Source organism: Apus apus, chromosome 1 (genome assembly GCF_020740795.1).
Source record: "Apus apus isolate bApuApu2 chromosome 1, bApuApu2.pri.cur, whole genome shotgun sequence".
Taxonomy (NCBI): Eukaryota; Metazoa; Chordata; class Aves; order Apodiformes; family Apodidae; genus Apus; species Apus apus.
The window spans coordinates 46,528,380-46,672,558 of record NC_067282.1 but is presented as its reverse complement, the minus strand read 5'-3'; positions in this window follow the sequence as shown (position 1 = coordinate 46,672,558).

Sequence of the window (144,179 nt, the reverse complement as noted above, 5' to 3'; positions counted from 1 at the left end):
ACATAAGAGCAAGATTAAGACTGCCTTATGCTCAAGGAAAGTTAAGGGTGAAGGAAGAAAGTGGAAGAGTTTGATGCCACTTCCATTTTTAGTTCAAAGCCTCATGATTGGAATCAACCTCCGGGACTTAGGAAACTGCTGGCTTTCAGGTTTGTTTTCCATTGCAGCTAATTGTTCTTATGCACTGAGCAATACATGCAGCACCAGTTGGCAGAATAATTAGAGGTGCACGGCTTTCAATTGTATTTTAAAAATATTTTATTTTGTAAAACTAATAATTTACTAATTAAAGTAAGCACTAGAATAAAATTATAGGGTTCCTCTCACTTAGACCTTTGCAATGTAAGTCTCTACAGGGAAGCTAGCCACTCTGAGATCTTCCTTCCTTCACTGAAGAGAAATAAGTACTTCTAGGGCAGGATTTCTTTACTTCTAAAGTAGATGTCAAAAATAGGTTAGGTGAAGTCATCCTTAAAAAGTGCCTCTTTTTCACTATTGACTGTAAAGACAACTCAGGGTGGCTAGCTCAGCTGTAGATGTCTGTATGGTAGGCAACTAAAATTAGATACAATTGATGCTATCCTGGATGTGTCAACAAGTAATATTGAAAAAGTTCAGATATCCAGTAATGAATGGCATAGTTTATAGTTACTCTTTGAGACTAGGACCATATTTTTCCTGAATTTCTGCTATTCTAGTCTTACCTTACCCTCCCTTCAGGAAGAAAGAGAACTAATTCTGGACAATACTCAGGCAGCTTTCTATTATACTTGAATTCTCTAGTATTTCTGATGCATAACTCTTAATGGAAACTATATGCAGAACTGTTTCTCATGTTACTTTCTGTATTCTGCCATGATCTGTAACACAGTGAGAAAGAGAATGAAAAACTAATTGTAATGTAAAAAAAAAAAAAAAAAGTATAAAAATATTAAGGGTTTGTATCTTAAAGCACATGTAAAATACTCTTGAATAGCAACAAATATTGGAAGATTAGTATAGCTCAAGTATAGCATTATTATTATGAATAAAAATTATTTCCATTAACATTTTAATAAATACTAACAGCAGACTACTACATATATCCAGCATAATAAATATTCATCAAGTACATAAAGAACAACTTCAAGTTAGAACTATACTTAAAATTTCACTCTTCAGGTAGTGTGGAATCAATATGCACATACAGTAAGTCTAACAACTGGGTTTTTTTGAACATGTGCATATCATCTGTCTGGCCATTACAGAATTAGTCCAGCATATTTGTATCAGAATGCATATCCACCTGACTTATGCACGTAAGATAATTGTTAAGCTATGTCATAAGATTTCTGGTCAAGAAAACATCAGGTTTGCCTGACAACTTCAGGCCAGCTCAATACTGAATACTGACTACTATCCTGAAGTTATGTTTTTTATGAGTTAAAGTCTGAACTAAAGTAAAAATCTCTCTAAAATAAATTTCAAATGTGTAACTCCTTAAGGCAAGATCAAGGATTAAAAAAAAAAAACAACAAACAAAAACAAACCTGCCCTTCCTGTCATATCTGCACAGGGACTAGGTTAGGCCAATGAAATTATGTCTAAATTACCATACTAATGTCACTACTTTCTGTATGGCAGCTCACCATCTCTTAAAATAATCAGAAACTTGGTCTTAGTTCTCTTTCAAATCTTATACATTAAAAGTTAGTGTGATTGCACACCATTCCATCAGAAAGCCATTCAATATTTTAATTATCAGCTGACAATCATGCCTTTTAGTTAGCCACTTTACATCCCTTTTCTTTCTTGGATCTTTGCTGATCACATTGAACATCCAAGCATTTGCTCTGCCTTCCACATGATACTAATGCTGAGCTGTGAAATCATCCAGCAGAAAATTACTTGCTCACCAGCTTTACTGTGAGCTAAAGAGGAAGCATTAAATGTATTCCATAAACTTCTGGCTGCAGTGTACCTCTGCTTTCTGCCAATAAAAGGTAGTGCCAGAGAGAAAAAAAAAGAAGTAACCAATTTCCATGAAGAACATTGTGGGAGAAAATCTGTGTCTTCTGCATTTTAGTTCTTCTGTAGCCCAGGTATCTCCATTTCTTAGACAGATTTGCTACAAGAATAAAATAACATCTCTGTTTGCTAGATGCATAACACTATTGCAATGCAGTGCTTTTGGATGGTAGGGGCAGATTAGCAAAGGACAGACCACAGTGGGAAAAATAAAGCAATGCTTTCATTTTAGATAGGAACAGTGAATATGTTCATACTTCATTGGTTTGAAAGTCTTCACTTTTCATATCTGGATTTTTAAATAAAATTATTACTTTTAAAGTACTAAATTATGACTGTAGTTGCAAGTTTAACAGAATGAGAGAAGATAGAAGTTGTTAAGGTTTTGATTGACAGTTTATAGGCATCCTCCTCTTACTACATTCTTGAATATGAACTATAAAAAATCAAAGAATTATTAAAGAAGCTTTCTATTTCCTTTTTTTTTTTAATTGTTCTTGGTTGTTTTGTGGTGGGTTTTTTGTTGTTGTTTTTAAGGCTCATTAGTAAGGAACATGTAAAACATGAAAATTAAGTGTCTAAAAAAGATCTGGGGCAGAGATCTAAACAGAGGAGTTAGACTTTTGAAACAAAATGATTAGGCAGCTTTTGGAGTACACAGTTTGGGAAGTGTGTTTTGTCAACAGAAGTCTATTTACAACATCCGTTATATTATAAAAAGGAGACAGACATCTAATATTTTTTTTAAAATAAAATTCTACTTAAAAAAAAAAAAAAAAAAGGAACGGAGCTATTACTCTTTGCATGTCTATATTAGGATCTTCTGCACAGTACTTTCATATGAAACTTCCTGAATCCTCATGTTCTGAAACAAAGCCAGAGACCAGAGTGTTGGACCTAGATTTTACCAGCACAGCAAACACTGATGTCAAGTTGTTGCAATTGTGAGGTAGGCTGCATTCAGCAGTAATTTAAAATCCTTTCTCCTGCATTAAAAGGGGTGGAAACAGGACACTCAAATAAAACATTTTTAATGTGTTCTGAAGTGCAGCATCTGTGAACTTCGTGTACTGAATGTACAGCTTATTACCAGGGTATGGAACAAGTATCACAGTTATGCAACTTTCAAAGTCAACTTGAATCTAATCAACTTGAAATACAGAGAGAAATGATGTACCTCTGTACCTATCTGTAGACATACCCTAGGAAGTCCAGTATATCCTTGGAAGTGTAATTAAATAGCACATTGATCCAATATATGCACATTGTACAAATGGGAACAAGACCAGACTAAAGAACACAAGGAGTCACAAGGTATTTCAAAACTGTTTAACTTCTCAAACTGCTCAAAGCATTTTGATCAGCTCTAAGTACATTTGGAGTACCAAGAAAATTAGGAACTCTCAAAGAGAGGGATTCTAGCTATATATGATTTCTCAGTAAAAAGTATTATCTTAAGAGCTATCCACACAAAAGTAATCATAGAAAATTTTGTAGTGTGTGCTCTGATGTTCTGTGTTATCATTGTGACAAATTACTCATAGATGTAGGCAGTGAATCAGATGCTTGTCATAAATTTAGATTAAGTTTGAGGTATGCTTCTTCAGCTCTGTTACCTTGACTAGCTCTTTGGGTCACTTTATGGTTTGCCCCAAATTCTTAGTTCCTTACTGTATACATTGCATGAATGCTGTTTATATCAGGAACCTCTTCTGGAGCAATGCCCTCAGTACCTTCAAGGAGAACAGCCAGGCATGCCTGTAAGAATAGTGAAGTACTCTGTCAAGTTTAGCTCCATCTTTCCAACACAATCAACAAACAATAAACCAAAGGGTCTCGGTCATGCAGACATCTCTACTGGCTCTTATATCATGCCATGTTATGCAATATGTATCTTTTGGGTCAGTCTTGTACATAACATATCTTTGAACTGAAAACAAGCAAACAAACAAACAATAAAACCACTTTCTCTCCCCAGATAGTAACTGGGCCTGAAAACCACAGATTTATCACTCAATAAAAGACAAAAGCCTGGTATGAAAACATAGGAAGTGAAAATGTTGTGAGACATGTAATGACATGTACAGCAGTATTAGTAGCCAAACAAAAGGGTAGACAAACTTTGAGTACTTGTATCTAATATAAAAATGAGAAAGAGATCAGTAGCCAAAGTTAGTTTTTATGGTTTGAGTGGACCTGGCAAATTGTTGACATAAGAGGAACAAGAGAGAGGGTCTTTAGGACCCCAAAGGACCTGGGAGGTTTGCAACAGAGAGGGGTCAGTATTCCCACCCACTTCCTGCCATACTTTATAAAAGCCAGGAGAACTGGAAGCCCAGCTTTTTTTTCTTACACCTTCTTCCTTGTTGCTGGTGCTGCTTGGATGTTCTTCAACTTGCCATGTGCTTTGCAGAATCCAGCCCTGTTGGGTGTTGTGAAGTACTGTGGATGCCCCTCTTGAGGTGGTCTTGCCACAAGGGGCTGTCACTTTGTTAGGTGGCAGAAAATTTGTTGTTTCTTTCATTTTCTTTATTTTCACAAAATTTTTCATTCTTACACAGGCTGAATATTAGCTTAATGTTTTTGTATCAAAAGCAGACTTGTATGCATTTTATTTCATTGTCATAAGGACACAGTAAGGAGACATTTATCGTGGTCTCGTTAATCAGCTCCTGAAGCGATATTAGTACATATCCTGTTAATAGTCCTCTGTATGGTTAACCAACGTATTTGTTAATATAGCTTTGTCAAGCTTCTCCCTGAAGTTCAACAAAGAAGTATCTCTGTTTTTCTTCTCCTTTTGTATGGAAATAAGTTCAGCTGCTACTAGGTTGTGCACATAGCTGTCTTTGAGACCTTTAATTTGAATGTAATTCTGTGTTCAGTGAGATATTTTATAAAATTATAAACCTCCACAGCTTCTGCACAAATACTTCTTTCACTAAGATTTTGCAGGAGTGAGCCTTTTTGCTTTAACATCGACATGCCATATAGCAAAAGGCAAAGGGAGGAATCAGAAAGCAGGCTAGATGTGTTGTATTCTGGCAGCAAACACACAGAAAGCATTTTGCTCTGGAAACAGGTTCTTTTGAAACTGTTATTTGTGAACATATGAGAAGTTCTTCAGCATTTCTGTCTTGCCTGCATCAGATTTAGAATTAATGCTGAACTTTTTTTTTCTAACACAGATTCAGGAAGAGCTGACAGAAGAGTGAAGAAAAAAAGATTATAAAATGTGATTCTATTGTTTCAGATGGAGTTACTGTTGATTACAGGCTGATGTCTTCACTTCGTAATGATGTAACAGAGTACACAAGCTCCACAGCTATAGCCATGACATACAGAGATACTTAGCGTGATTTGGTAATGAAACCATTCCCCTGGCTCTTGGAATTTTTTTCAGAACAATCTGGTGAGAAGTTCGAAGAGTTGTGACAATGAGATCTGACTCTCACTTATTTTGTCTCCTTGCTCCTACTCAGAACATTTCTTGCCTATGTATGGCACATATGAAAAGAAGAATTTTGAGAGACAACTGTAAAGGTCTGACAAATAAGAGGTCTGTTACTCCGAGCAGCAACTGAACAAAAGCCAGGACACCCTGGTACATCACAGGTGGCTGTGGACACCAATTAACCAAATCAAGCTGCTAGCTAAATTTAGATGTCTACAGTATGGAAACATATGCCATCCCCAGAATTCTCCAAATACTACATGGTGAATATTGTATTATTTTTCAATGTTTCAAAGGGTAAATTGACCAGAGTTTAAAATCTATGCCTCTAAATGACTGTACAGTTGCTTTAGCCTAGACTTGTAATCCTGTTAACAACATTGTCACTACAGGGTCATACTGCTTTTTTGATTTTACTGAAGTTACTAATTTTTAGCTAACAGCTTTGTGAATCAGATAAAATATATATGTCACACATCTCTCTTGTTCTCTCAGTCATTATAATGTTATGGACATATTACAGTAAGGAGTGACCTAGAGCACTTTGCAGAGCTACCTCTGAAATGTCTATTGTATTTTTTAAGTGGAACGTTTTAACTCACATTCTGTTTCACTGTTTCTTCATTTACAGGGTATGTCTTCCCAAATAAAAACATTAAATACGTATGAAAAACAGTACTTGTGTTAGTTACATAAATACATTGGGAGTTTGCTTCCCCTAATCCTTTTGAAAAGTTATTTTGGTCTTATTTTAACATTTTACATGCTAGAGATGGATATATGTTACATTATAGGAAGGAAAATTTATTAAGAAAATTAGATAAGTACTTATTTTAATTAATGAATAGGGTGTCATTTTAGCTGTGTGTTAAACACTTAAAATATCAAATAGTAATTTAACAAGAATGGTAATAATATTTCTTTACATTATGTTTGGTCTACCCAAGATAATCAACATGAGCGTTCATACTAGTGTCAGTGAAACTCTCTATTGGGTTTACATGACAAGGTGTCTTGGTTTGAGCCTCTAGGACTGATCATACTTGATTCTTATAATTACAGCTAAAGAATAATATGTAGAACCAAGAATCCTACTCTGATTTGAGTGGTAATACATTAATTTTTCCCTGATTTCAGTCTGGTTTGCCCATGATGGTAATTGCTGAGTGATTTCCCTGTCCTTACTTCAAACAACAAACCTTTTTCTGTGATTTTCTCCTCTGCCATCCACTTGAGGATGGGGAGTGATACGCTGTGGTGGTCATTTGGCGTTCATCCAGGTTCAACACCCCACTGACTGCTTATTATGTATTTATTCATATGTAAGATTTTAAGGAACTAAATCTGATTACTATGTTGTAGGATCATAATGAATACTTAATCACATAGTAGTATAAATGAAAACAATTAGCATAAACTCCTGTGAATACTTAGTTACCATTTTTAGTCAGGGGTTCATAATCTGGTCCTTAGTATGCAGCAGCTTTCAGTGATACTTTGAAATTGGAAAATATTCAGTTCTATAATTAATGCATATGTTTGTAATTTTACCTACAAATGAAATTATGAGGAAAATAGCTTTTTAAATGTACAGACATAAATGAGAATTGATATATGTAACTGTTATCTAATGTGTCTGTAATCATAAACAATATTGAGTCACACATATGTATGATTTTTTAAAGTTTTTCTCAATAAGACACATGATGTTGCATGTATCCATGGGAATCTGCATATCTGTATGCATATATATGTATGTTTACATATGTAAATGAGCAGGATTGAGTTAATGTTTAAATGTTTTCCATATATTCCATAAAAATACATCTGTCACCTGCTGTTCATTTTTGTTCGAATTTTGCTCAAATACCATAGCTGATCCTACTGTGACAGTGTAGCTTAAGTGTGAAAGCAATTAGCTCAGATAAAAAAGGGGTCCCACATATTACAACTCTGTAAATTAAAGTACTGAACTAAACCCAAAATCTTCCCAGGAGTCAGCACCATTTCACAGGGAGTACTGCTTTATATGTCATTTACACAAGGATGTTATTCAGTGGTTAGACTGATACATTGACTTATTTCAGCTCTGAATAACTCAGTGTGCAACTCCACCAAGTTTCCAGGTAAAAAAAAAAAAAAAGGACAGAAGCCATATTATTCTCATCTTCTAGCCAGACAACAGTTAGAAATTCCTTTTGCATACAACTGCTAAAAAGTTTTCCAAAATGTATTCATATGAAGGAAAGCTTCAGTGCTCTTAACCTACGAAAAAATACTTGCAGTGAGTCAAAGGACCATATATAGAATCATAGATTGATTATGGTTGGAAGGGAACTTAAAGATCATCAAATTCCGACCTCCCTGCCATGAGCACCACACCTCCCACCAGGGCAGGCTGCACAAAGCTTCATCCAGTTTGGCCTTAAACATCTCCAGAGAGGCGGCTTCCACAACCTCCCTGGACAACCTATTTCAGAACATTACTACCCTCATGGTGAAGAATTTTTTCCTCATGTCTAACCTACATCTACCCTCTTTCAGGTTAAACCATTATTACCCTTTGTCCTAACACTACTCTCTCGAGTGAAAAGCCCCTCCCCAGCCTTCCTGTAGGCCCCCTTCAGGTACTGGAAGGCCACTATGTGGGAATGAGGGAGTTAGAGTAGTTTAGAATAGGATATATACACTGGATGACTAGGCTCATTCTGCTTACATTTTTTTTGTCATGGGTATTTTTTTATTGTAATTTTATTTTTTGACTGGATATTTTACCACCTTGCTTCTCAGTCATCCAACTTGCATCCATTTCTTTGCCATATTTTTGCTGTCTTTCATAAGTTAGATACATTCAGGTTAAAACAGAGCTTTTGACCTCCAAAGGCTCAAATGCAGTGAATTGTATGAGTTATTCAACAGTGGTTTTAGGACATGTGGCACAGGCCAGAGAGGTATGTGCCTTTGAGATATGTTTGTTCCTGGACCAGGAATTCAACAACAGAATGTCTCCACATATGTTGGAGCACCCTGATAGCTGTTTTATATAGCACAGTAACCAGTGGTCCTGAGCTTCTTGTATGACAGAAATTTTCCCGGAAAAGTGTATCCAAAGTTTCTTTCATAATCCCTACCTGAGTTACAGAAGAAGGACTACTCCAAATCCTTGCTGAACCACTAAGATAGCTCTTTGAAAAGCTATTACTAGGCTGGCCTTGTAGCCACAGTTTGACTGTGGATCGGCAATTAAAGGAGCAACAACGATGCTCTCGATCCCCTCTCCCTTCCACCCAGGTAGGGAAAAGAGAGAGATCAAAGGGAGAGTCTTTCTGGATTGCAAACTAAACTAGACAGCTTTAATTAAACACGAATTATAAAAGAAAATATGTAGAATTATATACAAGTATGTTCAGAAATGTGCAAAACCCTATTGCCTTCCGCCAGCCCCCAGCAACTCTGCTGGCCCTCTCCTTAGCTTTGAAGAGTCTCAAAATGTCCCAGAGCACTGCTGGAGAGAGAGGTGGAGCAGACAGGAGCTGAGGATAGAGTTACGAGGGCCAGGAATGCACAAGCCCAGGGGTTGATGGTGATGGATGGATGGAGTCCTCCCAGGATGCTGGCCATGGATGAAAGAGAAGGGAAAAAGAAGCAGGAAGAAGTTGTCTTCTGTGATCTCTGACCTTAAAATGAGCTTATGGAGATATATGGAATGGAATATCTCTGCCCAATTTTGCTGTCCATCTAGTCCACTCCTTTCTTTGGGCAACAAATACGACTTTTCTGCTCCCAGTATCATCTGTGGCTACAGATTCACTGTGTAGAACAAACTGACCTTTGTGTCTTAGTAGTAACATACACATTCCAGCATTATCCATCCACTAGCTGGAAAACTTGCTGCTAGTTAAAAGAGAGCTTACTGAAGGAAAAAAAAAAACAATCAGTAGATGGAAAATTGGCTTAATCCTGGCTCAAACCAGGACACTTATCTCTGCAATGGAGAGAGGATATCAGCTTGAATGCAAAGGCAAATGATGGACCATTCATCTCTACAGAGATTTTAAGTATCATGTAGATTATTGATTCATTCCCCACCATCATTATTATAATAAGAATTTAGGATGAAAACTCATGCAGAACAGAACACAAAACAAAAATACAGGTAGAAGCATATATATGAAGTATCTGTTCCTTTAGCTAGTGTTCTGTTGCTGCATAAACTTTGCATAGCAAAGAAAATGCAATCAAGGAAACTAAGAAAAAAACAAACCCAGTCATTTGCAAATATATTTCAGCTCACTAGTTTTGTCAAGAACAAACCTGGACAAAACTGCTTAGTACTCATTTTAATGTTTACACTTGGAGAGAATTCAGATGGCTAAGATTTACAGAAGGACCTCTACAATATCCTTACCTTCTACACAACTGTAGTAAGGCTTCTGAGCATGTTTGGAAGCTTGTGTGTCTTGTGACAAAGGCCCTCAGCCTTGTGTTTCTTAAAAGGCTTAATCTGTTAATCCTATTTTGACTATCACCATTAATCCAATAATCTTCAGTGCATCTACTAGTAAAGCTGCAGTTTTTCAATAGTATCATAGCACTAAAAGCAATTTTCCCTATAAGAGATCTATTGCTGGTGTCCCCTACTTTTTCAATGGCTTTTAAATACATGCACTGATTGCACATAGTATGTTGGCACCAAAATACGATGGTACTGTTTGCCTCATTGGAGTTTAGTAACTGGGTTTAGATGCTGCAGTGCTTGTTCCTTAATCCACAATCCTTCATCCGTAAGTGTAATGCACTGCATTCAGAAATGTCTGAGGGACTTAACAAATGCACAGTACTTGTCTCTGGTAAAGGAGTATTTTTTTTCATTGCTTCTCCTTTCCTCTTCTGCCCTCTAGAAATTAAAATTCTTAGTAGAGAAAAAGATCCTGACTCCACATCCATTTTAATATCCTGAGACTGCTAAACATAAAAGTACTTTTTTAACGTAATGAACTATCTGTAAGAACTGTACTAAGGTCAAGAAAGTGATTTTGGATAAGCCAAAACAAGTATGGGTACGAGCAGAGGATGAGAACAGATGCAAGGAGGCATAAGAAACAAACAAAAAGCCAAACACTTCATATGAGTTGTAGGAAGTTGTACAAAAGCTGTTGGGACCACTCTTGACCCAGTAGCCTGTAGCAAAATTGCAAATCATCTTTGGCTACACACAGTATTCTGAGATTTTCAGTTGTTTGTGTCTGTAAGATCCCCAGAATAAATAACCATATAATGTGTTTTGTTGTGGTTTTTTTTTAAATACTTCAATATGTTCCATACTTCATTTGATCTGCAATCCTCTCTAGAAAAATTACAAATAAATATTTTTTCATTTAGTCTTTTCATAAAGACAAAACTTGCTTTTCTCCTTGAGCTAAAAGTCTAATGGAAGAGAATTGGGACTCTTGGGACACAAATAACAGTGGAGGAGGAATGCACACTTCCACTAGGCATGGAATTTTTATGTATATGTACATATAAATGTACATACACACTTAGATAAGCAGGAGTAGGGGAGTGATTGTCTCCCTGTACTCAGCACTGGTCAGGCAGAACCTGGAATACTTTATCCAGTTCTGGGCCTCTCATTACAAGAAGGACATTGAAGTGCTGGAGCATGTCCAGAGAAAAGCTCCAAAGCTGGTGTAGGGTCTAGAGTGCAAGTCCTATGAGAAGCATCTAAGAAACTGGGTTTGTTTAGCTTGGAGAAAAAGGGGCTGAGGAGAGACCTTATCGCTCTCTACAACTACCAGAAAGGAGCCCTTAACAAGATGGGGGTTTGTCTCTTCTCCCAAGTAACAAGTGATAGGACAAGAGGAAATGTTCTCAAGTTGTGCCAGGAGAGGTTTAGATTGGATATTAGAAGAAATTTCCTCACCAAAAAGGTAATCAGACACTGGAATAGGTTTTCTAGGGAGATGGTTGAATCGCCATCCTGGTAGGTGTTTAAAAGACGTATAGATGTGTTGCTTAGGAACATGGTTTATGCATTGGGCTTGGTAGAATTAGGTAAATTATTGGAAAAGTTAGGTTATGGTTGGACTCAATGATCTTAAAGGCCTTTTCCAATCAGAAAGATTCTGTGTGATTCTGTGATGTCTGGGAAGCCCCAGAGGCCAGTCAGGCTTAGGGTGAGACTAACCAGAGACATTAAGTTCTATTAATGCAATCAGAGCCCTGAGATCCACTTGAATGAAGCTACTGATGAGGTCAGCTATAAATAAGAGATAATATAACATCAACTGGGTCCCTCAAAGTGATATCAATAATATTTTTTATATACCTTGAAGAGTTATGTGAAATCTCAGTCTGAGAATATGATTTTATCTTCTATCATATGCTCTTCTCATTCTCCTGAATGTGAGCAGATCACACAATTCCTTTGCTGAGTTTATGGCAGCACACAGCCACTTGAGTAGGTGAGAAAGAAAAATGGGTACAGCTGGGGAAACTGGGAAATTCTGGGAGAGAGAATTTTGGAAAGAAATAGTGAATCAGTTATCAGAATAACAAAATGGCAATATGGGAGAAAGCAAGAAGTATGTTGTCACAAGATTTTAGTAAGATACTGCATCTTTGTGTCCCTTCAGGAACTAGAAGATAATTATGGGTCACTTACAATGTCTTGTAGACCTTTGTCTTGTTGATAAAACATACCTAAAATTGTTATTAGGATTTTTTCTGAAGTAATAATCTGTAATGTTTAGAATAACCTGAGGTCCATTAAGAAAGAAATAGTCCTTACTGGATCTATTTCACAGTTGAAACAGTCAACATATTATTAGGCTCACTTATTTTGTTTGCAAATTGAATAAAGTCCTTCTAGTTCTCCAGTTTCTGCTGTTGGTGTAAAATAATTGTAATCCTTATTTCTGTCAGAGCCTTTCCCAGCTGCAGCTTCCCCTTGACTCCGAGCAATTTGTTTGTGATATACATGTCATTCAATTTAGGAAGAACAAGGAATTTGGCATGCATAACACAACCAGTTATTATATTCTGCCTTCTAAAGACTAAACGAGTTCATGTCCTCTCAATTCAGCCAGAATGTTTGCAATAGCTTGTTTTACACATTAAAAAACCCAAAACAGTCACAAAAAAACCCCACCAAAATCCCAAACAATCAAAAAACCAAGTAACCAGACTACAGAAAGCTGTACCTTTGTTAGCTCAAACTACACTTGGCACTTGCATTAACATGAGCAAAATTGTATTTTATAAGTTAATTTGCTTTTCAAGAGACATGAATGTATTGATTTTGGTATTTCCGTCTTCCATATCTATAGATACGCTTATTAGTCTAAAATGACAGCTTTGTAGTAGTTTCCTGATTTTTCATTTTGTTTTGTTTGATTTTCTTTAAGCAGTTAAGGGTTAAAGAGAGCAAGTGTAAAGTGGTAAAAGTTGTGATGTCTAGGACTAGGCTAGAGAAGAGGAAACAGTAAATGTCTCTGAAAAGAGACTAAATTAATCTTGAGGTATTTTCTAGTAGTATGATTACAGGATTGATCATGAGACATTTTTTATTTCTTTTTAATTGGCATGACAAGGAAGAATCAGCTAATTAATTTTTTTAGATGGCACAAAACTTGGAGATACAATGTCAGAAAGCATCATGAAGAGCACATCCAGTATGAATAAATCTGACTGCCATTGTATGGGGCCCTGTTCAAAGGGAAGTCCTCTGTGCTGTTTTGGTGATCCCTGCTCAAAGCATGAACTCAGACTGATGCAAAGAATCATGATTATCATACATAACCTGCATGATACCTGTTCAGAATACGGGAATGCTACAGAAAAATGGGGTCACAGCGTAAGTAGACAAAGGCAAAGCAGCCTAGACCTGTGCAAAGCTTTTGACACTGTCCCACGTGACATTGTGGTTATCGCAACTGAAATGAAATGGATTCAATGGATGGACCACTCATTGGGTACTGATGTGACTTGTTGGTCACAATCAAAGACTTGTGATCAATGGCTCAATGTCCAGATGAAGACCCATGATAAGTGATGTTCCCCAAGAATCAGTACTAGAACTGGTGTTATTTAACATCTTTGTCTGAAACATGGACATTAGAATTGGGTGCACTCTCAGCAAGCTTGCTGACAAAACCAAAGTGTGTGGTGAGGTCAGCACGCTGAAGGGGAGTGATGCCATCCAGAGGGACCTTGACAGGCTAGAGAGGTGGGCTTGTGCAAAATGGGATGTTCAATAAGGCCACATGCAAGGTTTTGCAGCTGGGCCAGGGCAATCCCAAGCACAAATATAGATTGGGTGGAGAATGGATCAAGAGCAGTCTGGAGGAGAAGGACTTAGGGATGATGGTGGGCAGGAAGTTCAACCTGAACCTGCAATGTGTGCTTGCAGCCCAGAAAGCCAACTGTATCCTAGGCTGCATCAAAGCAAACATGGCCAACAGGTCAACAGAGGTCATTCTCCCCTTTTACTCAGCTCTCATGAGACCCCACCTCGAATGCTCTGTCCAGTTCTGGATTCCCCAACACAAGACGGACATGAAGCTACTGGAGCAAGTCCAGAGGAGGGCTACAAAGATGATACGAGAGCTGGAGCACCTCTTCTATGAAGACAGGCTGAGAGAGATGGGATGTTAGTAAGGTTATGTATGAGAAAGAAAATAATTTAAAATCTAATAATGACAGTTTTGTTAGTAATCTGTTTCCCTTCCCTTTCTATGAAATCCCTAGAGCAGCTTAATCTGGAAAACAGAAAGAGCATATGGCTTAGAAAAGCCTTCAGGTCAGGTTTCCCTCTACAGTGCAACTTTTCTGGTTATATGAGAAGGCAATATTACTATTTTGATGCATTTGTCAATTCCAGTACTGCATAAATTTTCACCATTTCACCTGGGGCTGCTAGAGTTGAAAAGTGCCATTCATTTTTAGAAACTAATTATGAAAGTTTATGGGTTTTTTTAATTTTAGATCCAAATATCTCCATTAACTGCCCAAGAGTAATTAATGTTTCATTTTAATATAGAAACCAACAAGAAATACTAAGAGTGAAAAACTATCAAGTTACCTCTATTCTGAATACACTTTCATGCATACTATCCCCAGCTGCATGATGCTGAAGACAAAGCATAAAGTAGGTGTTGCAAACCAGCACAGTTTTTCAGGATGTTAAAACACGGTTCACCTTCCTTATTGGAAAAATTTGTTAGTGGAACCGAGGGTTCTGTACATGGCGCTTGCTTCTCTGAGGAGCAGCCTCCACAAGCTGACTTTTAAGGTGGAATACTGAATCACACCTCCTACCACACCCACATCCCATGGAAAGCCTGTGTTGGAGCAGGCTCCTGGCAGGAGCTGTGGACCCACGAGCAGCCAACTTTGGAGCAGATTTTCTGGCAGGACTGGTTACCCCTTGGGGTACCCATGCTGGAGCAGTCTGCTCCTGAAGGACTGCACCCCATGGGAGGGACCCCCGCTGGAGCAGCCTGTGGGAATGACTCACATTGAAGAAGTTCATGGAGGATCGTTTCCAGTCTGTAAATGAGCTCATCATGTCTTACCTGGTGTCCAGCTCAGGGAGGGCAATGTTATCCTAAAATGGGGTTCGTTACCCTATGTGCAAGCAAATAAGATGCAGAGTCAAAGTATTAGAAATTTGTTAGCAGTTCTGCACAGAAAAGAGATGCGAGGGGGTATTCCCACAAAGCTAGCATGCACAGCATTGGAACAGTCATATCTTTAAAAATGAACTTCGTAAATTAACATGCTTAGCCTATTCATTGTTCACTAGGTTTTCACTGGTGTTTACAATCCCTTATCTTATAGCTGATTGTTGTAGGGTATCCTCATCTTCATTTAAACCTACAGTGATTTTTAATTTTACTGTGCAATCTCTGTGGGTGAGGGTCTTCAAGTGGAGGCAGGTATCTTAACTTCTGGAGGTGTAGTTTTCATATTACAATTAATTGAGTTCACCTGAAGGGCACAGTTTTAGCTGATTCTTACCATATGCCCAAACTTCTTGAGTAATCAGTCCACAACAGTTTCTAGTCCCTGGATTTAGGTCCATCTGATCCTTCAATCCCATTTTCTTATCAAGAGGTGATTTATAACAGCTATTTGGTTGGGTTTTTTTGTTTCTTAAGTTATTAAAGAATTACATTCATGAAGATTAAAACATCGGTAAGAATTTCCTCTGAGTTCATTTTGCAGCAGAGTAGAAAGCAGGTAGAGAGAGACAGGATATTAGATGGACACCTTCTCTTAAAATTGTCTCAACACAGCTCTTAATCAGAGTATGATGGCCATGCTTAGCATGTTTTAAAACACTCCTGCTCCTCAACTTTTGAAAAAATAATCTATAGAGTAATTTCAGGGAGTGGTTCATGTCCTAAGGTAACTTGAGTTATGATGTGACAGTGCTAAAAAGTATTTTAAAGTGGTAAAACAACAAAGATATTACAGCGAAAGAATAAAATAATTTTTTTAAGGTATGAAAAGCTATCAGTTACAGATAAGTAACTTCATTCTTCTGAAAATAAGTCTTTTAAATTTTATTCAAAGTACAATTGAAAATACCCTCTGAATCACAAAAATAAAGAAATTCTGGGGGAAAAAAATTAAAAGCAAAGAAAACAGAAACTTTTATCAACATCCCTCTTTCCCCAAACTAGCAGCTATACAACCTATTCTGGATAGCTAATTTGCTTGAATTAAACTATAAATATGGGAAACTGTGTCTTGATTACAGTTCATGGTTTTCTATTTCTAATTCATTGTGTTGAAAAAAAGATTAGGTTTTTAAATTGATTTTTTGACAAATTTCCTGCTAGTTAAAGAAATGCACTTTTATAGGACTTTTAAAATGCTGAAGGTGAAACACTGTGATGTTGTAATAATGCACTATAGGAAGAGCTAAGTATGCAGAATAAATTACATGGACATTTTTCTAAACTTAATTAATTTATTCTATTCTGTCAGTCTAAGCCGATTATTTTGTAGAGTGAAAAAAACCCTACATTTTAAAATTATTCATCAAACTACAAACTTGGAATTAACCCTCACCCAAACAACAATATTTGAACTTGTTTAAATACACAGAGCTGCAAACATAATCAATTTTCTTTAAAGACAGCAATTTATGACCTTTTCAGTTAGAAAGTAATCAACATAATATATCATCTTTACAGCCATACTTCTGTGAGAAGAGCCGGGGCTGCCCCATACTGGCTCCAACGAACCCACTGCAGGGCATGGTTGAGCTCCTCAGACAAAATGCTGGCACCTCTGGAAAAGAAAACAAAAGAAAGGGGAAAACACTGCAAAAGAAGTGAGGAGTGATGGGAAATAGCATTAGAAAAAGCCCTGCAGACACTAAAATCAAATAAAAGGGAGAGGATGGAAGTGCTCCAGACACCAGACATGAAATTTCCCTGCTTGTGGGAGAGACCATGGTGAAAGAAGTATTTCCCTTCAATCTGTGGAGAAGACCACACCAAAGTAGGTGTATATTCCCTGAATGAAGATTCAGTCCATGAAGAACCCATGATTGAACAGGTTCTTCTGGCATGAACTTCTAGGTCAGCATGAGAATCCCACTCTGGAACAGGCTTTTCTTGAAGAACTGCAGCCCAGGAGAAAGATCTGCACTAGGGCAAGGAAAAGTGTGAGGAAGAAGGAACAGCAGAGAGGATCTGATATGGAGTGACTGCAATCCCCATTCCCCATCCTTCTGCACTGCTCAGGGGTAGGGGAAGTGGAGGGACTGAGAATGAAGAAATGAAGTTGAGCCTGGGAAGAAGGAGGTGGAGGGAAGGAATTTTAGGTTTTCCCTTTTTTTTGTCACAATCTGACTTGAATTTAATTGGCAGTAAATTAAATAAATTTTCCTGAAGTTGAGTGTGTTTTGCCCATGACTGTAATTTGTAAGTGATCTCCCTGTCTTTATCTCACCCCATGAGCTTTTTTCATCTTATTTTCTTCCTTTCCCTGTGGAGGAGGGAGAGTGAGAATAGCTAGTGGCAGCTGGCCCGGGTCAAACCACCACATTTCACATGGACGCAAGTAAACAAACACCATGGATACATCTATGTTGCTAAAATAACAAATAAACAAACAAACAAACAAACAATATTTTTTTTTTTAAAGAAAGAGAGAGAGGAAACAAACTGAGGGTTTGAAACCTCCATTTCCTGTCCAGATCAACAGTTAGTTTGCTCCTGATGAGTCTAAATTCTTCCAAGACAATATTCTATTTTCAATCTAGACAGCTATCTTGAAGGACCACTTGTAAAAACAGCAAAACCATGAGACTTTTGGAAGTTTTGCTCCCTCTAAACACCCTCTTACAACCACAGGCTTAATCTCTGCCTCCCAAAATCAGGTAAAGACATAGGCTTTGGTGGTGTGCAGCACAGCCCTTTTACTGTATCACATTTACTATGTATAAAAAGATGTGTAACAGGCTTGCAGAGGCATCACAGGGACCCAAATGCTACAAAACACAGATGTACTGTTTTCATCCTGATGTGACCACTACTAAGCAGCCTGGATGCAAGCTAGCCCACAATGCTTGCTTTCATGACCAAGGACTGATCCTGGTCATCTGTTATTATTGTGCATAACTGAACTCACTGGATCTACTGCAAGACTTGTTCTCATCTGCTGTCATATCTGATTTTGGTCAGTGACAGATTTAACATAGCAAATACATAAAAGTTATTTTTCATTGAGAGCATCCTTATTGCTTCATCGTCTCTTTGTATGGGTCTGATGTAACTTGCCTTTTGTTTCAGAGGTAATCTGCTAGGGGCATGTTAAGAACGATACGAAACCAAGCCTGCTGTGTGGCTCTTAACAGGAACTGAACCTGAACACAAACCAGAGGTATCATTTCATTTTATTGAGATTGATCTGACACACATATTCTTGAACAAGACCAAATCAGAAAAATGTTGTAAGGAAAGTTTGATTGGAAGAAAGGTAACATAGTCCCTATTTTTAAAAAGTGGAAAAAGGAAGACTTGGGGAACTACAAACCAGTTAGTTGCCCCTCTCTGGCTGGAAAGATCATGGAGCAGATCTCCCCTGAAACTCTGCTAAGGCACATAGAAAATAAGGAGGTTATTGGTGACAGCCAACAGAGCTTCACTAAGGGCAAATCATGCCTGTCCAATTTGGTGGCCTTCTACAGTGGGGCTACAGAAATGGTGGATAGTGGAAGAGCAACCAATGTCATCTACCTGGATTTGTACAAGACATTTGATGCTGTCCAACATGACATTCTGGTCTTCCAACCAACAAGACATGGATTTGACAGATGGACCACTCTGTGGCCAAGTAATTGGCTGGATGGCTGCACCCAGAGGGTTGTGGGCAATGGTTCAGTGTTCAAGTAGAGACAAGTGATGAGTAGCTTGCCTCAGGGGGCAGTATTTTAACCAGTGCTGTTCAACATATTTGTTGGTGACATGGACAGAGGGATTGAATTCATCCTCAGTGTCATGGTTTGGGCCTAATACAATAATAAAAGGAAGAGCCCCATGGCTGCTCACTCAGCTCCCCCCCACACACACACACTCACTCAGGGATGAGGAGGACAAAGCTCACGGATTGAGACAAAGAACAAGGAGGCTTCTTCACCAATTAAGGTCCTGCGCAAAACAGACTCAACTGAGGGAAAAATAATAATTTTTTCATCTTTTTCATCTTTGTTCATGTTTTTCATCTTTTCCACTCCTGAGGAAGCCATAGACTGCAATGAAGTCAACCCTCATCCTCCTCTTCTCTTCTTCTCCAAGCTGTTACTTTGATAGGTAGCTGATACATTACAGGTGCTTTTCCATTTCCAGCAGTACAACAATAGTTACCGTTGAAGAGTAGGGAAACCTTAGGGTGAGAGATAGTGAGGAAAAATTATGGCAAAGGTAAAGGAAAGCAGAGAGGTATATAAAAGTTTTTTAGGCAGTTGTTGGCCCTAGAACAGCTAAATCCTTTTGATTTGAAGGACCTGTAAGGGTCAACTATTTCCAAGGCCATGAAAAAAAGTAGGTCCAGTTAGTGCAGGTTGGTCAGAGCTGCATCCATCCAGTTGGCACTAAACAATCATTTGGGAGTTTGTGCCAGTGTTTAAATAACCCTTGGGTGAATAAAGTTTTCTAATAACTTGTTCTATCAACAGTGTGTAGGTACATAAATATTTCATAATGCTGTGAGCACACCTGGGCACAGTTTCTAATCATTTAGCCTAAATATAGAATCATAGAATCATTAAGGTTGGACCCTAAAGATCATAAAGTTCCAGCCCCCCTGCCATGAGCAAAGAACTCTACCACTAGACCAGGTTGCAGAAAACTTAGTCCAACCTGGCCTTAAAATCCTCCAGGAATGAGGCATCAAACTCCCTGGGCAACCCATTCCAGTTCCTCATCACCCTGATAGTGAAGAATTTCTTCCTATTATCTGACCTAAATCTCCCCTCTCTCAATTTAAAACCATTACCCCTTGTCTTATCACTATGTTCTCTGATGAAAAACCCCTCCCCAGCTTTTCTGTAGGCCCCTTTCAAGCACTGGAAGGCCACTATAAGGTCTCCTCGGATCCTTCCCTTCTCTAGGCTGAACAGCCCCAATTCTCTTACCTTGTCTTCATAGCAGAGGTGCTCCAGGCCTTTGATCATCTTGGTGGTCCTTCTCTGAACCATCTCCAACAGGTCTATATCTTTCTTGTGCTGAGGGCAACAGAACTGTATGCAGTACTCCTGGTGAGGTCTGAAAATATGTGAGAAACATAACCATCAAAGGGAAAAAGGAAGCAAGTGTCGTTCTGCTTGCAAAGTAACATATAATTTCCAAATAAGGGAAGTACTTAAACATGTGAAAGCTCATTGAAAAGGATTAAGGGCTGAGTTAGTTTAAGAAAACTGTACTGGAGTCTTAAGAGTTAATACATACTATCTAAAGTGTTTTAAAATGACCATAAGAGCCAACATGGACAAGCAAGAAACTAAACCAATTCTTAGGAAAAAACGCCCTCCCGTAATAAGTGCAAAATCAGTAGAAACAATAATTAATAAAACCGTAAAATCATTAGATATGTGCAGAAACATGAAACAGGAAATAACATTAAAGGCACTTTTAAAGATAGCTGCTTGAGGCCTAACAAACTGAAGTTCTTTGAAGTAGCTAAAGAGCACACAGATAACTGTCATCAGGTTCCTACAATACCCTAAGACTTACATGAAAAGCTTTTATGAAGTTTGAAGAAACTAATTCAGTATGAGAATATAGGTAAGCAAGGTTTGTAACATTTTTTTGCAGTAGATGCCACCAATGACAATCTCACAGGGTTCCATACTGATGCTTGCATTCTGCAATACATTTTCAAATTACTTTGAAAACACAGTACATAGATGGTAAAATTCAGAAATTATACAAAATTGTTCAGGATAATAATAAAAAAAATTACAGCACCAGTGATGAAGACCTGCTTTACTCATGAGAGGTGAAGCAGACTAAGCAGATTTTAACAATGTTCAGCTTATTTTAAAGCTAAACATTAGCACTCTGGTATTGCATAACTGGAGAAACTTTTCTGTATCCAGTGGCCTAAAAAATACTACTGCCATTACCAGTGAGAGGCCACAGACCTTATACTAGCTGTGTGTTATGCTGTCTATGCAAGGTCCTAGCCATGGCCTTTTATTACCAAATTTTTGTGGGAACCATCTGCTTGGGCTTGGTAGCAAGTAGCTCTTGTTAAAATGTGCAGTTTGTATATGATCATGAAAATATGAACTTGAAAGCAGAGGCCCTGGGAAACTAAACAACTCCATGGTGGTTAAGGTTTTTTCCTTTCAGTTGAGCAGTGGTGTAGATTCCCCAAGGAGATTGTGCTGTGTCAACGTTTAAGAGGTTTTCAATAGGTGCCTTAGGCACAGATCTGAGCAACCTGATGTGAACTCAGAGTGGATGCTTCTTTGAGAAGGAGGCTGGATTAATAACCCCCTGAAGTTTTGCATTCATATACAGGAGCTGGATGAAGAACTGTTTTAGTTTTAAGAAAATTAAAAGCAGACAAACAAGAGACAGTAGAAGGGGGGAGGAGGGGGATGGGGGGGATGGGGCGGTGTGGAGCTGGGGGGAATGGAGGAGAGAGACAGGAAAAGCCTCAGAAGAGGATGAGGCACATGTTGCAGCATGGGAAAGTGACACTCCTGCAGACATCATGCACCATACAACCCCAGGGTGGAGGCCAGGAGCTGAAGACTGCATAACAACTCACCCTTATTATAAAAGGACCAAACCCTTAGTTAGTGGATGGGGAGATGGAAGCAGAGAGAGGACCTCAGGAGGAGCACACATTGAGCTCAGTGAATAAGAACATCACAGATCGCAGCCATTCGTGCTGACTACACAGAATCAGCTGTTGCATAATCACAGCTGGTGTACGGTAAAATTGTTAAGGGAGAATTGCTTTCAGTATGTAGTGATAAATGATTAACAATATGTTATAACTAATTATTGTCAACGTGTGATGCTAATTAATGTCAATCTAGGAAAGCGTTGTTTTAACAATTTGAGACTGACCTGATTTTTCAGTCTTCTAGACACTCCAATTGCAGCTCTCTGTAGTTTCTTGATACACACACAGACATTCAATTGTGAGGGCTGACCGGGAATGAATGGTTGCAGGATGCCCTAAAAATACTGACTGTTTCTTACTGTTGATAAAAACATGCTGAAAAAGTATATAATTACAATCTTGAAATACTAAAATTAAACAATTATTTCTTAAAAAAATCTATTAACATTTTTAATTAATATCTAAACTTGATTATTTCTTCTGCTATCTCCTTTTTGACTGATTTTTACTTCAGAAATGTGAAAGAGCTGCATCTTGAATATAGCACACAATACATGTTCTGTCACCTGAAAGTTTATAAAATCACAAACTGAACAAAGGATAAGCATGGAATATGCTCTAATGTTTAATTGAATGAAATTAGGGATATGGAAAAACTATCTAAACAGGTGAGAATATCAGCACAAGCAAAAGAAATACATTATTTTACAGCAAAACCCAGTTTTGTGTTATTTGTGAGATTGTAGAGCTGAAAACTGGTTGGTGAAGTTTATTAGAAGACCAGTATACTCTGAAATCCAAGGACACGTGTTCTACTCAGGAAAACCCGGGGCCTTAAGCAAACAAGAAGCTACAAAGATCTATTTGGAAGATTTAATTATATACTTATAATCACTCATTTCCTAATACCTTATGACTAAAAAGACAGAACATGTTCAGAATCTAGAACATATAAATTGTAACTGATAATTTCACTGCTTACTCTTCATCATGCAAAGTTCTTCAGAGACTGGTGATAGAGAAGCTAAAAATTACTTCAAGGGAATATTAATTTGGTCAGTAAGGATGGAACGGCACTGTAAAATTTGATTTATATTGATCTGTAATGAAGATCTTTGCAGCTGAGGTAAACTTCCTAGTAATTCTAAGGAAAGACTTATCAGGCCCATTTTAATGTTGCATTGGTATGCATATGCAAGTGTAAGAATGTATTGGTAACCAATGAAAATACCCCATTGGTTGAAGTTTTGAGTAATGCATAAATTCAAATGAGGAATACCAGTACATTTCAATGCAGATATTGCAGGGCACCAGTCCTCCAAGTATGTGATCCAGAGACCATCAAGTGAAATTAGCAAGTGCCCATTTCAAACAAACATATAGAATAATCCCACAAAAACCCAAGCAACCAACCAAAAAAAAAACAAACCGAAACCCAACAAAGCCCCACAACAAACTAAAACAAACTAACCAACCAAAATTCCAAACACCCAAAAATCAGCAAATAACAGATATATGGGATTCTTATCTGAAAGATATCATCACTGCAATAATTTCACATGGATTCATGAGGATACTGGTGACATGTGGAATAACGACCTCACAACCTATAAGGTTATAAAGCAGGTGTTTATTCAGTGCTGGCTGTACGGGAGATCGCTCCTCCACAAAGGTGCACACCCTAGAGCTGTTGGCAAGTTCATTATATGCCACAAAGTAATACATATTCATCCATGCTGTTGCATATACATTAGGTGTCCGAGGATGGGGAGGGGTTATTACAATTAATTCCAGGAAATCATTGTCATAGTTGCCACCCAGGACTCCTCCTTGCTGCGTCTGCGCAGTGTCTCCGGAGGGCTGCCGATGGAGGTCTTTGGGATGAAAGCTTGTATGTCTTCCTCACTATGCGCTTTTCACCTCTGGCAATCCTTTCTTTCGAATCTGGTTTATCTGCTGAGGTCTGCACGACGTTTCTGCTTTCTCAGCAAGCTCTTGCTTAAACTATCCCCTCACACAATACCCTCATTTACATTCCAAGCCTTATCTAAGCTAAACAATGCCATCTTGTTTACTCCTTATGTGCTAGCCCCTTTATCACTGGAACATACTTGGAAGACAGATTAACTAGAATTTACTGACTAGATGAACCATATCAGGTTCAGGACACACCCCTAGAGGGAAACAGTAGGGAGCTGGGAGAGGATTGTGGAACTGAGGGGGGAAGCAGTATCACATACGCTTGCATTTTTTAAGTTCTCTTAAGTGTCCTTCTATGGCTGTTGTTGAAGATATAACACTAGGCCAGACGACTTGGTCTGAAACAGTTTTTCTCCTTCTTACATGTTATCCTTATGCAAACTAAATTGTAACAACTTACAATAATTACCTGTTGTGGTTTGGGCCCAACACACAACAAAGAAACAGCCTCATGGCCACTCACTCAACTGCCTCCCTCCGCCCCATCCCCCCCACACACACTGGGATGAGGAGGACAAAGCTCATGGATTGAGACAAAGGACAAGGAGGGTTCTTCACTGATTACGGTCCCGGGCAAAACAGACTCAACTTGGCGAAAGAATAACAATTTAATTTCACACTAAGCAAACACACACGACACAGACAACACAAAGAGCAATGCCTGTGTATGTTACCCCACCACTCCCTTCTTCCCAGGCCCAAATTACTTTGCTCCTGGTTTCTCTCCTTCCTGCCCCCCAGCTGCACAGAGGGACAGGAGATGGGGTTTAGAGTCACTTCACAAGGTAGTGGTTCTTGCCACGCCATCCTCCTCAGAAAGAAAGATTCCTTACAGTCCTTCCCTGCTTCCCCACGGGGGGAAGCATGGGAGATAATCCTCCACGAACCTCTCCTTCATGAGTCCTTCCCACCAGGTCAGGACCAGGCTGCTTCATCGTGAGCTTCTCACAGAGTCATGGGGTCCTTCGGGAACAGCCAACTCCCCTGGCGCCGGGGTTTCTCACAGCTGGATAATCTGAGTCCGCTGGCAGCAAATCCGAGTCCAGTGGCCACATAATCCAAGTCCACTGGCCAAGTTCACACCTCCTGGAGCCTTCAAGGATTTTTTCCTCCACGAGTGCAGGGGGACAGCTGCCATCTTGTCATTGGTTGCAGGGAAACTTCTGCTAGGGCACCTTCTTCCCCTTCTTCCTCAACAACCAGCACTGCTCTTCCTCCCCAGCACAGTTACTCCTTTAAGTGCTCACTCTGCTCAGCTCAGTTCTTATCTCAGTTCTTTCGTATGTTAATCTGAGAGGCACATCTGTTGTCCCACTAATGGTTCCTTGGCTGGTTTTGGAGCATGGGGAGATTCTAAACTTCTTACTGGAGACACCCCTGGGGCCCTTCCCCCACTACCAAAAAACCCACCAAACCAGCACATTGCCACTTTGGATCCAATTAGTTTCTGTGTCAGTTAGGAGTGTTTCAAGTGACAGAAGTTCCTCCTGTTATGTCTCTTGCAGTCTAATAAAGAGAGCATGTGTTGAAGCATTTTGACACAATACTGTTCAATTGTAAACTTTCTGTTTGGTTTGGCTTTGAACAATGATATCTGGCAACCTAGCGGCAAGTTTCCAGTAATACTCAAAGAATAACGCAAAGATTTTTTCCCAATAAACGACAAGGACAATGCAACCATTTTTTTGGAGAAGGTAAGAGAGATGGTGTGTTTGATTGAAATCTAAGCTGTGTTACTTGTTATAAGGAGGAAATGACGGAAAAATGTTGCCTTTGCTGCTCCAAATATTCAGCTGCAATTTCTTGAGAGTTCACTGCATTCCAGGAGAGGAACACAAGTCCTCTGAACGACATCCCTGTGAGCAGCCACAGAGAAAGAGAGTAGGAGTTCAGACTGGTTTTGCTAATTTTTCTTCAGAAGAGTTTGTCCTGTCAGAGATCTTTTTCCCACAAAGTGAAAAGGACTCAACTTAAGGCAGAAGTGTCAATTCTCATACATAGGACACAAGGAACATTTATCCAGACTCCTCCTCTTTGAAGTCTTCTTCCACAATGCCATATTCTCATTTCTTAGTGCAGCAGTTCTGCCTTTCTTGTTCTCTGTAAACCAGCTGTGACTTGGTTTGTGATCTGTATCTAGCCCCACTAGGACACTCAAGGAGTAAATATGCCACGGCTGAAGTCGTATTAAAATTATTCCTACTACTTTATTATTTCACCAAAGCAGTCCCATAGCAATCCCACTTTTACAGCATCACAATGTTAGAGAAGAGAGTGTTTTTTTTTTCTGTTCCATCAGCTAATTTACTCCCTTGACAAAGGATCTGGTGCTTGTGTTTCTTCAGTATCACAAAGAGGGCAGAATAGACCACAAACCTATTCTGGGCCAGGTATCAGATCATTCAAATATGTTCTGCTCACAGTGTGACAAAGATGAGCCTTGATATAACAAGAGGATGTTTAAAGGGGGTGATATAAACATTATTTTTTTTCCCATGTTATCTGGTGCATTTAAAATAAGGGGGATGTTAGAATATTTCTCTGTGGACAGCAGCAGATATTTGTTGAACCATTTTTCTCTTCACTGACTGTGTATTAGCTGACTGAGACATACTTTGTGTCCTAGAGATTTCTCAAGTGTTGCAACCATGTGAAAAGCAGATATACAAAAGTATATAAAAGTAGGTATACAAAAGTACATATATAAAAACTCACTGAGTCATGTGAGTTACAGCTTGTTATCACAACTATTGGGTTTTTTGTGTTGTTGTGGGTTTTTTGTTTGTTTGTTTGTTTTTGGTTTTTGGTTTTTTTCCTGTTAGGTTTAAACATAGGGTTTGAAACAGGTGTTAGGAATAGTTGATCTTACCATTAGATACAGTAGGCTGCCCTAAGCAACAGAGATAAGAAATGCATTGTTTGTGCACATCAGATTATTCTTCCATGTTTCATCTATCCATCATCAATGGATGTCCTTATAGCCATCTGATTTAATTCTAGCTTTTAGGCTCTGTGTGAAGATTCTCATTGTAATTACACTTATTTTTTTCTGTTCCAGTGAAATTGCTTCCAAGTTTCTAGAGTGTCATCTGAATTATCACAACAATGCAAATAATATTTTAATACTTAAGTTAGCAAGCAAAAGTTTCCTCTAACTGTAACTCAAGTAAAAAATATTGTCTCTCACTTAAAGTAAGTGTATACTTGTTAAATTATGACTTCCAAGTCTTTCATGCCAATAATGCAAATAATTTATTAAAATAAACTGAAAAGCAGTCAGGAAAATACACTCAAATACTTATAGGTGATGTGTTACTTATAGATGATTTTGCCTATGTTGCAAATACTTTAAAGAGTAGGAATTGGTTAAAATTTTTGTTTGTTTTCATTTTGTAAGTTTTTTTTTAATAGAACATTACAAAGTATTCGTGAAATATCTGATATCATCTCTGCCTGAAATTTCCCAATGATTCTGCATGAACTGAGTTGAACTACAAGTTTATCTTAACATCAAAAAAAGTTGGAGAGACTCTTGCTAATGAAACGTAGAGTTCTAGATGACCACACTCAAGCGCCTTGTCTTGTTACATCAGCTTCTGAAATAAACCTTAATTCAAAAAGATTAGAAATCATATAAGCATATCTGCATAAAAAAGGTATTATTTTGGTACAAAATACTGGAGTTCAGTGTAGCTCTTGGGAGCTTATAAATCATTATAAGCCATGATCTAAATGTTTTTCTTCAGTAATTTCTTTAATGCAATTAACAAGGTAAAACATTATTTTATACTGGAATAATAGCAACAACCAGTTGAACAAATATTTGGTCCTTTAGCCGAGAAATAAGAAAAGACATAAAGAAAATTACTCGTTCTTACTATTTTTTTTTTTTCTTCGCAATACTCTGCACATAAACTTTATTGCACTACAACAATATTGGATTCTGCAAGTTGCTCAGCTGGTGACTTACATCTGTCCTCCCTTTTCATTGAATTATGATGCATATTTTCCTTCTGTCTTTAGAGAAATGTCTCTTTAATGGAGCCAGATGCATTTTGCCAGCTTTACTACTTTATTGTGTGTTTTGCATAACATTCACTGAACATAATGTTAAAATAGTTCAGGTCATAATGTACAAAATTATAACTCCCTTTATTCGCCTCTCATTCTGTATGAAAATGAATTCAGCTACATAATAGTAGAATTAAATTTGGAAGAGTGGATCATTTAATGGACATTTTCTGTTAGAAATGGTAGCTCTAATTTAAATATTTTTTTTTCTGTGAAAGTGCTTTTATAGCCATGCAAGTTAATGTGCTTTAAAACATTAAAACTGCTTTTTACAAAACTTTGAATAAGTGCTTAGTAATTTTTAATCATGCTTCAAAATTGTAAAATATATACTGCAGAGAGTTTGAGTAGTTAAGAATCAGTAGTTAAGCTGCTACATTGTTAGCAGTTTTGTCAAGTGAAATGGTGAGGTCACGATTTGTCACAGTCACAGGCTGCCCAGGGAAGTTGTGGAAGCCCCATCCATTGAACTGTTTAAGGACAGGTTGGACAGGACACTGAGCAACCTGGTCTAGTGGGAGGTGTCCCTGCCCATGAAGAGGGATGGAACTAGAGCATCTTTAAGGTCCCTTCCAACCAAAACCATTCTATGATTCTATGATTCTATTTTTTAAAAAAAACATCTCTTTAAAAGTCAATCAACTTCAAAACCAACTAAGAGGACTTACATATGATTTAACACTACATGGCCAAACTTAGCCAGCTACACACAATAGTGGACAAGTAAAGAGGAATATGAACAACTTGAGCTGGAAAAAAATGTTTGAGAGAAAAAAAAAAACATGTAATAAAAAAGACCAGGTTTTACTCCTGCTAAAACATAAAAATCCTATCTATTTTTAATGAAAGTTAATCTAGATTGAAATGAAAAATTAGAGCAACTCTAAGTAACCAAAACTCTGTAAAATAAAATAATCTGATTCTGATTTTAATTGCATTAAGTAGAGGCAAATGACAGATGTTTAAGGGCTTTGTGACAGTTCAAGCCACCGTTTACTGTAAGAAAAAGGACAGATACAACAACACAGGAGTTTTTGTATCATTTTGGTTTAAGTAAACCAGTATGTAACATAAAAAAACTCACAACCCAACTGAACCAGTTCTTATTTCTGAAAATATGTGTAAGATTTTTTTAAGCAAAAATAAAAGAAGCTGCAGTGGAAAGGAAAAATGTTATCCCCTTCTGAAAACCAGAGACACTATATGCTACTCCCAAAGAATACAATGCTGACAGAAACAAAATCTCTCTCTCCTGTTTATGCTTGAGGCTGTACAAAAGTACAGTCTTTGAATTAAGGCACGTTCAGTGTCTTTCATGGCCTCCTGGTTTCTGACTGAGCTGCTTACTCATTTTAGTGAGCATGTACAATGGCAGACTCATCTGTGTTTCCACTGGGATTCTTGGTCAGGTCCTTAACTGTCTATAGAGCTTAAGTGGGATCGGTCTGACTCTTACATCTCACCTTTCTTATAGGTGTAGAGAAAATACCAGAGAGGCAGTTCTCAGGCTGTCAACCTGGGCCTGAGAGGACAACATAGGAGCTTGAATCCTTGGAGGAGGGCAAATTGGAACCCTGAATTAGTACAAAACACAACCACATTGTAGTCAACCTTGATCACATTTCTAGTCCAAGCACCTTCTAAATTAATTCTGAAAAAGAACATTTGAACAACTTTGTTTTTCTTGAATGACATGACAAAGCCAGAGACCTTCCCTGCATTTGTCCACTAACATATTGATGTAACTTTACATGCAAACTTACAATCAAGTTGTTAAAAGTAGATTTCAGAATTATTAATAGTTTGAAAGTATGAAAGATGCTAATCTTGCTTTTCAAGAGCTGAGTGTTTGCATTTCTTCAGGTTTTGCTTGGCTGAACAGGTCAGTCTTAGAAGTCAAATGCAGCCAAAATTGAACAGTCAACATTTCACCTGGGATGAAGTTCTTCATATTATAGTTCTTACTGTTGACCTTAAACACAAGCTACAGCCATCAGAAGAATCACATCATTCTTTGAAGCCCATTCATACATTTCTAATGAACAGGATAACTTTCTTGGCAAATTTTATCTGCAGAGAGCATACTGCATGCAATGTGTGTGTATACAATGAATACATTATAAAGCCAAAAGGCATGGTTAAGTTATAGCAATTCTGATTGAAATCTCTGAGATGTTTTTTTATATCTTTGGTGACACAGTACCTTGTACAGCTTGATTTATTAATGATAAAAATTCTACCACAAAGTATCAGGCTTAATACTATAAGCTATTAACAGTACACGGGCTGTACGTCTAATGATGTTGATATTGTATGGGAAACAGGCTAATAAGAGAGCATTGCTCTGTTTCTGTGACCTTTTAGGGTTTATAGGTAAGAGTATCCTGTTAAATGATTGTACAATCCTATATTACATGTAGACCCCAATTTTTTACATAAATCTTAGAAAAATTGTTAGCAAAATAGCTGGTAAAGCAGCTTTTTCCCAAATGAAAACAACTAAGGCCTATGTCAGTTTTCTTAGCCTCTACCTATAGCTATTATCTTTTCATTACTAGTGAATTGGTCAAATGAATCAGATATAATTAAGATTTTTTATCATCTATACTCATCTCAGACAATAATTTCAGATGCAAAAGTTAAACCATGAAAAAAAATCCTCATTACTAAGGAAACTATTATTTAAGCCCATACAAATAGTAGAACCAGCTTAACTTTCTCAGGTTTTGATCTGATTTTCCCATTGTGCCCTGAGTACTTACCTGGTTATAGAAGCAGTTGAATTCTAATGAAGATCTTTCAAATTACTTTTTTTAAAAGAAGGACTGACTTCACTGGCTTGAAAATTACAGGCAGTAAAAGGAAAAAAAAATAATAAAAAATATATATTCTCATGACTCAACAATCTTTAGGGTCTTTCTCTTTATAAACAATTCTATGATTCTTTAATATAACTGTTTGACTAATGGTTCTACAAACACTGCTCCTATCTACTTGTTAGTGGAGAAAGAGTGGACACAAGTTTGTGTAGTTTACTTCTTTCATTTAGGTCAGGTCACTTCATACAAGAGTAGGAAGATAAATCTGGGTTGGGAGGGGTACTAGTGGTGTTTTTTTGTGTATGTTTAGGGGTTTGGTTTTGGTTTTGTGTGTGTGTGTTGGTTTTCAGAATTCTAATAAACTGGAAGAGTTATTAAACACTAAACCCTTCAAGATTACTACTGCAAATAAGACAACATTTCAGTAGTTTCCATTGACATATTTCTTATCCTTTTCTTCCAACATACTTAAGCAGGAAAAAATAATCTCTATAAATTACAGATTCATGCCATACTAAATGACTTAGTTACTTTATATCAGTGTATTGGAGAGACTACAAGGTTTTTACTCTAGTAGAGGAACAACAAGAATTAGGAAGACCATTTTGCTTAGAATTTGAAACTCCATGCACAATTAATTAATGAACTTTTGAAACTAAGTCTTTTAAAGAGAAATCTTACTTTCTTTTATATTTAGTTAAGGGTTGTTTTTAGGATTTTTTCAATCATTTTGGCTGATATTTTACTCTAATTCAGATTTAACTATTAAAATCTAAACTGTTAACCTTTAGGATTTCCACATAACAAACTAATGAACAGGAAAAACCCAAAAGGAAGATATTCTTAGAATAAAATACGCATGCCTAATTCTTTCCATTAGCTATGAAAAGAATCTAGGATTACAAGTTCATATTTAATAATCTTAAATGTCTTTGGCTGGGTGAGATAACTCTGGCCCTTCATCTAACAAGGCAGCCTTCTAGCTTTGAACTTGCTGGATACTATTCTCCTTTTCATTAAGACTTTGACAGATACACGTTTACAAATCCATCTGTTACAAAAGAGCAAGTTACACTTCTATTTTTCTGGTTAACTGCTGGTGGTCTCCATCCCTCACTCTCTCCTTGCAGATATGTCTTTATCAAAGCTGATTTAGTAAAAAGTCCGTCAGCGTATGCTACATCCCATCATTACCAGGTATTTAAAAAAAATAAATTCCCAAAATTTTCACACAAATGGCTCATCTTCTTTCCTCCTGCTGTGTTATAAAGACAGAAGCTTCTAGCAGGGAAACACTAGCAAAAGTTGAGGAAGATATGGGAGAGCAGGTAGTGAATCTTAAACTGTTATAACTAGCTAGTTAATTGAAAGCATGTCATAACTTACATGCATTTGAAAACACAGCACAACCATTATTGCACCATACTAATACAGCTCTAGTAGTGAAAAAAATGTTTTTCAAGGTGTATGTACAATATTGATTTTGGTGAGCCTATTAGACAATTAACGGATGAATGTAAAGTGCTTTCATTAGTTGCAGTCAAAGAGTCTATAGGAAGCACTGAAGACATCTAGGGGAAAAAAAATAAACACAAACTTATCTTGACACAGCTGTTGTTAGGGTTTTAGAGAGCTTCCGATTTTCTTACTCATGACAAGGAAAGCCACTTAATCACATTTTTCAGTAAAAGGTATGATAATAATAGCCTAAATATTGTTTTTGAAACATTATTTATTTGAAAGATAAGATAAAATTAAAATCTAGAGGCTTTCACTTTCTAAAAGAAAATACTGTGTGTAGGCAAAAATTAAAAGGTTAATGAGAAATTAGAACTATCTAAAACCATTTAATTATTTAAAAAAGTATTGAATATACATTTGATTTACAAACAAAAAAAAATAGCATAGTTTCTAATTTTTTTTCTGTAGCATGTTTAACATATTGTGAGGAGAAAAAAGTGAAACAGGAAAGAATAATGTCTTTGTAATTAAAGTAGTATTCTAAACCCATTCTTTCAGTTTAATTTCAATTTCTGTTTATCTTTTCATCAAGAATAGATTTGAATCTAAAATTTGTTACAGCAGCTTCAGAGAGGATCATAGCAACTGAGATTTTCACTTCATTAAGTCATTAATCACATGCAACCGCACAATTCTCTTCTATCCTCTTGTTCTTCCTTCTCTTACTTAGAGAACAAAGTGGAACAAAAAGGTGATAAACTTACCATGTTTTTTGTCTCACCTTCCTGTTTTCATTAGCCAAGAATGTCTGAATTAAATTATTAAGCATATGCTAAAGCTCTTTATAATGTTCTTTATAATGTGTTGAAAATCTGGGCATACCAGGTCTGATCTAAGTTTAAATGTATGGAATTAGATTGCTCTGTAATGGTTATGAAAATTAAGGTCAAGCTACTTAGTGCTGTGGAAGCAAAATATCTTTGCAGAAATAACACTATTATTTACTTATTTATAACTCCAGCTGCTGCAGAAACATCTTCTGAATAATACTGAGAGGTCCAAAATTAGTATTAGTATAGATTTTAGGTACAAAACAGGAGTTTAAAAATGCAAGTTAAGCTTATCACAGTTGATGACCACAACAGAAGATAACCCAACTTTTTCTGTCTTTGGAATAATATAAACATCAGCATTACTTTAGAATTTCAGAGGATTATTTGCCTTAATTAATACCTGGCTTTTTGATTTGTCATTTATGGAAAAAGGGTGTTCATGGGTGTAGGCTCATTTAATATATAAGTGTAATTTACTCACACACATCTAATTTACAGATGCTCCATTTGTAGGCCTCTCAGACTTATAAGGGTAGGTGAAACAGCTACATTACTTTCATGGGGAAATAGGCATATGGGAATGGTATTAATAATAGCCTGTGCCGTCAATAAAGGAGCTGAAATAAAATGCTAGGAAATCTATGAGGGTGTGCTCACTGCTGAACTGATTTTGGGTTTTAGTTTGTTTTTTTGGTGGGGTTTTTTTGTTTGTTTGTTGTTGTTTTTTTTTCCTTACTCTAACTTTTCTCTTTTTTTTTTTTTTTTTTCTTTTTGTCTCCTTTTCAGTGTAAGTGCACAGAAAGACTTGAGAACAGAGTACTGCTCTTAAAACAGTGTTTTCTGTCTCACAGCAGTGTGCTCATACCAGGTCACTGAGTCACACTTCTCCACTTTGTTTATGGCCAAACCAACATCTCATTAATGCACAGTAAGACTCTGTCAATGTAGGGCCAGGACATTCTTTCAGGTGAGTTTTGCCATTAAATGTGGGAGATAGGAATCTCTTTGGAAAGGTACAAGCTGACAATTTGCAACTTCTTTCTTTGTCTAGGTTTCATTGAAACCAAATTGTTACTTTGCTGAAACATTTCTCAAAGATGGTCGCATTTTTTTCTGTTTGCTTGTTTGTTTTAAATGTTCTGATTAGGTGTTTGTTGTCTCCATTCTGCAGTGGATCCACAAGTTACGAATTGACCCAGTTTTTTGTCCCACATTTGTGCTTTGTTTGCAGCTAACAGAGGTGTGAAAAGCACAGTAATTGTGGTATATATACATATATCTATGCTATCCATGTTTATTTTAAACTTACACATACATAGCCAGTAGTTGAATATTTCCTTAAAAAGAGGAAAGAATTTGATAGTCTTCTGAGCTTCACCGGCCAAAAAAAGAGCAGAGTAGTACCCACATTCTGGGAAAGCAGAAACTGAATAATTACTGGGTTGTAACCAAAGAAACGGGGCAAAAATTATGCTGTTTTTCCTTCATTGTCACTGTGGTCAGTAGAGATGTGATAATAACCAGAAATTAGCTTAAAAGATAGAGCAATAAGGCTTCTTGATATACCTGAAATAAAGGGCTATGAAGTAAAAAAATGGCTTTGGTAACTAAGAAGTAGTAAGTTGAATACTGTAACATTTTGTTAACATCATCACGCTGCAGAATGCAAAGAAAATGCTATTTTACTTATTCTATTTTAATAGGAGAAAAACATGAGCAGATTTGTATTGCCATGTGGTCTCATGAAGTTGTTCTGAGGTATTTTCCCTATCGAATTTTGCATTGCAATCTCCTCAGATTTTACATATCAGCAGTGTAACACTAAGCATTTTAATTACAATGAATTATGAGTTTCCTACATTAAACAAAATGGAGACATTATCTTATGAGCTCTCTTATTAAATAGACACTTGACTTCTGATAAATATTCTGGCAACATCCAGACAGAGTAAATCTGTTTTACCACTGAATAGTCTATATTTAATGAAGTGGTCCACTGATTCAAAGTGGATGTCAATGGGCAACCTTAGCATAGCTGACACGGTAGAAATAATTGGTGAAAAAAAAATGGTTTTGGAAGTGCCATGTGACAAGTTTTTGGCATGATGCCAAATGCCACTGAGATATTTGGTATTATGTGTTGGCGAAGTAGAAGCGAAGACCGTCATATGTCATAGAGATTTATACACAAAAGAGCACCAGAGTTAAATAGCTGACTTGGTTTTTTTTTAAGGCTTTCAGTGCAATAAATTTCAAACATCACAGAATGCTTATAGCTTTCACTTTTTTCTTTTTTTTTTTTTTTTTTTTAAGCTAGATTTTGCTTGTTAGGAAATTGCTTAGTCATAGAATATATAATTGTATTGACAAATGATTTAAAAGTAACACAAAAATGGATACAAAATATTTTAATTTCTGAAATGTTTAAAATGTGTATTTAAAATTATTTTTATTGGGCATCAATTGCATTGATATGATGAAATTATCTTTGTGAGAAGTTCTCATTTTGCCTAATATACATGCTATGTGTGAACTAAACATGAAATGTCAGCCAGATACTTCATACTTTAGATATGCTGAGCATTAATATTGTCTAGCTTTGGATACAATTTCCCATTACCAAAAAAACCTCTAGCATATCTCATATATTCAGTCTAACTTTCATGTACTTATCAAACCTTAGGCATATTTTATGCAAGCACAAATGTTTTTTCTCACAGATGTTCAGAAATACCTATATTTCTATTTTTTTTCTTTCAATACAGAATTATTTTCTCAAATATTACAAGAATTTATCTCAAAGTAAAATACAATTTTTCTGTAACTATCCAGTTATAGGTTTTTTTATATTTGGATTTAAAATGGTCTCTTAGATCATTAGAAAGCTGCATTTGATGCATTAGAGGCTGCACTTGAGGTAATTTGATGCTTAATTATCTTATCTGTTCATTATGCAGCTTGTTGCACAATTGCAACATTTACTTCCTCTTAAGTACAAAAATTAATTTAGTATTGCTTCAGTTTCTAGTGTGTGTACTTTTGGCACATTGGTAGTTAGTAACAAATAACAGTGGATGTTCTGTTGTTTGTCAGTTCTGGGAGTATTTTCATTTAGGTTTATGATTGAATAATAGAAACTCTGTTCAGCCAGAATGTTTGTAAATCTTCATTTTGCAATGCGTATTTCCAAAGATATTGCTTTAGTGTCTACTCTTCGAGAACAACAGAACAGTATTGGACAATTTGTGACAGTTTAAAGATAAAATTTTAGATATAAAGTCTATGTTTTCATCCAGTAGGCATTTGCATGTGTTATATCATTTATATGAAGTAGTTTTAATATGTATAAAAATTGTGCAAATCATAAGCAACTGCTGTTATCTTTAAGAAGTGTCATGTTAGCATCATGAACTGCTTACCCCAGAATATTAGGTAACTAAATATGGAAAGATGTTTTTCATATAATTATAAGAAATTACTGGTTGCAAAGAACAATAGGAAGGAAGAGGTTAATATTGAAAAAAAATGCATTGTGTCTTAGCAATCATAATGAGGCTGCCTTGGGAATGCATTATACTATTTTTAAGGGAAGCTGCTTGAGGTGGACTTAAAATGTAGAATATTTTTTCTCTTTATTTGTTTGCTGCTGGTCCTGTTTGTAGTTCCAGCAGGTGTCCCAGAGATGCAGCTACACACACACACATGAACACAAGTAGCCACACACATCAGCACAAGCAGAGAGCTTTATGCGCTGTCATGAAACACCAGTATCACTCAGGTAAGCATGAACATAGATTGCTCAGACTTTTTCCTCCTCAGAATTGGCATTTGATAATGAAAACGTACATAGAAACACACCGTGTAGATGGACAACCTCATCACATTTATGGAGCTCTCAAATATTAGCATGGGCTCTAAACCCATTCAATACCCATGGTCAGAGCCTGATCTCCTTCCTTGGTCAGTGTCTCAGACCTTGAGTATTTCTAGACACAGGTTTCCTCTTACTCAATGACTAGTCAAGCTTGATGGCCAGCTAGTCCAGCCAGCAAAATACACCTATGCATCTGGTGGTTCCTCTAAACATCCAATTACAAGTTTTCTACATACTCATAATAAGTTTTTTATAATAATGAAACTCCCTCCAGCTTTCCCAGTATAAATCTGCCTTTCCCTAGAGGCTCATGACAGTCTTGTTTCTCCCTTTCTTAACAGCTACAAAGTTCAGAATTAACATATCTGAAGCTGCATCTGAGGGGATCCATCAAAGGCCTAAGAGTCAGTGATATAACAGTTCTGGTCTTTATATTGTGACCATTACCCTGTTTGCTATGATTTGTGTACCTATATGTTTAACCTATTTTCATGTCTCTTTCTTTTTTATTTTTTTAAATATTTTTTTAACTTAAATGCTGAATCTTTGTTAACTATTCTCAAAAGCCAGACATTCTCACCATATAGATGACCATGACCTACCCTGACATTCCACATCTCATTCTGATTTCACATACCCTTGTAACCTTGTATTGAAGTTGAGATGACTGTGTTTGTTCAGTACATAATAGAATAGTATGATTAAAATGGAAACATGGAACAACTACATGAAAAATTAATATGGTAAAACTAAGCCAAATTAAAGGGGTATTCCCCTTCAGTTGGAAATAGATATGCAACAGCTCTAATGTACTCCAGTTAAGAACAGAACTACCATAACCCATTAATGTAATACAGCCATGAAGAAAGAAAACCTAATTTTAGAATATATGAGGTAAGATACTTCTGGCAGACATGGTAATATGAATGTCTACCTTTGCTTCAACATATCTCACCTGGTGGGATGCCACTTAAATGTTTATGGACAATTCAGGTCACCTACATTCTAAAACCAGAATATATAAGGAAAAGAGACTTCAGTCTTTCAGAATGAGACAATAAAATGCTAGTGTAATCTAATAGGAGGACTGAAGAGGATAATTTTGTTCACTTGTAAAAAAGATGTGTAAGGTAATGAGAAAAGTTAACACTAAAATAAATGGACACATCAGAGTAGAGAGAACAAAAATCTAAATAATTTTTAAAATAATGTATTATATTAGACAACACTGGTTTCCACAAAAGAAGATACACTTTTAAATCCTATATTTTGCTTATTACGAGATAACTCTAGACAATTATCAAAGTATTGGAGCTTATAATTAACTTTTTCTAAGGTTATTGGGAGAAGAGAGAGTGATCTTTGGGTAAGCATCTGCTCCTTCAAAGATGTTTTAAGCTGTGCCTGAGCTATAGGGGAGATCAATTCTGTGGTGTTCATTGAATTCCTGATCCCTCTGAAGTTTGGACCCAGGATCTGATGAGCAGTCATTCTTCATTTCACTCAGTGCCCAAAGAAAACAGATGGAGAGAAAGGAGAGCAAATTAATTCAGGACACAGCCAGGACATATACTGCAACCTGTACATGTCTCTGAGTTTTTATGAGATGCATGTAGCCTTTTTATATTTAATGAAGAATTATAGAAGAAGCAGTTTGTGCGGCTGTGTATGTGTGTGTAGTGGTAGCAGAAATCTAAGACAGGGATGAAAAGTGATGCTTTTGCTGGGACTTTTAAAATAAAAGTAATAATAAGATAATAACACTGATTTAATTCTGTGTCCTCCTTTGGTGAAAACCTTAATGGTAATATGGACTAGATTTTCAGTTGCTCTACACCTTCAGGCAGGACCAGACTTTCCAACATTCTGATTTTAATTAAATAGGAGGATAAAAGCTAGAAAGCTGAAAGACCTGCTCATTTTTTAGAAGCTCTGATGCTGTCATGCTGGAAGTAAAAATACAGTACAGATGACTAATAGGACTTTTAATATAATTATTCCTCTCTTAGTAAGGCAATAATGCTGCTAAAGTCTAATTGTTTGATTTCTTGGAAAACAAACAAAAAAAATACAAGGAAAAATATAAAATTTGACTATGCTATCTATGAATTACTAATTTCAGACTGAATTTAAAAGTCCAGGAATTCTAGAGTAAAGCTGAAGGACAGCTGGGTGTTTATCACAGGTACTGTAAAGATCTGTCATGATTTTGATACAAGTTGCCAGCTGGGATTTAAAAGCTTCTGAGCTGAGTTGCAAAGATTTCATTTGTGGACTTAGAGAACGTGTGTGCTAATAAAATACTTCTACTTTCTTTTTAATGCCATGGACCACAGAAAGTATTTTCATTTAGACTACAACATATTCTCCACTATATAGCTCTTAAAAATAGCTGATATACTCAACTACTATTTAGCTGACTCTGCTTAACTACAGCAACAAGATCTTGAGGAAAACCACCTGGAGAGAAAATTATTTAAAGAGAAAGGTTATTCAAAATAATGGGTCTAGGGAGAACCATACCAAAGAATAATTTAAATAGAACAATCAACAAGACAAAAAAAAAATACTTCCTCAAAATCATCCTGAAAGAAACCATAAACCTCTCAGAAATTACAGCAGTTCTGAAATCAGGATAATCTGTACATAACATGGGGAATATTTTGGAGTAGTGTGAATTCAGACAAGTAGCAAAGTAATTCATGCAATCAGATAAAATTGCAAAGACTACTGATTACTACTTAATGATCTCATGCAACAGCCAATTAAGGCATTGTGATCCTAAGCATCATAGAATGTAGCTTTTATATGTGTGAGTCCAAAAGCAAAATTCAGCTAGTGTGGAGTGCCTGAGCTCCAGCTCTACTACACTGAATAACTAAATTACTCTGAATGGCAGAATTTATAGCAATCAACGTACAGTTGCCTGAAGCAGCCAGTAGGAGACTTGGTAAAGAGAGCTGTATCTCAAGAACAACTCTTCACAGATGCCTAAAGTCCTGGGCTGCAGGGAAAAGCTATTTCAGCACAGAAGTGGCATCGCATGGGCTTTTCATCATTTAGGGAGTTTGCAAGACTGTAGCAAGGGAAGTTTGCTTTCATAAGACAATAGAAAGTCTTCTCTTGGAAAAAAACCTTTAACAAATAGCACACTGAAGTGTTGCTTGAGATTCCTGTTCCAGTGTTTTTATTAAACAGTTTGAATTTTATACTCTCAAGTAAGTGTTGCAACCAGAGCTATATGCTGTCCTACCCTGAACAATAGTGTCTCTTTTTCCTATGATGTTGTCTACATTAAAAAAAAAATAAATTACACTCAATAAAAACAATTAGCTGGATATTAGAGGAGATGCAAGAGGATCATTAAAAATCTAAATCCTTAAGAGCAGTGTTAATTTGGGAGAGTAGAGAGCTAAGTTTTATATATGTTCAAGTGGACTTTCTGTATTCTGTATCCAGCCACTGCCATGATGAGAATCAAATAATAAGCTGCTGCAGTTGGATGAAATGCCTTTATTTTTATGTTTTAGTAATGTCAGTCTGCCTACAGTCTTAGCATCAAAAATAATCATTTGAACATTACTACTTTCAGAGATACAGGCAGCATGATATGAATATAAAATGTATGTACTTCTACTCTGTTTTTCGGAGTCTGTATGTATACCCCATATAAAAGTCTGCCCCACTTCTGGGACTCAGCAGCAGTAGTTCACGAGAGACTTTTAGTAGGAAATCTGTGCTGTACAGAGCAGGGTGGCTTTACCACTCCTGATTTTGAGGAAGGCTGGGATTTACTAGAAAAGACTTACTTTTTATCAACTAATAAAGAAAGCTGTCAGGTTTGAAAGTTTTCCTTTCACTCATATCCCACAAACCTTTGCTCTTTTCCTAAGGTAAAAAAAAAAAAAAGAAAAAGCAAAAAAGTAAAAGAAAAAAGAAGTACAAGGCATTATGAGGCAGAAGACATACTTTAAGTTTGTAATGAAATGATAATAATTGTTTTAATTGACATTAATTCTAATCTATTAAGAATTCTAGCTTTCTGAGACAAATACTGTCTTTAGCAATAAACATATTTTTACTTGCAGGAACACATTTAGTTTTTCTGCTAAATATTAATAGATACTGCTCTGCATTACAAAATAGTAATCCATTTTTGTTGAAGATTTATTTTAAGAAATGGTGAAAGGTTAAAAACAAGCCATGTTTTGAAAACACCATCAGGTTATTGTCTGCTATTAGCGAGAGAAATATGCTTCAGATTTATTATGCAAAAAAAGAAGAGCTCTGTAGGACTTTCCTGGTAATTATTTGAAATTATTTGACAAGTAAAGGAATCAGAGATACAGCTCCCACTTCAGGAACAGTCAAAGTATTCCCTCCATATGTGAAGCTCCAAAAAAGAAATCAGAAACTCCCTTCCTGTTCCAAATAGCATGCTGTTATACTGAAGGTGAAACAGACATCTCAAAATGGCAGCAACTGTACTACAGACATGTAAATCTCCTGTTGGTCCTGTCCCACCCAGCATAATTTCAGTTTTTAGCTACTTCTCTTAATGTGTGTAAGGCTTATGCCCCTTACCACAAAAAAGATATGTCTCCCATAAAACTATTTCAACATACAAGGGCAACTAAATGGACACCACTTCTGCACGGTGCCTGGGGCACCAGGAACAAGATCTGAAACACTGGCTTCTTGCTGAATGGGTCTACCTGCCTGCCTGTGGGTGGTCTGTTCTACTCTGGGACTCAAGACTGGCTGGGCCAGGGCTGGCATGCAGATGGGACGACGCACTGCAGCACCTAAAACAGTGCTCTGTGTCACCCTAACCTGGAGAGGAGTCACTGGACAGTGGGGGCAGGATCTTCTGCCTCTGTTGAAATAACAGCAGAAACCACTGATAGCCTACGGGCACAATACTCTGCTACTGCCTGCCAGATCTTCGTGGGACTCGAGGGGCTAAATAAAGGCTGAAATCTTACTGTTCTTTTAAAAACAGAGGGCTGAGATCCTCGTCTGCTCCCCAAGAAGAGAGAAAGAGCTGCCCGAGCCAGAGCTGCACCACACCTCTGCCTGCAGCCGCCAGAGCCAGAGCTGAGCCAGGAAGAGCACCGCGATGGAGCCCAGCTGAGCCGGGAGAAGTGCTGAGACAGAACCAGGAGGAGCAGGCCAAGCAGGAGCTGCCGCCCCGAAGGAGCCGCCATGCTGAGGAAGCAGGGAGCGCCCGAGCCTCGAGTGGAAGCAAGGAGTACCCCAACACTGCCGGACTGCTGACACGTGGCATGTGCCTGCTGCCCATGTGCTGTGTCTGCTCCAGCCCAGGAGCTGTCATGCTGCCAACTTCAACACATCAGGAGTGTAAGAAACCCACCGGTAAATCTTTCCTGTTTTCCTGTTTTTCTAAAGAGTTCACTCCTTATTCTCACATGCACAAAGGCAACCCCAAAAGGGGGAGACTGCGACGAGCTCTAAATCACCTCCCTTTAACAAAACAATCCTCTTCCCATCCTTTGCACCCTATCGGTGGTTTGTACTGTAGTTATATATTTGTACACCTCAGTTTTGTTTATAAAGTATCAGCACATAAAAACCCCTCACTCAGTGTCATCATTCCCTTTTTGAGCAGGAGTGCGCACTACCTGTGGGAGGGGTTTCGACAGGTATCAAGTAAAGCCTAAGGGGGAGGGGTTAACCACTTGAACCCCCCTTTTTTTTTTTTGGTTTGGAACCCTTACAATGTCCTAGGAGGTCTTTGTGATTTAGTCTCGATATATTAAAAATTTAAATATAATAACCACTTCATGGAACATATGTCTTTTTTCTATCATTTGAGCTAGCTTTAATTAGTCTGGCAGTTTAGTACCGCTGAGGTTTGAGGTTCACAGTACAACTAAATTGAAAGCTGGTGTGAAATGAAGCTGTAAGTTGAACAAACTATCAGAGGCTCTATTCAAGAATATGGATCTGAGTCAATACAGAGAACACCAACACAGATAAGAGAAATATTTTTATTTTTTTCTCTTTGAAGTCCTTAGCTGTTATCCTTAGACCATGGCATAATTAGATCATGAGCTAATTGAGACATACAAATTAATTGCACTGATTGTTATTTTTATGAAATGATAGTCTTTTCCTGACAAATTTGCTTTGATGATGCAAAGGAAGCACTTGACATTTTGCCATTGAAAGTTAATTGCTCTCCTCCACCAATTAAAATGACACAGTATTTGAACTGAATTTGTTGATGTGCTGTTACACAGAAAAAAAGTAGGCAACACATAACTTAATGTGTCCATGCTTTTAAAGCACAATGCATCAACCTGAACAAATTTGCTACAAATTTAGAAATCCTTCAGCCACCAGTGATTTTTGGCAGACCTTAATTTCTTAGGAAAAAAATTTAAATGGTCTTTCAGTAAACCAGTGGAACACTGATGATTCCTCAATGCTGGCATAATCTTTGAAGGAAATTTCCAATGAATTGTCACACTTAGAGAAAGAAAAGTAAATAAAACAAGCAGCGAATACTGAATTTAAGAAAGGGTCATGGAGAAGTGACAAGTGAAAAAAGTTATCTTGACCATGACTGTATGCTGTTCTGAACTTCTTGCTGTCCATCTTTCTTACAAAAGCAAGGGCAGTGGTACATCACAGAATATCAGAATAAATGTTATTATGATTCTGCGTGTGAACACGGATCATAGCGCTCTAATTGAATGACTTGTGGGGTAAGGAGGGATCCAGTTCTTCCTGCAGACAGAAGCTAACCCAATACTAACATTCCCAGACACACCACTGGCACACCACCAACTCATTGCACTCTTCCTGTCATGACTGGGAGTATACATTTCTTTGACTTGATGGCCTGAAGCCATAAGCAGATTTTGTCTCTCAGTGCCTAAGGCACTTTTTTTCACTCCTACTCTGCTAGGCTACTATTTTGGGGTGTTGTTTGATCTTGGGTTTTTGTCTGTTTGTTGGGGTTTTTTTTTCTAGTTTTTGAACCCTGCTAATAAGGTTTGTAGGCAATTCACTACTTTAAGTTCCCAGTGCCTTCAAAACACAGCTCTAATAATTAACTACTAGCAAATAAGAAACAACACTGTTTTGTTATGTACTATTTGTTATCTTTTCTCAATATGTTGATGTTTATTTTGAAAGCTACCCATGATGGGCATCTTGTGTGATGTCTTTTTCCTTCGGAATACATGACAAAATTTTACATGTATTTAGTAACAACAAGCTTTCATACTTTTCTTTTTTACTTATGCTCAATATCTCATATATTAAATTAATCAACCAGTTAAATTCATTTATTCTCGATAGTATTACAGTACCTGGTTATTAGGATTTTTAAAAATATTGGTAGCACTTGAACTCAAGTTATTTTAAAATAAACTTGCACATCTCAGTAACAATCAAGTTAGAATTATTATTAAAAGAATAAAGATCAAAAGAATTAATATATTAGAAAACTTGTTCTGTTTCATACTAGTCTTCATTTATTTAGTTTGTTTTTGCTGCAGTTGAATAGCTAGAAAAAATATTTTTCATTCTAGACATGTTTTGACATTCTTCATTATCACATTTGTCAAGTCAACACATGCAGTGAAGCTCTCCTTCAGATAAGATACTTGTTTAATATAGTTAAAGTCTTGCAAAAGCAATAAAAGATGTTACAGTATTTTCATGTAAACAGTTGCAAATATAAAATACCTCTAGATTGAAAGCAAACGATTAAAAGTAATATGTTAACATTAGGTCTATTGAACTGTTTACTCTACTTGCCAAAGCTAGCCATCACAGAAATACTGAATCAGATTTTGTTCATTCAGTGTGCAGTTAGGTAGACTGTATTAAGAAATCCCAATGTTTCAGTAATCTGTAAAGTTATTATTTCAGCCTGCTAGGTCATTGAACAACAGATTACATATAGTTTTCCTATTAGGAGAGTAAGCCATGCTCTAATAAATGGCTATTTATTTATTTATTTGAGCAACTCACTAAGTTTTTCAATTTTCCCATATCACTGCCAACTACTTTGCCAGCTGTGGACAAATGTACACATGCCATTCTGTTAGGATAATTCTTTCCAGTATGTATCACTTCCATGCTGTTTCATTAAGATTAATTATTTATGATTTTACAATAATGACATTATAAGGGGAAAAAAGGCCTTGAAATCTTTTTCTCTATAGGAAAAGAATGAATCATTTACTACTGGTGAGTAGGCAGTAAATAGATTTCCCAGAGGTATTACACATCATTAGAAGCAATTAACACTCACAATCTACTACAAAGGCTAAAAGAACATACTACAACAGTAGACATCATTAAAAGACAAGCAATAATATTCCTTTGTTTAGTATCATACAAAATTGTCCACTCAGATCACTTTAATTCTGATGATTTCTAAAACCATTTCATTGTTTGGTGTTTGAATGTGCAAAAAAATACATCCAGAATATATAATCAAGGGACTCTCATCTTTTCCTGAGTTATCAGGAAATTGTTCTTAAGAGTTCATAGTTGTAGCATTGCACATGAATACACAAAAACAAAACAAAACAAAACAAAACAAACAAAAAAATCTTTTATGTTAAGCTTGCCCATCTCATTTATGCAGAGCTTTCATTTCTGTTTTTGGAAAGATGGGAAACTGGATCTAAATATGCCAAACCATAAAAACACAAACAATGCATATTAGCATAACAATCAACACAGTCTGGGTAGAATTTTCTCAAAGAGAATGACTCATAGTTATAAACATAAGGTTGGTAGGAATAAAAGGGGAGGTTGGTGCACTTGAGGTGCTCTGCTAAATTTTAAATTATTTTCCACAAGTCAATAAAAACCATAATAAATAAATACTTTTTTAAGATGGCTTATCAAAAATCATTATGTGGTATGGATTGTGACTACAGTGAGTGTTACAGAAAGGTATCTTTATTGTCATACAGAAACAAATATGTAGTTTCAATGTCTGCAAGAGAAGGCTGTTGTCCCTTAGACAATAACTAATCCAAAAGTTCACCTAGCAATCCATGCATCAGACTTTTACTAAGTGCAAGTGTTACTAAAAAAGATTCTTCTGACCTTAAACAACCCCTCCAGATTTCCACTCTTACAGGATCTGATCAGTGGTTTCATCCTTCTTGCATTATTCTGCATCTGTAATGCTTCCTGGAATGCAACCTGGAAGATGCCTCTTAAGAAATGTAGCTGCCTACACACAATTTTGCTGAAAGATTACTCTGAAATACTTGCCTTTGTTCTCCTGTTTGTATTTGAGTAACTGTAGACCCTCTCTGAATGCATAATTCACACTGCCCCATTTCATCTCTTCACATTTCCTTCCTTCCTTCTACATTTTGCTCCAAGACTTAGTTTCATCGCTGATTTACATAAGCTTCTTTCACTAGCAGCTAAACTCTAGTGTCTCTCTTTTCTAAAGTTTCACCTTAAGACTGGTAATAAATAGTATGTCTCTTTTGGTCTCATTTTCTTTAGCAGGCAAAGGAAAATAAATATGGAAAAAAGTCCTGTTGAACCTTAAGCACCTTGAAAGGCTACCCTGGAGGAAGAAAAATTGCCAAATTAAGTAGAATTCATAATTTATTATTAAAATTCAAAATTGTTGATAGCAAAACAAGAATGAAATGTTTGTGTACTTCTTCACATGGAAACTGTCTATGAGACCTCATTGGACTAGAAATTCTGCATAGCAACATATTTATTAATGCCCCTGAAGCTGTGCACCGAGCAACACTCAGCAATAACATTCCGGAAGAAGGGAAAACTCTCATTATTTTCACATGTAAGCCATCAGTTTCACATCCTGAGACTGAGAAGAAAAACTGGGGTATTGCAAAACTGTTTCACACATTTTTAACTTATTGTTCATTAAATCACACAAGTTATGGTTGTGGTGAGCAAAAAAGGGATACTAACAAGGAAAAATTTCTGCTAGATTCCAAGATTAAATTAAAGCAAACAAGCAAACAAAAAGAGCAAGCAAATAAGCCCAAAAACCAAACTGAATTATAACCCCATTCTTGTTACTTATGCATGAACTAATATGAAGATGCAAAACACCCCAGAGAGTTTTGGTGCTCTTTTTCTTTCTTATGCCATGCCTGCAGTATGGCAATATATTTCTAGATGGTCTAACCTCACAAAAATATTGAAATGAGTCATATTTTGGGGAACTGTTAGCTGTATATTCTCAGTAGATTGTTACAATGACCTTATGTTAATTAATTCTTATTCTTCTGTTCTCTCACCATCCTTTATTCATTCCATGAAGCCTCACATAATTTCACTTAGGGCTTCTTTTGACAGTATGATTTCTTTGATCTATATTTTTGTGAGCTTTTAATGACAGGCAGGTATAAAAAGTATGTTTTACTCATGCTTCCCACCAGAAAAAACTCTTTTATTTATAATTAGATCCCTGGACTCCATGGGATTAGATCCTAATTGCACTTACTTATACTGGTGTAAAACAGAAGTGAATTACAAAGGCAAGCCGGAGATAAATCTGAGTGAAACAATGCCAGAATCTGACGCTACTGTACAACACTCACATGCACCTGATAGCTTTTTTTATATATAATTTAGGGACTGACCTATGTTTCTGTCTTATTAAAATACTGTGATTTTCTTGCTTGACAGAAAACTGAATGCAAACAAAATACACTGCAACAAACTACAACAGGAACCTAAATCTACATCTTCATACTTTTACCCTGCTGTGGTATTACAGTCATCTTTGACTTCTGAAATTAGTAGCCTGTTCTGTATTTTATATAGATTTTAAATTAGACGCAAGCTGGCTGTGATCAATAAGTCTAAATTGAATGAAAAAAAAAGATAAATGAGGCAGAAAGGCATTTTTATTGCCACAATCACAAATTACTTAGTAGCTTTAATAAGACTGAAAGAAATGGCAGAGGGAAAGATGATCTTTTCTTATTCTGATAATCTTTGAAGATGGGACTATATTGACTCAAAAAAATTTAAAATATCTGTTAGTATCTGTGCTACTTCACAATTAATAAAAAATAATTACTATGAAGATTTCATATAAAATATAAATTTTTCTTCTGTTTCCATCAAACGTGTCATAATGCATTTGCTGTCATGTTCAAAAAAGTCATATTTCTCAAAAGTAGCCCTTGTGGGAATTCCATTACTCCTAACATGGCAGTAGGTTACTATTGTGACTACCTAATGGCATTGCTTCCAGGCAAGTGTTTGATATATTTATAATGCCACATAAATCAGTTCTGGTTCTGTATATGTACATAGCATACTAATGCTACAATTATTAAAAATAAAACAAAAATCAAGCAAAAAAAAACAACAAAGCAAAATCAAACAAAAGAAGATATGTTCCCCCTCCCCAACCCCTACACTTGGAACTGAAGAAAACAACATGTTATTTAAGACCTGAGAGTCTAAAGTTTTAAATAAAAAAATCAATTGCTTACTGAATAAAGTAACTGCCATGGTTTGGGCCTAACACAACAAAGAAACAGCCATGAGGCCTCTCACGTAACGCTGCTTCCCTACGTGGCCTCCCCCATCCCCCCATAAACACTGGGATCAGAAGGCCAACTAGGGTTGAGACACAGAGTGTTCGCTCACCATGTACAGTCCCTTATTCCAATAATAAAGAGTTTATTTTCGTGACCAGTTACCATGTTCAGAATGATACATTTGTCATGAGAGGTAATTCAGACCAATTAATTAACCTGAAAACTTTCTATGTCACATTGTGAAGATATAACAGAAGCCTTCCCAGTTGTTATGATTGTGAGAAACGTTTGTCGTGCCAATGACCAGGCCCAAACAGATCCTTCAGCGAAGCACAGTTTATTTACACTTGCAAGAATGGGTGACCTAAACAAGAAGGCACACCCCTATTAAGATGAACAATGGTTTATATTCCCTATTCCCAAAGCAAAGTTCCCTCCCCTGTTTCCCCACTGGCTGGGTACTCCAGGGTTTACAGCCTATCTGACTCTTCTAATTATCCTGTAAGTTTCCTGCCCCTGTTTACACATTCCATTCTAACAGTTTATTTTTTACCTTTTAAGGTATAGTTTTGACCTTTCTTGCCCTCTTGCCTGTCTTCCCAATTAACAAAATGATCTATACGTACTGGTGTCATCCTGCCTCGAGAAGCAAGATAGAAGTGGCTTTGTTTGGTCTTATCTTGGCCATAAATCTGGCTCCATGTTTGGATCCCCCAGATGAAGCCCAATTAAGTCCCTCAGTTTCTTGGACTGTAATCCATTCCAGGTGTCATTGGAATATGCAGATATCTCACTTCTCTTAAACTATTATATTCCTAACACTAGGCTATATATATATAAAAAAAAAAAAAAAACCAACAATATGCTTCTAACACTAGGATGAAAAAACAACACTACATTTCATTTCTAACGTGATGGCAGCTGGAGTGTGTGTTCTCAATTCATTAATAAAATATGTAGCTTCATTAGTTTAACTTTTGTAGAAGAGAATAATTATGTTAATTGCATACTTCTAATATGAAAGGAATCTCTGCAAGGCATACACAGACCATGAATGTGACATCTCAATTATGTAATGCATAAACTCAAAATAACAGATAATCTGTATAACAACTTATTCTCCATTGCTGAACTGAATAAGAAAATTACCCTTTTATAAGTCCTGAAATGGGGAAAAATAATATAGATTGTTATTCCAGTAAAACTTCTCTAAATTAATTTAATGTATGTGTTTTCCAAGCATCAGTTCAACACTGAATCCTTGAAATTGTCTATGGTGTCTTATATTACTTTTTTTTTCAGAAAAAGATTTTTTGTGTGTTCATATTTGTCTAGTTGCATTTTTTATGTTCCTATTCGGTTAAGGAGGAATCAAGAAACATTACTATGATTAGAAAATTATAGCAGGATATTGGTTGAGTATGTTTACAGAAGATGTGTAGGGGATTTTGTCTTTGTATGCATAAAAACACAGCAAGTTTGATTTCAGGAATTTATCTTGCAGTTGTTCAATTTATATATATATATATATATATATATATATATATATATATATATATATTTTTTTTTTTTTTTAACCAAAGATTATTAAATTATTACTTACTGGGCATTTATTAATAATAAAGAAGATAATCTTTCACCTCCAGGATTTGAGTTCAATCCAGCTCAGCAGGAATTAAAAGCTGTTCCTACCTAATTAATTTCAGTGGTTCATACATGAGAGATTTTCAGTTTGAGCTTCAGTGTCACAAAATTAACATTGTATTCTCACTAATTGCTAGACTCATCAGACAGCAGGAGCTTTAAAAACTTACTTAAACTGAACAGTATACTATTTACTTCCTTCATGAGGGTCAAAATTGACTAAGAAAGCACATGTGGGAAGCAATCTTTGTCCCAGAACTATGAGCACACAAATAAATTAATTTTCTGAGGCTGTCAAGATGGAATCTCTCAGCCTCATTAGCTCTACACCATGCTTTGAAATTAATATACTAGGTACGTTGCAAGCAACTTAAATGAGGAGCCATATTTTCTTAAGTGTACTGAGAAAAATAGTCAATCATTTAAAATTCAGCATTTTAGACCAGTCTTGGCACTGAAGGCAGCAAAAGTCTTGAGTCCCTGCATCCCCTGCAGTTCTCCCTCATAGCAATATTTATTGGCTAATACATATCATAGGTAGGAAGGAATAGCATGATATTAAGTTAAATATTCTATTAATATGCTCATCCTTCTTAATGAGACATCCAATAACTTTCTTCTAACCAGGCATGTGCCATTAGCTGAGGTTTCCTTGGAAAAGGCTGATCCTTGATGTTGCTGTGTTGCTGTCTGTTTTGTTTTTTTCCTTAGGTTGTATACCTCTTAATGAGCTATTATTTTTTACTTTCTTCATTGATTTTCTATCAGTGTGTTTACTATGCTAATCTGATGTGGATATAGTTTATGTACTGCATTACATCTCAGCAGCTTTCTCAGTAAAGTTGAGGTTACAGAGGTGGACTGCACTGAAGTAGGCTTCAGATCACAGATAGATGAATCTATGATCTCAGGATGATATTTTCTTTATTTTATCATACTCTTATACTGTCCAAACTGTACAGGTGCTCACAAAGTGCTCAGTGGATAAGGTCTCTTTTCCATTAAACTTCTGAACGATTAATGGGAAGTATTTGAAAAAAGCTGGGTAGCCTAGGCTTAAAAAATGCTGGGAATAATTCCAATATTTTAATGGCATAACCAATTATGTCCTAGTGCTTCTCACTGTTCAATTTTGTGAAGCTCTCATCAAGGTTTCAGATGCAGACGGAAGCCTCTAACACATAACACAGTGCAAAAGATAGAAGTTTTAAATTAAGATGTAGATTAACTAAACAGCACATTATGTTAAAAATCCTATTCAGGGCAAAGAGGAAGAACAATGTATATGTATATAAATAAGGTCAAACCTTTAATGATTAGTATAATGGAATCATAACATTCTAATTCAGGTATTATCATTAGTCTATATTGAACTATTTCAGAAAAACAAAGAAATATTGTGCAGGTAGAGTACTTACATGTAAAAAAAAAAAAAGTTTAACAGCAGTAATACATTTAAAATTTTTACTTGCTACACTTAGTTTTTACTACTTTTCTTGGTGTTACAATTACCCTTCAACTGCTGCTCTGAGCCAACTCTTTCACACTGACTTTAGTGGTGGTGGTCTGTTATAGACAATTGTCAGCATCTGGAGTGGAGTCCTTTACACAGAGGAATAGGATCTTCATGCTGATGGTATATTTTTCCCCTTCCCTTTCCCTTTACTCTGCCCCTTCCCTCCCCTTCCTTGCAATTACACCATTTACTTTCTCCTATAGTCCACAGCTCCAGGTTACACTGACATTTACTATTTATTATGCCTTTTACATATATTAGGTACTACTTCTTTTTCTCTCTTTTTTACCCCTAAAGTCAGTTTTGTCCAGCTCCATGTCTGGTGTTTGTTTGTTTGTTTGCTTTAAACTGACCATTACTGAGTTGTTCGTAATATAGAGTCTCGAGTGTCAAGCCTGTGCCCCATCTCTTACCAGTCCATGTCTGTGCTCCTCTATACTGCGTTCTGTCTCCAGTTCCCTACGCTTCTGCTGTCACATTAAGGTTTATCACTTCTTACTTAGATACTCATTTGGTATCCCCACTTTTTTTTTTTTTTTCTTTTTTTACAGGAGAGCAGCTCATGTTCTGAAGCTAAAATGGACCATTGCTGGAGGGGTAGTTCCAGTATTATATGTACTGCTTTTACAGTGCTTTATAGTTGAGTATACACAGTATATGAGGGCATGTTCAAGTGTCTATTGCAATGCCACAACCATAATTATGATGTTGGATTCTTTTTGATACAGTATGAATTATAAGCTTTTAAATGTAGGATGACAGGTGTAACACAACAATAGCAATAACATTATTATTATAATCCTTATCATCAGTGTCATCATTGTCAGTGTGTTATACCCAGTATCTATTGTTGTTGTTGTTATTAATATTATTAAGAAGTTATAAACATTTAGGCTGGATGTGCCCTCAGGATATTTATAGTCTAAGCTTCTGCTAAAAGCAGGAACATCTCTTGAGGTCCGATTAGGTTGCTTAGGGCTGTGTTCAATCCGAGTACAGGGATGGTTGGGGCTGAGGCACTCACCCTGTGTGGAGAGGCTGAGGAACTGGGTCTTGTTCAGCTTGAAGAAGAGGTGACTGTGGAGAACTGGACAAGAGTCAACCAGTGCTTAAGGGGAGGTCAGCCCAGGGACAGACCCAGCCTCTTTGCAGCAATGTGTGATGGGAGGATGAAAGACTGTGAGCATATATTAAAATAAGAGAGTCTCAGACTGTGTATAAGGAGAAATCATTCCACCTTGAGGGCAGTCAAGCAGGGAAACATGACAAAAATCAGTATGAAACTTTAAGTTAAGGTATCCATCTAGTTGAAGACATTGTTAAGCAAAATTGTTAATTTAATGCTCTTACCAAGAGTATGTCAGTCTAGGGATGGAAATAGCCTTGCAGGACGTTATGGTGAGTCATTACTCTGTGTCTGTCTCTGTACATATGTGCACACACATCACACGTGTGTGAGGGGAAAAGGGAACTGTCAGGACATTGTGCGGTGGCCCAGGGGCAGCTGGGTCTTCCTCAGTGGGCAGCATCCCTCAGGGCCTGAGTACAGTGGGCAGAGCTGACAGCCAGCAACACAGCCTACTGTCCAGGAGACCAGCTCCACACAGAGGAAAGGCCAGAGGCAGGGCTGGGCACAGGTGCCTCCGGGATTGGGTGAGCAGAGGTCCCTAAGGTGAGGACCATCAGGGACACTGAGGCTCAGTAGTACCCTTGTGGCTCTAGGCAGAATAACTGGTGTTCTCTCAAATCTGGGTTCTTTACCCTGTTGTGCAAAGAGCCAAACAACACACAGAGCTGAGATATTTGTATTTATTGGGGTTCTGCAGAGGAAATGGTTCTGCGCATCTAAAGTGCCTAGCACACTTCAGCTACAAACTCACAGAGTATTCATTAGATTTTGGATACATAAAACCATGCGTGTAGTCACAACTATTGCTTAGTATTTAATCACAATACAATCTATTTGTTAGTTACATTTATTGCTTTATTTTAAAGTTACAGCATCTGTTTATTAAAGTACACATGCTCACAGGGTGAAGGATTTCAGGAGAAGGCAGGTAACTTATAGTATAGAGGTGTGGGTTTTGTAGAATAATAAAACCATAGAATGCCAGGTTGGAAGGGATCTCAAGGGTCATCTGGTCCAACCTTTCTAAACCAGTTTTCTCAGCCTTTCTCATATGGCAGGTTCTCCAGTCCTCTGATCATTCCTGTGGCCCTTCTCTGGACCCTCTCCATCCTGTCTGCATCCTTTTTTAGAGCAGGGACCAAAACTGAACGCAATACTCCAGGTGTGGTCTGACAAGTGCTGAGTAGAGGGGGATTATGACTGCAGCACACTGTTAACTCATGTTGAGCCTGTTATCCACCAAGACCCCCAGATCGCTTTCCGCTGGGCTGCTATCAAGCCAAGTGGATCCCAGTCTACACTGTGCTCCTGGGTTATGTGTTCCAAGGTGCAAGACCTTACACTTCTCCATATTGAACTTCATAAGATTTCTTCTTAGCCCATTCCTCCAGCCCTTCTAGGTCATCCTGGAGGGTGTCTCTCCTTTCTGGAGTGCCACCCTCTCCACTGATCTTGGTGTCATCAGCAGACTTCATCAGGGTGTTCTTGATCCCAATAACCAGGTCACTTATGAAGATGTTAAACAGCATTTCACAATATAATGAGCCAGGTTCACCTAAAGGACACAGAAATAAAGACCTTCCATGACACAATTTCAGATTTCAGTTACAATGTTCTGTTCCAGTTACAAATTTTAGCAAATAAAATATTAATATCCTAAAGATAAGCAACTGAAAATTTGTTCCTAGCAATAGTGATCTTGATTACAAAACCTAGAAAATGGAATCCTGAGCAGAAGAATTTATGAGAAACATTACTCTTTTGTTTGTTACTTTTATTCTTTTATTATTTTTACAACAGCAATCAAAATACCTGCATTTAACATCACGCAATTCTCACTGGTCAATGCTCTCAAATTACTGATCAGAGTGATTTTAGCCAGGTACTTTTATTTCCTCTAATTTTAAACCAAATACAACTCTGTTACTGATAGTCCTCATTGAAGGTTCCAGAAGGTTTGGGATTGTAATGAAAACTATAGGTTTAGCAACTAAATTCTGTTCTTTGCTGCACATCAGAAAAGTGGGGTAAATATTTGCCTAAAGGCTTTGCAAGGTTGTCACTAAGTAAAATCTAGAATTATTCTTTTGAATAAGTCAGTTGTCATAGCAAACAACAATGCTATTATCTGTGCTTTTGCAGTACATGTTCTGTGATCAGTAATCAATCCCTTTGTTGAATCTAACCTATTATCTCTACTACAAATAAAAGCTGCAGAAATTTACAACCAAGGTGTTAAGGTGTTAACAGGCATTATCTCAGGAACAGGATCACACATTACTGTCACTGAACGACAAACAAAGGCTCAAGGCCTGAGAAAAAGTTGTGATTGTAAAGCCTGGTACTTTCAGCCACATATCTGCCAGAAGAAAAAAAAAAAAAATGGGGAAGGGGGATAAAAAAAAGGGGGAGAAAAAAGGAAAAAAAAAAATTGTTACCTGAAGCAACAATTTTTTATTATCAAACATTAAAACTGAGTTTAGTCTCACATTTCTTCTAACTGAGAGGTCCTGTACATTTGATAGTCAACCTCTGAAAACTAGAGTTTTAACTGTAAGCTTGTTCATCTTACAGAGTAATGTTAACTTGCACATGCTCCCTTATTAAGACTGTTCTGATGTTCAGAAAAGAACAGTTGTGCAACAGGTCATTTCATAGAGTAGCTTAACAACTACTCTAAAAAAAGGAAGTAAAACTGACAATGTATAAATGCAGACTTTGAGCTGTGGGACTGGTAGATTTGCACTTTGGTTAAAGAGAGAGTTGGACAGAATTGCTTCTTGTTTTGTTCCCAAAAAACAGATTATATGAGTATTAGTTCTAGTTATGCACAACAAGATATAGTTATGCACAACAATAATAGACTAAGTATGTTGATCACTGTAGTGTAAAGCACCTTTTTATTACATTTTTGAATGGTTGATGAGACACAAAATCTTTTATACCTCTCCAAATAAAAACTCAATTTTTATATTGTCAAGGTTGTAATTTACATTTACTGGTCTTCTACTCCAAATAAATGAATTTCGTATAAAGAGTAAGTCAGTTCTTAGAGGTGAGTGAAGCATTACTCTCCAGATGGTTAAGTGGAGTAATCTTAAGGAACTCTGGTCTGTTACATCATATTTCTTAATTTCAAAGTTATTATTTGATGTAGTAATAATACATATTCATAGATAATGAATAAGCAGTCATGGAGGGACTGTTTACACAGGCATGCAGTGACAGGACAAGGAACAATGGCCTTAAACTAGAGCAGGGTAGATTCTGATTGGATATCAGGTTCTTTACCATGAGGGTGGTGAAGCACTGGAAAAGGTTGTCCAGAGAGGTGGTGGAGGCCCCATCCCTGAAGACATACAAGGTTAGGCTTGACTTGGCTCTGAGCAACCTAATCTAGTCAAAAAGGTCCCTGCACACTGCAGGGATGACTGGACTAGGTGATGTTTAAAGACCCCTTCCAATCCTACACATTCTATGATTCCATGATAAGCAAATTCAACTAATTTTTCCTTACTTTAAATGTTTAAAGCATATATTTTATACTGAGAATGCATGTACATTTTTAAAATTAAAAATTATTATGCAAATTCTTATGCATTTGAAATGATGTAGTTGTCAGACTTCTTAATGCCTTCTATGTTTTTTACAGATGTTCAGATCTGCTGGTATCACTGAGATTCAGGGTCCTTATCCTGATGAATAGCACTTCTAAAAAAATAATTATACAATACAAAGAATTGAGGGGAATCATACAGATGTTTGACTAATTTACAATGATGATAATGATAATTTTTTAAAGGTGTGACATGCGTTATTGTCCAGAAACCACAAAAGAGCTACAAAGCTTGTTGAAAGTGTTTAAGATGAGGTCCAGCTATGTAGATTTTAAAAGTTGTGCAGGCTTTTTCCTAATTCTCTTTACAGAGTGAAAATTAACTTACAGGAATAAAGCTTGAACTTTCATATTTTGTGTCACAGTATGACTTAAAAAATTCCAATATTTATCTCTACCTCATCTGCAAAACGAGATGACAAAAACTTTCAGCAACTTGCTAACTAACCGAGAAAATGCCTAATCCTCATATCTACTTCAGTCTTGTACACTTCAGATCCTCAGGTTAATGTCATCATCTGGATCATCTTAACTTTTCCATGTCTTACTAGGATGTTATCTGACTCCTATCCAGTATTTGGATTCATAAAGTGTTTTTTTCTCCCCTGACCTACATAGAAAGAATCATAAATTAAGTAAATCTTGTAATAGGTTTGACAGATACACTTAATTCAATTTTAACAGTCTTGAGTAACATGCTCACATGCCAATCATTCTGAAATTAATATCCATTTTTCCCTGCCCAAGACCTGAAGGAGGTAACATCAACCTGATGACTTCTTGGGAGAACAAGAGTGCGTCAGTCAGAGAGCAACTCCTAGATTTTCTTAGTGCTTTTCCTTTCACATCCTACTAGAAAAAGTTATTAGGAAAGAAAAAGTGTCAAAAGACCTTCAGTCAAACCTTGTTATACCTCATGTCACACAAAGACTATATCTACTGTCAATTTAAAAGACATATCTGCAGGAATCAGTACTTTCATCTTACATTTTGCACAAGCAGCACTATTAAGGATATTGAACATCCTACTTAAATTTCTTCTGCAGTCACAGAGGATTTAGTTCAACAAAATCTTCTCCTCAGAACTGCTCTTTCCTAAGTTAAAACTTTGACATGTTGAGGTGACTAGTAAGAGGGGTTATTGAGACCAGTCTGCTTAACTGTGAAAAAATCTAGATAAACCACAAGGCAAACTGCACAGTTTGCAGGAAAGGAACTCAGTTACTAAAAGTGAAGGATGGAATCCAGCTGCTGCTCAAGAGACTTATATTTTATACTTGAGTAAACCGATTAAACAGTGAGCAGAACTTCATTCTGGAACAGGAAAACTTAGGAATCTCCCATCTTAACTGCCTGTCCTAATAATTAAACTTAATAAACATATTTATTCTTACTGTTCTCTATCTAGCATACATTTTTGTTTGGCTGGGTTTTTGGTTTGGTTTGGTTTTTTGTTGTTCTGTTGCTGTGGGGTTTTTTGTTTGTGTTTTTTGTTGTTTAAAAGGAAAACATCCTTAAAAGCACCACAGTTGCTGTTTATAAGATCTAGAACATGCAGTTACCCATTTAGCTGGGAAGTTTAATGATGCAGTTCGAACCTTAGATGAATTAAATAAACTAGTGTAGGTTTTCCATGACTTAGATGAGAGTTGCAAAGGTGTAATTTTTAAATAAAAGGTAAGGCTATATTACTGTTTCCTCATTCTTATGTGCTTAAATAGAAATCAGGAAAGTTTATTCCCCTTAAAAAATAAAATTCTGACATTTTAAAATCGAGTATAAAGATATCTATTCTAATAGTACTGATTGCCAAAACTCCATGACAGTGGATTTTGGCAGCTTTCCACCAAGTTGTTATTCTGTTTGCGTAAAAGGTAGGTCTATAGTCAGTGTAGTTAACCAGTTCTAGATTTCAGGATAAGCAGAGCCCATTAGACTAACCCAAATGTTGTGGGGGAAAAAATTATAACTTATCATTATGTTTAATAATGCAGGGTAGAGTCACAACCAAGTCGCTCAATTATCTTTCAGGCTGAAAGGGAGTAGAACTTCAGTTGTTTGTACAACTTAATGTGGATACGTCTTAAGTCAATTTAACTGCATCTTGAGTCAGCAAGAGCTTTTAAGCACATTTACCTATTTTGATTGCTGGGAGCTCCCTTATGAGAGCATTATTTAGACTACCTAATAAATACAAAAAGTTTTGAGTAAGAAGTTAAGGTAGGAATACAAGTTTTGTGCTTCTTACTGTGTATTTGTAGAGTGAGTCTCAGCTTTCAGGTTTGTTTTTAATTAATTCTATAATTTTACGAGCTGAAATCCCTTGAGGTGCCTAGAAAGTTTCTTGTTTCAGTTTCTGCATGATCTGCTGTTTCCCAGTTTTGTTTTTGTTTTTTTTTTTTCCTGTGGTTCTCATATATGCTGCTACACCCCGTACTCTGGAGTCTTCTTCTAAGTATACATAGTTGTTTTCCAAGGAAGGACTAGCCTTCCTTTCTTTGCTTATCTGACCTGTCTACAACATATTTTAAAGGACCATAAATATACAACCAATAAACAAATAAAACACTTGGATACTGACAGGGAGCAGAGTGTCTCTTTGAAGACTGAGGATTCCCCTGACAAAAGGCAAAATGGAGGTAAAATAACGTTAAGCAGATTGTTAAATTGGTGGGTTTTTTTGTTTGTTTGTTTGTTTGTTTTTTCCCTTAGGATCTGGCCCTTAAATAGGTTAATTGTTTTTGAACCACAATGTTTATCTAACATTGTCCTTTTGCAATATTATATTTACCATTAAAACTTGCTGCAAGACATAGCTGTTAGTGACATCATCTTACAGATAAACTGCAGGAAATCAGTATTCCCAGCACGGATATTCAAGGAAACCATTAGTCTATGTAGAAACCCCAGTCAATTTATTATTACTGGAACTTACCGTAGTTTGATAAAAACTGTTCTACAAAACCATTTCTTCTAACATTGGTGTTCTAGTGTATATTCTTTATTGACTGCTTAATTATACGCTAATTCTTTTAACAGCAGAGCCAAGTTCTTACTGAAAGAAAATGTAGTATTTCCCAGACCAAATTGTTTATGCAGAAATATATTTATGGTTGAAAACATAAAATATTTTTGTGTGGCACTTAGAGTTGAATACACTATTTCAGTTGGAAGTGACCTACAATGATCATCTAACAAAACTGCCTGACCAGCTCAGGGCTGACCAAAAATTAAAGCCTATTATGAAGGGCATTGTCCAAATGCCTTTTAAACACTGACAGTCATGGGACCACCTCTCTAGGAAGCCTGTTGCAGTGTGTCACGATCCTCTAGCAAAGAAATGCTTCTTAAAGTTCAGTCTAAGACTCCCCTGGCACATCTTATAATCATTCCCATTCCTTCTATCACTGGATACCAAGGAGAAGAGATCAGCAACTCCCTCTCCACTTCCTCTGCTCAGGAAGCTCTTGAGTGAACAAGCTGGCTGGATGGCCAGGCCCAGAGAGTTGTGGTAAATGAAGTAAAATCTAGTTGGCAGGCAGTCACCAGTGGCGTCCCTCTGGGCTCAGTTTTGGGGCCCGTGTAGATGTGGAACTTCAAGGCATTCTCTAGTGGCTGAGGTTGTGAGGGTTTTTTGTAAGTGGCAGGTTTTTTTGTGGAGTGTGTGTGATTGTTTGTGTTTGTTTGTTTGCTTTTTGTGATGATGTTTGGACTCAGTGATCTCAGAGCTCCTTTCCAACCATGACGATTTTGTGATTCAGAGATAGCCCCTCAGCCTCCTTTTCTCCAAACTAGACAAACCCAAAGTCGTTAGCCACTCCTTATAGGACATTTCTTCCAGCCCTTTCACCAGCTTTGTTGCTCTCCTCTGGATGCGTTCAAGCACCTTCACATCCTTCTTAAATTGTGGGGCCCAGAATAACACAAAATACTCAAGGTGAGGCTGCCTCAATGCTGAATACTTTATATTAACCTCTTTTTGACAGGTTGGTTAGCTCCATCACTTCTGATTACAGCTTTACTTCAAAGTACTTAAATGCAAAGCTCTTTTTCAGCTGAACACTCCAATTTGAGCCCCAGACATACCTTCCTAATCTTTTTCCTTCATACATTTTAAGACTATCCTGGGGTGAGTAGAAGCATGTTGTAGTTATGCTGATACAGTCCTCCACAAAAGGGGCCCTGTTGACAGATTTTGATCAGCTTGGTATTGTCTTAATCGAAATTGAATCAAGCCCAAATACCACCATACGAAGGAAGTAGTAGTAGCAGTAGCAGTAGTAGTAGTATTAGTCGTCATAGGCATAGACCCTCATCTCCCTTTTATCCAAAGATTTATCTGTTGATCTTTTGTTGAATACATCATGTACTTGATACCACTACTGTGGTACTTGATCACATTACTGTGATTTGTCAAGAAAAGTACTAATCAGGCATAGCTACAACATAGGGCATTTATCTTCATTTAATAGCCTGACCCTTTTGCAGCATAACTTTTCCAATAATGAAAACAGATTATTATTGAGAATATATAACTTGGAAAATGGCTTTAGAAGAAAAAGAGTACAGATGATGCTTATACTTCTATACCTTTTGTAAATACATCCTCCCTGATGCAAAATATTAGAGCAGAACATAGTAATTTGGCTGTATCCAGATGCAACTGAACTCTTCTGCCATTCTTACTGCACACACTCCAGGCCTCTACGCTTTCATTTAGTATCTGAAAATGTTCTTCCAGCCCACAAGGGGTCCAAGATTCTCAGATAGCAACATATTTCTTATGGCTAAGGATAGCAGTGGAAAGCAAATTATAACAGCTTCCCTACTAGGCCCTGTGGTGTTTGAATCTTTGTAACCCTCATGGCTTAGTTTTCTCTGAACTGCACTGTTAAATTTCTAAAGAGACTGCCCTTAGAGGCAGTCACCATTTTCTGAATGAGAACTGATGAAGAACTCTGTGGAGGAGACATGCTGTGCTCTTTCAAGGGATTTTATTATAGTTACTTCTGCTTTGCTAAATCTAAACTTTTAAAATTAAGTCGAGGTGAAGACAGTTATGCTACACTGTCATTTCTCATTGCCACTAACTTTACAGCAGAAAATATTTGTTAAAAGGTTGTGTATACCTTAAGTCCTTCCATTCATTCCTCCATCCCTTGTAGAAATGGAACTGTTAAAATACTAGGTGTTGAAGTCCAAAAGTTTAAGGCCATGAACTGGATGAAACAGAACATGTGCCCGATAAATAATTAATTATGAATCTTCTTGAACTTCAGTGGTATGATTTAGGATAAAAGTCAATTAAATCAAATTTCCTCTGACTGGCAGGAAAACTAATATTTCTTACACACAGTTTGCTTCTACATCAAGTGGGGAGCAGCTTAAAAATTAAATATCAGTTTAGTTTAATAAGAGTGACATTGAAAGGACAAAAAAATGGTTCTAGAGAAAAAAGCTACTCAGTAGTCTTGGCAGGAGAAAATCACTGCAGAGGTTTATGATCTGGAGTTTTCTTTATAATTTGTAAATATAAAATCAGATCACAAGCATTTTTAAATAAAGAGAAATTTTGCAAGGAGTTTATATTTTTAGTGACTAAAACTATTCATTAACATGATGAGTAGCTTCACATTCTTTCCATTCTACCAGAAGAGCTACACAGAAAATATTAAATTTGCTAAAGATTAAATTTCAACATTTTCAGTATAATATAATTCATAAGCCCCCAACAATATACTTATTTTTCAATCTGTCCAACTGAAAAACTACTTTCTTAACCAGAATTCGAGACAAATTATACTAGATTCTAATCTTTTTTCTCAATAACATTTTAGAGCAGATCTTGACTTTTTTTCTCTCTGTCAGGGAGGAACAGCAAAGCTTCTAGTTTGGAGAAAAGGAGGCTGAGGAGCAATCTAGTTGCTCCCTACAACTTCCTGAGGAGAGGAAGTGGAGAAGTAGATGCTGACTTCTTCTTCCTGGTATCCAGTGGTAGGGTGTGTGGGAATGATTAAAAGTTGCACTAGGTGAGGTTTAGACTGGATGTCAAGAAGCATTTATTCACTGAGAGGGTGGTAAACAATAGAAATTGAAACAGCAACGTGATACTATCTAATGTATTTTTCTGCCTTTGCAGAATTGTTAATCATCATTAATTTGAAAAGAAATGGTTCTAAACTGTTTATGCAAGGTGGAGTTGTTAAGGACTACACAAATCCAAAGCACCTCTTGACATAATTTAAATGATTAAAGGGAAACTGGAAAGAGTTCATCAGAATAATCTGGGACTGAAGTCTTTTCAAGTTTTGAACAGTCTCAGTAACATACTTTTAACCCAGTAGTTCAAATCTGAACAATGTCTTAAAAAATCCCGTTAATTAAAATTAAACAGCATACAAACTGTTGTGGAATACTATCTGTCTGTATTAAAAATTACCTATTTCATAAAGTCATAATTTATGATCACCGAGTCCAGTTCATTGCACAAAGCAAGATCAAGTTCAAAATAAGGTAAGGTTGCTCAGAGACTTCTGCAGTCAGATTTTGAAATACTTTTAAGGACAGAGATTCCACAGCCTCTCCGTAAAATCCACTTCAGTGCTTAATTGTGTTCAGGGCAGTGATTAACCACAACATTTACCTTGTCTAACATGTAATTCAATATAGATTTAACTCTCTCCCTGATCTCCAAACAAGACATAAATCACAAGCTGTCATATTGGTTTTTAACCAACTTTCTATACGCCATATAATTTTATGGGTTGGGATTCTGGGGGCTGGTTTGGGGGTTTTTTGAGGGGTTTTGGGGATGTTTTTGTTTACTTGTTTGTTTTGTTTGTGGGGTTTTTGTTTGGTTTTATTAGGGTTTTTATGGGTGTTTGTGTTTGTCTGTTTGTTTGGGTTTTTTTCCAGTATTATGGCATATTTTCAGTTTTGGTATTAGACCAAGATACATACCATTACCAGCAAACTGCCCACTTTTGTCAACCTTTGACAACTATGAGTAAAGTTGGAATGGAGAAGGCTTACTACTTATTCTAAACAGACCTGAAATGGGCATTTTCTAATTTTCCTACAGCCTGGTTATTTAGATCTTGTTTTAACAATATGGTTTACTGAATTAATGAATTATGAATACCTATCACAGTTATTAGTTAGTTATTGTTTTGCTTCTGAATGATGTCAGTGTTTGTAAGGGAGGAAAATCTGAAATTGCATATATGTGAATTGTGTTTACATGAGTAGTCAGTCTTCCATAAGCATTTTCAAAAAGACCAAAAATTAAATGAAAAATTACAGCATTCTTCTGGTGGAATTCTCTGTTCTTGCTGTATACTTACCTATAAGATGAGTTTTTGAACTTGCAGAACAAAGCAAATACACAGAATTTACATGCCTTCCTACCTGTCTCCAAATTTAATTACTCGTGTATCCATTACATCTCATAATTTTTTTTTCAATATTAAATATTACATTCTCAGTAAATATTTGATAGAAACTGAGAAAACATGCAACAGAAACTCCTGCTTTTAAAGGAATGTCTATTATATGTGCAGTCATGCAAATTATTTTTGAGGTATTTGACAGGCCAACAGATGCATCAGAACAAATTGCATGAGAAAATATGTGAGAAAACACAGAAAGTTGCTGTGAGCTTTAGACATTACAACTGACAATTAAAAGAAGTAGGAAAACAGAAAGTAATTGTTTACTTCCAGAGTGGACACAACTGAAAGATAACATTGTGAATAGACGATAGTATTTCAAATAAATCATTATGTTATCAGCTTCACCTAATGTAATTCTACAAATGAGAACATGAAAAAAGGAAAAAGCTAAGCAAAACAAAAAAAAGCTGGATGTCGGAGCTGAAGTTAGACCTAGGCAGAACTACTGCTCTTAAGAGAAGTATTTATCATTACAGCCGTTAGGCAGCTTCACTCCCAGTTCTCCAGCAGCTATTTTCAGAGCCTACAGTCTTCTCCAAAATTAAACCCTTGTGAATTTCTGCAGCTAGTGGACCTAATGCCACATCTCAAGGCTGATAGTGTATAGACTTTTGTGCTAGAAAAGAAGAATCTAATGGCCTGCAATACAACAGTTGCATTAAAAATAATAATAATTAAAAATAATAAAAAATAGAACAAATATACACACATGGACACACACTCTCCTTAATAGTTAATATTTCTGATGTACAAGGTCACTCAATAGAGTTCATAAAAATAACAGGTCCAAATAACAGAGCATGGATGTGGCTAGTTTGCTTATGAAGGACTATTTTTATTAAAAAACTGTACTGCATCCAATTCAATTCTTCAAAGTATTAAATGTCTTTTTCTGGAGAGAGGTGAAAGATAAGACCTGGATACTTTCCTACAAACCATGTACAAGGAATCTTGACATAGAATTGCACACTTAGCCTTATTTACAATGTTTCTGCTGCCTTATTCCGACAACTTTTCTTTTAGCCCTAGATTATGGTATGTCAATCTGATGTGCTGAATTTCCTCATATGCCTAGATAGTTCAAGATCTAACCATCTAGCTATGATACATCAGTGAGAGGATGAGGATTTGACACTTTTGGTATTACCAAGCCTAAGCTTTCAGATGCTTTAGCGAGAGATTTTAGGCTGGTGTTAGCACTGTTACTCAATGATAGGTAACCATTTCCTTTGGATAACTGTTTCATCTAAGACAGCAAGAGAGTGGTTCATGCATCAAGTATTTATTTGGTTATCATGCACCAAAAGTTTATTGACCTGCAAGCCAGTCTGCGCAGAAATAAGACAGTCTATCTTGAATGAATCTCTTTTTCTAGTGGGTCTGCTATTTCCTGAGCCTTCCAGTTTGACTTGAGCTACGTAAACTTCTTTCCTTATGCACTGAATGACTTCTACATTCTTTCCCTTCCATATGCGGCAATTTGTGTCACTAAAGGCAAATTTATCCATACTGATACTTACCTAGGCAGTACATTTTCTCTGCCCAGGGTATGTACTTGCTTTTTGTCTAATGTGAAGGTTGGCCTGTGCTTGCCCTCAGATTTGCCATGTGTCATGGTTTGACTCAGGATAGTCAGTTAAACCAGTGACAACAATGCTTTCGATCCCCTCTCCCTCCCACCCAGGTAAGGAAGGAGAGAAAAAATGAGGAGAGAGACTCTCTGAATTGAAAACTAAACTAGACAGCTTTAATTAAACACTAATTATATATTAAAAAAAAATAATAAAAAAATGTACAATTATATACAGATGTGTTCAGGAATATGCAATACCCTATTGCCTCCCTGCACCCCCAGCAACTCCTTGGGACTCTCCTTAGCTGTGAACACTCCTGAAAAGTTCCGGACCACTGCTGCAAGGAGCAGCAGAGCAGACAGGAGCTGAGGGGAGAGTTTTGAGGGACAGGGATGCAGAAGCCTTGGGGTTGATGGTGATGGATAGATTAAGTCCTCCCTGGACGCTGGCCACAGATGGAAGAAAAGGGAAGAAGAAGCAGGAAGGAAGTTATCTTTTATGATCTCTGATCTTACATAGATATATGGAATGGAATATCTCTGGCCTATTTTGCTGTCCTCTATGGGGGCAGTCATAGATCTCTTGGCAGCATCTAGGGTGGCAGAACAAATAAACGACCTTGGAGTCTTGGCAGTAACATAAACATTCCAGTGTTATCAGCTCACTAGCTGGAACATTTGCTGCTAATTAAAAGAGAGCTTGCTGAAGGAAAAAAAAAAAATCAGTAACAGGAAAATTGGCTCCATCCTGGCTCAAACCAGGACACCTTGCAGCCAAAAAATATAAAAGTGTTTGTGCTGTTGGAAAATTCCAATGGCTGTTAAATTAGGAGTTTTTCATTGGAAGTAAGCATTTAGTTGAAGTATTGATAGGTGTCCTGGTTGTTGTCGGACCTGAGTCAAAGGGTGACAACAGGCTACAAAGCAGAGGGTGAAGTTGCCTCACTGAACTTTAGACACCTATAAGAACTCTACTTTTGACCCGGACATTCTCGTGTCTTTTTCCAGTCAGTCATTTAAGATGCAATTTAACCAATGTATGTTAGAAATGTGTTAAATTAGACCATTTGCACTCTGAAAGTGACTGCTTTTGTCCTTTGACTCAGAAATATGTGATGGGAGGGAAGGAAGATGAGGGAACGAGGTTATTTTCAGTGGTGCAAAATGAAATGATAAGAGGCAATGGGCACAAAATTAAATACATTACAGAATCACAGAATCACACAGAATCATTCTGGTTGGAAAAGTCCTTTAAGATAATTGAGTTGAACCACAACCTAACTCCACCAACCATTTAGCTAACTCTACCAAGCTCAATGCTTAAATCATGTTCCTAAGCACCACACCTATGCACCTTTTAGACACCTCCCAGGCTGGTGATTCAACCACTTCCCTGGTCAGCCTATTCCAGTGTTTAATCACCCTTTCACTGAAATATTGTTTCCTAGTATCAAATCTAAACCTTCCCTGGTGCAATGTGAGACCATTTCCTCTTGTCCTATCACTTGTTACTAGGGAGAAGAGGCCAACCCCCACCTTGCTAAAGACTCCTTCCTCTTAGTTATAGAGAGCGATAAGGTCTCCCCTCAGCCTTCTTTTCTCCAGGCTGAACAACCCCAGTTACTTCAGACGGTTCTCATAGGACTTGCACTCTGGACCCTTCACCAGCTTTGCTGCCATTCTCTAGACATGCTCCAGCACCTCAATGTCTTTTTTGTAGTGAGGGGCTTACCCTGCTTGAACAGAAGAGTTGGACTTGATCTCTAAAGCTCCCTTCCATTTTCAACAACTGTGTGATTCTGTGATTTTATTGCTTTTGGTTGTTGTCAAGTAGTGAATTATCTTAGCTGATATCTTATGACATTTGTAAAAAACAGGTTCCTTTCTAGTGATAAAGCAACTACAATTTGTGGAAATAACGGAGTCATTTTAAAATCCTTTGATGGGTGATTATCAGGATATCACAACACGTTTGTGCAAAGATTAAGAAGACATTCAGTTGCCCTACTTTAATAGCTTGGTTCTTCAGAGTGGTTAAAACCACTAATTATTCAACCAATATGAATCATCAAAAGCAAACAAAAGATTTTAAAGAGGTATTCATGGTGTGATTAGAATAATTTGAGTTCAACAACAAAGTCATGAGCAGTTAAAAATACAGCAACTATAGCAAAGAGAGGAAGATATGTAATTAGCTTATACTGTGTAAACATCCACAGGATGTCTTCCAGGTCCACAGGAAGCCATTAAAATGCTAACAGTGCCAATAAGACAATGAAGTAAACTGTGGCACAAGAAGTAGAAACAGAGAAAGTTAATCATATTAATGTAAGCACTAAAAAAACAATAAAATAGCTAGTGTTGTGCCATTAAAAAATTAAAACTCCATTTTGCTAATAACATAAACAAACTAAATAAGAGAAATGGCTATATTCCTAACTTTTGAAAAGGTCCTAAAAATTCATGGTAATGAAAAGTTATTATAAGAATACTTAAGTAAATGCAGTAAGCAAAAATTGTACTGTTTTCTTTTCCCTAGGTGCATTTAAGTGCTATTGCCCCCAAGATATCATTAGACTAGCTCTACAAAGGCTTAAATACTCATTTACTGCTAGGTACTTTGTTAAACCACTTTCTCTTTTGGTTTCTTTCCAGGAGCAGATATAATTAAAAACACATCTCTGATTTGTCTTCTTTCTCCTTTGGAATATCAGTATTCCGCTAACAGTTTTTTTTTTTTTTTTTTTTTTTTTAAGGGAATTTCTATAGTATGTAATTATTTACTACTTTTTAAGATCTGTAAACTGTATCTTTCATGAACCAAGTGGAACCGATGGAAAAAAAAAAAAATAGGGCTACTAATTATTAATGGGTTTGACTACTGATATAGGAGAAAATACTTAATAATCCCCTTGTATAATATGTCTTCCTTCTCTCAAAATATAAAATAGAAGCATCCATTATTTTTCCTTTCTTATTTGTAATTAAGAAATTTGGCTTTGTCATGTGATATTGTTAGTAGGTAGTTAATAGGATTTATTTTATTCCTCTTACATTAGAACTCCTTGCTTCCCTATTTCTATCAATCAGACCTTCCCTCCTCTCCTTCCAAGAAGAAAGGCTGCTGTAATATTTACTTTAATATATACTGTTCCTATTTGATTTTTGTTTAATTTGTTAAAATAATTATACTTTGATAATTATTTAGTTATAGTTTAACATATATCTAGTAGTTTAAAATCAGCTATTGGACCACTGGAGATGCACACTAAAGTAACAGAAAAATCACCAGAAACTTATATGTGGGACACTGGATCATAACTTATACAATTAATAAATTGTGAGAGAGGTTGAGATAATTGGCTCCAAGGAGATCTAGACATATTATTGTAGCTCTCCTTGCTTCAGATTGAATCTCATCTTTATAATAGGTAGAAAGAGAATTATTTTCAGCAGGAACCATTGACTGTTTATTTGCAATAACAGTGTTTTCTTAATACCTCAACATCTCTGTTCCTGTCTTCATCTGACATATAAAGATTTTATTTTTATTTGATACGATTAAGAATGTGTTTATATATACATAAGAAAGTATACACATATCTGTATAAATACACATGCATAGCTCATATACTTTTAGAAGTCTTAAAAGCTAAATTCCTTCTCAAAGACCTATTTTTTCCTAAAAATGAAAAGGAAAAAAAAAAAAAAGTAATCAACTAAGTACTGGAATTAATATAATTCTGAAAATGGTGAAAGGAAATACATTATCCATTCTGAAATGATTAAATCATAGAATCACATCAACACGGGATCACTGAGATGGGGACTTCTGGAAATAATCTAGTCCAGCTTCGCCGCTCAGAGAAGGGCCTCCTAGAACAGGTTGGTCAAGGCCATGCTACATCCTTCTTACTCGTACCCACCAGATATTTATACAAATGTAAAAGATCTCCCCAGGCATTCTCTTCTCCATGTTGAACAGTTACAGCTCTCTCAGCCTTTCCTCATATGAAAAATGCTCCAATTACTTAGACATCCCTATGCTCCTTCACTGAACTTTTTCTACCATGTCTACATACTACTTGGGAGTCAAGACCTGAACCTAACACTCTAGATGCATCTGATTGCTAGCAACTGGAGCCAAAACACAGGTTGAAAGGCTTTGTTTCCATGGTACCAGTGACTGCAGCAAGTGCAGGTGTGCACATGCATATGTGATTGTTAGCAAAGACCAAGTTTGAGTAGCTGGTGCGTGTGTGAAGTGGCCTGGGAGCAGGAGGAAGCAAATGAAAGCACTGTGGGGCTGGCTGCTTGGACTCAGGAAGTCCTGGCCAGGTGTGTGTGCTGTTGTGTGACAGTCTGTATAAGCAACTGAAGTGGGGCTATGGTCGTGAGTGTTCATATGATCAAGTGTCAGAAAGTGGGAGGCTGCGATACCAGGGTCAATGACTAGGCAGACTGAGCATCTGAGGCCAGTTACTGGAGGGATCTGCATTGTACATGTGTATCACTAGTAGACCTCCGTCCTGCTGAGCAAGAGAGGTGAATAGGATGAGTCTGTTGGTTCTGACTGTGTTTGTGTGACTGTTCAGCATGTCTGCCTATGACAAGGGTGGCTGGATATGAAAACGTGCATTTATGTATATATGTTGGTTATATGTGTGCTCTGCATACACATGATGGGAATATGTCTTCAGGCTCCCTACTGGCTGAAACCGAGAACATGAAACAACAGCAGTCTTGTATCTCTTGGGTGGTTGAATCAAGTATTACATATCTTCCTCTAATAACTCTAAGCATGGAAACATCTGTGATCAAATATCCCTGAGTAAGGAGTTAAGACTGACAATTTTAAAAGTGCGTATCAGCTGCACCAAGTAAATGCTGCAAGCTACTAAACCTTAAATCTTGAATTAACTTCATAATTGTTTGTCTCTGATTTTTACTTTTAACTTTTACTTAAAGATGAAAATTTCCCAGTGGATTCATTAATTATTATTATTCATATCTTGATTAATTTATTATTATTATTCATAAGTGTATCTCTTTACAGAAGATATCTACTTATGTAACTTCTAATCCAACAATAGTAGATACCAGACATTAATTTTTTTACACTAAGTAAAACCTTGTTTTGTAGTCTTTTGCCTAACAACTTCCAAAATTCTTAAGATCACAGTAATCTTGAAAATAAACAATATTTAAAATAATGTTTTAAAATAATTCATATAACCGGTACTGGTCCTTTTAACACTTTAAGAGACATATGAAACTTCCAAAATCCTTTCTCTTACCAAACTTCTACTTGAACCAGAAATAGGTACTAGAATGATTAGAAAGTTTGCATCATTGGAAAGTTAAAAAACTTTTCCTTAAAAAAGAGAACACCTTAAAATACAAACTTTAAGAGATAGCACATGACCTTAGGAGAAAAGTTTAAGACAGCATATTAATTTTTTCACCAAAGAAAAATATAAAGAAGTTTCCTCTAAAATTATTATTTGGATATATATATTTCACATTTCAATGCCAATGAAAGCGTAGATGTAGAAGAAAAATTAATTTCTCATGAAAGCAAAGTTTTCTGTGGGTTTTGAAAAGTTTGATCAGCCAAAGCCAGGTTCATGCCATCTAGACAATGTGGTCTCAATTTACTTGTTAGTTTTAAGCAGATTTTGAAGGCAGGATATAAGACAGAAAGATTCTAGTTAAAAACAAAAACAAACTAAGCAAACTAAAACCAAAACTACAACAAACCAAACTAAACCAAAAACAACAAACCAAGCAAGAAACTTTCTGTGACGTTATAACTGTGTTAAGAAGCAGCTCAGACCCACACACCCACTCAGTCATTTTCCCCCTAGTGGGATAAGGAAGAGAATGAGAAGAGCAAAAGTGAGATATATTATGGTTGGAGATAAGGACAGTTTAACAGGTAGTTAAAAAGCTGTGCTCGCAAGCAAAACACGGAATTAATTCACTGATTCCCAACAACAGGCAGGTGTTCAGCCATCCCCAGGAAAGCAAGGTTCCATTACATGCAACGGTTACTTTGGGAATACAAATGCTGTAACTTCAAATGTCACCCATTGCTCCTTCTCCTTCCAGCTTCTATTGCTGAGCATGATGTCATATGGTACGGAATATCCCTTTGGTCAGCTGGGGTCAGCTGTCTTATCTGTGTTCCCTCCCAGCTTCTTTTGCTCCCCAAGCCTACTCACTGGCGGGGGTGCGTGAGAGGCAGAAAAGGCCTTGGCACTGTGTAAGCACTGCTCTACAATAGCTAAAACTGTTTTGATCACAAATCCAAAATACAACACCATCCAAGTTCCTATGAAGAAAAATTAACTCTATCCCAGCCAAAACCAGTACACTTGAGCAAACAAAGAAAACAAAAATCTAATCTTGTTAGGAATTTAATTTTTTTTCTGCTTACTTTTTTAAAATTTGAAAATTCATGAAGCATTTATATTTTTAGAATCTAAAAAAGCCTAACTAGCTGAAATTTAAATACCCTAAACAGAAATTATAACTCAGAATTTCAATATATTCTTATCCAGCTGCTAGTCTACACACAACAAACCAATATGAGTTTTGTAGAGCAATAAGGTGAAAGTCAATATGATGGAGAATCTCTCTGAAATCTTAGCAAGATTATTTTTACACCATCTTATGTGTGCTACATGTAAATTATTTTGAAGTAAGTCCAAATAGCATGTCATTATACTGTACAAAAATACATTTTATGCTCAAAATATTTATATTTTATGAATGTACAGTGAGGATAAAGTTGTATTCATTTCTTCCAGGAAAAAATGGCTACACTTGGCTTTAACAGTGACTTCACCAGTGTCAAACAGCTAATTTATAGGAGAGTCAAAAGCCAGGACTTTCTGCTGCAGAGTCTATTTCTGTTGAGAAGGGGTGGCACTTATTTCACTAACACATGGTCCATGTTGTGAATTAAGTGTTTAAAATCAAACTAAGAACAAGCCAGCAATCTTGTCTGTATGTTTGCCATGACTGATTAACTTAAATGGTGTTAGAATATAATAGATTACTTCATTTTTAGCCTGAGGTTCTCTGGGTGTATAATTGCACAGGAATTCTCAGGAGCATCTCTCCTAGGGGATTATATTGATCTATGTTCAGGAAAAGAGAATTAAAGCCCCCTCAAAGACCTTGCCATGTTCCAACTAATTACAGCATTTGTGTTGAAGGTGCCTATCTCTAACATCCAACAAGAAAATGAGAAGTTCTTAGTCTCAAAGGAGGCTGAACATATACATTTCTCAGCAATATGACAGACAGGGAAGTAAAGTATATTCTAGTCACGTATAGTCTCTGTCTATCTGGAGAGACAGAGAAAAATAATTCTGAGGGCAGGAATCAGAGATCCATGTTTTCCAGCTCAGTTAAATACCCTAAACATCAGATTCTGTGTTGTCTTCTTTACTATCCTTCAATGACTTTTTCATGCTTAGTTGCAAATAAAAAGTCTGGGCCTTTTCAACCAAGGATTGGATGTCTTTATAGTCATAACATTCTTCTGGGATGCAAAGCACATTGATTCTCACTTAGATTGAATGAGGCATAGAACCAAGGACTTTCCACATTGTGTATTTCATCTAGTTCTCCACAGACTCATTGAAAGAGATAGGTATCAAACTTACCCAACTGGATAAACCATGTAGTTTATAAAAAAATTTAAACATCTGTTTTAAAAGTGGCCATCTCTCTGCAGATTTTCAGAGACATTAAAATTTCTTCATTGATATAGTAAAGTAATCATATAAATTACAATGATGCACAAGTGTGTAATATTTTGGTGAGGTAGCACCTAGCTAGTAATCTAAATTAATCCTAATGGATACTATCTGAGCTCCACAAGCTTATAAACTGAAAATATACATGCTTATGTCCTTCCACTAAGGTGTACTTAAGTCTGTCATTTTTATTTGAGAGAAAATTATGACTAACAAAAAGTTTAAAGAGGCCTGACTTTGTCATGTGATCCTTTTTCACATCTTGTTCACATCTTCCCTTGGAAGATCTACTTATTGACAAGCTCTGCTATGTAAAGAATAGTAGATGGAAGTTACTTTTTCTTAATACTTTTTCGTTGGTACTCACAAATTCAGAAAAGGCAGCATCACCTTGACTGAATGTTGCCTGACTAAAATCACATTTCCAAATTACATTTGCCTTTTGTTAATACATATCCAGAGCAAATTATTCTGTATATATTTTGAATTGAAGTGCTTTTACTTTGCAATGTAAGATAATATAACAGCACACTTTCTAAGTATTGAGTTCTCACATTCCAAGGATCTGTAATCTAGACTTCAGCAGAAAAAAAATGATGCTACTGAAATAAATGTACACACATGCACTAGCTGCTTGGAACAAGTAAACTTAATTTAACATCTGAAACAACAGTTCTGCTATTTTATCTCTTTTCATCACTAACAGTAACCAACAGGGGGTATAGCAGTTTACTACTTAATGAGTTATAAATGATCTAATTAAGTGTCTCCTTGCAATTGTCTTCACACTTCATTAGACAGTTGGTTCTTTATTAAGATAGGAAATTTATTGTCATTCTAATAATTTATTCATTTTTAGTTAAATATATAAAGGCTTCTATGTCATTATTTGAATGAGGACTCAACAGACTAGCCTAAAATATTTTTTCCAAATTATTTATTATTCAGTACCATATATTCTGTTTTTTCATAATGTATTAATTAAAATGTGGAAGATGTGTATACAGTGTGTGCTTTACAGATTATTTCACCCAATCTATCTTGTATTCCATCAAATTCCTTTGTCCCTTTAGCTTTGAAATATGAAGAAAATACATTTCCTATTAAATAATTGCATCATCTTAATAAATCAACTGGCCAGCAAAAGAACAGTAAGTCCATCATAGGCCAGAGTGGGCAGAAGAAAATAATATGCTCGATGAAATTTGATAGACATTAGAGGAGCAGCTTAAAAGATAGGTTGTGAATAACCAAGTAAACAGCTGTTGGAAATAGCTATGAAGGGAATGTATTACAAAATGACTGCTAATTCCTATAGATTAAAAGTTAGGTCAGGAAGGCAGAAGCAGCACAGCAATTAAACTGTATCTCCTCCAGTTCAAAGGCTTGCTATTTGCAGATTCTCTTTCAAAGTTTTACTTTGATTTTAGGTATCTATTTTGTTATATAGAAGTAAGAAATGAAGGTTGTGGTGTTCCACAAGTACTCCATTGAACCACAAACAACACAAAGCCCATCTCTAAGTTTATGTTTGAAGAGTCAGTGTACTATTTTGCTGAATGCGGTACTGTTGCAAAGTCAATTTGCAGATTGTTATTTATCTCTAAAGAAGGATAAAGATCATAATCTTGTCTGTGTTTTGTTGTCTTTTGTAAACACTGTAAAAATGAAATTGAAAAGCTTTTTTTTTTCTAATATTGTATGGGGGCTTAAAAATTCAATGTTAAATCAAACTATAAAACTGCATTAAAAAAAACAAAACAAAACAAATTTCATGTAATTATCTTTAATGTCTTCATTAGTTCACTTATATGGGTAGTGAACAGACTGATATCATATTGAAAAAATTACAGTTTTATATTTTAAAGTATACATTACAGACCATTGGAAATTACTGTCTAACAGGAAACCTTGCACACAATAGACTTTGATGTAATGAGACATACAAATGTGTATTTATCAGATATGGAAATATATTTAGGAAATAAATTAATTTGTGGTATCTCCATGGTACAGGCAAAAAAGTATTCCAGAAGGAAAGCTTAGCCCAAAGTGAATTAAGGACTTAGTAATTATGTGCTAAGAATGCACACTCACTAGACCTCAACACAAAATTCAATGTACAGCTACAGTTTTTTATTTAGCTAGATTATTTCAGACAAAAAACTTGATCTATATTTACTTATTTCTCATGACTCTCTTTTCCCATGTGATTTTGGAGAGCTGGGTTGATTAGCAATCTTTTCTTCCACAAGATGGCTATTTCACAAGGTACCCATGACGAGATAGTTCAGCTAATAAAACATTTAGTTGCAATCAGCCAATCCATATCACACTCTGTGACAACAGACCAGAAGAGATTAACCTATTCTAAATTAAATACTGAAAATGGAGATAGGCATCTCCCTAAACATCTACCTTTAGTTCCATCACCTTAGAATAATTAAACCTGTGTACACAGGTGCTTGTATTGTAATGGAAAACATTTCATTATACGGAATTCAGATTATTTTAATCTCATCTGAAGATGTAAACATGTTTTCTTCCCTTCGAATTTTCCCTTTACCTGCATGAAGTCTCATTTTTTTACAGAATCACAGAAGCATGAAGGTTGAAAAGGACCTCCAGAAGTCACACAGTCCAAGGTGCCACAAAAAGCAGATGCAGTTATAGCAGTTTGCCCATAATTATGGCCAGCCAGGTTTTGAGTATCTCCAAGGATATCACTGGAAAGCCTCTCCCTGATTTTGATAACTCACATAGTGAATGACCTATTCTTTATACCAAATCAGAATTTCCTGTGTTTCATTTTTTGTCCACTGTATTTTATCAACATTGTGTGTTATCTAGTGTGTACCTCAGAAAATCCTGGCTCTGTTTTTGTTGTTTTGTTTTAACACTCTAATATTGAAAGTTGTAGACAGAAGTAATATCCCCATGGTAGCTTTCACTTTTCAAGGCTGAAGAAACCCAGTCCTCTCTGCCTCTGTACATCATGGGTCACAGCCCCTTTTTGATGGCCTTCTGCTATACTCACTCCGGATGGCCATTCTTATTTTTTACTATGAAGCCCAGAATGGACACAGTCCTTTACGTGCAGTCTTCAGGCACCAAAGAATGGCATAATCACTTTCCTTCACCTGCTGGAAGAGGACTAAAGGATTAAAATAACTGTTCTGGTGCAGCAGCTTTCAAAAATGGTGAAGCATTTCTCCTTCAGATTTTCCTTCCCATTTCTGTTTTCTAGTTCTTTTGTACCACTGAATGTGTGGCCTTCTAAACTAATATGGATAGCTGAACAGGGATCACATAATTGAGAACCCTTTAGGGACACTTCAACTCTCCTTTCAGGAAAACCACAGTTGTGGAATATATACAGACTATACATAAAACCAGACTCCATAAAGGCATGAGAGTGGAAAATAATGGGAAAGTACAGTGATTTTCTCCCTTTCTTTCTGAATCTTCCTTGCTGAAAGTCATCAGGTGAAACAAAGGCATAATCAACTGAGAAGCAGAGTTTGGTACTAGAATAATTAGTAAAAAACCCTCACTATAGAATGTAAAGATAGCCCCATATTTCACAATCATCACCTAAACAAATATATCAGTATAGAGGAACTACAGGAAGAGACCTCTAGAAAGGACATATAAAGGAGGTTTGCCAGCTCCATTTTATTTATATATATATATATGTATGTGTGTATATATATATGTATACATATATGTATGTATAAGTGCTTGTATATATATTTTTTGATATGGGTTTTGCTGCTGTTCCACCAAATGATTTGGGCTGTCCACAGTGTGTGGTCAAAATCAGAAGTGCTAGACATTGCAAACATTGATCACAGTGTAGCTTCGATCCTCCAAAGTTTATTCATACAAGAAGTCTTTCTGACTTCTAGTCAGATGTCAGAAAAGCTGAACAAGAGAAACAAAGATCCTAAGAAAGTGTTGTCTTTCAAAATTGCTTTATCTCTTCTTATGCCTGCCATCAGCAAAACACCTAAACCACACATCCCCAGATGATAGATATATCAATAACCTAGTCTACTTGTTCAACTTTTAGATGGGAGAATCCAGTTCTGAGGAATCCCTGGAAAAATGACTAAATAATATTCAATAGTGACTGGTAACTGTTAGGTGGCATTCACCATTAGCCAGAGGAACTGTGTATGCAATTATCTCTACAGATGAGGAGTTATTCAAGTGTGTTGGTCACCTTCAGTTTGATTTTACTTTGAGTAAATGTCACATAATTTTCCTATTTACAGTTCATGTATTCACAAAACTGTGAGAGTTGGAAGGGACCTATAGAGATCATCTAGTCCAACTCCTCCATTTAAGCAGGATCCCCTAGAACACATTACACAAGACTGCATCTGGGTAGGTCTTGAATATCTCCAGAGAAGGGGACTCCACAACCTCCCTTGACAGCCTGTTCCAGTGCTCTGTCACCCTCACTGTAAAGAAATTTTTCCTCATATTTAAATGGAACTTCCTATGTTCCAGCTTGTGCCTGTTGCCCCTTGTCCTGTCACTGGGAACTACTGAAAAGAGTCTGGCTCCATCCTCCCTGCACTGACCCGTTATGTACTTATATGTATTAATAAGGTCTCCCCTCAACATTCTCTTCTCCAGGCTAAAGAGTCCCAGCTATCTCAGCCTTTCCTCATAAGAGAGATGCTCCATTCAAATATTTCAAATTGCTAATCTTATTAGCAATTTCCTGTAATCAGTATACAGTATGCTTATTTTTTGTATTATAATATTCTCATTAGTGCTTCTAGATAGTGATAATTTGATTTTTCATTTCCAAATTTTTCCAATTTGTCAAACTATTCTTCATTATATAGTGTCACAGAGTTTAAATAACTAATTTCTGATACCAAAACCAAGGAGTATCTGAGTTTACTTCCCAACATTTTCTTATTTATTTCTACAGTTCAGTGTTGATTTATTTTTTGGCTGGTACAGTACCTTGAAGCTCACAACTGGGTTGCTATTCCCTTAATTCCTAGTCTTTATTGCCAGCGAAAATCCCTCTTTCTCTCAGATGGTCTTCCAAATTGTTATTCCCCAGATGTACGGTGTACATATTTCCCAAGACTAAATATAATTTTATTTCCTGCCAATAATTCTAACCTCCTTTAGTCTTGTTATATTATTTCTTAACCACAATGGTATTTGCAATACATTCCAACTTCATATCACCTGAAAATTTAGTGAAAATTAATAAAAACTTTAATAACTTAAAAGAAACTTTAAACTTAATTAATAAAAATTTTACTCCTCCATAAAGATCAGAAATAAAATCACTAAATAAAACTGGGCTTAACACCTGGATACACCTGGATACACCTACTTGGCCACTGCAATTTAACATAACTTTGCTGATTGTCCTTCAGCTAGTTTTCCACCAATGTGATTAATCCACAGCTCCTGAAGGAACTGGCCAATGAAGTTGCAGAGCTTCTGTCCATCACATTTGAAAAGTCTTGGCAGTCTGGAGAAATCATCACTGTCTGCAAAAGGGGAAACATAACTCCTATTTTCAAGAAAGAAAAAAGAAAGACTCAGGGAACTATAGACCAGTCGGAGGGACCTTGACAGGCTTGAGAAGTGGGTTCATGCAAACTCCATGAAGTTCAATAATGCCAAGTGCAAGGTTCTGCACCTGGGTTGGGGCTATCCCAGGCACAAATACAGATTAGGGGGAGAATGGATCAACAACAGTCCAGAGGAGAAGGACTTAGGAGTGATGGTGGATGAGAAGGTCAACATGGGCTAGCAATGTGCACGTGCAGCTGAGAAAACCAACCATGTCCTAGGGTGTACCAAAAGAATTGTGGCCAGCAGGTCAAGGGAGGTGACTCTCCCTTTTTATTCAGCTCTCATGAGACCCCATCTGGAGTACTGTTTCCAGTTCTGGAGCCCCCAACTTACGAAGGACATGGAGCAATTCCACAGGAGGGCCACCATGATAATCCAAGGGCTGGAGTACTTGTTTTATGAAGATAGTCTGAGAGTTGGGGCTGTTCAGCCTGGAGAAGAAAAAGCTCCTGGGATCTCATAGTGGCCTTCCAGTACCTGAAGGGGGCCTACAGGAAAGTTGTGGAGGGACTTTTTACAAGTGCTTGTAGTGAAAGGGCATGGGTAATGGATTAAAACTGGAAGAGATTTAGATTAGATATTAGGAGGAAAGTCTTTATTGTAAGGGTGGTGAGACACAATGAGGTTGCTAAGTAAGTTTTGGAAGACCCATGCCTGAGAGTGTTCAAGGGCAGGTTGGATGGGGTTCTGAGCAACCTGATCTTGTGGGAGGAGTCCCTGTGCACTGCAGGGGGTTGGATCTAGGTGATCTTTGAGGTCTTTTCCAACTCAAACCATTCCATGAATCTATGAATGAATGAATCTACGAACCTCTGCATGATGCTAACAGAAATTACACAGGTTCTATAGGAAACTACAGTGTTCTTCAGCTCCAGCTTGGATATCATACAAAATACCCTGTAGCACCAAAAGTGGCACTAAACACCAATATTTAAATACTGAATCACTCCTTTATTTTCCATCTTTAGTCAGTGGAGTGTGGCAGTCACATGCAATAAGTAGGTCAGAAAAGAAGCCTTGCTTACAAGTATATAAATCTACTGTTTTGGCTCCTAGAAAAAACAGTCTTTTTCTCTTTGACTAAGGAAAATTAATAATCAAGCTCATTTTAGCTAACATTAATTAACCAGAAGACAATTATCTACAGCTTAATTTGGCTTCCCACCCAAAGACATCAAGTGACTTTTCAGATTCCCTGGGGTCTATGAAATATCCTCACAGGGCTATCATAAAAGACGTAGGACCTATAGGAGAACCATGCTCTTCTGGAATAGTTAGAACACTGTAAACATCCCAGAAGCACTAGATCCCCATCTGCGTGCAATGGAATTAAGCACTTATGTTCCACTTAATATTTGAGTAGGTCACCACCCTGCTCTTTTTCTCTCTTACAGCTTTTGCTTGTAGTCTGTGCTAAGACCCTTTCACCATTCATCTTACAGCTTTTAGTTTACAAATTCATATTAAAAATAGATTCTAGTAGATAACAAAGTAATAGTCCTTTTCATATTTGATAACTAATACCCAATTAACACACATGCACAAAGCTTAACAATCAATTAACATGCAACGACCACATATAATTAAGCTGCTCCAACCATTGCTAATACAGTCATAAACAGAAACTACCACTGGGGATTTTGAGGGAATCTCAATGAAAAGTGTAATTATGCTAGGGAGAAAATATAAAAGTCATCATTCATCATCATTATCTTGATTGTCATCACCACCTGATGTGTTGAAGAGGAGGCCCAAAGGATGCTTGTCTGGTGACCCCATTACTGCCCTTCTAACTTGGCTATTGGAGAGAGATTTTCTTTTCTCTTTTCCTTTCCTTCCCTACTTTCTGCCTGGTAGCTTGAAATTGACATATAACATAAATTACATAGCCTATAAATGAAGTTTTCTTCATTTAAGATTATTCTGACTTTCCTTGTGCAACAACTCTGCTATCACTCAGAGACCGACTGGAATACAGAAGGAACAACACAAAGAAAAAGGGGAAAGGAAGCTGGTGTGTAAGTGGGTTGTCCTGATACAAAACTTGGAGGTGCCTGCTGTATATACCAAGATTAGACATCAAGAAAGACTCTCAGGTTTTTCAGTCTGTATGAATTCAGATTAGATAATCCATCTCCTGGAATGTAACTGCTGAAAAAGTAGGTGAAGATCAACAATACCTCTTGTAGTACTGCATTTGATCAAAATAAATAGTTGTATATCTTCCTTCTTTTTCTTTGTTTCTTTTTTATTTTTCTCTTAAACATTATGTTTACAAACTTGCCCTTTTTTAGGATCTTTCTTCATTATCACATCATAGAGTTGTTTAAAAATTCATCAGAATAAAAAGAGGTATCACCCATTGTTTCCCAAAATATTTTACTTTTTATATAATATGTCCTCAAAGCTCCTGAGAATAAGCTAACAGTGGTTTGTAGCTATACCCAAAGCTTTCTTACTTGTTTGTTATGTTTAGTTCTAAAGTGTAACTAACATTTCTGCTGTGTTTATTTGGATGAGGGGGTGAGCACAGTCACGAAAGACAAAGAAATGTCTGAGGTACTTAACATCTTTGCCTCAGTCTTTAACAAAAATACTGGTTATCCTCAGGGCAACTGGGCTCCTGAGCTTGTAGACAGGGAGTGGAACACCCCTTCTGTAATCCAGGAGGAAGTAGTTAGGGACCTGCTGTGCCACTTTGATCTTAACAAGTCTATAGGACCAGATGAGATTCATCCTGGGGTGCTGAGGGTGCTGGTGGAAGAACTGGCTAAGCTACTTTCCATCATTTATCACCAGTCTTGGCTAACCAGGGAGGTCCCAGATGACTGGAAGATGATCAGTGTGATGCCCATCCACAAGAAGGGTCAGAAGGAGGTTCCAGTGAACTCTAAGTCTACCATCCTGACCTTGGTTCCTGGCAAGATTATGGAGCAGGTCATCCTGAGTGCCATCAAGCAGCATGTAGAAGGCAACCAGGGGATCAGGCCCAGCCAACATGGGTTTAGGAAAGGAAGGTTCTGCCTGACCAGTCTCATCTCTTTCTATGTCTAGGTGATCCACCTAGTGGATGAAGGGAAGACTGTGGATATGGTCTTCCTAGACTTCAGTAAAACCTTTGACACAGTCTCCCACAGCATCCTCCTGGAGAAGCTGGCAGCCCATGGCTTGGGCAGGTGCACCTTTCACTGGGTTAAAAACTGGCTGGATGACAGGGCCCAGAGAGTGATGGTGAATGGTGCTACATCCAGTTGGTGTCTGGTGACCAGTGGTGTCTCCCAGGGATCAGTATTGAGCCCAGTCCTACTCAATATCTTTACTAACAACCTGGATGAGGGGATCGAGTCTACCCTTGGTAAATTTGCACATGGTACCAAGTTGGGAGGGGAGTGTCAATCTGCTGGAGGGTAGGAAGACACTGAAGAAGCATCTGGACAGGCTGAGTCAATGGGCAGAGTCTTGAAAATGTCTATTGCAAGATCCTCTTCATAGCCTGAAAATGCAGTAATATCCATTAAAGAATTAGACTGCTTTGGAAAATTAAAATCTTAAGTAAGCATCTGAAGCTGCTAAGAACATTCCAGTTTCCAGAAAACAGTAGAATTAGATAGCCAGCAGATTACATTGAAAATATTTTTTTCTAACTTTTTGCGTAGTTTGTTCTCACTAGAATTCCACCCCCCCCCCGCCCCCTTCTCATTAATACTGAAAGTTACTGCAGGCATAAGTATATGGGATGGCACCTGTCTATGTAAAAAAATCTAAACCAAAACCATTTCTTTCCAGAATATACTTTCACTCATGTTGTGATCCATGTAATAGCTTGGGACCAAATATTTCTCTTGTTATGATTTGCAAAAAACTTTAAACTAAATATTGGCACCAATTTAAAGCTGAGGGGCCAGGACCATGAGCAATGTAGTGATGATGTGACTGACTAAATTCCTAGGGGTGGAATGTGTCTCACTGAATAATACACTATATTGCAAGAAGGCTCAGTCATGCAAAGAGTCTGCACCATGGTAATTTGCCAGGCGACCTTAGTAGTTAGCAACATTAGGGGAGCTTGGTGTGCTGACTCTGAGGATACCAGCACAGAAGGTGGACTGGAGTGGAGACACCATGGCCAGGCTCTGTGATAAACATGGGGACCTGAAGGTACTATGGAATTGGTAAGCTGTACATGTGGAGACATCATGGCTGGACTTTTTAATAACATGGGGATCTGAAGGTGCCCTAGGACTGACAAGTTGCATGTTTGATACCCTTGGCCAAAAATCTGTCACTTTCTTGACAAACACCTGTTCTTTAGTGATGTTTGCTCATTATAATCTAGCTTTAATACTAAAACATACCTCCATCCCAAAAGCTACCTGCCTCCTAGGGACAGACCACCACTCAATGAGCATGTGCCCTGAATTTTCTCTAGTCTATACCTTTAAAAGTAAAGTGAGAGAATTCTATACGAATCATGGCAAAGGTATGTATGACTAGAGTCCCTCAAGCTCCACCTATACGATAGCAATCCTATAAAATTGGCCTAAGAGGGGAAGGATGCTAGGGAAGGTACCATCACCAGGCATTTGCCAGGATTACCCTTGGGCTCCAGAAGAACATAGAGCTCTTGGAGAAAGTCCAGAGGAGGGCCACAGAGATGATCAAAGGGCTGGGGCACCTCTCCTGTGAAGACAGGCTGGGGCAGTTGGGGCTGTTCAGTTTGGAGAAGAGAAAGCTCTGGGCAAACCATACAGAGGACTTCCAGTATCTGAAGGGGGCCTACAGGAAACTGGGGAGGGACTTTTTACAAGGGCATGTAGTTACAGAACAAGAGATAACTATATCCTGAAGAGGGTAAAGTTAGATTGGATATTATGAAGAAATTCTTGTCTGCAAGGGTTGTGAGACACTGTAACAAGTTGATCAGAGAAACTGTGGACATCCCTCCATGGAAATTTTCAAGGCCAGGCTGGATGGAATTTTAAGAAACCTGGCTTAGTGGGATGTGTCCCCGTCCATGGCAGCGGGTTAGTTTTAGATGATTCTGCAGATCCATTCCAACCCAAATTGTTCTATGATTCTAGGAAAATTAAATTAGTTCCTTGCTGATTAAATTGGATTAGTAAAGTGAGAAACAATGTCAACTATTAAAACAACACCTTTCCTCCCCCCTTTCCCAACAGATAGTGGAAGACCTCAACACCAAACTAAAGTGGTAGGTAATCAGAAATGTGCATAGGATAAATGTTTAAAGGAGTCTTATCTGTATTATCATTAAATCTTTATGCTCGCTATGTTATCTGAATTCCTAAAACTTTTAATTGGTCTCATATACAAATCTTAGCTGTTTATATACAATGTGTTCCTAACTCGATTCTGAGTGTAACACTTCACTGTTCTTCCTGGAGTAGTTGAAACATTGCCACAGAGTGTTAGCGAAGGTTTGATTGTAGATAGACTTCACTAAATTGTTTGTCTGTCCTCATACAAGTTCCTGTATGAGGAAAACCAGATGTGTGTACCTAACTCAGCCCACACACATTAACAACATGTTGAACTAACATGGTTTTTGACTAACATGATCTTGGACTAACATGACAACACAGATGAAGCCTCTGCCTTTTTGTCAGAGCGATTTGTTTTTCCAGTGTCTGATTAGACAGTAGTGCATTACTAGGCCTCCCTCTGATACTTAATTTAACTGAATCATGTATTTAACAGTAAGTAATAATAATATTTATTTTCTGAAGTAGTTTTCCCACTCTGTCTTCTTCCTCAAAATTATTACTGCTCACACTGCACAAAGTAATTTGTGTTATCACTGATTAAATAAAATGGTCTTCTTTTTCATCAGCATGCAGATCACTGCATATAAAATGTGACCAACTAATTGGAAAGAAAAACAGTTGTAGGGAAGACTTTCTGAGAACTGCAGTATAAATGTGGTAGTAGGAATAATTCCTAGTCCAATGTGCTTCACTACTTTCTAATACTCATGTGTTCAAAAAGCCAGTCAATTTATATTTAACCTACTTCTCTATGTAGGATTTTAAAAATAGAATTACTATTTTCATGCTTTCCAGGTAGACTGTGCTGTGTCAAATAATCACTGGATAATCTTATATATATAGAATAGTAATAGTAATACAAGATTATTTTTTCTAAGCTATTAACTCCTAGTTGCATAATAATTTTGGTCAGTAGCAAGATTTAATTGTAATATCTACAGCTTGGGAGAGGACTTTAATCAACAGACATATAATAGGTTCTACTCCAGTGTTATACTTTATCAAATACTTATCTAATACTTCATGCATATGTATTTTTCCATAATTTTACGAAATTCTTTATTAACTAGTATTAATATGCTTAAGGTTAAGGAATTCACATTACCTTAACGTGATTCTGTATCATCATCATGAAAAATGTGAGCCTTAGCATGGTTTGTAATTATTACCTATCTTCTTTATGTCAGTTATTCTTTGAGACTTTTGTCACTTAGTATGAAAAACTACAACGTAAATGGTTTTAGTAGTGTACTGGTTCTAGCTGGAATAAAGTTTTTTTTTTTTTCACAGTAGCTAGTATGGAACAATGTTTTGGATTTGTGGTCAATACAGTATTGATAACACACCCATGTTTTACTTCTTGCTGAACAGTGCTTCTACAACATCAAGTCTTTTTGCTTCTCTAATGCTCTGCAAGCGAATAGGCTGAGGAGACAGGCTTTTAACCAAGGCCTGAAGTGACAAGAGAAGGGACAATAATGAAACTGAAAGAGGGTAGGTTTAGATTGGACATAAGGACAAAATGTTTTACAGTGAGGGTGGTGAGGCACCAGAACCGGTTGTCCAGAGAAGCTGTGAATGCTCCATCATCATAAATGTTCAAGGTCAGTTTGGATGGGACTTTTGAGCAACCTGATCTAGTGAAAGATATCCCAGCCCATGGTAGGGGTATTGGGGTAGGTGATTTTTAAAGATCCCTTCCAGCCCAGACTATTCTGTGACTCTATGATTTTAGGAAGCTGGCAGGAGATACCACTGGGACAGCTGACCCCAACTGACCAAAGAGATATTCTATGCGGTAGGATGTCATGGTCAGTAATGAAAACTGGGGAAAGAAGGAGGAAGGAGAGGAATTACGGCACTTGTCTTTCCAAGTAACTGTTATGTGTGATGCAGCTCTGCTTTCCTGGAATTGGCTAAATATCTGCCTGCTGATGGGAAGTAGTGAATCAGTTCCTTATTTTACTTTACTTGCACATACAGCTTTTGCTATTAAACTGCCTTTGTCACGACCCACAAGTTTTCACGTTTTACCTTCCAGTTCTCTCCCCAGTTCTGCAGTGGGGGTGTGAGCAAGCAGCTGCATGGGGCTTAGCTGCCTACCAGGTATAACCCACAACAAATATAAATCTGTGGAGTATTGCATTTTATCTCTTTCTTTATTAGGCCTGAACACGCCTTTTTGAATTGTGACCATTACTTCTATTTAATCACTATTGAAAAGTGTTTGCTCCAAGAACACCAGCCAGTCTTTTTATTATTATTATTATTATTATTATTATTATTATTATTATTATTATTATTATTATTATTATATAATCAGATTAATACAAGCAATATAATCTCAGAGGAATTCTAAACAAAACCACACAAGGCCTGCAATAAGAAAATGGAACTAATTAACTCCTCTGATCTTACAAAGCTTGTCTGGGTTTTTTAGGTATGTTGGTAAGTTGGTTTTGATATTTTAGCCCATTAACAATAACAAATAAGAACAACAGGTTTTCTAGGCTCAATCTGTAAATATTTCCTTTTTAAAGAACCAGACACATTTTACCACATGTACTTTATTATAATATTGCGCTACAGTTTCAGTCATGCTTTCTCAGTTTTCTGTGGAGGAACACAATTTCTCAAAAATCTCTCATACAGGATCTATAAAAATTGTGTTCTAGAGCAGTTAATTTGAGCCTGCAAGACTTCATAGCTTTTGCTGGAAGTTTATGATTAAAAATTGGGCTAAGTAACAAAGTTACAAATCTCCTAGACAAGGAAATTATTTTGGTTAAAATAGATATATGGAATACTAATATTTAACGTATGAAGCAAATGGTATCAAACATTGATACATTGACATTTCATGATACCTAGTTTGTGATACTCCATATTTTCTGTTAAAACTTCTGAAACATATTAATTTGAAATCTAATCCAGGCATATTTTATCTTTGTTCATACTCTGTCCCTTTCAATAGGATTTAGGAAAGTCTGACAGATCTGATACTGATATAGGACTCCCTAGGTTCTGCCTGACAAACCTGATCTCCTTTTATAACCTGATGACCCAACTATTGGGTGAGGGAAAGGCTGTGGATGTTGTCTATCTGGACCTCCAAAAAGCATTTGACACGGTTCCCCATAGAACTCTCATAAAAAAGCTGTCTGCTCATGGTCTGGATGAGCATATGATCTGTTGGATCAAGCACTGGCTGGACAGTCGGGCCCAAAGAGTGGTGGTCAGTGGAGTCAAATCCAGCTGGTGGCCAGTCACAAGTGGTGTTCCTCAGGACTCAGTGTTGGGACTGTTTCTGTTTAACATCTTTATTGATGATCTTGATAAGGTTTTCACAGAAAGCGTGGTCAGACACTGGAATAGGCTGCCCAGAGAGGTGGTTGAGTCACCATCGCTGGCTGTGTTTAAGGGTCTTTTGGATGTGGTGTTGGTGGATATGGTTTAGGGGAGAACTTTGTAGAGTAGGGGTGATGGTCAGACTCGGTGATCCCAAAGGTCTTTTCCAACCTGAATAGTTCTGTGATTCTATGATTCTAGTAATTCCTGGACATGATTTATCTATTAAATTGCTCTTGCACAATATGCACTGTTTGGGAGCCTAAGGCACTTTACCAACGTAGAAACAAGCTGTATGATGGCACGTGCCTTCAGTGCCCAGGAACAGTTCTATAACATAGATACAGCCATGAGATTTTACTAAAATGTTTATTATTGAGGATCTTCAACTTGAGAAATAAGAATTATACTTAAAAATCAATATGTATGCAAGACTAAGAAAAATAATTTTAAGCCTTGATAGCCTGCCAGGTAACATTTATGCTTCACATGAATTAAAATGAATGTATATACTTACAAGCATAGTATTTTCTAATGTGAAATTTGGACAAAAATAAAAATTAATTGTTTGAATGACCAGAAAAGAGTCAATCAATCAACTTCCTTTGCTGTGTTTATAGATTTTGCTTCTTAAGCATATGAACTTAATTCTGTGTGCATGTCCAGTTGTGACTTCAATATCATCCTTCTTCATTCCCTTGTTTTTTCAGTTTGAAGTAGGCAGAGATTTGGAACTCATTGCTTTTCTCTAGAGGATAGCCCAGGGAGAATAGAAAAACATATTATTATAATTATTAGCTGCTACCAAAACCTTCAAATCTTTAGATTCTGTATCTAACAAGTGTCTTCTTTACATCTATACACCTTCTATTTCTATGTGTTGTTCATAAATGTAAACACGTTTTCCTTTATGCAGTTACCATACACTAACTTTGTACAATGCATGAAATATATTTTGGTAAAATGATTAAACACAGGTTTAAAACCTCAACCAACACATTTGAGTGATTTACTTGGAGTCACCAAAGTAGTCAGCAGGAAAACCGGGTCTTCTGATATAACTGTAAGAATATGTTCCCTCTGTAATGAGCAAAACAGAATACGAGGTCTCTTCACAGGTAAAGAGAAAGCAGAGGTCACTTTCAAAACCTCTTTTTTTTTTTTTGCCTTCTTTTTTTTTAATTTTTTTCTGAACTTGACCTGGAATATAATTGTTTCATTTACCACTGAGCTCTTTCAAATTTCGCATTCCACAGTGCACAGCTTCAATCACTTTTCCCTGCTTCTTCTCTGACTTTTAGGTAATTCCTTTCACAAAGAACAGGCAAAATGCACACTTTTTTTTTTTTTTTAATATACTGAAACGTTTATTCCTCTTTGAATTTCACTTTTCTAACATAGTATATTGCTATTTTTTGCAGTGCCTCATAGACAGGCACCCAGAACTTCTGCCTATGAAATTACACCTACCTGCAGTACTGTAATAAGGTAGGCAGGTATCAATCAGTTATTTCTCTCAGAAATAATAACCCTTTCTACTCAGTCTTTTAAAAGAGTTTGAAATAGAGTCACTTTGCTATTCAGTTAATGATAACATAATAAGCAATCTAGTTGTACTTGCTTTGGGCTATGTAATAGCCCAGTAACAATAATACATTGTTGTTATACAGACTGTGTACATGCTTTGGGCTTTGTAATAGCATAGTAACAATAAAAAATATTTAAAGTGATTTCAGCAAGAACCTTGTTCTGGAGGGCTTAATACTGGAAGAAGCAAAACATCCCATCAAGGAGTTAAAGACATAGCAATTATAGGACAAAGCTGACAGTGCTTTGAAAGTATGTGTTAAATTTCAGCAAAAGTTTATGTTCAGTGTCATGTAGTATACAATCGACAAGATGAGACTTGCAAATTGGATCACGTGCACAGCTGTACAACTCAGTGTAACAAGTTTTTAAAAGCACTGTTGTTTGAGTTTTTACTTACCTAGCAGCATCTGAACAGTTCTCCTTCAACCACCTTTAAAACATTAAGTAGTTAACCCTTTACTGCATTGATAGCAGTTGTTACTTAAGAAGGATTTCAACTGTAGGTACAGAAATATACATTTAGCTTTTCTGTTATTCTGGGACTACATTTTTTCAGTATTTTTTTTATACTAGAATTGTGATTTATTAATGTGTAATTGTAAAGCTCGTTGCACAATGTGCATTAATGAGTCCTGAAAACATTTTATTACTTCTTTCAACCCTTAGCAAATATTTAGGGCAAATAATACAACACTGTCATCAGATAAGTTATTGTCAGATAAGATAATAAATGTGAAAGCTACAAATGCAGTAACCATGCGGAGAGAATGATATAAATCTCTCTTGAATTTCTGTATTTACAACATACACATGAAAATAAGCTATAGATCATAAACACAAAAAACCCAGGTGTCTAATGTAGGCTTCTATATATGAGCCAGTTTATGTCTTTAGAGTCAGTGGAGATTTGGTGTGGGATTCAGTTGTTTAAATATATATTAATATAAATATATAAATAAAAATACCTAATGTAATATAAGAAATTCTATGGAATCTAGGAAGTCTACTTTGGATTGGAAAATCTGGCACAGGATGTACAGTAGTTCCATACCTTTCTGGAAATAAGGCCTCATTTGTTTGCCTATATATGGGTAGCTCATGTCATTTAATGTTTCCTTGTGAATCTTGCCTGGTCTTCAGTTGCTTCTCAGAAAAGACATAGATAAGATTTGTACAAGTGTAGTAGAACTAACAGAGGAGCAGTAGAAGCTCTGTGCCCAGGTTGGCAGCTGAATGTTAGTAGAAATGCTTTAAAGCACCTCAAATGCACAAACCATCCAGCTGATGGCATTTGTATTGACCCTGTTTCTTTAGACACCTTAGTCTATATGTCTTGATTCTAGAAATGAATGCCAGTTCAGAAATTGTGGATGCCACCAGTTAGCTTTAGAGGGTCTGACCTGAAAAACAGTTTATGTTAATCATTCTGTTGCAACTGACCAGGGAGTCAAGAGTCAATTCCTACATCAGATTAAGTCAGCAGTGTAGATGTCACCTAATGTTACCTCTGGAAACTGATGGGGTTCATCCATGGGTCCTGAGGGATCTGGCAGATGCAGTTGCTAAGCATCTGCCCATCATATTTGAAAGGTCATGGCTCTGGTGAGGTTCCTGCTGATTGGAAAAGAAGGTAACATAGTGTCTATTTTTAAAAAGGGAAGACCTGGGGAACTACAGGCTACTTAGTCTCACCTCTGTGCCTAGCATGATCATGGAACAGATCCTCCTAGAAAATCTATTGTGGTACATGAAAAACAAGGAGGTGATAGGTGACAGCCAACATGGTTTCACTAAGGGAAAATCATGCCTGACCAGCTGGGTGGCCTTCTATGACAAGGCTACAGATATGGTGGATAATGGCAGAGCAACTGATGTCGTCTACCTGGATTTGTGCAAGGAATTTGATACTGTCTCACACAACATCCTGGTCTCCAAACTGACAAGACATGGATTTGACAGATGGATCACTCAGTGGATAAGTAATTGGCTGGATGGCCTCACCCAGAGAGTTGTGGTCAATGGTTCAGCATCCAGCTGGAGGCAAATGACGAGTGTCTTTCCTCAGGGGTCAGTATTGGGTCCAGCGCTGCTCAACACCTCTGTTGGAGACATGGACAGTGGATTGAGTCTATCCTCAGAAAGTTCGTTGATGTGGACTCCAAGCTGTGTGGTGGGGTTGACACCCTAGAGGGAAGGGATGCCATTCAGAGGGACCTTGACAGGCTGGAGAAGTGGACCAACACCAACCTCATGAAGTTCAACAAGGCCAAATGCAAGGTCCTGCACCTGGGTTGGTGCTACCCCAGACACAAATATAGACTGTGGGGAGAATGGCTAGAGAGCAGTCCAGAGGAAAAGGACTTGGGGGTTGTAGTAGATAAGAAGCTCGGTATGAGCCACCAGTGTGCACTGGCAGTCCAGAGGGCCAACCGCATCCTGGGCTGCATCAAAAGAAGTGCGGCCAGCAGGTCCTGGGAGGTGATTCTGCCCCTCTACTCTGCTCTGGCAAGGCTGCACCTGGAGTGCTGTGTACAGACCTGGAGCTCTCTGCACAGGAAAGACATGGAGCTATTGCAGAGGGTCCAGAGAAGGGCCACGAAGATGACTGAAGGTCTGGAGCACCTCTGTTATGAAGACAGGCTGAGAGAGTTGGGGCTGTTCACCTTGGACAAGAGAAGGTTCCAGGGAGATCTTATAGCAGCAGGGAGACCTTATAGCAGCCTTCCAGTACCTGAGTGGGGCCTATAGGAAAGCTGGGGAGGGGCTTTTCACCAGAAAGGGCAGCGAGAGGCCAAGCGGTAATGCTTTTAAACTGGAAGAGGGTAGGTTTAGTTTGAACATCAGGAAGAAATTCTTCACCATGAGAGTAGTAAGGTGCTGGAATAGGTTGCTCAGGGAAATTATGGAAGCCCCGTACCTGGAAGTATTTAAGGCCAGGGTGGATGAGGCCTTGTACAGCCTGGTTTAGTGTAGACTGTCCCTGCTCACAGCAGGGAGGTTGGAAGCTGATGATCCTTAAGGTCCCTTCTAACCTTAATCATTCTATGATTCTACAATTCTATCATGTTCTCCATTTATTACGCAGACAGTCTGTAAGATTAACTCAGCTGTGTATGTGTAAATCATACTTGTCCACATTTGTCTAGATGAATCCAATTCAGGACAGCTTATATGCCACTATTCATTCCGTAATAACATACAAAATTAGAATTTTTCTTCAGATGACTGTCCTGAAACTTCTATTTATTTTTTACAGCATGAATTTTCCTATGCAGTCTTTCAAGTTTAAACAATCTCTTGAAAGGTCAGGTGTCAAGTAGTTCAATCCATTTCAACATTTATAAAAGGTGATGTTTGACACGGCTTCCTGTTAAAATAAGCACCATCATTTTTACAAGAAATGCTTGCTGTATCAACCTCTGAAACACCAATTCTGAACACAAGTAACTTAACCAGGCCATTTTTAAACAAATATATTCTTCCCATTACTATCTGTAGCTGAGGGAATGTAATTCATACGCACAAGTCATTACAGAGGAAACAAATGGAACTCCAACAACTAAGTGCACTGCTCAGAACAAAAACATTCTACAGACACTGCTTCTGTTCTTTAATAAAAAAATCAAAACAAAGATAATAACATAGAAGTTGTAGAGACAATTCTCTTAAAGTGGAATAATGTGGTAATCTATGCTTCAGGACTGGAGAAAGCATTATGTAAATAAAACAATTTTAAAATAATGCATCCTTTTTTAAATTGTTGATTTTTGTTATTCAAATACAGCATGGAAGGTAGGAAATACCAGGTAACAAAATACTTCAGAAGATTGTTGCACATTTATACTTCTATTTCAAAGCTGTAATTTTAATGTTAAGTAACTGTCTGAAATTACACTAAATAAAATAATTGAAATATGCATATTAAAATTAAGTACAAGTCAATACAAATTAACAATTTATCAGAACATGTTTTCATTACACATTTTGAATAACTTTAAACTACAGTCATCTTGTCTACATAATATTCAAAATGTTTTTTCTCCTTCAAGTTAATTTGCTTATATTTCTGATTTATTTCCAATGTTAAAGACACAAAAGAATAAGTAACTGCATGAAACACATTTCTGCCTCCTTACTGTTCCTCTTTTGGCAGATTCTCAGCCATACCAGGTTTGTTCATCAGACTGATCATATCTATCTTATGTGCTTGTACTGGGTGCAGGTGTAGTTCGAGTACACCTGGCAGGTAAGCAAAGAAACAGTAATTGTTGTCCATAGTAATTTGTCTGTTGCCAACTCATTTCTAATCCTTACCAGTCTGTTGTGATGGTGGGAGAAAGGTTTGCTCAACCATAGTAATCAGTTTTTAACATCTGCTTGTGAACTGGTTCAGCCCTGATTAATACACACTTCTGTTGTCTTTTTAGAATATGTAGAATTTTTTTGCAGCTTTTGCTGCCTATTTGCATGCAAATTAAGGGCGGAGGGAAGGTTGTTTTGTGAGGGGTTTGTGGTTTTTTTGTTTGTTTGTTTCATTTTGGTTTTGCCTAAGAGAATGATAATTAGTGTATTTTGAAACAGACAAAACAGCCAGGAAAAAACCAAAGCCTGTCAAGAGAAAAAAAAAAAAATAATCAGATTTCCAATACTGAGTGAAGTCAATAATGATATTACAACAAAGATGTTCAGTTTAAGCAACGATGTGTTTGGTTACAATTACCTATCTAATCTTGCTTGCTAAAATAGTAGAATAGCTATATAGATTCAAGGTGCTTGCTGAAATACCAGAATGTAAAAAAAAAAAAAGTTTATTCAAATGTGAAAAGAACTTATTCCTGTAATGATGGCAAAAATTCTTTTCATTTACAGGCACTGTTATATTTCTTGCGTTCATAACATGAATAACACATTTACAATCCTTCTCCTTCCAGATATACTGGAAGACTGAACAGATATATAGAAAGTGTATAAAAATTTAAAAAACCCACTTCCCTAAACCACAAAAATTAAAGTGTTAATTATCAGTTTATCCCTGAAGTAAAACATCCAGAATATAGAAACTGTTATACTAAACTGAGAAAATCACCCATCTAGTCTAGTATCTAGACACTGACATAAATACCAATAGCTGCAATATGAATTTATACATTAATTTGCCACAGAAAATTTTTCTTCTAACTCCATTAGGTGGATTTATATAATGGGCATATTCAAAACAAACAAAAAATGTTATAATATTTGTTAAATGCTCAGAAGTCCAGCTGTATCACCCAGCCACACTGATTGCAGCTGATGGAGTGCAGAAATGCTGCCCCAATACACCCTGAGAGAGAGGACCCATGCCAAAGGGGCTGTACCTGACAAAGGCAACCCACTCCTTACAGCATAGTGTTTGCAGTACTGGTAAGGTGTGATCACACCTCTAAACGAAACAACCCTGAGGGCAACTGACACTGTTGACCTTTACTTCCAGAGGAAGAGCAAAAGGGTGATTTCAGCACTATAGTTAAGTGGCAGGTACCCAAAAGTGTTGGTGGCAGAAGCTGGATAAGTTTTATCTGTATTACTAGAAAATCTTTTCTGTATTCATAATTTTAACTGGTAGAACACAAACTGGAACGTGAATCTTAGCTCCATATATATAGTGAGTTCATTTTGTGTGCAACAAGATTTTGCTTGTATCAACTGTTTCTTTTTGTGATGTTCAGATTTTTTTATCCCACTAAGTGCATCTCCTTCTCACAGAGCAGAAATTATTTTTAAATACTCTATCCCCATCATTCCTATGTGTCACTGATTTCACGTTACCATTTAATATTTTTAAAATTTTATTTTATTATTTTAATTCCATTATATAAATATATATAATTTATTTTTTTTTTCCAGTTAACAGAAAAAAACCCAACCTGTTTTGTTCAACTGTTTGACTACATCAGTGACAGATTAGAGGAAGATCCCAGGGGACATTTCCTCCTCTCCCATTGTACCCTGTTAAATGGTATGACTAGCCAAGGGGGAATCATACTTGACTAATCTGATAACCTTCTACAATGTTGTAAATGAATGGGTAGATACAGGGAGACCAGTGGATGTAGTTTACCTTGACCTTAGCTAGGCTTTTGACACGGTCTCGCATAACATCCTCTTGAGTAAGCTCAGGAGGTGTTGTATAGAAGGAAGGACAGTGAGATGGATCAAGAACTGACTAAACAAGAGAGCCCAGAGGGTGGTGATCAGTGGTGCAGAGTCCATCTTGAACCCTGTAACTAGTAGAGTCCTCCAGGGATCAGTGCAGGGTCCAGTCCTAATCAACATCTTCATCAACAACCTAGGTGACAGGACAGAGTGTATCCTCAGCTAATAATATAAAACTGGGAGGATTGGCTGATTCACAGGAAGGCTGTGCAGCCATTCAGCAGGATTTGGATAGACTGGCAAAGAGGAACCTAATGAGCTTCAACACGAATAAGTGTAGTGTGCTACATCTGGGAAGGAACAACAACATGCACCAGTACAGGATAGGTGTCGACCTGCTAGAAAGCAGCTCTGTGGAGAAGGACCTTGAAGTCCTGGTGGACAAGCGTTATCCATGGGGCAGCAATGTGTCCTTGTGGCCAAGAAGGCCAATGGTATCCTGGGGTGCATCAGGAGGAATGTGCCCAGCAGATCCAGGGAGGTTCTCCTTCCCCTCTCCTCTGTCCTAGTGAGACCCCACCTGGAGTACTGCATCCAGTTTTGGACTCCCCAGTTCAAGAGGGACAGGGACTTACTTGAGAGAGTCCAATGGTGGGCTATGAGGATGATTAAAGAAATGGAACACCTGTCTTATGAGGAAAAGCTGAGAAATCTGGGGCTGTTTATTCTAGAGAAGAGAGGACTGAGAGGGGATCTTTTTAATATATATGAATACCTGAAGGGTGAATGTCAAGAGAGAAGGGCCAATCTCTTTTCACATGTGGCCTGTGATAAGACGAGAGGCAATGGACACAAACTGAAACACAAAGTTCCACCTCAACACGAGTAAGAACTTCTTTACTGTAAGGTTTACAGAGAACTGGAATAGGTTGCCCGAAGAGGTTGTGGAGTCTCCTTCTCTGGAGAGTTTCAAGACCTGTCTGGATGTGTTTTTGAGTGGCCTGCCCTAGATTCTGTGGTGGTCCTGCTCTGGCTAGAAGACTTGATGATCTCCAGAGGTCCTTTCCAACCCCTAACATTCTGTGATTCTGTAACTATAAAATTATGCAACTTGACACTTGAATCACAGCTGTTACGTACCAGACAAGGATTTCTGCCGTACACCAAGTGCACCACCACACCAAGGTAATGCTCCCAGTGCATCCTTGGTTCTTTCAGGAGGATGAAAAAGTAATCATTGTAGTAATCAATGTAGTAATTTTTAGCTCATCATACTGCATATTTAAAGCACTGTTTCAGCAGAAAACATAGAGGGACACATCCCAGCAGCTCAGTTTAACACTTTGTCTGTTAAAAATATGTTCTGTTATGTTTAAATATAACATAGAGAAACTGTTGAACACATCTTCCACATCTCCACAGGGCATCCAGGATCTAATGTTTCTTCCTGAATTGTGGTACTGTTCCTGGATGCAGTTAGGCTAGGACCACCTAGCCTGTTAATTTCTCTGCACACTTCTACCTCAGCAGTCACTCTTTGCAAAGTCTGCTAGACAGTGCACAATTTATGACTTCCTTCTAATCACAGATCTCATAATGTTCATCATGGATGATCTGTGACAGATCATTCCCAAAATAATGCCTTCAATTTCATCCAAGCTACTGTGGGAGAAAAACCTGGGACTGGATGCAATAGTTCAAATATTACTGACAAGCTGTCATGTGAGTTGCAAGAACACTATCCCACATATCTATAGTGGGATATATCTATAGTGGGATCCCACATATCATAGTAAGACCTGCAAAAGATAAAAATTAAAAAATCTCCTGTGGCTTTGTTATTGATCATTTTCATATGTGGTTAATTTGGCTTCATTTTCTCACTAACTGATACATAGAAGACTAGCTCAGCTTGAATGTTACACTCAATTATCCTTAACAATTCACAAGAATACAGTTCTGGAGTTTCTGGTGTGATAAATATACTTTGGTGAGCATTTGAAACTGCTATAGAAAATTTGCTTTAAGCACTGACTTCCCCATTTATCTTTGGAAATCTTCCCTTTGCTTATGGTCAGTGTCGCAGACATATTATATTACTCAGTTCTCCTGCTGTTCTCATTTGAGGGAGAAATAAATTATGTTTTTTTCCCTGAATCAAGGGAATAATCAGAAAAGGTCAGCTTGTTACATTTTTGTTTCTAGCTAGCATATATGGCAAGAAAGAGAATTCAAGGTACATAAGCAGGGAGATCAAACAGATTATTGGAAGAATCTGATACTTGATTCCTCTTATACAAATTGTTCTTATGTATACAGGATATAGTTTGCAGAAGCACACAGACAGTAGGATTTCACAGAATATGCCTGTGTCAGTTTATAGTCATCATACTAGCTCTGCTTACCGATTGGCGGTGTTTGCTATCTCTTTTATGCAGTCTGACTAACATAGGATTTCACAGAATCACAGAACAATTGAGATAGGAAGGTACCTCTTGAGATCCCTATTCTAGCCCCACTGTGCAAAGTAGGGTTCAACTCCAGTAGGCTGAGCAGTATCTTCTCAAATTAAGTTTTGAATATCCCCAAGGATGGAGAATGCTCTCTGTGCCAGTGTTCAATCGTCATCACAGTAAAATGGTTATCTGATATTTAACTAGAATTTTTTATACTTCAGCTTGTGCCTATAGCCCATTGTTCTTTCAGTGGACACCACAGAAGATTCTGGCTCTGGTTACTTAACAGATAGCATTCAATTTATTTAGGACAAACAGCAATTGAAACATTTGTATAATCCAGTGTTTTCCCACTGAAACTAATAACTGAGTCAAAATTTATGTTAAAAGTTAGAGAGGGAAATTATGTGTATCTGAGGATATAAAATGGATTATGCTTCCTACTCTGAATACAACCTTTGTCTTTTCTCTCCAGTAGGCCAAGAGGAGGGAAATAGTTAGCAAATAATGTTACAGCTGCTGCTATTTACTAAAACAGCAGACAATCTTACAAGGCTAGGGTATCTTGCAAAGATAAAAAATAAAAAGTATGATCTGTGCAGTGGCATATGAACATAACATTCATTAGAGATTAGTTTCTGAGGTACTTCTTTATTTAAGCAGGGATCTCTCTAAATGAACTGGAGACTTATATAATAAAGCCTTTGATGCTGAATTGTTCATAGAAATATTTAAGCTAAAGTGATTTTGTTTCTCATCAACATTTCTTCTAAGACAGGTTATTGCTGAAAATATACTGAATTAGCATTATACATTAGGTCTTAGGGTTGAAATTGAACTTTATTAAATACATTACTGTTTCTCCATAAACAAAATTAAGGTGATACTATGCATGACTGAGGCTAGTTATTTTCACTGCCCAAATAAAAATTGTATTTACAACAAGCCATTAATATTTATTATTTATATCAGTGTAAAATTACTGCTGATATAAAATAAAACTTGTTTTTGTCTTTGATATAGTGAGGCAAGGTCAACCACATAATTCCATATGATCCACACCTGAAGGGTTCTTGTGTTTAAACACATAGTAGGAAAGGCTGTATGGATATTCTAATACAATAGTACTAATATCTATCTGTGTAGCTCTAAAAAAAAAACACCAAAAAAAAACAAACAAAAAAACCCCAGACATATTTGTGAATGTGCTTGTAGGCTTGGAAATGAGGAAAGAATAAAGACAGTCATGACTTGTAGCAGAAGTTGCTCAGTTAGTCCACTAAAAACAAAATAATATTTACCCCTCATTTTTTCAACTGGTGAACACCAACATTGTGTAGCCTGCTTCATCCTGATATCAAAGAAACTTCTGCACTTGTTTTATGTTCATTACAAGGTTCTCTCCAGCTGGTGAAAGACACTGGAGAACAGTGGTACTCTACACAAGTAAAGGTTCTTTGAGAAAACTTGACTGCCAAGTGCTTCAGAGAAATCCAGTCTGGTCCAGAGATGATACTGGCAATTCTGACCATAGAATTTTTCACTAAGGATCTAACACTAGATCCTGTTTTTTGGAATCCATGGTCATAATTTAGATAATTTTCAAAAATAAAGAGTTATCAAAAAGAACACTTAAAACCAAAATACTCAGTTCTAATCTTTTTAAAGTTGTATGAAGCAAGCAAAGGAGTCTGGATTCAGGTTCAGAGAGGGCGTATCATTACAAAAAAGACCTGGAGACGTAATTTCTTACTTCGTGGTGTTTTTACAAGAGCTCAGGTGCAGAAGTACTTTTTCCTTTAATGCACCTGAAGTTTCTCATTGTTTACTCTGTTTTAGCCTTATTCTGCACACTTGGAAAGAAATCACTTAAGATACATGAAAGATAATGTTAAAAACAATGTTTTAAAAATTTCTACATGTTTTCTTACATTCAAGAGTTTATAAAATATCTAACCAGAGGTTTGCAAAATATATTTTGTAAAACCATTCTGAGTATTTTCATAGACCAAAACAAATAAACTCAATTCTGTAGACTAAGGAGATAATCAGCTGATGTACAGAAGTCCTTCCTTCCATATTGCAATCCCATTCTTTTTATTTCGAGCTATAGTCTCAAACTGATCCCATAAAAACTACTCATAGCATGGTATTTCCTACTGCCTTGGCTCTATTTTTTGTTGTTTTGTGGGTGGCAGGCAGGGTGGACTAGGAGGAAAAACAACTCACCTTTCTTTAGAACAGACTATGCACAAAGTAGCAGAAGGTAAAATGTAGGGATTCTGATATACTGTGTGTCAGGGGACAGTAAGAACAGGGCTCCTCGCTGCAGACTTCAGAGTTGAGGATTATTAAACAAGCAGCAGCTCAACAAACAGAACCCAGTCCCACAGGCACCCAAATATTTTGAAATAATTTATGGATTCTTTTTTTTCTTTTTACTTCTCAGGCAAAAAAAAACCTGTGGGGGTTTTGTTGTTGTTAGTTAATTAGTTAGTTTGGGTTGTTTTGTTGTTTTTGTTTGTTTGTTTTAAATGATGACTGATGCCATCATAATAGCATCAGCAACAAATATCAAGGAGGATCTGTTGTGCTGACCCTGTCCCACAACTAAGCACTCACCCAGCTGCTCACCTCCTGCCCTTTGCCCCTCCTTCCAGCAGGAGAGGGGAGAGAACAGGAATAGCAAAAGTGTTTTTTTATCTCACAGGTCAAGTTAAAAACCATTTAATAGTTGAGGAAAGAGACAGGAAAATTAAAAAAAAAATAAATTGATGCAAAGACAATTGTTCACTGCATCTCACAAGTGGACTGATACCCAGCCAGTATCCAAGCAACAACTACCTTGGACAGACTAAACCCTCAATTTCAACTGCTGACCATGATGTTATGTGTCATGAAATATATCTTTGGTCTAGTTGGGTCACCTGACCTGGCTGTGTACTCTCTGAACCTCTTGCCCACAACTAGCCTACTGTCAGGGGCAAAGAGTGAAAAACAGACAAAACCTTGGCATTCTTCAGCAATAGATAAAGCACTGGTGTGTTATCAACACCGTTCTAATCTCAAATACAAACCACAGCATCATACAATAATTAAGGAAATTAACTCCATCCTAGCAAGACCCAGTACAGAGGACTAGAAATTTCAGGCTTAGGGCACAGACCTCTGTTCTTCAGGTAACAGAGGAAATAAATATAACAATGTAAGAATTACTATATAAATTAGATTAAAGACCTTTGCAGTTCATACACTCTGTTAGTTGCTTGCTGCAGAAGTCAAAGGAAGAGTGAAGACATGGCACAAACATGTCAATACTTCTCCCTATAGACTGTCACACTTACAGTGTAGTGGTTTACAGCCTGGTGGTTTAGAGCCACAATGTGATCTTTGTATTATAGACTGTGGGGCTATTGTCTTCCAAATACTTTTCCCATCTTTCTTTGAAGCTTTTTAAATGGTTATCAACCACAAAATTTGATACCCTTGAAACTTTATTGTCTTATACATGTAACTAACACTTGTGGACAAATAGATTAATCTTCTTAATATCTTTACATATACTCACTGCCTACATAAATATGATAAGATGTTATTTTCTTAGATTCTACTCCAACATCTGAAAAACAGAAAATTTACTCAGCAGCCATGAAGAAGCTAGATTCTGTTCATTTAATTCTCACTATCCCCTGATTTCAACTCCGTCAGTCCCTCAGGATTACTCAGTTCCTTACACAATACTAGCTTTTTTTCTCAGTCTCCTGGCTTTGACAGTGCCAATTTTCTAAGATGTCTTTAAATAATCTATTTTTTTTTACTGTTTACTCAGTCTGTCCTCCAGACCCAAAGTCCTCCATATGTTCTTTGTTCTTATCCTTTTGCTTTATGCCTTTCTGTTTCTTCCAATACACATCAAAATCTTACTGCAAACAAAAAACATCAAACAAAAATGGAAAAAGAAACCAATTATAAAGGAAAGTCTCTCACCTGCTAAACTGAGTAAGATGTTATCATGGAAAAGATGTGATAAACAATACACATACAATTATTTTGTAGTGTGTATTGTGCTTATTGCAATTCTTTTCATAAATTATATTTAATGCACATTAATACTGTGTATAATACTGTTTTAAAAATATGTATCACTTAGACCATATCTATTTACAAATACAAATAATTAAATAATGTAAAAGTATTTATTGTGTAGAGACAATATTAATGAATTATCAGCTGAGTATTACTAGTCACCTATCTCAAAAAGAAATACAACAGAAGCTGAAGAGGCTTATGTATGAGTAATAGGAACAACCAAAAGCACAAAGAAACTCCTACAATAAGAAAAACTGAAGAAACTGTCAGTGTTCATGTTTTAAAAGAACAAAACCCCAAAACCAGAAGATATGACAACCCTACAAATTAATGAATGGTTCAAAGAAAATAGATCATTAACTTCTTATCTTCTAAAATATAAATAAAGGAACAGTCACTAAAACCGAAGACTGAAAATTTTAAAGCAAATCAAAATTTAGTATTTAAGAGTCATTTTGGAATACTTTGTCACAGAAGTCTCAAAGGATGATTTTATATTTCAGTTAAAAAATGTAAGGTCCTAGGGTTATTGGGCAGTCCGAAGCATAGTTACAATTTGGGCAGAGAACGAATTGAGAACAGCCCTGACAAGAAGGACTTAGGGGTATTGATTAATAAGAAGCTCAACATGGGCTGGCAATGTGTGCTTGCAGCCCAGAAAGCCAACCACTATCCTGGGCTGCATCAAGAGAAGCATGACCAGCAGGTCAAGGGAGGTGATTCTCCCCCTCTGCTCTTATAAGACCCCATCTGGAGTACTGTGTCCTGTTCTGCAGTCCCCAACACAGGAAGGACATGGAGCTATTGGAGCAAGTCCAGAGGAGGGTCACTAAGATGATCAGAGGGTTGGAGCACCTCTGCTATAGACAAAGGCTGAGAGAGTTGGGGCTGTTCAGCCTGGAGAAGGGAAGACTCTGGGTTGACCTTATAGCTGCCTTCCAGCACCTGAAGAGAGTCTACAGGAAAGCTGGGGAGGGACTTTTTATAAGGGCATGTAGTGATGGGAGGAAGGAGAATGGCTTTAAACTGCAAGTAGGTAGATTTAGGTTAGATATTGGGAATAAATAATTTAGTGCGAGGGAACTGAAACACTGGAACAGGTTGCCCAGAGAAGTTCCTTGAAGTGTTCAAGGACAGGCTTCATGGATCTCTGAACAGGGGGGATAGGAACTAGATGATGTAGGGGGGATAGGAACCTGATTATCTTTAAGCTCCTTTCAAACCCCAACAATTTTATAATTCTATGATTCTAAGGTTTTATTGTAATTATCTGGAATATAGTCCGAGGCAGTGACATAACTCCAAGGCCTTAAGTTCCTCCAATTTTTAAGATGACAAGTAGAGGCAGAAGGAATAGACCATTGTGTTAGCCAAAATATTGATAATTTTAAAATTCTGGTGCCAGGTGCAGGCACTTTGACTGCAAACTTGATGGCCAGCAGTTAGCACAACTTCTGGAACAGGATGAAATTCTAGGGCTTGGGGTTGTAGCAGTAAGCTGAACAATGATACCTGAGAAGTTTACATCAAGAGGGAACACTGGGCCTTCTCCTCTCCCCTTTTTTAATTAATAAGCAATATGAGCCTGTGAAGCATCAACCAGAAAATTATTTATGACCTAGTCTCATCTTGTTCATAAGTATAAATTAGTCTCAAAATCCTCTGTTTTGGAGGAAGAGCACAACTATCTGGATGGGTTGACAGGCCTGAATCCTCTCTTCTCCCCCAGATAGGAATACCTTTTGGTAAGATTTGCACCTCTGACTTTGTTGGAAGTTGTATTTTGTCTTAACTATCTTAACCTCAAATCTATGCAGCTAGTGACTTTATCAGCGACTATCCAGAACTTGTTATAACGGTCGCACCCATCAGTTGAGTTAAACAGAAACTAAGGGATTACAAGTGTTTTGCTGAAGCAAAGAAGAAGTCAGCCTGAAAAGAAGTATAGAAGTATTAAAATATGTAACAGGTTGGAAGAGACCTTGGATAGGAGCATTGCATTTTCTGACATTGTTGGAAGTCACACCACCAGCATCACAACCTCATCCTAGGCCTAATACTGCAGCCTCCTCGTGGGACATCAGGAGCATTGTGCACCAAGACAGTGGGTTCTCATTATGTGATGCAAAAAGTAGGGGCCCCACTGTGAGCATGCATGTGGGACCTTGTGGAACATTTTCTCACCTGTGAGTGGAATAGCAAGCCTTAGGGTGTGGCAAATGCATGTAAAGCTTGCATATCCATCTTCTGTAGGAGAGGCATGCAATTAGAGACCTTATTCATAGAAGAAGGAATCTGCACTTGTATGCCATAGTTTCTATGGAGGGGGGTATGCACATAACTACATGTTCATGTGGGGGGTTAGAATTAGAGAAGGGCCTATGGCATTTTTTTGGATGTTCATTAGCATTTTGTAGGTGCTCATTTATCTCATATTACTGATCCTGAGTTATCACTGATTGCTGTACTGTTAATGAATACATAAACAGTATCAATGATGTTTTTTTGGTCAAACTATGTGAAAAGAGTGATTTTATTCCCTGTGATAATCCTGAATTCATGTCAGGATGAAAACTGGATGCATAAAATACCCTCTCCAATCTCTGATCTCCATAAAAAAGAAATTAGATTACTTGCAGATTTCTCAGATACCTTAGAATATCTGAAATGATACAGTGTTGCAATCCATGACTTCTTTATTTTATTTTGGGAGGGATTTTAATTTGTTGGAATTTGCCAAGAGGTCAGCACGCGGTGCTTGCTTCTCACAGAGGAGCAGTGAGCTTTGGCACTGACTTCTAGGGTGAGACACTTGTCTGGTACTCACTAATGTTCCTAATGAAAGCAGCTGACTCCCAATTAGAATTTACAAATATGCAGTTTATTAAAGAAATAAATAAATCAATTTAGGGCAGGAGGTTCAAAAAAGGGTAAGCAGGAAACAACAGTAGCAATAATAATAGTAATACAGAATAATGGAAAAACAACAATAATACTGTACCAAGGTACTTTCAATTAACAACACCAACACCTCCACCACCCCAGTAATTTAAGGAATAACAATGACAATACCAATAAGGAGAAGGAAAGGAATAGGAAAAGAGGAGGTGGAGGGCATACCTAATGGATTGTAAAAGGAAATGCAGAGACTAAGGAAGGGGGCAGGTAAATGGGTGAGGAAGAGTTAGGGGCAAGTAAATGTTTGTTTTTACCCAAATCCCGAGATGGTCAGTTGTTCTATAGTTTTCACTGTCTTCCTGCCTCACTGGTGGGCAGATTTAATCATGCTGTGAGTGCAGGAAGAAACAGTGACTGTAGACTCTTTTGTGCTGGTCTGCCATCCAGGTGGACACTCGTTGTCCTTCTCACAGGTACGCAGCATTCCCCAGGAGCTCACAGGAGCTGTTAGCCTTCTCCAGCACTCTCAAGGAACAGAGGTACCTCCCTCCTCTGGGCTGATTGACTGTATCTCCCTCAGTTTCTTTAGAGAGTCAGCAAATCTCTCTGTGCACTGACCGGCAGCACCTCTCCTGCACTCCAAAAAGCCAGCACCAGCCTGTGTGCTGCAGTCCATTTTCTAAGGTGTTACAACATATCTTCTCGTGTTTGACTGGATTTCGCCCTCTTCTGGGGGCCACGGTCCAATCGTTGCGGAGTTAGCAGCAATATCCGGGCAGCGTTTCACAACAATGTTGCCAGTAGATTCCCACCACAGGAATCTCTGCCTCCAACAGGGAGTCTAGTCTGCAGTTTGTGGCAGGGAGGAGAGGGGAGACGGAGTCCCCATGCAGTCCGTGGGCAGCCATTTTGTGCTTTCTCACTGCCTTGTGAGCCATGTAGTTCTGGGAGAGGGGCGCCGTCTCCTACATCTCACCCCGTGGTTCATGGGGCAGTGAGATGTTATCTGTTCTTACTCATAAGTTATTTACAGGAGTCCTTTAGTGCCTTCTGCGGGTTTGATGCAGGTTGGAGTTGCTGTCCACCTCCTCCATCTCCTTTTAAATTACGTATCCTTCTCCTTAAATGTCAGGGGAGGAGAGGGGAGACAGACAGAGAGCCATGCAGTCCATGGGCAGCCAGCCAGTGTACTGACACAAAAAACACCACACCCCTCTGCTCTTGTGCATGGTAAGGCAGAGAAAGGATTTGAAACGTGAGATGACAAGACTGATCAATGAAAGAATGGACAAATTAGAAAAAAAAAATAATTACCTGGCTACTAAATTAGAAAGTGCCTCTTCTTTCTCCTCTTCCTGCTATAATAGTGATAGCTCAGAAGAGGAAGGAGAAAGGCAGAAAATAAAACATAAATGTCTTCTCCCAGTCATACACACAGATATTTCATACCACGGCAAGGGTGAAGCCAAACAGAAGAGCGTGAATATATAAGGTAACAATGTACACCTCGATGGAGATAGCACAATTAAAAAGGTAATATAGACACCTCCCTTCTGAAACAGATATGGAGTACATTATCTGGGTATCTGCTTCAAGGAGACACAACATCATGCTAACTGAGGAAGAAGCCTCAGGATATTGGGGATTGGGAGTACTGTTAGCCACAGGAGATCCCAGACACCCATGGATGATCACACAGAGGGTTGCCTATAACGTGGGCTTTATAGACCCCCTTTCATGGGGTGAACCCTCTGTATTGAAAGGTGACTCATCCAGACTGCTTGACAATATTCACAAAGCTGCTACCATTCAATCAGTATATAACCATGAGCTGGTTCCTCATGAGGAAAGCCCTATTAATATCAGAATAAATCCAGACCATATGAACATTCTGATTTGTGGGCTACCCGAGTCATTGAAAGGTGTAGCGATCGACACTGAAGAAAAAATTCAAACTTCATCTGGAGCAAAGGGCTACACTATCCCTTTGCTACATTAGCCTACACTAGCCCGGGCAGATCTAACCCGGGCACTTACTGATTATTCCAGAATGTATGGTATGCCCAAGGTGGAACAGACTCGGAAATCTGCTGTGGCCAGACAGGTAGCTATTCAGTCTCCGGTAACCAATAGGAAGCCCTCATATGCTGCCATAGCTGCCATGCCACCTCGAAGCCCCGCGCAACAGCAGGCAGAGTCATGGGATGAGTGGCAAGCTGTAAGAATAAAAATGGTAAAAGGCAGCAAACCAACAGCACACGTAAGGTTCAACGTCCCGAACATAAAAGCGCTTTGCCACAGGGTGTTAGGGGGCCTTAAGCTGAGCTGAAGGAGGAGGCTAAGCATAAGGGTATGCCGCCTGGGCTATTGCCCCAAAATTACTCCTACAATCAGCTCAAAACATTAATTGAGAAATGGCCTGCAAGGCCCAATCTGGGGGAAAAATTCCATAACAAGAATCAAGGAAAATAAATGGCCCTCATTCTGCCAATAAAAAGAGGTCAAAAGGATGGCAGAGGGAGGAGAAAGGGGATGATCCAAACACAATCAATTTGGCTGATCCCCTGAGTGGATCTTGGGTGGCCACCCCACAAATTGAACAAGATTAGCAAGTAAACGAATCATGCCCTCCAAAAGATTGGCAGAATGTGCTAAGATTAGTTCAAAACAAAAGGGGGGACTTGGAACTCACCTGTGCTGTTGGGCCAAAACATCATCCTGTTACATTTGTGGTCAAAAGAGGAGCACAAATCTCCACGCTTAGAGCGGATGTGGCCAAACAATGCGGCATCAGTGCATTTCTAAAACCCATATTTGTAAGTGGTGCATTTCCTTTCCTTCTTCTTCCCCCAGCTTTTGCAACACAGTGTCATATGGTATGGAATATCCCTTTGGCCAATTTGAGTCAACTGTCACAGCTGTATCTTCTCTCAGGTTCTTGTGCACCCCCAGCCTACTCACTGATAAGACAGTGTGAGAAGCAGAAAAGGCCTTGACACTGTGTAAGCACTGCTCAGCAACAGCTAAAATGTCCCTGTATTATCAACACTGTTTTGGTCACAAATGTAAAACATTGCACCATGTAAGTTCCCATGAAGAAAATCAACTCTATCGCCATCAAAATCAATTCAATTATACAGAAGAATCTTCTCCAGCTCTCCTATGCAGTAACCACTCCAACGTTTGTCTCACATGCTATGAATTCCTGTTTCAAGATTAACATAAAATTACAAGATATTATCAGACATGCATCCTGTAGGTAATAATTGCTTAAGTTAGTGAAGCCATCACAATATACAATGTCATGTACATGTCATGGCTTGTGTCACGGGCATGACCTGGCACTTGGCCTTGTTGAACTTGATGAGGCTGGCATGGGCCCAGTCCTCAAGCCTCTCAAGGATGTCAAGGATGCCTTCTGGATCACATCCCTTACCTCCAGAGTATCAACTGCACCACTCAGCTTGGTGTGATCTGCAAAGTTTCTGATGGTGTGCTCAATCCCACTTTCTATGTCATTAATAAAGATATTGAACAGTACTGGTCCCAGTACAAAACACTAAGGGACACCACTTGTTGGTTTCCACTTGGACACTGAACTGTGGACTGTAACTCTTTAGATGTGACCATCCTGCCAATTCCTTATCAGTCAAATAGATCATCTATCAGACACATATTAAGTGGCTGAAGTGTAATTATTTTGAGATAATTACACAATAGTTTTTGGTTTTATTAAAAAAAAATATTAATTGGATGTAATTATCAGATCTATAGTTCCTATTGACAACTATTTTTTCTCATTGCCATATATTACTTTATTTTTATAATTCTATACATATTCTTTATAATATGTATAGAGAATAAAAAAGTAATCTTAGAGTGTTCATATTGGAACTATAAAATGCTATTATTAAAATATGTAGTTATATAATAATGCATAAATATATAATTGCTATAGCATTCAGTTCATTGATGATTAGACAGTAGAAGCATAAGTTAGGAGAAGAATTATTGAAAACATTTTTGATATCATAGAGTGTTTCTGAAGTACCTAATCATGGCTGTTGGGAAAAAGAGAACAAATACAGGTTGATCTTTAGTCTGACCCACCCATTGTGAGAGCTGATAGGCTTTTGATAATGAGTTTCATAAATTCTTTTAAGTGAAATTCCAGAGGCTAGAGTTAAAAGTTTGCATGAGCAGCACAGCATTTTTAATCTTTTGTTCTCCCTGTCTTTCCTCTTCCAACCCACTCTCTTGTCCAGCTCTTCTACCTTTCTTCTTTTATAGCTGGAAGACAACTATTTAAGTCTTTTGTACTAATCCAGAATATGCCCAATTAAATAATGCTTTTTTCTTAACAGTAAGTTAAAAGCATTCCTTCCACTGCTTTTCTTCTTTTATGTTGCCTAAAATACATACGCTAGTTCAGCACAAGAAGGCAGTGTCCTATAACACAGGTGAATGATCACAGCTTCATATTTTATATTCATATGTCTTCTCAGGCTTAATGCCAGTGTAACCTTTGGGAAGGAATGGAGTTTTCTTAACTTGTTAACCTACATCTACAAGAAACAGATACAGAATTGGAAACCCCAGGACCAAATTTAATTGCTTAAATATAGGTGTCTAGTGTTATTTGAGATGCCATAAGGTATCTACATGTGACTGGCACGACTTTTTTTACATCTCTCCCTTTCTGGCATGACTGCAGAAGACAAGATAGCATGTTCAGGCATACCAAATACCCATATTTTCTATAACTTTTTTTCCAAATACAAAATCAAAGCAACTATTGTTTCTGCTCTTCAGTGCACCTTAGTGCATGTTATCTGATTGTTATACTACAGAGCTTGTGATATTAGAAAAAGAAAATACCTACATTTTCTTTAGAGGTCCACATTCTGCTTGAGGGCATGTTTCTATTAATTTGGAGAATGAAATCTTATAAATGTCCTAGCATTCTGACCCTCAAAATGTGTTAGCAAACTTGGCTTCTATGAAATTTGCTAACTGTCCTCTGAATCCAGGTTTCAACCCTCTGTAAAGAGAAGAAGAACAGATGTGTATCTTCGTCTCTTATCTCATATGAAGTCAAAATGAACCTGTGCCAGAGACCTGATCTCTGGACCCAGTAGTACAAATGTTAGATTGCTATGTGAACATTTCATTTTGCACAAGTAATAATAATAATAAAAAAAAGGTATAAAACCTAATTTGTTTTATTACAAGGACTTGTAGAAGAGTTCTTCCTAATAATATTTAATATATATGATACTATTGATGCTTTAATTAAAACAGAATTTCAGAAAATCTTTGCAATTGAGAATATGTTTGTGTAAGTTGTTTTCTGGGATACAGTTTCTCTAAGAGGATGTAAATGAGTAATATTTTAATATTCTTAAAATATGTAGTATTTTTAAATAACTAAAACACTATCTGTGTATAAAAACTGTCAAAATGTTCAGAAATACTAAGTATCACAGTGAGTAATGAAGACGAGAAAGTTATTTGATTTTAAATTATGGTGTTTTTATCTTTATTTTCATAAGGAAGCAGAAACAAAATCAAGCATTTGTAAGTGACTTTTGAATACCTCCAGGGGTGGTAACTCCATTACCTCCCTGGCCAGCCTGTTCCAATGCCTGGCTACTCTTTCATTATAGAAATTATTCCTAATATCCCATCTAAACCTCCCCCACCACGCCATCAGACCATTTTCTCTGGATCTATCATTATTTGCCTGGGAGAAGAGGTCAGCCCCCCCCTCCCTACAACCTCCTTTGAGGTAGCTGTAGAGGCCAATGAGGTCTCCCCTAAGCCTCCTTTTCTTCAGACTAAACATTCCCAGTTCCCTCAGCCTCTCCTTGTATGACTTCTTCTCTAGACCTTTCACCAGCTTGGTGGCTCTCCTCTGGACATGCTCCAGCACCTCAGTGTGCTTCCTCTAGTGAGGGGCCCAGAACTGAGCACGATACTCAAGGTGCAGCCTCACCAGTGTCGAGTACAGGGACACATTCACTTCCCTACTCCTGCTGCCAGGCCAGGATGCTGTTGGCCTTCTTGGCCACCTGGGCACACTGCTGGCTCATGTTAAGCTGGCTGTCCACCAGTACCCCCAGGTCCTTTTCTGCTGGGCAGCTTTGCAGCCACTCTTCCCCTATTGATGTCTACAACTACTAAATGGGACAGCACAGAGAAAATGCAGCCAAATCTCTTTTCCAGTAAGGACAGAAAAGAGAAGGATTTCCTAAGTGTCAAACAGAAGGTAAAAAAAGTCAGACCATCACATATGAAAGGTAAAGAGAGAGGATGAAGCCAACAACAAACTCTAAAAAGCTAATAAAAAATCCCAGCATTTTTTCCCACCTCAGTGTTTGCAAATCGTGTCTGCAATGGCTGCTTGCCTTTTCTTTTAGAGTGGAGTTACATGTTTGCATTTAGATGATCTGCAGTGGAGTGCAGTGCTTTCATTTTTCAAGTTTAGTCTCTGTTATTGTCTTGAACTCGTGTATTAGCTGAAACATATGCTTTTGAAATCCCCCAGAGGGACCAAGCATTTCCATGGTTATCTGAAAATAAGTTCATAAAGTCTTAAGGACCTGGATCGGCTTTTGTATGATTACAGCCTCAATCAACAAACTTAATGGGTTGGGTAAGTTAAAGGAAACATAAATTACGTATTTAACATTTTCAAAAATGATAGCACATTGAAAGGCATAACTATTTAATTTCCAAAATTAAAAAGAGTGTAAAATCTTGATACAAAAACTAAACTCTGAATTTCATACTGAAAAGCAGAAAATGAGGTAATGACCTGTATTTTTGTTACCACCTCAAATAAATACATTTCTTGTTTAAGGTTTTTATTAAATCTTATTATAGGAAGTAAAAAATCCAATAATATAAAATAGCCTTAATTTAATGTAAATTATTATTGATGGATTCAATAATGGATTAAACTCTGTATTCAAAAAAATAATACGATCTAGGCTCCTACTAGGTGTTATATTTTTCTGGCTAAGAAAATACAGAATGGGTCACTCTACATAATATATGTGTTTTGGAAAAGCTTAAATAATAGAGTGAAAAAATTAGAAAAAAAACACAAACCCCAACCAAAACAAAAGCCCCAGACTCTTGGAAATGCTGAAACTTTTAAGGGAGTTATTCTAATTTTTTTAACATAGATTTTTATTTTTTTTCTGAGTGGGACATTGAAATTTAGCTTTCTGTATTAATCACTGGTTTTGGATGTAGGATGCTCAGATAAAGGAGGATGTTATTCAAAACAGATGCTCATGACATTGTGTTTCAGAGATAGTGTCATTCTCAAGTGGTATGTAGGATGTACCTCAGAGGAATGTGTTTGGATCTGTGAGGCTAAATACAAACTTCAGTTGTCTCTTACATTAAACCACCTTGGGTCCCATATACAACTGTCATAAATGGCAGCATCGGCATAGTGTAAGCCCTAAACCAATAATGGTATTTGGCTAAAAAAAAAATACTTGAAGATAATCTGGATACTTGGAGGATGATGTGAATTTCAGATCTTAATAAACTGCATGGTCACATCTGAACAGGAGTTTCTTGTCTCATTCTCAGGTCTTCAAAAACATATGTCAAATCACTTCATGACAAACCACAGGAGTAGTTTCTATTAGCAGAAGGTGTTTTGTCTCCTGGTTTTTGTAAGTCTACAGATTCAGAAACAACTGCCACAAAAGAGAAATAGATTATATCTGGTCCTTTTTTAGTCAAATGCCTACTGTGAGGAAGTTATCATTGGTAGAGAAGGGAAGAATAACTGCAAGATTACTGAGGACTTGTTGAAAGGAATAATATTTTTAATAAGAAATCCATTATCTGTGTAGTGGTTGCCTCTTTTGAGAGATACCTTCCTTATACAGCCTTATTAATAACATAATTAAACTGATTTTTTTTCTGCAAAGGAATGTTAGGTTTCAAGAGTTGCTGGACAAATTGATGATATCCATGGTTAATGGAAATAAATAAATAAAAAGTGCTTACATTATTTATAAATAAAAAATGCTTAAATTACAGACTGGAGAAAAACTACAAGGAATAGTTAATGAAAGATTGTTTTTAAACCTCACTGTTAACTACAGACAGAAACAGGAAAATATTTTCAGTGAAGTCAGATTTTATTTCAGTCCATGTTTAAGATCATTTGTCACGTGCTCTCTTCAGTCATGGGTAATTGACTGAAGAAACTTTCCATGGAAGCCTACTGATGAGAGCCATGTTTTTCACTGATCTTTCTGCCATTAGTAATATGCTAATGAGACTCACACCTGTTAGCTCTTTCCATATCACTAGTAGCTGTTCTAATGGTTGTACCTACTTTTTGTTTCGTCTCATAGTCAAGGTAAGGTTTACTATGAAAAGGCTGGAAATAACTTCTTGTCTTCAATCTCTATTTTCATTTTTTTTTAAACTTCTAGTTTATCATACCAGAGCAAAGAAGTGCAAACTTATTAAAAAATAGGCACAGAGATTTTTAGGTTTTTGTAATTTAATTAATTTGTTTGTTTATTGTTTGTTGTTGTTTTGTTTTACATTTGAAGCTCTCCAACTGTACGAATAGTGGAACTATCTTGTTGAGCTTTGTTAGATCATGCAACCTTTCCCAGTTTTAAATTAGGTTCTTCAGTTGCCCTGAAATATCTCTTCCTCTTTTTTTTATCTCCCTGACTCATCAATACAGGGTTACAGAAGATATTCACAGGCAAATTGCAGTCCTCTGGTGAACTTTATTCTTACTACAAACTGGAAAGCAAATAAGAATCACAATATATTTCTATAACTAACCCCAGGAAAACCACTTTTCGTTCCAGCATCTAAGAATAGTGTTTCTGTCAACATTTTCATCATATGCTTTTAATATAACTTTATGTAAGAAAGCATATTTCTTAATTTTATTGGGTTCAGTATGTATTCTAGCATGGCTCTACCTTTTAAAAAACAATTTTCTTGTTAATCTTGTACAATAAAATATTCTAATAAAAAGAAGAAAGGGATAACTTTGTCTTATCATCTATAAGGATGCTTTCCTAAATATAATTGAATGTGCAGACTAATTAAATAATTATTTTAACATTTGGTTCAAATTCTTCTATAATTAGTTCTATACTTTGTTCAAAGGCCTGTGAATGTCTCTATTTGGAAGCCTGTGTATAGTTTCTAAAATAAGCAAATACACAACTTCTTTCTTATTACTCCCTATTGTTTGAATAATATCTTACTAGTGGTTTGAGATTATGAGGTTAATTATAACAAAAGATTGGACAATCCTCAGGTGGGATTAATTAACTCAGTTTAATTTTATGGAGCTATGCTGATTTATGGTAACTGAGGATCTGGTTTCACATTTGCAATTATATGTTTAATTTAGTTTTAATTGACCAAAAAAAAATTTTTCTAAAGATAAAATGATGAATTCTGATTTCACTCTTAGTGATCTAAAACTAGAATAATGTAAATTACTTGAGTCCTTATGTAACTGAACACCATCTACCCATAGGCAGTGAACAGAATAACAGGAGTCACATATGGAGTCATCCTCAGGGAATAGCTATTATTGTAAGAATAGTATAATTATTCTTTTGTTTAAATAAAAACTACTAACACAATTCTATGTTCTGCAATCTGAGTTTATTCAAATCTCAGCAAGCCAGTTGCATGGAGCCAAGAGCTCCTTCAGAGAGCCCAAAGGGAAGAAAAAAGCAGCAACCTCTCAGCAAACAAGAGTGTCCTATAGCAAAAGTGTATAAAATTTACGTCTTTCAGTTTTAAAAATCCAAATTAAATATGGGAATAAAATAAATGTGGATTTATAGATCATTGGAATCTGGGAACATTTTTAAAACATCTGAACCTCCAAGTTTAGCTCATGTTAGAAAAAGCAGGGACTGTCCTTTTTGGTGATAATGCCACAGGAAAAGAAGCCAAGCAGAGACCCAATATAAATGCACTGTTGGAGTCTTGTTCAATGTTATGTGTTATTTTCTTAGCTCTGAGAGTTGGAGGGTGTAGAGATAAAAGCAGAACAACCCATATGGTGAATTTATAATGTGTGATCAGGACAAACCATGCATTACTGTGACTAGTCCATGAGTATACATTTCAGTGATTTTAATTAGAGATAAAAATGTTTTCATACCCTTGGGTGCTCATCATTATTTTTGTCTGGATAATCAAAAAATTCACTTTCTATTTCTAGTAAGGTACTGTTGTCAAGGAGAGTGGTCTGAGCACTGCAAGACTTCAATCTGCTTTACATGGTTTTTCATTAAGACTACCACAGCCATTGCTCTTTTGATAAGAAGTTCTTGAAGTCACTAAAGCACAGTCATAGCTTTTTACTAATTTATAAAATAAGTCCTAGAGAAGTCAGAACTAATTCCTTCAACATCCTTATCTATGGTTTTCTGATGCACTTAGACTTATTATCTGCAGACATGCTGCAAAATAACTCCAGGATCTTGACCATTATCTGACTAGGTTAGGCGCCTCCTAGATCCTGCCATAGTATCTTGTCTGCAGCCTGAGTTTCCCTTTTTATGAAAATGAGGACACAGAGTATTTTGCACTCAGTTCTGACCATACTGTGGAGCTGGATAAGGCTGGATTTTGAACTAGAAAATGTGCCTGAATTCTTTAAAGGTGGTTTAGACAATGTCTTCTGAAGATGGACTTTGCGTTATTTATACTGTTGTTGAAGGATAGTTATTCAAAATGTTTCAGCATGAATAATAATGAGGTATATACTGCTAAGGTGAAACAGACAGTTTCTACACATTGCCACTGATAGAGCTTATGTATCAAGTAAGATACCGCAAGCTGAATGAGTTGTTACAAAATTCTGGTCCAAGACTGTACAGTATGCAAAGTCATGGCTTTCTGAGAACTGTAGCTATGGAGATGTTCAGAAGATCACCCATACGAGTAATCTACTTTGTAGCAAAAATAATTGTACTACACATAAGCAGTGTTTTCCTGTGCATGTTGCTGTATTGACCACATTTTAAGTAATACATAGTTTAACATTTTTTTCATTATTTTTTTTCCTCCATCCTATAAACAACTTTGGAAGACTTCAGAGATTTAACCTCTGAAGTTTGAAGTTTTTACCTCATTTGCCTTTTTACCATCTGGTCAACACTAACCTTGAAAATGGGATCAAAATAGGACTGTTCTCTGCCTTTTACCACAAATTGTGTGCAATACATTCTAATAATTTTTTCAGCATGCTACCTACACAAGGGTCAGGATTCATTGGAAAAGGTAGGAAGCCCTCACATTCCTCCATCTCTCCAAAGACCTTCCTTGCATCACTTTTACTAGAAAATATGTGATCTGGATTGCTCTTCTGCTCATGCTACGTGAGGACTGCTCTCACAGAGTCAGTAGACTGAGGAAATATTTTGGACATAGCACTACAACCAGGCATGTGCGGGGTGGCTTTATTAACAACTACAGGGCACGTTAGTCTAACTCCTTGTCTGTTAGAAATACGTTATGTTATGGCTAAGATATTGTTGATCACATCTTCCACATTCCCATAGTAAAGGCTGATGTCCAGTGTTTCTTCCTGGCTCCTGGTACAGTTCTTGGATGATGTTAGGCCAGGACTACCTAGACAGTTAATTTCTTCTTTGCACTCTTCTACTGCAGCAGTCACTCTGTGTAACCTGCTAGGAGCTGTGCAAAACCAGTTACTTATTTTTAATGACAGTTATTATGTTCTCCACTACAGAACTGAGTCAATCCCCACTTCATATTCCTTTTCACTTTTAATAATTTTCAGAATTTCATAAATCTATTTTAAATTATTGTTAAATTATATTAGGGATAAATAATACCCTTGTAGTCTAAAGTGCCAGCTATTCATCCATTCCTCCCTTGTAATTTTATCTGGCCAGATGGCTTTACAAAGACCTCAATACTACTTGAGTGACAAGTAAAGTGTTCGTAATTCATCATGCATTGCGAACACTTTCAGGAATCTTCCTTTATAGTCAATGCCCTAGATGTAAGGAACCAGATGGAAGGAAGGAAGGAAGGAAGGAAGGAAGGAAGGAAGGAAGGAAGGAAGGAAGGAAGGAAGGAAGGAAGGAAGGAAGGAAGGAAGGAAGGAAGGAAGGAAGGAAGGAAGGAAGGAAGGAAGGAAGGAAGGAAGGAAGGAAGGAAGGAAGGAAGGAAGGAAGGAAGGAAGGAAGGAAGGAAGGCAGGCATAAATCAGAATCGGAATATAACAAATTTCACACAGCCATACCTTTATATTAAGAAAGAGAAAAAATGAGGATACATCTTTCCCTTCCTCTGCAAATTTTTATTAAGTTCTCTGGGCTGTTTTTCACTCTTAGAACTTCCTCAATACAAGGAATCTCTTTGTGGTGTCTTCTTATTTTAAAAAATCTGCCAAACTTAAAAAAATTCTGAAAAAGTTATTAGAGTCCTGTTTAGCAATTATACTTTGTGCAAACATAAGCCATACAAGAAGCACTAAGTCCATTCTTACTTGCTTGCTTTTAACAGAAGAATGCCTTCATTCTCTGTACTGCCTAGTAATGTTCAGTGCTTAGCTCCAAACTTTAAAATCAGTTCTATGTTGTAGGAAGTTAGGTGTTAGGTGTTTGGTTTGGGGTTTTGATTGTTGGTTGGTTTGTTTTGTTTTGTTGGGTTTTTTTTGGTTTGGTTTGGTTTGTTTTCCTTTAACTGGCCATATCTTTATCTAACCCTCTTGTTCTTTAAGCAGTAAATGTAACCCATAGTCTTAGAATCATAGAATTGTTTTGGTTTGAAAAGACCTCTAAGATCATCAAGTCCAACCACTAACCTAACACACTGCCAAGTCCACCACTAAATCATGTCCCTAAGCACCACACCTACACATCTTCTAAATACTTCCATGGATGGTGACTCTGCCACTTCCCTAGACATTCTGTTCTAATGCTTGACAACTATTTCAGTAAAGAAATTTTTCCTAATACCTAAAGTAAACCTCCTCTGGTGCCACTTGTGTCTGTTTTCTTTTATTCTATTACATGTTGCTTGGGAGAAAAGACCATCCTCCTGCTGGCCCATCTTGTAGATTGAAGTCACATGTGCTAACCTCCAACTGGGACCTCTCCTGTCAGCCAGGAGTGCTGGTTAATGATGGAAAGTGGCTTGGTGAACACTTCTGAAAGCTCCCTCGGTATCCTTGGGTGTATCCCATCTGGCCCCATAGACGTGTATGTCTAAGTGGGGCAAGAGTTTGCTAAGCATCTCCACTTAAATTTCAGGGTCTTCATTCTGCTCACCATCCCTGTCATCCATTTCAAGGGTCTGAGTACTCAGTGATCAGCTGGTCCTACTACTCAAGACTGAGGTAAAGAAGACATTAAGTACCTCAGCCTTTTCCTCATCCTCCATCACGATGTTTCCCCCTGCATCCAATAAAGGATAGAGGTTCTCCTTAGTCCTCTTTTGTTGCTAATATATTTGCAGAAGCATTTGTTATTGTCTTTAACAGCTGAAGCCAGAACAATAGCTGGCTTTTGGTCCTTCTAATTTTCTCCCTGCTTTGCCTCATGACAAAATGAGGAACTGCAGCAAAAAAGACTGTGTTTATAAGAATCTACAATCTAGAATGGCTTTCCATTCTCAATTTATGAATAACACAAATATCTTGTATATTTTTTTATTTTATTTTTCCAATATTTAGAGATGTTGAGTACCACTAGACCAAATTTGGTTTCATTCCTTTCCACACTATTATTTTTTAAGGAATCCACAACAGAGATTTAGATTATACTTGATAAATTGAGGTGTCCAAGAGGTAGATATGTACGTATCAAATACATGATATAAGTATGCATTTATATGTCCACAATTTAATATTAAACCCAAATATTTAAATATTAAAATATTTTAAATTTTAAACATATTAAAGTTTCTTTAACTCTACTATTAGCTCTTCATCTATATAATTGTTGACAATTATAGTTAGAATTTACAATAATAAACATTATAAGAAGGTATACACTTCTCATACAGAGTCTATTATGACAGAACTTCAAAAATTAGTAAGTATATGCATATTTTCTGAGAGGAAAGAACGGAGAAAATCCAACTTAAAATAATAATATTTTTTCTTAGGTTAGCTTAATTAACTTGTTTTCTTAATTCTTAAGTGCTTATAAGATAAAGGTCTTTCAAGATGGGCTTTGTCCTCAGATTCAAACACTGGAACTTAATGTTGTTGAAAATACAGTATTAAGCATTTGGGTGACACGGCACTTTTGTTTTATTTAGGTTACCAACTGAACCTTTACTTAATCTTACTTTTAATTGGTATTAGTCATTACCTTAAAAATGTCAACTAATGTTTGCCCTTACAAGTTTTAGCAAAGCACCTTTGACAACTAAGTTGAAGACATATAAAGTTTTACTAGGTGAGTCATGCTGTCATGATCCCACAGATCATGATCCTACATATGGATTCTGAGTCAGCATACTTTTTCAGACATGTATTTACACTATCCTGCTCACTCACACCAAAACCAGCTTTCTTTTATTTTAAGAACTACACTTCAAAATAACACATAGCCTTAAACATACTGTGAATTTTTACCCATGTTATTTCGATTTGCACAACTTTTCAGGTTAATTTTCACAGAAATACTCCAACAATTTATCAGATATGAAGCATCCTGATGCAGATCAACAGAATGCTGAAATCCTTTGTGTCCACTGAGGGCCTGGTACTTGTTTGATACTTATATTCATAAACATTTAGACTTTTGCGTAGGGCTTAGGTTGTATTAGTTAGCATACATTAGCATAAATTAGCATAAGAATGTAAGTTAAATTAAGAAGTCATGCTATAAGGAAATACATGATAAAGGAAATAATCATAGATGAGAACACTTGAGAGACATTGAATATCCCAGAGCTGACATTTAGATATATTTAAACACTGAATGACGTAATCGGACTGGTTAGCACTAGTTCGACTTCAGTCTATCAGAATGAAGTGCACTTTCTTGAAATACTTGTATTCAGAGAGTTTTACATTAATGATTTTATGATGAAAGTATGTCTAATATAGAACTCTGAGGCTTGATACATGGATGCCAGAGAAGAGGCTGATCAGATTTATGGTTTTATATTTTTTATTTGTTATCTTGCCAAATTTTTTCAGTTACCATGTATATTAAATATAAACCTACTTGCAGTAGTTTTTTTTTTTTTTTTTTTTGGTTGGTTGGTTTTGGGTTTTTTAAATTGTTTTTCTTGCAGTCATGGACAATATAGTTAGAAAGATAAAAAACTTATTTCCTTCAACATTTTTATTGTGTTGAAATAAGTTCTGCTGCTGTTTTCAGACTCCTGGCTATCTTTCCACCTTTCCTTTGAAACTTTTCTTCCTTTCCCTTCTCCCAGTTTCATCTGTTCCAGCACTTGACTTGCTGATTCCAGGTTTTTTACTATTCTTCAAGATTTAACTGGAAATTTAACATCTCCAGTAGTGCATCTGTGTTGCTTACGTATTTTCTAATAAAATCCTCAAATACACTCCTATTCTCCTCTGCAGAGCTGATGACTTGAACTCTTGACAGAATAACACTGTTTAACACTTTTGAGCAGATGCTAATAGCTTACCAATTAAACAACAGAAGTGCTTGAGTGGGAAGATGTAAGGGGAAATATTGTGAGTATTGTGTCTGAGATGAGTTGTAGAAAAGACATCTCATCAAAAAGTAAAACTGGCTAAACTGTGAAAAAAAAAAGGAAACAAAGCATCAGCCTGAATTCAGAGTTCTTGTGACAAAAACTGGCACTACACCAATACTTGCTTAAAACCCTTTACAGATGTAAAACCCAGCTGCAGTCCTGTTCTGTACTGGAAAATCCAACTTATTTATATAAGTTCTCATTAATTTCTTCCTAAAATATCATTTGGGTCAGACTTGGTAATAGTAAAAAATGGGACATAAGCATATTTTATTGTCTTGGCAATGGAAACAATAGGCTAAAAATCTAAGTTGCACCTGAACATGTTTTAAATTTATAGCTGCTCTATTTTTTTACATTTTTCTTCAGCACTTGAAGGAAGTAGCGAATAACAAACAGGACACAGTAAAATTTTCATGGTAATTTTGCATTGGAAGAGCTAGAAGAAGAAGAAGATGTCCTAAGTGTGACACCTAAAAGCAAGAAAACTTGGTGAATTTTGAATCTGGACAGTCAATGGGTGCTATTTTGGTTATGGTGTTGCATTTTGGTTCAATAATTGAGTCAGTCATGACCTGCTGAGTTGCTTCTGGATATGAAAAGAACTGGCTTGTTGAGGTGATGCAAATGATGGAGCAGAGCTTCCTTTGGCCTGAGGCCTGAGAGGATAAAAAGGTGGCTGCTGAGCAACCAAGGAGAATGTAGTAAATGTTTAGTTTCCAGGGGGAGTGGGAATCTCAAAAAGTAGAAAATTCGTTTCTCCCTGAATTCTTCTCTGCACTTGTAGGTATTTCTGAATGTCATGGTCTGGATAGTTGTTCTATCACCCTACCCCACCCAGGAGGAGAAATTTGGAATAAGAAAGGAGACCCATGGGTTGAAAGGGAAAAAGATTAAAAAAAAAAAAGAAAAAGAAAAAAAGTAATAATAGCAATAATAGTAATAACAATTAATTAATATTAACCCCAATGTTAATATAGGATACAAAATTATCTTCAGCTCCAGATAGTAGTTGCTAGCTGTGTGCTTCTAGCAGTGAAGGCTGAATGCCAAACACTGCAACTGAGAATGTAGTAGTCCCAGCAACCAAAACAAAAGGCCTCTGGCATGGGGCTACCAGTGAGATGGACAGGACCCTCTGGACTACCCAGCCACAGCAGCAGCCTGCAAACATCTTTGCAAACTTCCTGATTTATAGTGAAGGGGATGTTTATGGTATGAAATACTTCAGTTGGCCAGCTTGGGTTCCTGGACTTTGTCCCTCTCAGCACCTGCACAGTTCAAGACTGCTCCCAACACTGGTGATTATGGAAACCTGCATACCAGAGCTTCTTATCTCTTTTGTTCTCACAGAATTGGACTCTGTGGTCTCTCAAATATACAGTTTCTCTGAACAGAAAAATTATTTTAGAATTCTGTCCCAGCAAAACCAGGCCAACGAACTAATCAAGACCAGGTCTCATTTTGTTGTTAACTTATTAAAGAGGTACTGTTGAGTAAGAGAACAGGGATTCTTCACGGGTTGCTGTGAGCTGATGCTGACACAGAGGCTACCAGCTGTCAGGATGCTTCCGCGACTTCCCATCCCCTGCTATTTGGAGGGTTTTTTTAATGAACCAGAAGGCACACACATGGCACCCACCTCTCACAGAGGAACAGCCGCTGTGGGACCGTATTTTAGAGCAGAGATTAGAATTACCCCTCACCATGCCCACAAATTGCTACTGAGACCAATGTTTAGTTTACAAATTAACCAGTTTATTAAGGGTTAACACAAACTGAGGGATGAGGTTTAGGGAAAATGTACAAATGGCAAATGGCTGCCAGGGATGTATCAGGGAAGTGATGTGTCCTTTAGCGAGGTGGACTTGATGATCTTAAGGATGTTTTTAACCTAAACAATTCTATGATTCAATGATCAACAAAAAAACCCAGAAACAAATAGAGAAATTTAATTGCTAGTGATGTTCCACAGATAAGTAAACTTTTTGCAGAAGATATGGAAAAGGTCAGGGTACTCAGTGACTTCTTGACCTTGGTCTTAGTAATACAGACCCATGGCATCTTCCTGAAATGCTGGAGCAGTGAAGACTTATTATCATGGAGGACGACCAATTTACAAAGCATTGAACAAACCAGACTTACAAAAGCAAGCTGGCTGACATAATTTTGGGGCAACAATTAAAATCTTATATCTCAAATTGTAAGAAACCCATAAGGGGGTTCCCACTGAGCCCAACTCCTTGCTGAAAAACTAAACTAAAACTAAACCATATGATTAAGAGTGTCATGCAGATGCTCCTTGAACTATGATAGATTTGGTGCCATGACCTCTTCTGTGAGGAGCAGGTTCCAGTGACAAACTGCCCTCTCAGTGAATCACTGTTTCCTAATGTCCAACCTGAACTTCCATTGACATAGCTTTGTTCTGTTTCTTCGTATCCTGTGCTGGTCACTAGAGAGAGGAAGTCAGCACCTCCATCTCTGCTGCCCACCTTAAGGAAGTTGCATACTGTCATGAGGTCATCTCTTAGACTTTTCTTCTCTGAGCTGAAAAGTTACTTCAACCACTCCTTGTAAGTTTTGCCATCCAGGTCTTTCACCCTCTTGGTTGTCTTCCTCTGCACACACTCTGATAGTTTGGTGTCCTTATATTGAGGTGCCCAAAACTGCACACAGTGCTCAAGGTGGGACAGTACTAGTGCAGTGTAGAGTAGGACAGTCACCTCACTCAACTGGCTCTCTATGCTGTGCTTGATGTACCCCAGGACATGAGTGGCCCTTTGGGCTTCCTGGGCACATTGTTGGTGCATATTCAACTTACCATCAACCCAAACCACCAGATCCCTTTCCATAGGGCTTCTCTCCAGCCTCTCCTCCCTCAGTTTGTATGTATACCCATGATTGTTCCATCCCAGGTGGAGAATCCACACTTGCTCTTTTTAAAATTCATGTGGTTGGTGATAGACCAGCTCTCTGTTTTATCCAGAAATCTCTGTAAGGCCTCTCTACCCTCGAGGTAGTCTACAGATCCTCCTAGTTTAGGATCATCAGCAAACTTAATGTATATTTGATTCCTGCATCCAGATCATTTATAAAAACATTAAAGAGCACTGTTCCTAAATGGATCCCTGGGGAAACCCACTGGTGACTGGCTGCTAGCCCAATGTAACCCTATTTACTGTAGCTCCCACAAAAATGATCAGGGCCACAAAAATTTTCAGGGGGTTGGTTCACGTCTCCTGTGAAGACTGACTGGGAGAGTTTGGGTTGTTTAGCCAGGAGACGATAGGGCACCAAAGGACCATATAGCGGCCTTCCAGTACATGAAAAGGGCCTATAGGAAAGCTCAGGAGGGATTGTTTAGAAGGGCTTGTAGTGATAGGAAGAGGAGCAATGGCCTTAAACTAGAGAAGGGTTTATTCAGATTGGATATCAGGAAGAAGTTTTTTACTATGAGGGTGATGAAGCACTGGAACAGGTTGCCCAGTGAGGTGGTGGAGGCCTCATCCCTGGAGACGTTCAAGGTCAGGCTTGATGAGGATGTGAGCAGCCTGATCTAGTCAAAAAAGTCCCTGTGCATTGCTGGGGGTGCTAGACTAGATGACCTTTAAAGTTCCCTTCCAATCCCACCCATTCTATGATTCTATGATTCTGTAATTCTTTGGGCACAACCTGTTAGCCAATTGCTCAACCAATGTATTAAGGACTTGTTTAGTTGTGTGCTGGATGATTTACCCTGAAGGATACTGTGAGAAACAGTATCAAAATATTTGCTAAAATCCCATACCAACACATATACAGGCTTATTTTGGCCAGCTAGATGAATGACCTTGTCATGAAAGGAAATTAAGTTAGTTAAACAGAATTTTCCCCTTGTGAACCTATACTGGCTATGAGCAATGGCAACCAAGTGTTGTCTCTCAAACATTTTTAGTGAACTCTAAGAATAAACTTCTCCAGAATATTGCTAGGTGCCAAAGTGATACTGAAAGGCCTGTGATGATTAGGATCTTCCTTCTCACCCTTATTGAAAACTGGGACAATATTTCCCAGCTTCCAGTCAACCGAGACCTCTCTAGATTCCTATGACAGTTGAAAAATAGTGGAGTGAGGTTCCACATTGACATCAGCCAGCTCTTTCAGTATTGTCAGATGAATCACATCAGGACCCACAAACTTGTGTGCATCCAGATGGAGCAGCAAGTCTCGAAAAAGTTCAGGGACAGCTGGGAGTTTATCAACATCCCAGTCACAGTCTTCCAATGCAGGGCTCCAGGGTTCTCAGGGCCTATCACTTGTATTTAAAAGAGGAGAAGACAGCATTAAACATCTCCATTTTTTCTATCTTGCTATTTTTGAGGTATTAACCTTGCCAAGCAGCAGATAAATGGTATCTCTGATTGTACTTCCACTTCTAATGTTTTTTTAAAAAGACCTTTTTGTTGTCCTTCATAGTACTGGCTAGCTTGAACTCTAATTGAGTTTTGACCAAATGAATTTTTGTCAATGTTTGACTCAGTTTGACAACAATGCTCTCGATCCCCTCCCCCTCCTACCCAGGTAGGGAAGGAGAGAGAGAAAAAAAAGAGAGAGACTTGGCTAGATTGAAAACTGAACTGTGCAACTTTATTTAGAATACTAATATGTGATATAAGAGTGTATATATATATATATATAGTGATTATACAAAGGTGTGGTAGAAGCCTCTCGCCTCCCCCCACCCCCAGCAACTCCCACAACACTTCCCTCAGACGAGACAATTCCGAGGAATCCTGAAGCTGCTCCTGGAGAAAGGCAGAGAGTTACGAGGGTCAGGAGGGCTTGAGGTCGATAGGTCGACGATGATGGGCAGATAGTGTTTTCCCAGACGTGGCCACGAACGAAAGAAAAAGAAAGAGAGAGAAGAAGGAAGGCAGACAGAGAGGCGAAGCGAAGCAGCGAGAGAGCGAAGCAGGAAGGAAGGAAGTTTTCTTCTGTCATCTCCAAGCTTCCCCCGAGCCTACGTAGATATATGGAATGGAATATCTCTGGCCAGTTTTGCTGTTTGTCTAACCCAGCCTCCCACGGAGGGGCCACAAATCCCCCCGTAGTGTCTGAGCCGGCAGAGCAAAGGCACGACCTTGAGGGCCCAGCAATTACAAAAACATTCCAGTGTCTTATCAACCTAGCAGAACACGCAGTTGCTAATTGAAGAAAGCTCTCTGAAATGAAAAAAAGGAATCAGCAAAAGAAAAACTGGCTTCATCCTGGCTCAAACCAGGACCATTTTTTTCCTCACAGTGTCAAACAGCTTCTCTGTAATCCTCCTGAGCCTCCTGTCCTTACATCCAATGATTGTGCTCTTTCTTTTCCTGTCTAAGTTCTAGAAGAAAATCTCTGCTCATCCTTGATTCTTGATCTCTTTGAAAAATAATGGCAATTAGGAAAGTCTCCTGAGCACTAGAAGGTATGTGTCATTATTATCTGCAAGAGGGGAAAGAAGTAAAATGCAGACAGCCTGAGCATGCTCAGTCTCACAACTTGATTCTTGAGGTCATGATGGAGTCAATCATCCTGAAAACCACAATCTAAAGTCTGAGTGAGATGGGTATAGCACATCATGAATGATTTTTGTTCTCTGTCTCACACACCTGCAAACAATCTATAGGTTACACACTCACAATACTAAAAATTTCTGGCTCAGCTGTGACTGACACCAATATTTTGGAAAATCAGGACATTCACTCCAGTTTGTTGAGGTGTCCAAATACTGGGTTCACTTCTGGCTCAGCCTTCAGCATGGTGTCAGTAGTCTTTGGATGTATGTGGGTTGTGGTTATGTGTGGAGAATATCTCTTTGCAGTCTAAATAGTTGGCCTGAGCTGGTAATAATGACTGTAAAAGAGTTGTTTTTTTTTTTACTCTGTTTTGTTTTCAGTTTCTACTCGTGTGAGGTGTAAATAAGATCAAACAAAGTTCACATGAGCTTTTACCTTAAGGAGTTACCTTCCTCTATTTCACTTCCAATGAGCTGGACAAATACTTGCCTAACAGTTGTACCATCATGGGTAATACACACATTGCAAAAATACTTCTGAGACTGTAACTTCAATAGAATGTTTATGACTATGTTTGAAATTCAGTGTGATTAGGCTGGAAAATTACTGTAGTCTTGGGACTGCAGTATTGCTGTTCTTAGTATACTAATTTGGAGTGGGACTGAAATAGGTCATTTCAGACTTCATGGACAGAAGCAGTATCCATAGAATTAACAACAGCTGAAAAAACTCACTCCTCTGATCAAAGGATTAATTTTATATTCCTTTGACATAACTAGGAATCTGAAAATGAATTATAACCTTCTATTGTAGTATAACTGGGCACATACTGTACAGCTTTTTTTGCAATACTTGTTACATGACAGCAGAAATGGTGCCATATATTCAATAATGCTGTTTGATTATTTTTTTTTCCAAACAAATAAAACACCTCCCTTGAACATTTTTGTTAAACTCTTATAACAGGCATGTACCCAGAGGGACAATTTGGCCCTTTTAATTATTCTAACAAAATTAAAAAACAAAGCAATCAGTTTCTTGCTTTAGTGCCACTGTCTTTAACATAAAAAAGAGTATTCCTTTAACTATTGTGAGCTTATGACAGTAGTCAAAACAGTAAGAAAAAAATATCTATAAGCATTCAGCGACAGCATTATTTGATAACACAAAGATTTTTTTATTTAAAATTTCTTACATATATTTTTTTGTATTACTGTATTAATATATCATTGCATAATGAAAACTAATAATTTTGAGCCTATTGTGGCTCTCTATATATTATGATATAATAAGGCCTACTAAAAAGTTAGTTGTTTTTACCATCCGTCTCTCCTGACACCACATGCATGAACTCATGGACCCTGGTAGTAAGAAGGCCTGCTCAAGTGTTTATTGTCTGCCCAGATCAAAAAGACTAAATAGATCCATGGCTACCTGTTTGAAGTGACTTAGCAAAGACATTAAATAACAGTTAAATGATTTGGGGAAATAACAAGGAAACTGAGAAGAATAATGACTCAGATAATTTGAGAGTATGCTTTCAATTGTACATAATGCAGTAACATACCCATTTTCAGAATACAGATATTTTATATCTTTTTGGTTACTCTCATTGTTCAAGTATTCTGTAATATACTATAAAATGGAATACTATCTTAGATTTTATTATTCCGATCTACATCATTAGTACTTTCAGAACTTAAAAAACCCAGGCTGTCATAAAGACTCATTTGTGAAGGTGTTTATATTTTAAAACTTACTGGCCAAATCCAGTCCTTATATGTTGATGATTTTCTAGGTGAATATGAGATTTCCTAAACTTATACTGAATGCAGATGAGGCTCACTGTAAATTTATTTATTTATTTTATTTATTTTTACTCGATTATACATACCCCATGTTTGCCACTCATGTTGAGCCCACTCTGGCAAAAACTAGTTAGGCAGGCCATCTCAACTTTACCCCATGTAACTGACATTTGACAATTCAGAAACTTGATATATAGGTTACTATTTTCTTCATTTCAGACTCTGATTTATTGATATACTTTATTTTCCGACTGTTATTGTTAGTACTGGTATTAATATGAAAAATAACTTATGAGTGAAGTTAACTGCATGAACAGGAGGAAAATAATTGTAGCTAACAACAGCAGTGATAGTAATTGCTCTCTGCTTTGAAGATTATAGAATCATTTGATAATATTCCATGACCATAAACCCTAGGCCTTCTCCTAAAGCTAGAATTCCAAACACTAACATTTATAAATTAATTTCTGATCATACTTAAGAAGGAAGTATATTTGTGAAGAGAATGTGGTGTCAGTTTTATATTTTACATAGTAATTACAACACCTATTTTTACAATTTAGTTGTATCTCTTCAGGACCATGTTATTCCTTCCCTTTATTTCTTGAACTTTTTAGCACAATGTTAAGCACATTCATAGGTTCAGGTTTACTTCATGAGCTAAGTTGAGATTCCTAAGTAAAGAGTCAATGCAAACTTTACCCTCCCCATATTCAGTAAAAAGAATTATGTGCTTCCAGATACGGATTGAAACCTTCAATGAGCTGAATGATCTTTTGCAGGCATTTACTGTCAGGACCCTAAATGCACCAATAAACCAATTGCCCATTCTAGTCTCACCTTGCTCCTTCTGGCACTGACCCAGGAGCATAATTTGAGCTCAGGACCCTGGTCCTTGCCTGAGACATATAAGTAAGTATGTGTCCATCCCTATTCCTTGGTAGGCCTTCATTGCTAACCAGGCTTGTGGATTGACTTTGGACATGCCTCATCGCTTGGGATTTCTCTCATGATCATTAGGCTTGTGACTGAACCTGCTGCTGTCAAAGATCTGCTCTGTTTGCCCGGTTTGTATACTGTGGGACAGTTTTCTTCTTGTTGAGGTAATGATCCCTGCCTGTACTGTTATCATTTTTGGCTTCTGGCTTGTCTTCACTTGCAGAATAGACCTACCCTTCCTAGTCCTTGCATTTTCTGTTTTCCAGTGATTATGTATTAGAAATTTGAGAGGGATGAATTCAGGCCCATGACCTCACATGACTGTGCTGCTGAGTGCCATCTTCACAAAATGTTGAGAGACAATTATGTTTCATTTTGGCAGATAATAATTGCCATTCACACCTATATTATCTCTTACAAATCAGTTTACCTAAATATGACTCTCAGAGAGTTTGTGAAATTGCAGCTCATTTAGAATGTTGCATAACATCTTAAGAAAACATACCGCTAGAATATATTAGAACTTTCTCTTTGAGTTCCCAAATAAGGCTATAGATGTAGAAGATTCAAGAAAAAATAACTCTGGGACAATTTAGGAGGAGAAGGATCTCCAGCTCACTGCTTCCATCAATTCCAATTTTCTGCTCCATAATATTCCCTATACCTCCTTATTTCTTAGTCTTAGCTTCTCCATGTGTAGCATTCAAACTGTTCCTAATTTGGTCTGTGTCTTCTATCCAGTGTACAGGTTTAATCTACAGTTTTCTGACAGACCATTTCTAGCTAATCTTATTTAATAACCTTCTAAACAGACAGAAAGCAGTGTTTTTAGAGTCTTATTGCCTGAGTTGTACCTCTGTTTCTGACTAGACATATTCTTATGTCCAGCCATGGTATGTTATATTGTCATATATCACACCAAGAGCCATATTAACAAGTATGTAGACAGCAGGTAGAGGGAAGTGATTATTTCCCTCTATTTGGCAGCTGTGTCACTATATCTGAAGTACTGTGTACAGTTTTGGGCCACCCAGTACAGAAAAAACATTGACATACTGGAAGCCAGCAGAGAGCCACCAAGGTTACTAGAGAGCTGGAGCCCATAGGAGAAGCTGGATTTTTTCTATCTTTGAAAGACCAAGTGAGGTTTGTTTTTGGTTTTGGTGTTTGTTTGATTTTGTTTGGTTGGTTGGTTGGTTGGTTTGTTTTGTTGAGCTTTTTTTTGCAGTTTTTTTTTCCTTTCTGCTGCTACATAATTAAAGAACATGGTGATGACAGAGCCAGACTTTTCTCCAAGGTGAACCATAAAAGAATGAGAAGCAATTGGTGCAAATTGAAAAATTCTGGGAAATTCTGATTCAGTAGGAAACCGTTTTCATCATGAAGGTGATCAAGGATTGGAACAAGTTGCCAGAGAAGATGTGGAATCTGTGCCCTTGGAGATTATTAGAAGTCAAGTAGAAAGTCTGAATGCTATTAGAAAATATTAGGGAAAGCCTTGATTCTATCAGAGAGTAAGGTGATACTCCGTGAGTATTACATAAGCTCAGAGGGAGCAGCTCATGAAGAAACACGTGGATAAAACTATTTAGTTTGATTTTTATGTTTCTGCTTATTGTTTTTTCTCTTCTTCAGTTGGTTGATTTCCTGGGGATTTTTGTTATGGGTTTTATATTTTACAAAAAACATGGACATTTCCTTTTTAACAATAGCTTTTAGTACTTTTCCATTAAATATTTCTACTCACATTCTGATTATCCAAACCAAATTTCAGAAACAGAGAAGCATTTTTATAGTTGAAGATGAAGTTCAGGTTTACCTGTGCTTAACTTGGCAGATTAATTAAAAAAATTAATTACTTGGAATTTATACCTCAAATGCCAGAGAACAAAAAAGAAAGGAGTAAAAACAATTTAAATGGAATGTAAAATATAGGAAATAAAACCTGTTTTTTTCTCCCACATTAAAATTTCAGGTGATCATGACAACAAGAAGTAAAAAGCAAACAGAAAATCAAAAGCTTTATATAGTTAATGAAGCTGAAACACTTTCAGGATTTAATTTCAGAAGAGTATGTAAAAATTAGTCCCCACTTAGTGGAAAAACTGAAAATTTGTCCTTGAGAAATAATTTTCTGTCATAGAAGTCTACAGAGGAAAATGTGCTATTAAATCTATAAAATATTTTGAAATTCTGAGTTTAATCACGTGCTGAAATAGAAAAAGCAATGTGGAATAGTTGACATTGCCAGCCTGTTAAAAATATGGTTTTTACCTGTATGTAAATGTCAGTTATTTCAATAGCATGGCACTGGCCATCTTTATCTGTAAGGAACATGTAAAATAGAAATATGAAAGCAGAAAAAGGGCTTAAAGTTAACAAAACTTCACCTGCTTTATGTAAAACACCTTATTCATCATGTTCCAGGATGTCCTCTTTTTGTTCCATCTATTGTATTGTGCTGCAACAGATATGTAAATGCACACACACAAAACCACACACACAAAGACATTTCAGTGAAAATCTAGAATGCTTTTTTCAGACCCATGTCCTGCCATTACCTGGTTGCACAGGTTAATATATCTTGGCAGAGATCAGAGATGTTACTGCAAAGCTGCCATAGTGATGGAATCATCAAAATAATAGATGACTTGTAAGGTCCTCTGCAATCCCTTTAGCATTCTTATGGGGAACTTTAGGTGCCCTGTAGGTGTTTATCTAGTACAGAGTACACATCTGCTAAAAGTCCTTCAAACTTTTGTTGAAACAAGAATATTTAACTTATACTCTATTTATCTTTCCAGTATGCTTTATGCTACAGAATTTGTAGACAGGTAAATTCTATGTTAAGTATCAGCTAAGAGGTAGCTATTAGCTAGACTTAGGAAGTTTTCTAGGTTTTTCTCCTGTTTTGGCTTTTTTTTTTTTCCCCTTTTTTTTTTTTTTTTTTTTTTGTCCCCTGAATCCCTTTGCTGTAGCATAAGTCCATTATTTCTACAGGTTATTTACATGAGACATAAAACCCAATGTATTCCGTTCACCTTCACAACAACCTTTCACCTGTTTGAAGACTATTATCATAACTCTTCTCCTTTATAGAATAAGTTCTTCAATCTTTCTTCAGACTGTTTTATTATGCTCACACTCTCTGAAAGAAATAAGATTCCTTTCTAGTTCTTCAATATACCAGATTCTGGAAATTCTATGACCTATGTTTTTCTTCCTAATTACTTATTTCTGTCTTCTATCCATGTCACTTTATCTTCAGTTTTTCCTGTACCTGGAAATCCTTACAGGCAAAAAAAAAAAAAAAAGAAGTATATCACTAATTAATTAATTAAGAGGAGGGAAGCTAAGATTTGCACTTGGCAGTCCAATATTCAGTCTGGCAGATCTCTTCTTTGCTTCTTTACAGTTTATTTTGACTTATAAATGTTGCACTTAAAACAAAATATGCACAGGCATCTGAGATTTGTGTGAGAGATCCAGTGCAATGTTACTCAAGGAGTAACAAGAAAAAAACTCAAGAAAAACCTCGTTTTTTGTAGCTTGGCATAAGCAGTACTTAGGTGAAAACAATTGCATCAATCAATATGAGAATCTTTTATGAGTGTAGTGGTTTTAGGCTTAGCTGACAACAAAGAACCATGCAGATGTTCATTCACCCCTCCCACCGCTGTAGGTTGGTGAGGAGAAAATCCAACTAGAAGCTTGTGGATCAAGACAAGGACAAGGAGGGTTCACTTGCCAATTATGGTGATAGGCAAAACAGACTCAACTTTGTGAAAAATCAATTTAATTTTTCACTAATCAGATATAAACAGGACAAAGACAAAAAAACCCACAGAGCTTAAATGCCTTACCCAACTGCTCCCTTCTTCCCAGGCCCAAATTATTTTGTTCCCAGTTTCTCTACCTCCTTCCCCCCAGCAGCAGAGGGCGACAGGGAATGGTGTTCAAAGTCAGTTTGTCACGTGTTGTTTTCTGCTACTCCTTCTTCCTCCAGGAGAATGATTCCACACAGTCTTTCCCTGTTTCACTGTGGGGTCCCTCCCTTGGGAAAGAGTCCTTTACCAACTTTTCACAAGGTGCAGTCCATCAGGAACAGACTGGTGCAGTGTGGACTGCCACAGAGTCATGGCCTGCTTTGGGAACAGTCAGCTCCCCTGGTGCAGGGTCTTACACGGCTGCAGGTCTACAACTGCTCCAGCATGGCCCTTCACAGACTGCTCCACCATGCTCCTCCATGGGCTGCAAGGGGAAAGCCTGCTGTCTCACCTCAGCCTGCAGAGGAACCTCTGCTTGGGTATCTCCTCCCTCTCCTTTCTCAAGAACCTTAGTATCTCTGCTCCAGCACTGCTCTCCTCATCCCCTCTCCTCTGCCCTGAGGTCTTATATAATTTCATATCCCCTTCTTTAATATGCTAATCACAGAGGGACATCCATTGTTGATTATGGCTTGCCTTAGCCAGAGGTGTGGATGGAGTTTTTGGAGCCAAGGGAGCTTTCAGCAGCTTCTTACAGGAGCCACCTGTGGGACCCCTTCCCCATTATCAAACCAGCACAATAAGTAAGGTAATATTCAAGAGGAAAGAAAGGTGACAAGGATCAATGCATTATGTTTGCAGCAACGTTCTTTTTTCCTGATCCATCTCAAGCACTGAAGAAAATGAAATTATGAAGTAAAAATGTTTTAAAAATGTATTTTAAGACAGTTTTGCAGAATCTAATTTATTTAATTGTATGTGTATATATATTTAATAGAGTATATGAAGATGTATACTCATTCTGCAGCTCTGTTTAAGTAGGAATTATATATTATTACATATATATGTCTTAAAGTCATTGTTCTAAGTATCTATAAGTAGGAACACATATAAGATAAATCAGAAAATGGGTATGAGAGCTTGGTGTTTTGGTGTATGATGAAAGTGGCCTGATATATTATTTATGGGGTTTTTTTTGCAACTTAAAGTCTGTATTATTTTCAAGTGACAGAGACATAATGAGAGAGAAATGGAATGGTGAGAGGCAATTAGCAACCTCTACTTCCTTTTATATCAGATTAAGTCATTGGTTAACCTGTTAACTGCCAATTTATTTCAACACTTGGGATATATGCAATACCAATTGTAATAATAATGCAACAGTAGATGCAGTAATAACAGCAAGTTGGTTCGCTCACAAAAATAAAAAATGGTAGATTGCATGGTACAGTCATCACACGTATGTCCAAACTGCCGACTGTATTAAGTGGTAAAAAATGGGAAAAAAAAAAAAAAAAAAGATAATTAAAAAAGTTCTTTAACATATGCTGAATTGATGTTACGTGACAGAGTCCTATGTGTTCAGGTTCCAGACAGTGAATATGAGGCTGCCCTCATTTTCACAGCTGTTCATTCCTGTTATGATACTGCCCACTTTGACCATATATGGGGTTTATGTGGCAAGGTTCTGGATGTTGGAGGACTGCAGAGGTGGCCTCTGTGATCTACCAGGTGGCAGGGTCTGCTAGAAGAGATACAGCGGATTCCAGCCAGCTCTGCAATGGAGCCAAAAGTGGGAGGAGGAAGGATGGGCAGAGAGATGCTGTTGTAGACTGATCACAACCACCCATTCTCCATCTTCCCTTGTGCTGCTGAGGGTAGTGGTTGAGAAGCACAGGAGTCAGGAAGGAAGAAGTGAAGTTGTGCCTGGGAAGAAAAGGTAGTGGTTTTATTTTTGGCTTTTTTTTTCTCACTAACCAATTCTACTTTTAACCAGCAATAAATTAAACTAATTTTCCCCAAGTTTAGTGTATTTTGTCTGTGATAGTAGTTGGTAAGTGATCACCCTGGCTTAATTTTGACCCACAAGGTTTTTAATCTTATTTTGCCTCAGCTGTCTCTTGGGGGTGGGGAGTGAGAGAGCAGCTGGGTTGGGGTCTGTCAGCCAAACAAGTTTGATCAACCACACTGTAATAAATAATAATTAAAGTAAATTTAATGTAATATTTATGCTTTTAAGAAATAGCTTTATTGTTTCAAATTATTGTAATTTATATAATTTTACAATTAAATTAAATAATGCAATTTTTTTTCTGACAAGTCTTACGGTGTTTTCTCACTTATTTTGCTGTATGTAGCCTATTCTAGCCTCTGTTATTTGTTTATAAAGCCTTCATGCTGTTCTGTCTGTATATGCTGAAAAGCTATATATTGGGGGAAAGAAGTGCCATTTATATTTTCTAGCTTCTTTCCCATAGCTTCACAGAAAGTATGGATTTTTGTTTTTGTTTTTGCTAATTATTTTTACATTATAGTCGATAATTTTAGAAATTTATTATCCTGGGAATGTCTTAAATATTATTGCTCAGACATTTCTGCTTGTACTTTTCCTTCTCAAATAATTAATTTCATGGTTTTCAAGTTCACAATATTCACTTCTGTAATACTTGGCCTTTTTCCTTTTACCAAACACTTTGTCAATTGAGATCTATCACAGTGCTCTCGTATATTGGATAAAGAGCTTTCAGAGGAAGAATCTTTTTTTCTGCAACTTAGAAATCCTGTAAATGTTTTGTATTTGCAATCTGAGTCTCATAACACGTCACAGATTTAAGCACTACTTGTTTTATTTTGCTCAGATGCTACAAAATACTCTTTTGAGAGCTGATCAATCTGTTCTATAATGTGTTTTCGGGACTTACTAACATACATAGCAGTAATGGACACTAAGCAGTTAAAGCCTTCCTTTACAAGGTGCACTTTTACTCCCATTGCCCCAATTCAGTTCTGCTGCAGATGCTAGGAATAGCATTTCTGATCTTGATATTCTAGCTATGGGAATCCTCCTAACAGATAGGCATATTTAGACACTTGAATAATAATTTCCATTCTATTTGGTTTAGCATTCTTGTTTGTGTTCAGGTAGTTAAATGATTGTTGAAACACAAATTCTGGGTCATAATAAGTGTCTCTTTTGTTATTAAGGAGAAAACAAATCACAGCACGTGTATTTTAGATTAAAACCATTATTCCAGTACTATCCATAATAAAATTAAAACCTGAATTATAGAATAGGAAGACAATTTCATACACTCAGTCTAAAGCTTTCCTTTAAGCTATTCTGTTTACAATTCTAGGGATCACCTTAGAGCTGACTTTGAGACTGTCTTTCTGTTCAGCTACACCCTTCCTCAGTGACTAAAGAAGTGACAGGTATCTCAGTGACTTTAAACATCTCAGTGAGAACAAAATGAGATGTTCTTCACCTGAAGGATATCCCACAGCAATATGAAAGAAGAATAAACCAGAATTTTACACCAACTGTGATCCATGGATTTACATATTTGGGATCTGAATCTGTCTCTTCTGAATTCACTGATACAAAGAACTATTTTTAATGCTCTTGAGTGGTGCCCTTACTGAAATTCTAATTGAAAGAGGGCAACCATTCCAAACCAGTCAAGAAGGTATGCCAGAACTACATTATATAAGACTTTAAAGAATTAAGTCAATCTGTTGACATGTGAGACATGAATGTTTTACTGTCACAACTGTTAGAGAAGTTTGGTTAAATGTTAAAAGTCAGGGAAGTACTGGGACATACCCTCCCCCAAGATTATTATTTTTTAATATGTACTTATTATATTCTTCAACACATTTGATAGGATACAGTTAATAAAATTTTTATATCTGAGAATTAGACAACTCAGTCTAAGCCAGGCTTTCATAGTGAAAGGGAAGTAGTAGATGCCTCAAATGAGAAGGAAATGAACTTTCTTAGACAGCTATTGTAGATCAGATGAACCCCATGCAGCGTGTCTAAATAAAATTTAGTCAAGCTGAGTGAAGCTTGGTGAAATACAAACTATATACAGAAACAATATCTGTTGCCTTTAACAGCTCTTATTTCAAATTATATTGCTTCAATATTTAGTTATCTTAAAATAGTTGGGACAGAATTAATTTAATTTTAATTTTTCAGAGGAAATTAACCAGTTCCTAAAATGGATACATAATATATAGGACTAATAAGCATTTAGAATTTATGAATTAGTAATGGACTTTATAGACACCTAGCTTAGATTAGGTACCTAACTCTCTTAATTGTTTAAATTTGGAAGAAAATATATTTCCAGTGGTTTTTCACTATCCATCTTTAAAAGAGAACATACTTAAAATATTTTTATAAAAATAAATACGAATACAAAGCTATATATCAGCTGCTCCCTCCCCTCTTCCTTTCAACTGCTAATCATTTCGGGAATTAAAACAAAATAAAAATATTTATTTATATTTATAAAATACTTGTTAAGTTTAAAATAGTAAATATACATCATTATGAAAAATGGACAAAATAATGATGATGTCTTTCATATTTTTTCAAAAAATAAAGTATCTCTAAAAGTCTTTCAGCTTTATGTATAGCTAAAGTTCCCATTCACCTCTAATTTTCACATATTTATATTGACTGACAATTGAAAAAAATTAGTTTAGAATTTAAAAACTTTGTTTCACTGATGTTATTTTATATTAACCATTCTTCAGTGACTTCAGTTGTTATTGTTCATAATAAAAGGTGGGAATTATGAAATGTCAATCAAAATATTTTTTGTTATTATTATTAACTTTTAGGAGATGATATTATATTTCAAATTAAAAGTTCAGTTTAATGTATTGAGATTGACAAATATTAACTGTAACATTCCTGCAGTCCCAGAAGAATCATAGAATCAAGGAATCCTAGGGGTTGGAAGGGACCTCGAAAGATCATCTAGTCCAACCCCCCAGCCAGAGCAGGGTCACCTAGAGTACATCACACAGGAACGTGTCCAGGTGGGTTTTGAATGTCTCCAGTGAAGCAGACTCCACAACCTCTCTGGGCAGCCTGTTCCAGTGCTCTGTCACTCTCACAGTAAAAAAAAAAATGTTCTGATATTCACCTTAAACCTCATATGCTCCAATTTGTATCCATTACTCCTTGTCCTATCACTGGTCATCACTGAAAAAAGCTTGACTCCATCTTCTTGACACTCACCCTTAACATATTTGAAAACATTGATGAGGTCACCCCTCAGTCTCCTTTTCTCCAAACTAAAGAGACCCAGCTCCCTCAGCCTTTCCTCATAAGGGAGATGTTCCACTCCCTTCATCATCTTTGTGGCTCTGTGCTGGACTCTTTCAAGCACTTCCCTGTCCTTCCTGAACTGAGGGGCCCAGAACTGGACACAATACTCCAGATGCAGCCTCACCAATGCAGAAAAGAGGGGGAGGAGAACCTCTCTTGACAAGAGCAATTAGAATGTGATTCAAATAAAGATATTGTTATGCTGTTTTTTCTATCACTTATTTTTTGCAAAAGTAATCATCATCATATTTGTAAATTAATAATTTAATGTATTTTAATCATAATACATTATTTATTGAGGCAGCTGTCAAGATTAGCACATTTAGAATGTCACCTTCAAAGTGCTGTTCATTTTAGCTAGAAGTAGCTGTTGTGATAACAAGGGAAGAGTGCTAGAAGCTTCCAACCCGTTCTTTTTTTGCTTTTATCAGATATTCTCTCTTACACTTCTTGATGTACTTTGGTGCCTACATGAAACAAAGGCCAAAATTAACCCATACATCATTTTTTCAGAAGTAAACAATAATGTCAGGCAGTGATTGTATGTTAAGGTATATTATTGGTCATTGTAGACGTTAGATTTTTTTTGTACTAGGATATACTTTTTAAATTTTAAAAATCAGTAATCATGAGAGTGTCTCAAGTGGTGATACTACAATCTAAGGCTACCAAAATATAAAGATTCTTGAATCTCTTAACCATCTTCTTGCTCCTCAAGGTCTTCAGAAGATGTTTCAGAAATATGCTTCAGCAATAAAATCAGAATTCAAACATGCATCAGAGGGCTAAAATTGTACAGCTTCCCAAACTACCACAAAAACAAGATGTTTAAACTAGAATTTACCTTAAAAGATTTACTTGAGTATGTTCATCTCATAAGCACATAATAGTGTTTTCTAGAATATAGTTGTTAGATTGTATTAGTGGTGACCCAGTCAAAAATCTCCTTCAGAATTTCTAGTCAAAAGCTTGGACGACTTAAGTATTTCATATATCTCACAATAAAGAAAAGCTAAGGGAAATGCAAATGGCTTGAAGACAACCAATTCTTTTAAATAGTATAAACTAAACTTCTGAAGAACAAGAAAGAATTCATGAAGAAAAATAAGAATAACAGAGAGTAATTTTGAAGAATTTTGGTACACACACAAATAGTATGTATATATAATTTTAAAATAACTCTAACTGAAACATATATTGTAAGCATGAAAGTAATTGTTTCAGAAAAAGAAGTATTTTAAAATATGTCAAATAATTTATACTGTCCGTGTTTTCTTACATTTATGTTTCCTCATTTTGTGTTTGTTTGAGGTCATATAGATAATAGTATGATTTCTGAAGGAAGAAAAAAGTTATGGCATCAATGTTTTACTAGAATAAAAAGTACTCCCTCTACCCAGTTTGACTTGAAAAGTTCATTCTGGTGATTCATAGAATCATAGAATAGTTTGGGTTGGAAGGGACCTTAAAGATAATCTAGTTCCAGCCCCCCTGCATGGGCAGGAACTCCTCTCACTAGATCAGGGTCCCATCCAACCTGGTGTTGAACGCTTCCAGGGATGGAGTTTACACAACTTCCCTGGACAACCTGTTCCAGTGTTTCACCACCCTCACATGAAAGAATTTCCTCCTAATGGCTAACCTAAATGTCTCCTCTTCCAGTTTTAATCTGTTACCCCTTGTCCTGTCACTACAAGCTGTCCTTGTAAAAAGTCCCTCCCCAGCTTTCCTGTATGCATCCTTCAAGCACTGGATCCAATTCAATACAATATATATACATTGTTTTTTACAACAGTAATGTTTTCTTATATATGAACCATATACATATATGTATATATGAACTACAAATATATATGCATTATGTATTTTATATATACATAATAATAGGGGGGTTGGTGGGGATTACTAAGTTTGGATATTTGTGGTTCATGATCTATATATCTTTTTTTCTAAAAGGCAGAAAGATCTTTAATATTTTTCACATTAAAAAAGGTCCCACAACTGTATTCTTGTTCAGTAACAGATTTAAATTAAATAATTAAATTGTGGATTATATGACTGTAATCTGGTTTTTATTTTAAATTACTTTAATTAGATTTTTACCAACCATTATGCAAATTATAATCTGAATGGTGGCTGCATACCTGAATTTTTTGCATTAATCATGTAATGGAAAGTACAAAGTGATTAGTTTTGCACCCTGAGAGCAATATTTAATTAATTAATATACTGAAAGTATTACTTCTATATAAGTGAATTAATTCAGTCTTTCAAAGATATCTTAATTTCTTCAAAGTTGGTTGTTAAAAAAAATAATCTTTTACTTTGTCAATACAAATTTTAAACATTAATAGATTCTCACTTGACTGCCTTATCTTGAGAAACATGAGTTATTAAGAGGCTTTTTAAAGAATAAGATCATGCCTGGGTCAATCCTTTCTTAGTGAAAAAATTATCAGAGTACCACATTTGCATTCTCAGAGTAAGCTAAAATGGAGAGTCAGTATTTTTTATTAGGCCAACTTTTGTACTTGGGGAAAAAAAAATCAGGCTTGCAAGCTGCTCTTTAAAGTTGTACCATACGCACAACTGTATAATAACTGCTGACCTTATATTTTATTGCTATATGTATTCAAGAATCCCCAGGAAGAAATCAGGCCAGTTTAAATTTTGTGCTCAGTTTCTGGGAATCTTTTAGTGCCCACACTAGTCCATTGACTATTTAAGAAGTTATGCTATATATGATAGTCTCAAGCCATTTTAGATGTGAGATTTAAAAAGAGTGGTCCTTGGCACTATGAGTGACAAGGAATTAGATTTAAGCTAAAATACATTGAGTCCATCAAAAGACTGTGGACAACTATACAGAGTATGCTACACAGAAAATGATACGCAGAATGTCCAGTTCTCAAAGTATTTTGACATATAAAGTCTGCGTTGAACATATGGTTCCTATGATTGACGTTTCACTGCATTTTCAGTGTTTAGATTATATACTTCAGTATGGTTGAGATGGAGTTAATTTTCTTCATAGAAGTCCATAGAGTGCTATATTTTGTGTTTGCAACTAAAACAGTATTGATAGCACACTATTGTGTCAGGAATTGCTAAAAAGTGTTGGCACAGTATCCAGGTCTTCTCACACCTCTCACCATTTTCTCACAACCCTCCTGTGAGATAGCTGGAGGTGCAGAAGTTGGGAAGGGACACAACTGTGACAGCTGACACCAACTAACCAAAAGGATATTCCATACCATAAGATGTGCTCAGCAATAAAAGGCCAGGGAGAGGAAGAATAAGGTGGGACATTCATAGAATCATATAATGATTTGGGTTGGAAGGGACCTTAAATATCACCTAGTTCCACCCTGCCTGCATAGGCAGGGACAGCTCCCACTAGACCAGGTAGCTCAAAACCTCTTCCAGCCTAACCTTGAACACTTCAAGGAAGGGAGCATTTACAGATTCCCTGGGCAATCTGGTCCAGTGTCTCACGACCCTCACATTAAGGGTTTTTTCCTGATATCTAATCTAAATATACCCTCTTATACTTTTAAGTCAATCCCCCTCACCCAATCTTTATGTACCCTTAGAAAAAGATTCACCACGTTCACAATGAAGAATTTCTTCATAATGCCCAATAAAAAACTGCCCTCTTTCAGCTTAAAGCCGTTACCCCAGATTCTATGTCCTTGCAAAAAGTCCCTCGCCAACTATTTTGTAGGCTCCCTTCAGGTACTAAATGGCAGCTATAAAGTCTTATTATGAAGCCTTCTCTTCACCAGGCTGAACAACACCAACTCTCTCCACTTGTCTTCATGTGAGAAGTGCTCCAGCCCTCTGATCTTCTTTGTGGCCCTCCTCTGGACTTGCTCCAATATGTTTTCTTTCTTATGCTGGGGGCTCCAGAGTTGGACACAGTACTTGAGATGGAGTTTCTTTCTGGGCTGAAAGCACACATTGCCAGCTCATGTTGAGCTTCTTATCAACCACCACCCCCAAGTCCCTCTCTTCAGGGCTGTTATCAACCCATTCTCTGCCCAGCCTGAATTTGTGCTTGGGATTGCCCCAACCCATGTGCAGGACCTGGCACTTGGCCGTGTTGAACTTAATATGTTTTTTGTGAGCCCACTTCTCAAACCTGTTGAGGTCCTTCTGGATGTGCTCCCTTCCCTTCAGTGTTTTGACCACACCACACAGCTTGGTGTTATCGACAAAATTGCTGAGGGTGCACTTGGTCCCACCTCCTATGTTGCCAACAAAAATGTTAAACAGCTTCAGTCAGTCCAAGTGGGACAGGATGTCAGACAAGACATATGCACATATCAATATTTATTGCATATAACACAGGGTCTTAACTCCTTAATGCAGAAGTCACAAGCACAGTCAAATTGTAGGGAAATTGGGAGATTGGAATGCAAAAGGTATCTTAACAATAAAATTTACTGCTTGTAGTTAGATCAAACAATAAAGGTTAACCATTAAAATGTTAGCAACTTACTTATGATCAAGCTTTATACTAGGCTGAGAACATTAACTATCAATTTTAAAGGATTCTATAATCTTAAAATTTAATGATGAAAATTAGGTTAAGTTTTCTCATAAAGACAATAAAGGAGTTAATATCTCTCACCCTCTCCCAGCCACAGCTGGGTGTCCTTGGGTGGGTCTTAATTCTGGAGAATTAATCTCTCTGGTAGGCATCTGTGCTGGAGAGAAGATCCAGCACACCTACTGGGAAAGCGTACAGGAAGCCTGCTGATCAAGGAAAGCTTTTATAGAATAAAGTGGATTGACTGCTGTCCTTTTAACTATTTAGCCATACCTCCAACCTCTCTCATTGGAGAATAAAAAGAAAACAGTAGAAAAACCACAAAGACCATGTTCTCACCAAGCAAACTCTTTTGTTTATCTGTTAATTCTAACTTTATCTCTGTTACAGGTATAATTGTGGCTGGGCTAGGCTCTGTATTCTTCAATTCCAGAGAGCAGCTGGTGTTATGTATGTTAACTTGGCCTCTGTTTGTACTTTTCAAGCTTGTTACCAGCTCAGAGTTTGCTAGGCTGTTTCCTTTCTCATGGGAATCTTTGAATTTCAGGCCTGAATTTATTGAGAAATAGAACATCCTGCTACACAGTCCTAATTCTAACCCCTGAGGAATGTCACTCATCACTTATCTCCACTTGGACATCAAGCCATTGGCCACAAGTCTTTAAGTGTCCTTAAGTCTTTAAGTGTCTTTAAGTCCTTCCAGTTAATTCCTTATCCACAGAGTGGTTCATCTCTCAAGTCTGTGGCTCTCCAATTTAGTGGCAAGGATGTTGTGTGAGACAGTGTCAAATGCTTTGCACAAGTCTAAGTAGATGGCATCAGCTTTTGTGTCAGGATCCGCCAATTCTGTAAGCTCTTCATAGGAAAACAAAATTTTCAGGCATGATTGGCCCTTGCTGAAGCCGTGTTGGCTGACAGTAACCACCCCCTTAGCATAATTTCCTGGAGGATCTGCTTCATTATCTTCATGATCTGGGAAGGAAGGAAGGAAGGAAGGAAGGAAGGAAGGAAGGAAGGAAGGAAGGAAGGAAGGAAGGAAGGAAGGAAGGAAGGAAGGAAGGAAGGAAGGAAGGAAGGAAGGAAGGAAGGAAGGAAGGAAGGAAGGAAGGAAGGAAGGAAGGAAGGAAGGAAGGAAAAGGAATACTACCTAAATATCTTACTTTGTTTTGTAAGAAACTGTTTTCAGATATTTTGGAGGTAAAATAAATAAATCTGTAGTTCTAAAGATACAAACATTTGGTGACAATCTAGTGTCTGTTTTTATTATATATCTTCACTCTATAAAATAAATGAAGAGAATGTTAGGGAAGCTAGGAGTGTTTGGCACCAGTGAACTTTTGCACAGCAGACTGCCTGAACCCAGAGATCTGTAGTCCATGAGCTAAATTTAGGTGCATGAGATTCCTCAGTTCAGTGGGATGGACATCTTAGTCTTTCCCCCTAGTCAAAAGAGAAATATGAGTATATAAGAAAATAAGTTGAGTCTCTGACTGTAGAAGGAAATCTGCCTAAAAATAGGTCAGGTGAACCACACAGACACAGGTAGCAAATAGTAGTACAGGACAATCCTGGATACCTCTATGACCACTCCATACTCACTACCCATATTACAAGTAAGCAAACCCTTATACTATTATAATTTCATGAACCTTTATATTTCTTGTTTGCTGATATTGAATGTTGATGACTCTTCAGAATATTTGGCAGAGAGTGCTTTTAATCATCAGTAACCATACATCACTGGTTAAACTCAGGTATCTTGAAACGTGGCAGACAGCAAATGATACTGTCAGGTTTACTCTGAAATGAGGGGAAACTGAGAAGATGCAACACAAAGCATGGAACATTTTACTTTTTTTTTTTTTTTTTTCCTTCTGCAGAAGCTGGAAAAATGCATCTCAGTTTTATTAAATGAGGCCCTCATTTCATAAATTCAGAGGTAACATAT